The sequence below is a fragment of the Macaca mulatta genome, chromosome 2 (genome assembly GCF_049350105.2).
Source record: "Macaca mulatta isolate MMU2019108-1 chromosome 2, T2T-MMU8v2.0, whole genome shotgun sequence".
NCBI lineage: Eukaryota > Metazoa > Chordata > Mammalia > Primates > Cercopithecidae > Macaca > Macaca mulatta.
This window is the reverse complement of record NC_133407.1, coordinates 160,608,763-160,748,143: the sequence shown is the minus strand read 5'-3', so window position 1 is coordinate 160,748,143 and position 139,381 is coordinate 160,608,763. Positions and strand designations below refer to the sequence as shown.

The window sequence follows — 139,381 nt, the reverse complement described above, 5'->3', positions numbered from 1 at the left end:
CTGGCCGATTAGGGTTAACCTTGCAAACTGTACGATATTGAGCGAACCTCTCCAAGCCTCAGTTTCCTCAGCTGTAAACTGGGGTTAGTAATACGCACCCTACAGAATTGTGAAGAACGAGTAGGGGATACGGGGAGTAAAATAACATCAGGAACAGTGGGAGGGCAGCCAAGAGATGAGCGATCCGCGGAGGTGCTGGAGCGTTCTCGGCTGAGGACGGAAGGTTTAGCGCAATCAAAACAAGCGAGGCCGAATTGTTTACAAGTTTAAGTGATCTAGTGTTTCTGATGGCTAGAAGGCGGGAGAGAAAGACGCAGGGGGCAAGCTTCAAATCCTAGCTGCCCGGGCTGCAAGAGGGATGGGAAGGGAGCCCTCTGCTGAACAAAAAATATATTTGAAAATTTAAAAAAAGGTGACCTAAGAACGAGTGAGAAAGACAAAGGATCTGAAAAGCTAAAACCAGGAAAGTGTGAATCTAAGAGATAACCAAAGAGAACTATGGAATAAAAATAGATAAGTTGGAGGAAGGAAAATATCAAAAGACTTTCTAGAGTATGCCAAAAATCGGATAATTAGAACAAAGTCTGAGTGAAGCATTTTACATAATAAAATTCTGGGTAAAGGAAACCCCGATAAAGCAGAAGAATTAAGACACTAAGAGCCCCAGAGAAGCACCTCCTCCCTGCCATCCTCCTACCCCTGGACCATGGCAAGAAGCAGTTTGACAGGATAATGGGAAAGAAGGGGTGGTTCTGAATCCAAGAAGGGAGTTTATGAGACACTGTAGAAAGAGAAACAGTGCAAGACCTCAAAGATAGACTTTCTAAGGCAACGGAAATGCTGAAACTCATAATGTGCAGAATGGAGAGAAACTTACAAAGGGAAAACACCTTCTGGACACAAAGGCAGAGACGCAGAGAAGAAAAGGAAGGAAATGGGCATGTGCGGGCATACCAGTCTGGTAGCCCATTCATTTAATATTGGGGTGAAAATCAAGTTGGAAGAGGCAGCACAGGATATTGAGTGAAAATCTATCATGAGCCCTGGACCATTCTTCCAGGTCCCAGGTTGAGATGGGGATAGGTCTCCTGATCCCCACTGTGGAACCTTCCCACTGTTATAAGCGTGCCCCCCTCATTCCCTACAGAGCTGTGGGGAATGTTTTTGTCATCACAAAAAATAGAAGTATGTGCAATATAGACATACCTTTTAATTAACACAAAAAACCTTGAAGCTATTTCATACTGTAGGACCAGGGAACGAACAGGAGAGCTTCCAATTTGTCTGGTTGGGAGAACAGACAAAATGCCTTCTAAGTGGCTCTGTCAGCCACAGCTCTCTCTTGAAAGATAACCAAAATATTCTCCACCCTTCACACATTCTCTCACCTGCTCTCTTGTTTGCTACCATGTTTTGATTGTGTTCTTTCTTTTCTTCCCACTGTCAAGTCAAGGCCCTTCCTGGCTCTCCCTCTCCACGTTGTAAAGTGGAGAGGGGGTTGGGGACTGGCACAGGAAGAGAAGAGAGGAGACCCCAGGCTGGGGACACAGGGAAGGAAATTTTCCTTTTCAGGGGAAGCAGGAGCCAAGATAAGGAGGCACCCAAAGAGACAGACCAAGTAGCAGGGCAGCTAGCAACACTGGGCTAATTAATCCTAATTGCATCCTAAAGTATTGTATTGATTAACAGTGATTACTCAAGAGCTCTCAATACAAGAGAGCTTCAGAAGCCCAACCCTCCGGAAGGGACAGTTTCTTTACTGGCCTGGCTTACCACCTGCTCTTTGGCAAACCCAGCCTGGTTAGAATCTGAATCACTTACTTGGAGCAAAACCTGGAGTGTTGATCCCATCACCACAGTGTCACAACCAGCTTCTGCCACCTTCCTTAGACCTTTGCAATAACCTATAAGATAATTGTTTCTGTTAGGAGCAATTCTCCTCCTACTGAGAAACATTGTTAATTAAGCAGAATGGAAATATAGTAATTAACAGTGTTATCTCAAGCAAACAAGCTAAAGAGCAGTGAATAAAGGAGGTGAGAAGGAGTTTTTAGGATTCACTCTTGACCTAGAAATTCCAAACCTATATGAACTAAGGTTCCAAGAGGTTAAGAAATAGGTCCAGGGGCCGGGCGCGGTGGCTCAAGCCTGTAATCCCAGCACTTTGGGAGGCCGAGACAGGCGGATCACGAGGTCAGGAGTTCGAGACCATCCTGGCTAATACGGTGAAACCCCGTCTCTACTAAAAAATACAAAAAACTAGCCGGGCGAGGTGGAGGGCGCCTGTAGTCCCAGCTACTCGGGAGGCTGAGGCAGGAGAATGGTGTAAAAACCCGGGAGGCAGAGCTTGCAGTGAGCTGAGATCCGGCCACTGCACTCCAGCCTGGGCGACACAGCGAGACTCCGTCTCAAAAAAAAAAAAAAAAAAAAAAAAAGAAATAGGTCCAAATTATCATGCTCAAGGGTGGAACAGCAGAAGAATGGAGACACTAAGAGCCCCAGAGAAGCACCTCCTCCCTGCCGTCCTCCTACCCCTGGACCATGGTAAGAAGCAGTTTGACAGGATAAGCTGGGAGTACAACACTTCTTCCTCCTACCTGAGGGCATTTTCGGGGAGATAAACCTAAAAAATGAATGCGGGCTCTCCCAAGAGGCCATCTGTATGTGTGTGTCTGTGTGTGTGTGTGTGTGTGTGTGTACACATGCTTGTGCATAGCCCAGGCACAAACACAAACCTTGTCTTGCAGCAAAAGGCAAACAGCCAGTCATATACTAATAGGAGACAGAGAATTAAAAATAAAAAGTAAGCAAGTATAATGTCCAAATCATTTTCTGGTCCCAGAATTGTCTGCTCATTGTGCCTGGGGATGGCAAAGAAAAAAGAAAATACCCACCCCAGAAGTCATTGTCAATTTGTGAACCAAAAGCATGCTCAGGTCAGAGGAACTGAAGTGTCACAGAATGACTGCTTTGCCATACATTGTCCTGAACTAATGTGAAAGAAGAGATCTTCCTTCCTTCCTTCCCAAACATTTAAGTGTCACTCAGTATGCGAGGCAGAGAGGTCACAGGAAGAGCTTCACAGGCAGGCAGGGGAGGCAGACGTAGCCATAGCAAATGCAAGGACTGCCACAGGATGGGAGCTCTGCAGGCACATGGAGAGTCAGCTACCAGCTCTACCAAACAGGACAAAGAAGTCTTCATTGGAAAGGGCCATTCTAGCTGGGAGTGGAAGATAAGGCAGGAATTTGCCAGACAGAGAAGCAAGAGGAGGCAGAGTATTCCAGGCAGAGGAAGTAGCATGTATAAAAGCACAAGGCGATATAATTAGATTTCTGTTTGAAGAATTACTTGGCCCTGGTTAACAGATTCAGAGAGAGCTGAAGCAGTAAATGTGAGCAGGTGTTTCACGTGGTGGAGAGAGCACCGCACCAGCAGTTAGGGCTCCCCAGTCCTAGGATGAGCTGGGCCACTGATGAGCTGAGTGTCCTTGGACAAGCCTCTTAATCTCTCCAACCTCAGCTCCTCCTGGATAAAATGAAAGGGGTTGATCCACTGGTTTGTAAGCTTCTCCTTGCACATGTATTCTATGATTCTGACTCTACCTGAAGATACTTCTTTAAATCCTGCTCTACATTATGCTCTTTACCATATTTGCACACTTGGTCCTTTCCTTGTGTGTAGCACTTTACAGTTTACAAAAGTATTTGCCATGTTCTATCCCCTTTGACCTTCAGAGCCATGTAAGGGAGATAGCCACACTGAAGACCTAGATGAGCTTGTCCAGTCACTGGCTGGAAACCTCTCTGTGCTGATGACGTCCAAGTTTGTATCTGCAGCTCTGACCCCTCGCTCTCTCTTAAAATCTGGATGTACAGAACCAACTACCTGCCCCTCCTCTGCGTGACCTTCTAAGAGACATCTCCGACTGAACACACCCAACACTGAACTTCTGATTTGCTTTTCCAAACCAGCTCCTCCCTTAGTCTTCCCCATCCTGGTAAATAAAAACTCCATTCTTCCAATTCCTCAAGGTCAAAATCTTGAAGTCATTTCATACCCCACATCCAGACCATCCATAAATCCTATCGTCTCTATCTTTGAAATATTTTCAGAATCTTACCATTTCACCCCACCTCATCCACTTGCGCCCTAGTTCAAACCACTCTCTTCTCTCCCCTGGATGTTTGCTGTGCTATTTCTAACCGTTGTACCTAGTCTATTCTCCACACGGAAGCTGTCCTAAGTCAGATCCTATCACTCCTCTGCTCAAACACCTTCTATGACTCTCCAACTCTCTAGAGAAAAAGCTTTAGCAGCCCCACAAGGCCTGTCTGACATTATCTGCTAGCGCTCTCCCTATTCTCACTTCTCTCAGGCTACCCCAGCCTCTCTGCTGTTCTTCACACACCCAAGGCTCTCACCTGAAGGCCTTTGTACTTGACGCTCTCTCTGCCTGGAAACCTCTTTTGCCAAATGTCCACATAGGTCATTTCCTCACTTCCTTTAATCTCTGCTCAAATATCAGTTCATCAGAGATATTACCATCTTTTCAAAAATGACAAATACTTGTCATTATCACCACCTGACATTGTACATATTTATTGTCTGTCTCCCCTGACCAGAATCTAAATTCCATGAGAGTAGAGGCCTTGCCTGCTTTGTTCAGCACTATAGCCCCAGCTTACAGAACAGGGCTTGGTTTTTGTTTGTTTGTTTGTTTTTAAAGGCACAAAATAATGATTCAATAAATGAATGATTATTATCCTCATTTTACAGATAGGAATCAGGGATGCAATTGGTAATTTTCAGAGCTACACTTTAACTGAGATTTTTCCATATAAATTTTTTTCTCCAGTTGCTTAATTATTAGTTAATATTTATATTTGCAATTAAAAACTCTTTAATAGAAAATGTATATTATAGTTAAACAGATGATAATTGTTTTTCAACCCACTTAACCACCTGCAGCGTTCCAAGTCACAACAGAGGGGAGAGTTAGCTCTGAAACCCACAAAAAGTGTTCATCAGTCCCATAGGCACACATTTTTCTGGAACCATTTTTGTTCCCTGTGTTACATTTCTAGTTTTTCTTCATACAGTCCTAAGTCAAGGGTGTGGTGAGAGAGAGGAAAGGCAGGCTTTGTAGCTGGGCCTCGGGCTGACACCCAGGGGTAGTCGCACCTCTCTTCCTGGGCATTCACAAGTACCTCTCTGCCTCCCTCTTTCCTGCTGAGCCAGCACAGACTGTCAGATTTGGGCTGAGGAAGTGAGGTGTGGGGTGCGATGATCAGAGGCATGGCTAGTTTAGGGATGACACCAGGATTCCTGGCAGATGAGCAGGTTAAAGGGTCAAGTCAAGGGCTGAACTCCAGGCAAGGAGGACAGCGGCAACTCTTAGGATGTTTAGACCCAAGGAAGAACACAAGGTGTGGTCACCCTTCTTGAAGGCATTTGAACACTAGAGATCTGTGTCTGTGATTATCTCCCAGGACCAGTGTGAAGCCACAGAGGTCCTGGACAAGATCAAAACAGGATGGGCATTGGCCAAGGTCACCTAAAGCAGTGTTCCCAGAAGGAGATCGCATCCCATTAGAAAAAGGATCCCGGCCAGGTGTGGTGGCTCACTCCTGTAATCCCAGCACTTTGGGAGGCCAAGGCAGGCGGATCACCTGAGATTGGGAGTTCGAGATCAGCCTGACCAACATGGAGAAACCCCATCTCTACTAAAAGTATAAAAAATTAGCCGGACGTGGTGGCACATACCAGCTACTCAGGAGGCGAGGCAGGAGAATCACTTGAACCGGGGAGGTGGAGGTTGCAGTGATCCAAGATTGTGCCATTGCACTCCAGCCTGGGCAACAAGAGTGAAACTCTGTCAAGAAAAGAAAGAAAGAAGGAAAGGAAGGAAGGAAAGAAGGAAGGAAGGAAGGAAGGAAAGAAGGAAGGAAGGAAGGAAGGAAGGAAGGAAAGAAGGAAGGAAGGAAGGAAGGAAGGAAGGAAGGAAGGAAGGAAGGAAGGAAGGAAGGAAGGAAAGAAGGAAGGAAGGAAGAAAGAAAGGAAGGAAAGGATCCCAGGTTGTAACCAAGAAGGGGCATGGACCTGGCCTGGTGCTTAGAAGACCCAAGCAGGACCAGATCCCTGGGTACGGCATAAAGAGGGAGAACCTCCTGCCTGGTTGGGGGTAGAAAACCACTGGAGTGGTTGAGAGGTCCAGAAAGGCTTCTTGCCCCCACCAAAATGTCTCTCCTCTGGTGTTCCATGGACTAAAATCCTCATAGCAGTGAAACAGTAGGTTGGCCTAATGCCTTATCTAAACAAGGCAACCCACGCATTAAGAGCACCTTAGCAGGAGTGGGAGATAAACAGTTGTTTCCTCTGAATGATCTTTTGAGCACACCACTGTACCAGGACCATACAAAGCACCTAGAACCCTAGCCCCTGGAGAGAAGGCATTCAAGATATTATTATTGATAGAAGGCATGGAGGTATGCAGTAGGAGATGATGTGTGATTATGGGAGGGCCAGAGAGGCCTTGAATGCCATGGAAGGTGGCAGGAATTTTTCCTATAGTCCAGGCAAGGGAAATAATCCAGTTTGGGGCAGAAGGCTGATACAGTGAGAACGGTAGCAGTGGCTGAACTTGAATGAGGGAGACCAGTTTGAGACTGTTATGACAGCCCCAGCACCTGAGTAGGATCTTGATTGGGGCAGATATGCCAAAAACAATGAAAACCCATTATCCACCCTTATTGCATGAGGTAGTACCCTAAGGGGTCAGAAAGCAGAAGAAGAAACTGAGATGGGGAAGAATAAAAAAGAATAAGAGAAACTATATGAGTGCGCAGTAGAGAAAGGGGGAGTGTGAGCCAAGTGAGGTAAGTGAAGGCCTGATGAAGGCAACTTTGCCTGAACCCCATCCATTTGGCTTAGTGCTGGCTCTGCTCCCATCTGGGAAATGAGGGGGATAGAACGTGTCCTTAACACATCCTGGCGATGCTGCAGGTAGCTTGGATCTGAGATGTTAGCCAAGAAGCCCTGATTTGAGTGGGAGGCAGCAGGCTTCCTCACTTCAATTAAATAAGAATTTTCACACCCCTGTTATTTGCTCAGTTCTGTTCTGAGGCTAGAGAGGACACACACAGAGGATAAGCACTGCTTAAGGGATGATCATCTTAGTGGGAACGTGAGGTGCAAGCAAGAAGTAAATAGCAGGTAAATGCCAGATTGACTGCTGCAGGCAATAAACACTGGAGAAGTTCAGGGGAAAGGGAGTCGCTGAGGCTTACTGTCCAGGAAGGCTTCTCCAAGGAGGTGGGAATTGCCTTAGGTCACAAAGAAAATGTAGGCGTGGACAGGTGCAGGCGAGGAAACATGCATTTAGTGGAGTTCTTTAAGAAAGTAAAGGAGGATTAGGTATAATAAGGAAACACCTATAACCCACTTAGACTTTTAAAGAGCTTTTGACAAAGTTCTCTAAGAAAGGCTCTTTTAAAAGGTTAAGTCACCATGAAGCTTGAGGGGGAGGAAAGAACGATATCTCTTTTATCAAGAGAATGGCTTAGAAACAGAAAATAGATGGTAGGAACAAATTTAGGCTTCAGCCAGGCACAGTGTCTCCTGCCTGTAATCCCAGTACTTTGGGAGGCTGAGACAGGAGGATTGCTTGAGCTCAGGAGGTCAAGACCAGCCTGAGCAACATAGCGAGACCCTGTCACTCTAAAAGAATTTTTAAAAATTAGCCAGGCATAGTGGCACACACCTGTAGTCCTAGCTACTCGGGAGGCTGAGCAGGAGGATCCCTTGGGCCCAGGAGGTCAAGAGAGCAGTGAGCTAAGATCCAGCCACTTTGCTCCAGCCTGGATGACAGAGCAAGACCCTGTCTCAAAAAAAAAAAAAAGAAAAAAAAATTTAGGCTTCTTTAGATGGCCCATTGTTAAAATATTCTCTTCAAGAATCTATGCAATAAGTGGATAAACATACAGTGAAATATTCAGCCTTTAAAATGATTTAACACATGTTACAACATGGATGAACCTTGAAGACATGCTAAGTAAAAAAGTCACACACAAAAGGATAAATACTGTATGATTTTACCTTTATGATGTATTTAGAGTAGTCAACTCACAGAAACAGAAAGTAGAATGGATGTTGCCAGTGACTTGAGAAAGGGGTAAAATGGGGAGTTAGGTTTTAATGGGTGCAGTTTCACTTTGGAATGATGAAAAAGTTGTGGAGATAGATGGTGGTGACGGTGGCTGAATGTGAATGTGCTTAATGCCACTGAACTGTGCACTTCAAGAGCACTGAGACAGCACATTTTATGTTAGTGTATTTCACCACAATTTAAAAAGAAAACATACATATGTAGAACGACCCAGTTTATGTATTAAAAAGTAAATATTTTTTAAATAACAGTTAACATGATACATTTTATGTTATTTATATTTTACCACAACAACAGCAAAAAAAAAACAAAAGAGTCTGTGCCAAGACTGGTATAATTTAACATCTTTATACATGTTCTGGAGGGGAAGGTCACATGACAAATCTTTCCCTTGCAGATGGCTCCAACTATAATCCTCCAGGTACAGTAGCAAGAAACTGACAGGCTTTGACAGGAGGAGGCACCAGAGCATTGGTCTTTGACCCTGGATGGACATTGGAATCATCTCCGGGAGCTTTTGAAGATCTCTCCAGAGAATCTGATTTAACTGCCCTGGGTGGGGCCCCAGGAATTAGTGGTTTTTTCCAAAGCTCCCAGGTGATTCCAATCCACAGCCAGGGTCGAATGGTTAGAGCATCAAGGCTGAAAACCCCAGACTCCCTGAGTTTGAGTCTAGGCTGTGTCATTTGCCAGCTGTGTGATAATCAAGTTACTTAATCTGTCTGTTTCTCAATATCCTTGTCTTCAACATTGTGTAATAATAGTCCTTACCTCATAGGGTTGCAGAGAGAATTAAAAGAGATACTGCAAGAAGAACATTTAATACAGTGCCTGGGGCATTGTAAAAGCTCACTAAATGTTAGTTATTGTTACCCACCGAGTTTGTATAATTTGACAAGAAAAGGGGCAGATAAATTTAATGTGGTATGTGCAGATACGTTTAAAAATAAAATCCGAACTCTGTGACTAACATCTCTGTCAAAAGTCAGGAGAGGGCCTTTGGAAGAATTTTCCCTTCCAATACATGAGTTGAAAGTCCTGCTTTGCTCCAAAAGCCAAGAAAACACGTCAGGCATCAGCAAGGGGAGGAGGTGGCTGAAAATAACAGAGCCCCCACCCCCGCATTTCTTTAAACATGATACATCCACCTCTCACTGATTTGTGCTGGGTTCTAGTACCTGAACCTCTGATGTTCAGATACTGGAGAAGGAACGGAAAAGAATAACCGAAGGCTGCCGAGGGAAGACAGGCCAGAAAGGGTTAGAACCCTCCAGACTGGAAAAGGACACGAAGGCAATCAGTAAACTCATCAACAACCAGAAGGTGAACAAGGACTTATTCAACCCAAATACTCGCTGGAGGGGAAGATGAGAGAGGAATAGTTAGAGCAAATAAAAGGAATGGGTAATAAACTTGTGGAACACTTTACTCCAAGATGTAGTACATGAGGGAAATATAAATGAATTCACAAAGGATCTGGACAAAGCAATGTCAGAGATGTAAATAGATGCCCAGGGAAGCTGACATACCCCCATCTGGAAAGTCCGCATCAGGGAAGGTAGTGGGCATGTCCCTCCTGACAATGGAGGGACCGTGGTCTGACCAGCATGTGCATTCTGATGTGTTTAGTGTCCCTAGGGAGGAATTTGCCAAAGAGTCAGGAATGGAAATGAGTGTGCTGTATTCAACGGACAGTGAGAAAACTGGCTTGGCTAGAGCGAAAGGGCCAAGGACATGAGGGGGATTAGTCAGGATACGTAAGACTGGATCAGATTATCAGCGGTACCCAGAACCAGTGAAATCAGCCCAAGAATCACAGAATATTGCAGCTCCTCTAGTCCAACAACTCCCTTCAAAAGATGAAAAAGTAGAGCTCAAATCAAGGGAATACATTCACTTGTCCAACATCTTACAATGTGTTAACAGCAGAGCAGAGATGGGAACCCTGAAGCTCTTCTAAAATACCATATGGTGGACTGGGTCTGGGAAGGACTTTGGAGAAAGACTATTACCAAATCAATGACCTTGAGAGAGCATTATCTCCTCTGAGCCCCAGTGTGAAATAACTTAACCCACTCCAGGCCACATTAGCCTGGGGATACAAGTAGAGACTTGGCACAAGTCCCAAAGCTGTTTCTCCAACTCCACCCTCTTAACTTGGGAATTGCAGCTCTCCCCGAATTTTTCCCAATAAGTCCTTGCAAGCCCCAGCACATGCCTCAGTCAAGTCCAGGGCCCGAGTCCTGTCAGCTGCCCTTGCTCTGTCCCTCCTTGCCTTGGTTGTTTGGGTCAATGCCCCTAGACTCTATTGATGTCTCATTTTACGTCCCCTTCTGGTGTCCAAGAACGTCTCCAAGTTAAGTTTCCTGATGTTTGTGAAGAGGGATTGTTTTGCAGGATGTAGAACACATTGGCCTCAACTTTTCTCTCACTCTTCTTTGAAAATGGAACTAAAGCAACTTTTGGTGTTTCTTGTCTCTGCACTGCAGCTGTGGTGCCTTAGGACTGTCTGGGTCAGAGGGCAAGCCGAGCGATATACTCACCCCTGCTGCACTCAGAACTCTTCCTCTCCTCCAAAACTGGCTCACTGCCATTGAATTGCTCACCATTGTATCCCTAGCACAGTGCTGGGTACATTGTAGATGCTCAATAAATATTTGTTGAATGAATTAACAAATTCTTCTCTTCCAGGTGGATTCTCTCTTCAAGCTCAGAAAATTAATTTTTTTCACAGGAGACTCAAACCAATCTCTGCCTATTTGTCCACCCATTTCCCCCTGCAGTCTTACAGATAGGCTTGTTTGAACCATAGGGTAAATATGGTTTGACTCCAGCTAGGAATTTGGGATGCATGCAGTAAGATAATGCAGACAAATATGTCCAGCATAAAACCTGGGATATCACAGATAACCCAACACCATTATTCTTTTTCTTTCTTTTACCTAACTAGGATTACTGACTCAGAAGGAGGAAAAACATCAAAGGCTTCACACAAAGAAATCTATTCAAAATGAAAGCAATTTGGAGACAGGAAAATTATGGTGTATCCACATCTGGCATAATGTGGGTAGTTCTAGGCATTTAACCTTAAAAAGGCTACACTGGTGTTATTTATTACAATTTTAATTTAGACCTCATCTATTTCCAAAAAAGATTCAAGACAAGTAAAAAGGTTAAAAAATAAACAAACACTTACATAGAAGAAAAGAAGGACATGAAAAATAAACATATCAACCAGTTGGTTGGGTTCATGCAATTCAAGAGTGGAAAGAGTGAAACGTGGAGCTGGATGGAAGCTGAGATTGTCCATAAGTGCAGAGCAACAGGTCCCAGGTGCAGGGGACCGATGGCTGAGAGGGCAGAGATGGCTGGCAGTGGATGAACATTCACAGGGCAGCACGTTTGGGATGGAGACCAAAAGAGTACATCTGTGGAAGTTCCTCAGGGAGAGGAAAGTTCCCAGTGTTTCTTTGATCAATCTGAGAAGGAAGTAGAAACCTGGTTAAAAGGCAACAAAAGAAGCATGTTGGTAGATTTCAACTTGGAAATGAAAAAATAGCACTGCTTTGGAGGAGGCAATGTGTACTGATGCAACAGAATGATATTTGAGATGATAACCACTGAGTTCTTTTCTTCTCTTTTTCCTCTTCTCCATCTCATTCTGGCCATAAGGCAAGAGGACAGAAAGCCCTTATCCCCTGGGCTTTCTAGGCCTTGAGAGTGACATGAGAGGGTGAGTCAGGTTCTTATGGGTGGGTCAAGGAAGTTAACTGAGAGAGAGCCTTAGGAGGGGATCTCAGTTGGGATGAGGGGTCACGCATCAGAGGGATGTGGTGTGGACTGTCCCCATAGCAAATCTGACTGGGATGTGATTACAACTCAGGGATCCCCAGCACCAGGACAGTGCAGTCTCTGTTTGAGCAGGACTATTTATTACCCCAGCCAAGCCCAACAATGAGGCCCCCAGAAGCTGCAAACAGACACCACCATCCACCTCAGAAGCACATTGCCAATGGGGGACCACTTAGGGAATCCCACCTTTCTCCAGGAGCACAGAAAAGTGGAAATCATACTGAGTAGACTAAGTTTTGAATTTAAAAAAGACTGAGAAATACTGAAGTTTATTGATTGTACTTGAAAGTGACTAGAATAAATTTCTTGCCTCAAGCAGAATACAGGCTTGGGGTCAGAAATTAACTGAGTTGTAAGAAAATGAAGTTACACGATTCCACACCTGAGTCTTTTGATGTGAAATTTGCAGCTACTTCGGCCGGGCGCGGTGGCTCACGCCTGTAATCCCAGCACTTTGGAAAGAGGCCGAGGCGGGCGGATCACAAGGCCAGGAGATCGAGACCACGGTGAAACCCCGTCTCTACTAAAAATACAAAAAATTAGCCGGGCGCGGTTGTGGGCGCCTGTAGTCCCAGCTACTCGGGAGGCTGAGGCAGGAGAATGGCGTGAACCCGGGAGGCGGAGCTTGCAGTGAGCCGAGATCGCGCCACTGCACTCCAGCCTGGGCGACAGAGCGAGACTCCGTCTCAAAAAAAAAAAAAAAAAGAAATTTGCAGCTACTATTCTGATTTGTTTTGTTGCTGTTGCTAGAGTAACACCTCAATTAACCAGAGAGTATCCTTCCATGAGCTTTAAGCTCCAGGAACAGCCTCAGAATGGATATGAAGGCTATTTCTAGTGCCCCGGACACGGAATGACAATGAAAACAGTAAAAGTATAAAAGGTCTGCAGAGCTCACCTGAGACTGATTTGTATGCCAGAAATCCTCATACTGTCTTCTCTCTTCCACCATGGCTGAGTTGCGTGACCTCCAGGTCATTTAATGTCTCTGAGAACAGTCACTGTGGAGGGGGAATTGTGAGCATGCCTAGGACACCATGATGTGCTTTTTGTGTGCAGCCCATAAGTTCCCTATTAGATGGTTGTCTCCTGAGGGTCACTCCAAGTTGTATTTGTCTCTCAGCCCCTCACATAGTGTTTGGCATATGCTAAATGTTCACTATATGTGTGTTGAACCCAAACGAACAGGTTGGCAACAGCTAGTGAGGTCAAAGTGCTCCCTGGGAAAATGAAGAAGATAAGAAGAAGGGTAAGGAGGAACTGGAAAAGAAAAGAAAAGAAAAAGAAGAGGAGGACACAGTAAAGTAGAATGAACAGAGCAGGGAATGTTGAAAAAGTCAGTCAGGAGCACGCTAGAGCCAGATCCACTAGCTGTGTGACCTTGGGCAAGTGAATTTATCAACCTGAACCTCATCTGCCAAATGGGAATAATAATAGTACCTACTGCATAGTGTCTATGTGAGGATTAGATGAGTTGGTTTAAGTAAAGTACCTAGTGCATAGTAAGAGTTGTGTATTAACTATTTCTACTATTAGACACACACAGGGCATATGAAAATGTGTACTCTCATTAGTAGTTAAAGATATGCAAATGAAAACAAAATAATATTGTCGTCTATTGGCAAAGGTTTTTAAAACTTATTTACAGGCCAGGTGTGGTGGCTCATGCCTGTAACCTCAGTACTTTGGGAGGCTGACGGGGGATGAATGGTTGAGCCCAGGAGTTTGAGACCAGCCTGGGCAACATGGCAAGACTCCGTCTCTACAAAAATACTAAAATTCACTGGGCATGGTGATGGGCACCTGTAGTCCCAGCTACTGGGGTGTTGTGGGGGTGCTCAGGCATGAGGATTGCTTGAGCCTAGGACATTGAGGCTGCCGTGAGCCATGATCGTGCCACTGCTCTGCAGCCTGGCTGACAGAGCAAGACCTTGTCTCAAAAAAAAAAAAAAAATTATAATTCTTGAACCCCTCGTGTTCTTGAACCCAAAGAATTGAGGGTATGGCAGTTGGGGAGAGGGGGATTATCTTAAGACAATTTCCTTGGAGAGCGTTGTGCCGAGAATCACACACACCCCATCAGAGCTATGCCAATCCCTCAGCTCAAGCCGAGTGAAGGGGGATACAACGGGATCACTCAGAAAAGTAAGTATGTGACCCTCACTGTCAGAGGCCGGGAGCACAGGAGACTAGTGTCTGTCATCTGCTTCATGAAACCTAGAAAGCTAGAGAGGTGGGCTACTTGGGAAGCTGAGAGCAAAAGGGTTGTGGTCAAAAAGACAGTAAATGAGTCTCAAAAAAATCCATGAAGGTGCCCAGAGACAAAGAATCATCTTTAAAACTCTGCTCTGCCATGAGAACACAAGGACATTTGATGACAGTACCAGTTAAATACAAACTTTCTTGTCCTCGTTCCCATGCCTTCCACCCTCGCTGTGACCAGGGAGGGATGAGAGGGAAAGAAAAGTTGACCACTCTCATGACCAGAGGCAGACAGGTTGCCTGCAACTGATCCCTGATCCCGGGTAGGGAACTGGGGAGGAGTCTTATCTCTGAATGAAGATGAAAGTGGTAATAAAATTAACATTCTGTTATTGAAATAACATTCTGTTATTGAATTCCAGTGTTTGCATCTTAAAGTGACCGCGGGTTGTTTTACTATCTAGAAGTAAGTAGAGTTTACAGTCAGGGTAGAGTTACAGTCACAGGGTAGATTTCCTCCACCAAGCAGCTTTAAATAGACATGGGAAGCAAAGCAAGAAAAGTTATTTTATTGTTACATTCTATGAATCCTGTTTGCTCCATGTGCTGCTTCTGTGTTTCTTTCAGGCAGTGCTCATTGTTGCTTTGGGTGTCTGTATTTGCTTGCCCAGCATCCAGCCCCCAAACACTGATTTCCTGATGAGGAAAGACTCCTCCCCCAGTTTTGCAGTTTTGATAGGCATTTTAATAAAAGTGCCCCAGCTGCCTCTGGCTAACACAAGGGCCTGTAGCTAAGCGCAGCCAATTGGACGTTCTCTCCAGACTCTTGAATCTGAAGGCAGGATTGGCATGCAGGAGTGAATTCATCCCAGCAACTAACCGTAATTAGTTCCTGTACGCAGATCCCTGGATCTTCTCTTGATTCTATGGACTCCAAATAAATTATTTTTCCTTATAAATTAACCATGATCGATTTCTGCTACATGCAATGAAAAGATTTTCAGTGTCAAACTGGAGGGGAAAAAAAAAGAGCTTGCAATATGATGAGTGCCATCCTATGAGAGGGATTCCCAAGTTCCTCTAATGAAAATGTCAAAGAGCACATCTTAGCTTTTGTGGAATGTAGACAGTTATGAGAGGTGGCAGGTGGATCGATGGGTGCACAGAGATAGATAGGTAGACAGTCACACATATAGGTATATATGGATACAATTGTTATTTCAAATATCATACAGTCATCCTCTCTCTGGCCCAGTGCTAATTGGAAAAGCAAAAACAGATTTGAGCAAGTGTGGTTGATGGAGTCATTTGTTTTCTGAAGGGCTGCCTTGGCATTTCAAAATGAGACACAGAATTTGATTATATCAAGTTAGTGAAAAGGAATCACTTCGTCGTGAAGTTGTAGAACAATTTTGGGACTTTTTCAAGGAACTCTTTTCTGAATACTGTCTCTTTCGAGCACTTTTATAGTTTTCTGAAACCAGTTTGTTATTATGTGAGGCTTAATGATGTCTATCTCAGTAAGTATCAGTGAATCAAATGTCCTGGGGTTTAAGCAGAAATAAATAGATTAAAATCAAGAAATGTGTAGTGAACCCTGTAGCAGATATTGTTGATGCCCTGCCCAATAGCTACCTTTTTGTTAAGAGAATATATGTACTCTTCAGATATCGGGTAGTCATGTATTTCAAGGATGGATCACTCCAGTCCCAGTCCAACAGTCTTAGTCATTCAAAACTATTCTGCTAATTCTGCTGGTGATTGGCTTTGAAAAGGACACGTGACTGAATTCTGTCCAGTGACCCGTTAGTAGCTACTGACTGGGTAGATTATTCCAAGAGAGGTTTCTTAGTCTTAAATAAAGGCACAGGGCCAGGCACGGTGGCTCATGCCTGTAATCCCAGCACTTTGGGAGGCCGAGGTGGGCAGATCATGAGGTCAGGAGTTCGAGACCAGCCTGGCCAACATGGTGAAACTCCGTCTCTACTAAAAACACAAAAATTATCCAGGGGTGGTGGTGCATGCCTGTAATCCCAGCTACTTGGGAAGCTGAGGCAGGAGAATCACTTGAACCTGGGAGGCAGAGGTTGCAGTGAGCCAAGATGGCACCAGTGCACTACAGCCTGGGTGACAGAGCAAGACTCCATCTCAAAAAAATAAAATAAAATAAAAAATAAAGGCACACAAAAAAAGACTGTCCAGTTTCTGCTTCTGGATGGTGATGTGTGAGGATGTGATGTCTAGAGATAGTGCAGCTATCTAGTGACTGTGAGGAAAGCTAGCAAGTGTACTGAGAATGGCAGAAAGTAGAGATGGACAGAGCTGGGGTTTTTGAGGTTGTTGTTAAACCAATAAATTGACCAACCCAAAAAACTGTCCTTGTTACATTAAATAATAGTAAATCTCTTCATCGTTTCATGCATTTTAAGTTGTTTTCTGTTATTTGAAAGCTCTTTCCCACCAGGAGTTTACAATCTTTTTTAGAGATTTAACTGAATGAATCTTTTAAATACATGACACCAGTTGCTCTCAGACAAATATATTTTTCCTAACTGGTACTAACATCCATTTGAACTTTTCATGAATGATTATTTGAGAACAGCAGAACTCCCTAGGTAAGCCAAGCTATCTTATTATTAGGTAATTATAAAATGCTCCCCAAGGTTATGAGCTGACAATATTTTCACCGTCTCCCTGCCCTGCCTCCTCCCCTTCATCTTCTCCATGTTACTTTCCTGATCTGACCTGTGGAGAAGGGAGATACTCAGAATATGAAGTATTATTACAAAACAAATGTCATGAGCAAGCTGCTCTGCCATGTAGACACTATAGAAGATTTTTTTTCCAGCCTTGTGACAATATTAAAGATATGGTTTTCATATTGCTTGTGCTTAAGAGGTTGTTGAGAGTCAAACATTAAAAGAACTTGGGGAAATCATGATCAGTGGCATATCTGGAGAAAAGTGTCACCTGGTGATGAGAAAGATGATAATGTCAGTGATGGGATAAGCTGGGGTCAAAAGACACCTGTGCAGCTTCTTGGCAGTGGCAAAGGATAATCTTCCCTCACACTCAAAACAAAAACCTCCTAAATATAGAAGGCACAGTGCGTGAGTCTAGTTCCTGGGGGGTAGAGATGCAGATATAACTGAGCCAGCTTCCATGGCTGCGCAAGAGTTAAAGGATACCAACGGCCACAGTGAGGAAGAAAAAGCTATTCTGGAGGTCCAAGCAATCACTGAGGAGGCAGCTCCGACCTTTGATTTGCTAATTAATTTTGCAAAAAGGCAACCTGCAGTACATGGCTCCCAAGAGCAGACAGGACACAACCTTCATCCAGCTTTCAGAGAGACAAACAAACAGCCAAAAGCAAGCTGACTTTGGGGCTTTTCCAAAAGAGCAATTTGCAGCATGTTTCCTGGGGTCATTGATCACTCAGCCCTCTGGGCCATCCTGTCTGCTGCAATTACCGCAGTACAAAGAAGTGGCCGATGTTTGGGAGGCTGACCAAGGAGCCTGCACGGCGCAGAGGGACACCCCAGGCTTTGATGCCACCTCTCTCTTGCCACACCTGCCTCTAGTCTCCACCTATTGTTAGGAGTGTGACCTCAGCCAAATTTCTTATCCTTTTTTTAGCCTTAGTTTTTCTGCTTGTGAAGACAACAGGCCCACCTGCCTTACAAGATTATTGTGATAAAAACTAAAGGAGATGGTGTGAATGTAGTGAGGGCCTACTGTTTTGTGGAGCCATACCCCTTTGTCTGGGGACTCCCACTCCCATTCCACCTACACGGTTTCCAGGGCAGTCATCCTATGGTGTCAAGACCCCCTGCTCCTTGGCCACAGTTAATCGGTTCTGAGATGCACACCAACCAAACCAGGCCAACTGCAGCCCTATCCTGGGAAGTTGAGGAACTGAAAAAATGAAGAAGGGCCAATCTCGGTCCTGGAAACTGAGGACCAATAAAAGATGAAGATATCCTTGTTCTGCAGAGCAGAAAAAGATGGGCCTCAATGGGAGAGAAACCGAAAGAGTCCAAAGACAAGCAGGAGTGAGGAGAAGGAGTTCTTCCTGGGACTCCACAGGGCTCCAGCTGGGTCCTAGTCAATTCTCAGTACAACAGTGCCTTTATAGGCCCCATAAAGCCCTTGGATACATTTCCAGTTTTGCCTAGCTTAGCAAAAGCCATTTTCCAATATGTACGGTGCAGAGAGTTCTTCATAATACAGCTTATTGGAAGTCGGGGGTTCTCACTCACTCATTCAACAAATAGGTCTTGAGTGTCTCATTCAACAAATATGTCTGTGCCAGGCACATCCTGAGGGCTGGAATGCACAGTCCCCATCCTCACAGAACTTATGGTCCCGTGAGGAATATGGACATTCCCCAAATAATCACCCAAATAAATATATGATGATATAACTCTTGGTTCCTTTCCCTTGCATTATTAGAAAAACGCTAACTTATGTCTTACACCGACATTTAAGAAGACCGAGAAGCATCTTAATGGGGTTAAAGGTCAACTCTGGCACTTCAACAGTTAAACTTCAGTCATGTGGAAAAGGCAGCAATCCCAGCAGCTCCTTCCCTTCTGCCAGATGAGGGAGGCGGCACTGTGTATCCATGGGCTTCACGGTTCCCATCGTCACCTTTATTGCTCTCTTTAAATCCTGGGGTTTCAATTTTCCTTCCCATCAGAATGATTCTGCTTTTAACAACCCCAGACCTTTCTCCTTGTTATTCTCTAGCCCCAGGCTGGTGCATCCACATCATCTAAGAGAGGCATCATTCCCAAGCAGAGGGCAGCACGGACCCCAAGGAGCTGTGTTGTCACTGATTTATGACTCCCCATCCTCTGCCTGTTGAGGAAAATCACTTTATCAAGATGAGAAATCAGGGCTGGGGGTGGAGCAGGGTTTCCTGATTGGCTCCAAACAGTCTCCTGCATATTTCAGAGGCACTTATATTTACAAGTTATCAGGACTGCATGCAAGTGTTGTGGAGAGAAATGACCAAATATTGAACAGAAGGGCGTGATTTGCCTTGTATTTATTCAGTTATGCTTTTCAGGATTTAAAGGGTGGAGTGTAGCAATTCTGAGTGTAGAAACAAGGAGCTGGAGCAGCTGGCCTGCACACATTTTAGGACAGATACTTTTCTACCTCTTAGTCTCCCATTCGATGGATCTGAATGCACTTGGGGTTCAATAGTATCATCTTTTTCACCACCCACGTCATGATCATCACACTTCAGAGCCGCCAGGCTCTTGAGCATCCTCCTGGTCGAATCTTTTGTTTCACAGATTAGGAAGCTGAGGTTCAGAAAGGAGGAAAAACTTGCTCAAGGTCACACTGTGAAGTTGAGAGTGGGGCTAAAAGCCAGGTCCTCTGACTTCTGATCCATTGTTGTCAGGCCTTTTGTAGGCAGCCTGAGGTGCTGCATGCTGTACAATGGCCTTAGCATTGTTTGTGTTTTTTTTTTTTTGACTGAGTTTCGCTCTTGTTGCCCAGGCTAGAGTGCAACGGCGCAGTCTCAGCTCACTGCAAACTCCGCCTCCCAGGTTCAAACGATTCTCCTGCCTCAGCCTCCCAAGCAGCTGGGATTACAGGCATGAGCCACCACACCTAGCTAATTTTGTATTTTTAGTAGGGACGGGGTTTCTCCATGTTGGTCAGGCTGGTCTTGAACTCCTGACCTCAGGTGATCCACCTGCCTCGACTTCCCAAAGTGCTCTAATTACAGGTGTGAGCCACCACACGCCTGGCCACGGATCTTAACATTAGGGCGTCTCCAGTCTCCGACAGACATATTAAAAAATGCACAAGAGAAATTTTTTGTTTTTACCATTTGTTTCCAGCTCAACAGTAATGTAATCATATTATAAAAACCTGGAAAGCAGGAAAAAGAAAGAATTAGTCTTAACATTCTAACACAATCTATGTTAGCATTTTGTTCTTTTACTTTCTGCTTCCTTTATATTTCGTTCCCTTTGCCTGTAGTTGTGATTATAGTGTATCTGCACAATTTTGTGTCCTACGTTTTCATTTAACTTTATGGCACAAGCATTTTCCATGTTATTACTTTGGCTTCATAACCATAATTTTAACGATTACTTAATATTCTACCAGGGAGATGTGCCACAGTTTACTTATCCATTCCTGTATCATTGGACATTTAGGTTTTGCCAGTTTTTCATTAACATAAATAATGCTTCGATGAACATCTTACGCATATAGCGTCCCCCTACATTTATGTTATTTCTGTAGGACAGCTTCCAAAAGTGGAATAACTAGGCCAATGATTCTGAACAGTTTTATTCTCTTGATACATATTGCCAAATTGTCTGCTAAGAGCTTCTTACTAATTTACATAAACAATTTCGAACAAGAGTCAAAAGAGCAACTAAATAAAAACTTGGCAAAGAATAAAATAGGAATAAAATAAGAAAATGTACACAACACGGATGTTAAATGCATTCTGGTGCATATGCTGTGAGATAAGCATCTCGCTCTCATAGTTGAAAAGAGGAAGAAAGCAAAGACTCTCAGGCCTGTCATGCTGTTATTATTTCCAGGCTTAGGCACTCTAGCTCTTGCAGTTGCACAATAGGATCACCTAAAATATTTCAAATTGCTGCTATCCAGGGTTGGCGCCTAAAGATTCTAGTTTACTTAGCCTGGGACGTGGTCTCACTCTGAGATGGCAGAAGTTTTCCCCGTGATTCCACTGCGAGGCCAGGTCAAGCACCCCAGCGTGGGTTGGGAGGTAGTCAGGAAGATTGAAGAGGTCAACAGAGACAGAGACACTGAGCGATGTCCCTAGCCCCAGTGTTTCCTCCTCTGTTTCCTGTGCCCTGGGGAGACCTCAGCCCATGGGTGCCGACAAGTCTCTCACTGCTCCTCCCATCCTGAGGCCGGATATGCCGGCTACATCCAGCTCCCACGGGCCCCAAGGACTCCTAAGAGGATGAAATGAGGAAGAGCACAAAGTCAGGGACAACTGTGGAGCTTCCAAACTGCCAGCCTAAGGGACCTTAAAAGGATGGGAGGCCAGGCGCAGTGGCTTAAGCCTGTCATCTCAGCACTTTGGAAGGCCGAGGTGGAAGGATCGCTTGAGCCCAGGAATTCAACAGTCTGGGCAACATAGTGAGACCTTCATCTCTACAAAATTGTTTTTAAAAAATTAGCTAGACATGGTAATGTGTGTCTACAGTCCTACCTACTTGGGAGGCTGAGGTGGGAGGATCACCTGAGCCAGGAGTTCAAGGTTACAGTGAGCTATCATCACACCACTGCGCTGCAGCTTGGGTGACAGAGCGAGGCCCTGTCTCAAAAAAAAAAAAAAACGAAAAAGCAAAAATGGGAATTCCAAATGTTCAACTTTAGCACTTGGTAAACACATCATAGTATATTCACATCCTGGAGTGTCATGTACCACTCGAAAGAATTTATTTGTGCTAAAATGAAAAGTTCTTCAAAATTCTAAATGAAAAAATAGGCGCAGAAGAGATGTACAGTATAATCTGATTTAGGTAAAAAGAACCCTATTACATACATACTCACTTGTGTACACACAGAAGGTGTCGGAAAAGATACATAAGAAATGAACAGGGCTGGTCGCAGTGGCTCACGCCTGTAATCTCAGCACTTTGGGAGGCCAAGGCGAGTGGATCACCTGAGGTTGGGAGTTTGAGACCAGTCTGACCAACATGGAGAAACCCCGGCTCCACTAAAAATACAAAAATTAGCTGGGCATGATGGCTCATGCCTGTAATCCCAGCTACTCGGGAGACTGAGGCAGGAGAATCACTTGAACCCGGTAGGCAAAGGTTGCAGTGAGCTGAGATTGCACCATTGCACTCCAGCCTGGGCAACAAGAGCAAAACTCTATCTCAAAAAAAAAAAAAAAAAAAAAAAGAAAGAAAGAAAGAAAAGAAATGAACAGGAGTATCGATCTTAGAAGGGTGGGTTTGGAGGCGTGGGAGTGAGGAGAGTGAAGGGGAGTTGAACTGTTCACCTTGGGCCCTTCTCTACTGCTTATAGTATATGTCTTAAATATGTATTAATTTTGCAATTTTATTTTTAAAAGACTCTTATATGGTTTTCCAATAATGGGAGGGCAGGGAAGAAAGACAATAGTAAGAATAATAATCTCATACATTCCTCCTAGCACATTACAGTTCAAAAGTATAATCACTCTTTTGTGATGAGTTGGGTCAGTATTATTCTCATTTTATAAGCAAAGAAACTGAAGCTCCAAGAAGCAAACAAACAGCAAGATAATCAGGACTGATCACATGTAGACTTGAGTTCCAGGCTTCCAACTTCTAACCCTCTGACCTTAGCATCCTTTCTGTGATTCCATGCTTCAGAAATAAATCCCAGAGAAGCAGGATTCGGATGTCCCAGAAAACACTGATTTCCACCTGCCATGGCTTTTCCTGTCCTCAGCCACCCACACTGGAGGCATGGAAAAGTACCCCGGGGAGCCTGCTCCCACAGGAGAAGGGGAGAAGCAGAGCTGGGCAACTGACCTTCAAGGAGGCCAGTGGTGATAATGGGTCCACTTAGCAAGCAGGCCCCTCCCCTGGGAGCTCTGTGGTCTGAGGCTCCCTGTCTGCCAGTATGTGAGTTGAATGAAGGGGAGAGGCAGTCTGAGAGTGACCTGGCTAGAAGTGTGTGAGGGAAGAGGAGAAAACACAATCACTGATCATTGAAAATGCAACATGAAGCACGAAGCTTAGCAGCTAAAGTTAGCTCCCAGTCCAACCCTAATCACCAACTCTGGGCCGGAAAGGGTTAACCAACCATCACCACTGAGTTTGGGCCTCAATTCCCCCTTGCCTCCAGGCAGAATTCTTCAGAGCACAGCAGAGAGATAGTAAACAGCTCAAGCTCCATCAGAGCCCCATAAAACACCACACTGGCTGAATCCGAGAGAATCTTTTAAAGGTCATTTGTGTACCTGGCTTCCACACTGTACACCTCTCTACCACTCTCCACTATATCTCCAGTGCTTGTTGGGCAGGTGTGGGAGGGGTGCATCTTCCTGGCCTCTGTGTCCCCCACAGCGCCTTGCCTTCAACTGGCATAAAAACACCTCCATAAATGTATATCAAAGTAAAAGGAATGGACACCATCAAAGATGGTGATGGCCAATAATTATTCCATTTAATTAATTAATGTCATCAATTATATACATTATATATTATATGTTATAAGCATAACATATTATTACATTTCATCAATTTTATGTTTCTATATATTTTTAATTTATAACGCATTTGTTTATTTACAGCTCTTTCTTTCTTTCTTTGTTTTGTTTTGTTTTGTTTTGTTTTTGAGACAGGGTCTGACTCTGTCACCCAGGCAGGAGTGCTGTGGCACAATCACGGCTTACTGCAGCCTTGACCTCCCAGGCTCAAACGATCCTCCCACCTCAGCCTCTTGAGCAGCTGGGACTACAGGTGCTTGCTACCATGGCTGGCTAATTTTGTATTTTTCATAGAGACAGGGTTTTTCTGTATTGCCCAGGCTAGTCTCGAACTCCTGGGCTCAAACAGTCCTGAACCACCCACCTCGGCCTCCCAAAGTGCTGGGATTACAGGCATGAGCCAGCATGCCCAGCCTACAGCTAATTTTTTATGAAGTTTGTGAAATAGAAACTAACCCTTACTACTCCATTTTACGGATGCAGACACTAAGCCCTACAGAGGTAAAGGAATTGTGGCCTCAGGCTGCACCGTGAGTAAGGGGAAGCCTGGAGTCTAGAAATGTGACTCAGAGTTAGCACTGCTGCCCATACGACTTTGGAAGGACAGTGTGTTTCTCCAGCAGAAAGTGTAGAGCCATAATTAATCGGTAAGAGGTTTCCCAGGGAAGGATGGGGTAGTCAGAGTGGTGGGTTCAGAGCTACATTTGATAGGGAATTATTTGGAGTTGTTAAGGTAAAGAATGAACCCGTGAGGTGTTTTTATCTGATGAAAAATCTATCAAACCACACTTATGATTTGTGCACTTTTTTGTATGTAGGTTATGCTTCAATAAAAATTAAATTAAAAAGAACGAGTGAGCAAATGGTCCCCGAGGCCCCGGTGCTGTCTTATATAGAAGGATGACTGGTTAATGCTTTTGCCTCCCAGTGGGATAGGAGAAGACAGGTGTTCGCTCCCTTGGAATCTCTCCCTGCTCCACAGCATCCTCCACACTGGCACCAAGCTGTCATCCTGAAATAAGGGCCCAATCAGGTCCTCCTCTGCCAACAACTCCTCAGTGGGTTCTTGTTACCTGCAGAATAAATTCCACACTCCTTGGCAAAGCCAGTCACATTCTGTGCCTACGCAGCTTTCCAAGCTAACCTTTCATAGGAGAGGGGGCAGAGGTAGTAATTGAGCATGGAGACCCTGGGCTCAACCATCTCCTGGCCATGTGACCTTGGGCAGGTCCCTGAACCACATCTGTAGAATAGGAGTGATGGTAAGGTACCAAAGTAGAGGTCACGGTGAAGGGAGCAGAGATTATGTACATCAAACATATAAAACAATGTCACATATCCGGTTAACTCTCATTGAATGTTTGCAATCACTTTCCATTTTTCATCTGACTAACCTGACACCTTAGATTATTTCCTCACCATTCTGTGACCATAGGATCATACTCTTCCCGTCCTATTCCTGCATCTTCTCTACCCACCAAATTCTCCCCTTGTCTCTAAGATGAACTCAACTGCCATTCCTCTGGAAAGGCTCTTTCCAGCCCCTCCCTACCAATGTGAAACTTCTCCACCCTATCTTGTGGTCCCATAGTGCTTTGTGCCTCCACGGGAGCACTTATTCTGTGGCACTTACTCTGTGCCACATTCGTTCTTCAATAGGGGACTTTGCCAAGCATCACTGCTGCATAAACATCTTGCTCATTTCCAGGGACCTCCCACTGAGTGATGGGCACTTTACACATTGGAGAGGACAGCACCTGAGATGATTGTCCAGCATGTGAACATCCCAGCCCCTTTCTCTGAGACATGTCACTGTCCCCAGCAATTATTTTGTGCAGTGCAACTTCAATCCCACTTCCCAAGCCACTGTTGATAGGGCTAGGGCTGAGCAACCGATCCAAGCTAGCCTGATCAGTATATGCAGTCCTGGGAATCATAAGTGGACGGAACAGCTGCTGCCGGTCTGGCCAGCACTGCCCCATCCCTGCCTATTGTGGGTGGAATTGTGTTCTCTTTCCACCAGATAATGTTGAAGTCCTAATCCCTAGCACGTGAATGTGACCTTATTTGGAAATGAAGTCTCTGGAAATAGATGATCCAGTTAAGATGAGATCATTAGGGTGGGCCCTAATCCAACACGACCAGTGTCCTTTATAAAAAGGGGAAATCCAGACACAGAGCCAGACATGTACAAAGAGAAGATGATAAGAAGACACAGGGGAAACACCGTCTATAAACCAAGGAACCCCGAGGCTACCAGACACTAGGAGAAAGGCAGGGAAAAGATTTTTCCTCACAGCCTTCAGAAGGAGCCAACCCTGCTGATACCTTGATTTCAGACTTCTAGCCTCCAGAACTGAGACACTAAATATCTGTTCTAAGCCACCTAGTTTGTGATACTTTGTTACAGCAGTCCTAGGATACCCTCCTTTTGGTGAGCTTCTCCTCTCTTCTCAAGCATGTGGTTCCAGAAGAAGTTACTCCTTTCCTCCTCCCCTGTGGTCATTGTCATTGTCGTCGTCATCATCATCATCATGGTCAACATCATCATCATCATAACTAACCCATAGGGAGCCTAACTTTGTGCTGGGCACTATTCTAAGCAGTCTAAATTTAATCTTTATAAAATCTATAGGATGGGTCCTGTTGATATCCCTACTTAACAGACAAGAACACTGAGATATAGAGAGATTTAAGTGCCAAGAGTCCCAGAGCTAATCAGTAAAAGAACCAGGATTTAAACCCAGGCAGTCTGACTTCAGAGCCTATGAGGAGTAGAAACATGTCCCAAGCAGGATCAAGTAGAGTTCTAAGGGTTCTTTTAAAAAAATTGAAATTTGGGGAAGAAGAGTCAAGCCTCTTAGATACATCAGTCGTCATCAGGGGTTCATAGCCTTCAACATGTGTAAAGGGCAGGTCTGTATTAAAGAAAGGATGCTCACAGTCAGAGAAGAGAAATGGGGATATGAATGATATCCAGTCCCTGTCACCCTCTGTCAAGGAGGCTTAGTCCCAGCCCTGCCCTTTCCAAGGCTTGTTTATAAGATCCCATAAATTATGGTTTTGTCCAAGCTAGTTATGTTGGGTTTTCATCATTTGCAAGCAGAAGATCCTGGACCAGCACACCTGCAAATTACAAACTGGGACTGAAAGACTCCATTTCTATTGGGAGTGGTCTTTTGAGTGGCAGGGATAAAAATAAACCTTGGCTCCTTTGAGACAGGGATCTCCTGTAAGAGACTGGGTATCAGACAAAGCTGGGCTCTGCAGCCGGGGAGGAGGCAGTAAATGCCAAGAAAAGCAGAGAGGGGATGGAGAGAGAGCACGCTGTGGAGTCCTGAGAGTTTTCTAGTTCTGAGGCTTGGCTGCGTTCTCCCTGAATCCTTGTAATCAACACCCCCTTTTTGGTTTAAACTGGCACAAGTTGGATTCAGTAGGTTGCATGCAAAGAATCATAAATAATACACATGCAATAGGAACTCAATAACTGTTAAATAGAATGGAAGGTTTTTAAGTGAGGCAGTAAGTAAGATGGAGATTATTTCTCAGGAATATTGCTCTGGAGCCTGTATGACTGAGAGATGAGGTGGCAGAGTGCAGACAGGGGCAGAGATTATAAAGATACCCACGGAGGTGAGCATGAGAGGGGAGAGGCCAGAGTGGCTAAGAAGGGAAGTGGGGGTGCCAAAGGGAAGGTCTTGGTAGAATTCCACAACCAAGGAGATATGGGAGTAACAAGAAAGGGGATGTCAAAGATGACTGGGAATTTGTGACTGATTTCCAGAAGGAAGGATGATACCATTAATAGGAGGGAAGTCAGGAGAGAAGATGAGCGGGCTCTGGCTCTCACACACTGTTGCTGAGCTGAGGCACCAGTGACAGAGCTAATTAGCGTTAACTGAACAGAAAGAAATGGGGCCTGGTGTTCGGGAGAGAAGTCAGCTGCTGAATTAGAAATTCAGGGGTTCCCCTTAGCTGAGAGCTGAGGCTTGAGAGAGGCTGAGGCAGCCCAGGGAGAGCGCAGAGGAAGAAACCAGGGGAGACACATTATTTAGGAAGTTAGAGACTAAATAACCTAAAAAATAAAGAAAGAGCAGTGGGAGAGGTGGGGCAGAAATGTAGCATGTGCAACATAGAGGAAATCGAGGAAGGAGAGGGTTTTCAGAAGAGGATCCTGGTGAATGGTACCCAAAACTGCACACAGGCCAAACAAGGACATTCTCAGAGGACTGAGACCAGGCGATTTAACTCACTGAGGAGGAGACGGTGGGAAACCTCCACGGGAGCAGCAAGTCAGTGATGAGGGTGGAAGACAGATGGGAAGGCCTTGCGGCAAGGAGGCTGCAAGTCATTTAATGCCACAGTGGTCTCCAGCTGTTTTTGCCTTCTCAGGGAGTGGTGACAATGATTTTACAACTAGGAAAATACCTGGATGGCCTGTTTGATGAGAAAGGTTGAAGATTCCAGGACATAACCTGGATATGCCGGTGAGGTCATGAGAAACCTGAGCTACGCTGCCTAATAACAGGGCAGGGGTTGAGGGGTTGGGGCCATGGATTGGGAGTGGAGGTTAGCAGCCGCCACATTAGTAGAGGGAGAAGATGTGGAGTGGTATCAGCCAGGACGCTTGTTTGTAAACAACAGAAACCAACCCTGACCCTAGCTAACTTAAGCAGAAAAGAAACTCGCAGGGAGGGCTCACAGAATCCAGGAGAAGGCTGGGTGCGGTGGCTCACACCTGTAATCCTAGCACTTTAAGAGGCTGAGGTAGGAGGATTGCTTGAGCCCAGAAGTTCGAGACCAGCCTGAGCAACATAGTAAGACCCCATCTCTACTAAAAATACAAAAAATTAGCCAGGTGAGGTGGCACGGGCCTGTAGTCCCAGCTACTCGGGTGGCTGAGGTGGGACGACGGCTTGAGCCCGGGAGGTCAAGGCTGCAGTGAGCCATAATGGTGCCACTACACTGCAACCTGGGCAATGCGAGTGAGACCTCTCTCAAAAAAAAAAAAAAAAAAAAAATCCAGGAGAGGTATATTAGCTATTATGGTACACAACAAATTACCCCAAGGCTTACAGCCAAAAATTAACACACATTCATTATCTCATAATTTCTGCTGTTAAGGATTAGGGAGCAATTTAGCTGGGTAGTTCTGGTTTGGGGTCTCTCATTAGGCTGTAGTCAGGATGTCCGGTGGGCTTCAGTCTTCTGAAGTTTGACTAGGGCGGGAGGAGCTGCTTCCAAGATGTCTTACTCACCGGGATGCCAATAGGAAACCTTATCACTTCACTGGCTATTGGCATGGGGCTTCATTCTCACAGGCAGGGCTCTCCATAATTCCACCTGAGAGTCCTTAGGACATGAAAGGCGACTTCTCCCATGTGGGCAGTCCGAGAGACAGAAAGGAGGAAGCCGCAGTGCCTCTTCTGGCCTGGTCTCACAGGTCACACATGGTCACTTCTGCCATATTCCTTTTTTTTTTTTTTTTTTTGAGACAGAGTCTCACTCTGTCGGCCAGGCTGGAGTGCAGTGGCACAATCTCGGCTCACTGCAACCTCCACCTCCTGGGCTCAAGCAATTCTCTTGCCTCAGCCTACCGAGTAGCTGGGATTACAGGCGTGTGCCATCATGCCTGGCTAATTTTTGTATTTTTAGTGGAGACAGGGTTTCACCATGTTGGCCAGGCTGGTCTTGAACTCGCAACCTCAGGTGATCCGCCCACCTAGGCCTCCCAAAGTGCTGGGATTACAGGCGTGAGCCACCACGCCTGGCCCACATCTGCCACATTCTTTTCATAAGTGAGTCACTAAGTCTAGCCCATCCTCACAGAAAGGGGAATTAAGCCCCAGTTCTTGCAGGTGAGAAGTATCAAAGAATTTGTGGACATATACTAAAATTAGAACTGTCCAGGAAAGTTGGAGAATGAGACTTGAAAAACAGAAAGCTGGACAGCCGGTGCCCCAGCCAAGGCCACACCAAGGAGTAGCCTGCTCAGGGCTGGACACCCTAGGCCATGTTGCCCAGACATGGGTGCCCCTCTTATAAACTATAAACATTCCTTCCGTTATTCATAGCACTCCCTCCAAAGATACAGTCACTGGCCTAGGCAGCTGGTTGGCTGAGTTTAGATCACTGTGCCCAACCCTCAGTTGCAATATGGCCTTTGGGGATGCTGCAAATATGAGGCAGGATTCTGACTGTCACCAAGACCTGCATGGTTGCAGGTCTGCCAAACACACATACATCCACAGGTACCACTAGAGCAATCCCCATCACAGAAGGGTTTCTGTGTGATTCTCCAACCCCAGATGGGTGTCCAGCAATTCAATTCAATTCTAACACTGACTCCCAGAGTTAGTGTAGACCCCAAAGGTTAAGGGGCCGCCTCATGTTTGTGTCAGCACAGGAAGAAAACAAACCAAAGTGCCAGTATCTCTAGCTCCAATATCTTGTTTCCACTGAGATGTGTATGCCTTGGTGGAAACGAGATATGGGAGCTAGAGATGACAAAGGAAAACATCTCATCCCCGGGAGCCCCCAGAATCCCACTGTGAGAGTCCTCGATTGAGACTGTCCAAAGGTATTTAGTGGGGAGAAGGTGTTGAGTTGCTTCCCATCATAAGTGGGAAAAGGTTTTGAGTCATTTAAATTTAACTATTAACAGAAGGGTGACCCCACAAGATAGAGGATCTGAGGATATCCTGGATGCTGACATTTGGCTTTAAATATAAACTTGGAGTCTTCAGTAATGTGAATGTTATTGTTAAGGAAGAAAATGATGTCTTCTAAGGTCAGCCCTAGATTTGGTTATAGCAAGTCAATGTGTTTTTGTTGTTGTTGTTTTAAATGAGCTAGAGCCTGGGACCTTGTAGGTAAAATCAGTTGGAGAGCTAAGTTATGAGAAAAAATGGGGAAAGTGAAAAAAATACAGACACATTGGAGATATAGTTCTCAAGGGAGACCTTCTGAGTAGGATGAAGTTCAAATGCACTACCACAGGGTCATATGGTTTCACTTAGGGTCCATGAAAGAGGCCCAAAAGCACAGGTCCTAGAACTGGGTAGAGTTTGTCTGGGGGACTCCAGCCACATGAGGGGGTGGTCATAATTCTAACTGAAGGCCAAGGGGTGGGCCTGCAGGACTACAGGGTTAAACAGCTCACCAGCTGGAGTCAGGATGGGTAGGTGGAAAGGAGGGCAAGATGGTCAGAAGAGATAAGGACCCAGGCTGGAGAGGACAGGCAGAAAGCACACATACCAACTTAAGAACTGGGCTTTGTAATGTGATGTTTTCTTAATGAAATGTCAGAGGCAGGCCCTACAAATGAGTCTATGATGAATGTCCAATCAATGTCCAATAATGAGTTACTAATTATTGTTCAATAACCAACCACACGCTTCCTAGGCCTGCCCTGAAACAAAGGTTGACTGTTGTCACGGTCAGTCCCTCCTGGGGAGATGGGCTGCTCACCCAGTTTCATTCTCCTGAAGCTGTCCTTCCATATGCCCATTTTTGGAAGGATGTAGCCTAACCCAGGTCTGTGACAGTTCTTTTTTGTCTTAAAATTACTTGATCAGTTTGTTCCGCTGTTTGTCTATATTCATGTTGACAGGGTTTCCTTATCTGTGTTGTCAAACCCTCTTGCTACAGTTCATTTCAGACATTTAATGAGCTCCTACTATGTGCCAGGCACTGGGGATACCAAGATAAATGAAGTAAACCAGATGCCGTGCCATCTTTGTCCTTAAGAGTTAACACCGTGTGTGTGTGTGTGTGTTTGTGTGTATGTTGGGATATGGGTGTTGGAGGGGTTGAGAAACTGGATGTTGTAGGAAAATATAATATTTTGTAAAGAGGACTATCAAAGAAGAGCTAAATATCCATCCAGTACAAATGCTAGCTAGATATTTTACACAGGTAATCTCACTTACTCATCAATATAACTCTGTAAAGAAAGTACTGTTACTATTCCCATTTTCCAGAAGGGGGATGTGAGGTCATGTCACTTCTCTAAGGCCACACAGCTAGTAAGTGGTGGAGCCAGGGCTCGTATCCATGCCTTTATAGGGCCACATTTTCTTTTAATTGTAGTAAATACACATAGCATAAAATTTACCATAACTATTTTTAAGTGTACATTCAGTAATATCAAGTACATTCACATCGTGGTACAACTAAACTCCAGAATGCTTTTTATCTTGCAAAATAGAAACCTTATACTTATTAAACATCTACTTTCTATTTTCCCATTTGTTTCTCCCCTGACTCCTGGCAACCACCTTTCTAGTTCCTGTCTCTATGAATTTGACAATCCTTGGTAATTCATAAGTGGAATCATACAGTATATGCCTTTTTGTGACTGGCTTATTTCACTTAGAATAATGTCCTCAAGATTCATCCATGTTGTAATTTGTATCAGAATTTCTCTCCTTGAAGGATGACTAATATTTCATTGCATACCATATTTTGTTTATCCAGTCATTTGTCAGTGGACAGTTGCATTGCTTCCACGTTTTGGCTCTTGTGAATAATGCTGAATGAATATGGGTATACAAATATCTCTTCAAGACACTCCTTTCAATTCTTTTGGATATATGCTCAGAAGTGGAATTGCCAGGTCATATGGTATTTCCACGTTTAATTTTTTGAGGAACTGTCATGCTACTTTCCATAGTGACTGCACCGTTTTACGTTCCCACCAACTGTGTACAAGGGTTCCAATTTTTCCACCCATTGCCAGCACATATTATTTCTTCATTTCTTTATTTATTTTCTTCCTCCCTCCCTCCCTTCTTTCTTCTTTCTCTTTCTTTCTTTCTTTCTCTTTCTTTCTTTCGTCTTTCTTTCTCTTCTTTCTTCTCTCTCCTTCTCTCCTCTTTCTCTCCTCTCTTTCTTCCCCCGTCTCCTCCCTCCCTCCCTCCCTTCCCTCCCTCCTTCCTTCCTTCCTTCCTTCCTTCCTTCCTTCCCTCCCTCCCTCCCTCCCTCCCTCCTTCCCTCCCTCCCTCCCTCCCTCCCTCCCTCCTTCCTTCCTTCCTTCCTTCCTTCCTTCCTTCCTTCCTTCCTTCCTTCCTTCCTTCCTTCTTTCCTTCCACTATAGCAGCCATCCTAATAGGTATGAGGGGGTGTCTCCTTGTTGTTTTGGTTTTCATTTCCCTAATGATTAGTGATGTTGAGCACATTTTCATATGCTAGTTGTATATTTTCTTTGGATATGTGTATTCAAGTCCTTTGCTTATTTTTAAATGGTGTGTGTGTGTGAGAGAGAGAGTGAGAGAGTTCTTTCTATATTCTGGATGTTAACCCATTATTAGATATATCATTTGCAAGTATTTGCTCCCATTCTGTAGGTTGCTTTTTTACTCTGTTGATTGTGTCCTCTGATGTATACAAGTTTTAAATTTTGACACAATCCCATTTACCTATTTTTACTTTTGTTGTTTGTGCTTTTTGTTTCATATTTAAGAAATAATTGCCAAATCCAATATCATGAAGGTTTTCTACTGTGTTTTCACCAAGAGTTTTATAGTTTTAGCTCTTATATTTAGGTCTTTGATCCATTTTGAGTTAATGTTTGTATATGGTATGAGATAAGGGTCCAATTTTATTCTTTTGCCTGTAGACGTCTAGTTCTCCTGACACCACTTTTTGGTTCTCCATTGTTAGCCACTTTTAAGTGTACCATTCAGTGGCATTAAGAACATTCATATTGTTGGGCAACCATCACCATTATTCATCTCCAGAACTTTTCATCATGCTACACTGGAACTCTGTACCCATTAAACAATAGCTCCCTCCCCCTGACCCCTGGAAACCAGGTTTCTACTTTCTGTCTCCATGAATTTAACCCAGTCTTTGTTCTTGAGGACCATGTTCTACATGGGAAATTGTAAGAGCACAGAGCAGGGACACTTAGCTCTGGACTGGTAGGGTGTCAGTAGGAGGATGACAAGTGTAAGAAGAGGCTTTTGAAGGAGTGGTGCTCAAGCTTGGTAGGTACCAGCCAAGCAAGGAAGTGAGGGAGGAGCTGCATGTCAGCAGCTGGGATGAGCAGAAGCAAAGGCTTATGAGGCAGCTTGGGGTATTCTGGGCACCACGAGCTGTCCTGGCCAGTCCCTCTCGGGGGTATGGACTGCTTGCCCAGGCATTGAGGTTACTGAATTTTTTCCCAGCTGTTTCTTCTTTGGGATCCCCCGTTCCTTTCACCTTCCCTGTTCAGAGCTGACTTTTCTTTCCTTCCATCTCATTCCTCCTCTTTTTAAAAATCTTGAACTTCTTTGTGAAATGTAACATATGTACCTTGTATTATTAGTCCATTCTAGCACTGCTGTAAAGAAATGCCAGAGACTGGGTGATTTACAAGAAAAGAGGTTTAATTGGCTCAGGGTTCTGCAGGCTGTTCAGGAAGTATGGCAGCATCTGCTTCTGGGGAGGCCTCAGGGAGTTTTTACTCATGGTGAAAGGCAAAGCGGGAACAGGCATCTTCACATGGCCAGAGCAGGAGGAAGAGAGAGGGGGGGAGGTGCCACCCACTTAAACAACCAGATCTCACGAGAACTCACTGACTATACAGTACCAAGGGGGGTTGGTGCTAAACCATTCATGAGACCACCCCCATGATCCAATTGCCTCCCACCAGGCCCCACCTCCAACACTGGGGATTACAATTTGACATTTGGGTGGGGCAACAGATCCAAACCATATCTTACCTTATAATCCATGGATGTGTGTGATTAATTCTCACGGTGTAAACATGCCCGTGTGCCCCAATTCAGACGTGGAATCTTACCAGCACCCCAAGAGACCCCTTCCAGTGACTACTGACATCCTTCCCCCAAGGGTAACCACTATTTTGACTTCTAACAAAATAGACAACCTTCGCCTCATGTTGCTCATATAAACGAATCCTACAGAATATACTTGTCTGTGTCTGGCTTCTTTGGTTCAACATTCCTCCTTTTTTTCTGGGCCGATTCTTATCTTGCCTGAATGTCAGAAAATGGTCATTGTGCTAGTCCTCATCCCAGCTGAGATGATGGAGGGGAACTGGCTACACAAATGTAAGGTGGTGTCACAATTCGCAATAAACTGCAAGACAAGAAGTGTCTCTGGCCTGGCCCCGCGGGGCTGCTGCTGGAAAATGGATGGTGCCCATTGAGGGCTCTAATGGAGGAGGGACAGTGCTTGCCCTGTGCTATTCTCCTAATATTTCAAGGAGAGTGAAGTGAGAATTGGTAAGCATTCCCAGAAGGGCCACAAATTGCATTTTAGCTTGTTTCAATTGCAGAATGAAATGGCTTGTTTTCTTGGAAATTTTTATTCCACCCCCCTCAGTCCCTTGCCCTCTGTTTCCCTGGCTCTCAGGTGCATAGCTTCCTTCCTCCCTTCCTCCCTTCAACTCTTGCCCCTTTTGGCAGTTACATTTCTGCAGAGTTTAGCCCTCCCTGGACCCAGGAACTTTTAGCCAGTCTTGAACTTGGAAGATACAAGAGCTACAAGGAATCCTGATGATTAGCTGATTCATACCACCCTTAAATGTTTAGACTTAAGAAAAAGACTGAGAGATAGTGTATATAAAGTATAAAATATTGGTATAGAGTTTAGATAATAAATCAATTCAGCTGGAATAATACATTAATTTTAACACATGTTAAATGTCATGTAACTACCGTTGAATCAAGATACAGGTTGGGCATGGTGGCTCATATCTGTAATCCCAGCACTTTGGGAGGCCAAGTCAGGCAGATATCACTTGAGCCCAGGAGTTCAAGACAAGCCTGGGCAACAGAGCAAAGCCCTGTCTCTACTAAAAATACAAAATTTGGCCGGGCGCGGTGGCTCAAGCCTGTAATCCCAGCACTTTGGGAGGCCGAGACGGGCGGATCATGAGGTCAGGAGATCGAGACCATCCTGGGTAACACAGTGAAACCCCGTCTCTACTAAAAATACAAAAACTTAGCCGGGCGAGGTGGCAGGCGCCTATAGTCCCAGCTACTCGGGAGGCTGAGGCAGGAGAATGGCGTGAACCCGGGAGGCGGAGCTTGCAGTGAGCTGAGATCCGGCCACTGCACTCCAGCCTGGGTGACAGAGCGAGACTCCGTCTCAAAAAAAAAAAAAAAAAAATACAAAATTAGCCCAGTGTGGTGGTGTGCGCCTGAGGTCCCAGCTACTCGGGAGGCTGAGGTGGGAGGATGGCTTGAGTCCGGGAGGTGGAGGTTGCAGTGAGCTGAGACTGCATCATTGCATTCCAGCCTGGGCGGCAGAGTGAGACTCTGTCTCAAAACAGAGAAACAAAAAAGCAAGATGCAGAGCGTTTCCAGTACCTGGAAGGTTTACTCATGCTTTCCCCACAGTCCGTCTCTATTCCTCATCCACTTGTTTTCTTTTATCACCACAGATTGTACTTGCTTGTTCTTGAACTTTAGATAAATGGAATCATACAGTATATATTATTTTGTGTCTGGCTACTTTTGCTCAACATCGGGGTTTTGAGATTCATCCACGTTGTTGTATATAATCAGTAGTTTGTTCTCTCTCTCTCTCTCTCTGTCTCTCTTTTTTGCAGAATATGCTATCATTAATTTATCTCCTCTCCTGTTCTGACAGTTGGGTTGTTTCTGGTTTGGGCTGCTGTACCAATTTGTTAGGGCTGCCGTAACAGACCACCATAGACTGGGTGGCTTCAATGACAGAGGTTTGGTGTTTTTTTTTAATTATTCTGAAAGCTAGAAATCCATGATCAAGGTTTTGGCAGGGTTGATTTCTTCTGAGGTCCTCTCTCCCTGGCATGTCGCTGGCCATCTGTCTTCTCTCTGTGTCTTCACACGGGCTTTCCTCTATATATGTGTCCTACTGTCCTCTTTTTATAAGGATACCAGCCATGTGGGATTAGGGTCCACTACAATGACCTCGTTTAACCTTAATTACCTCTTTAAAGTCTCTAAGTACAGTCATATTCTGACGTAGTAGGGGTTAGTTAGGACTTCAACATATGAATTTGGGGGGACACAAGTCCATAACAGCTTCTATGAATAAAGCTGCCATGAATATTTTGGCACAGATTTTGTACATGTACAGTTGTCCAAAGTAGGTGAGCCAATTTACACTCCCACAGCAATGTGTGAGTGTTCCAGTAGCTCTGCATCCTCACCAACCATTTCATTTTACAAATGAGCAACAGAGACCCACAGAGAGGTGCAAAGCTCACTTTCCCATGTGCAGATCATAAGTTCGAGGTTGCAGAGCAGAGCGTGCCAAGGAAGCCCTGTCCCAAAACTGCTTTAGGAATTTCTGACACTTCCCAACACATTACATCGCTCAATCATTCAGTCATTCATCAAAAAGAACATTGAGAACCATCTGTGGCTCCGTCCTGTGCTAGGCCCTGGAAGCAAGGTGATGAACAGAGAGACAGGAAACTGACATTCAGGCTGGAGCAAAAGACAATGAACACAAGGACTCAGTAAGTCTTGTGGATTGTAGTAGGTGCTAGGCAAAAAAGCAACAGAACCTAAGCAGAAGTTGGGATAGAGAAAAAGGAGCTCGGCCGTGGGGAAGGTAAACTCACCTGTAGATGGACTGCTCTTGAAGGGCCTCTCTGAGAGGCCATGGATAGCAGAACCCTAAAGGATTCCAAGGCGCCAGCCAGACAAAGGCCTAGGAAATTGCTGAGGCAAAGAATTTAGGAGGAGCACAAGCCCTGAGGTAGGAGCAGCTCTGGAGAGGGGAGGAATGAGGAAATGATGGTCTGTGTATCTGAACCCAGTGGACAGGGGTTGGGGGAGGCAGGAGATGAGGTCTACCAGGCGAGGTCCAAGACCATGCAGGGCTTGCAGGTTGTGGGAAGAGTTTGGATTTTATTCTAAGGGTAATGGGAAACCACTGGAGAGTTTCAAGGGAGGGGCAAGCAAGATCCAACTGACATTAACAAATGGATGGTATGGGGGAGAAGCAGGCACACTCCTTCAGAGACTGTTACCCTTTCCTAGGTAATAGTCACTGACATGTCAGCAACTTAGACTCGGGAGGAGATGGAAGAGATATATTTTGGAGGTAAAACTGACAGGATGTGGTGAGGGGTTGGATGGGCCTGTTGGGAATAGGAAGTGAGTGATGGATAACTTCTAAGTTTTGAGCTTTGACTCTCCTGACAGAAGGCAAGGACTTTTCAGCTATAACTTACCAACCTCTGACTGTGCAGTTCTCTTGTTCATCTCACTACTGGATATCTTGAGCCTCAGGACATAGTAAGTGTTCAATAAACATTCTCGAATGTATAAACTGACTGCATGCATGAATGCTTTAGCACAGCAGGGCCCAACCTTTTTGGCACCAGGGACCAGTTTTGTGGAAGACAAGTTTTCCACAGACAGTGGGGGGACAGGGGATGGTTTTGGGGTGAAACTGTTCTACCTCAGATCATCAGCATTAGATTCTCATAAGGCACCCACAGCCTAGATTCCTTGAATGTGCAGTTCACAACAGGATTCACACTCCTATGACAATCTAATGCCACCACTGGTCTGACAGCAGGCAGAGCTCAGGCAGTAATGCTCGCTGGCCCACCGCTCGCCTCCTGGTTCCTAACAGGCCACAGACTGTCCAGAGGCCCAGGGTTTGGGGACCCCTGCTTTAGAACATGGAATGGGTTAAATAGTTTTTCTCTTTTGAAAATGTTTACCCAGGTAAAATTTGCATAACATCAATTAACCATTTTAAAGTGTACAGTTTACTGGCATTTAGCACACTCACAATGTTGTGGAACCATCATCTATCTAGTTCCAAAATGTTTTATCACCCCTGAAGGAGTCCCTATACTCATTAAGCAGTCATTCCCCATTCCTTCCTCCCCACCCCCAGCCCTGGGCAACCACTACTATGCTTTCTGTCTCTGTGGATTTACCTATTCTAAATATTTCATAAGATGTAATCACATCATATGTGACTTTTTGTGTCTGACTTCTTTCATTAGCATACATTTCTGAGATTCATTCATTGCAGCATGTGTTATGTTAGCATTTTATCCCCCCTGCTCCTTTTTTTTTTTTTTTTTTTTTGAGACAGGGTCTCACTCTGTGGCCTAGGCTGGGGTGCAGTGGCATGAGCTCAGCTCACTGCAGTCTCCATAACCCAGGTTCAAGTAATCCTCCTGCCTTAGCCTCCCAAGTAGTTGGAACTACAGTTCCTTGCCACCACACCGGCTATTTTATTTTTATTTTTAGCAGAGATGAGGTCTCGCTATGTTGCCCAGTCTGGTTTCAAACTCCTGGTATTACATGATCCTCCTGCCTCAGCTTTCCAAAGTGTTGGGATTACAGTCATGAGCTGCCCTGCTGGGCCATTTTATTCCTTTTAATAGCTAAATAACATTCCATTAGATGGATGTATCACACTTTGTTTATCCATTCATCCTTTGACAGACGTTAGAGTTGTTTCCACCTTTTGGTTATTGTAAATAGTGCTGCTGTGAACACTGGTGTACATGCATTTGTCTGAATATCTGTTTTCAACTCTTTTGGGTATTTACCTAAGAGTGGAATTGCTGGTCAAATGGTAATCTATGTTTAAGTTTTTGAGGAGCCACCAAATTGTTTTCCAACAGCTCAATAATGTTTTACTGAAGTTAAATAGAATAAGCAGCGGGGAGTCTGGGAGGCAGGAATGAGGGCTTCTCCTGTCCTTCACAGGCAGCACTGGACTCTGCCATTTACCGGCTGTGTGATCTGGGTCAACGTACTTAAATTCCCTGGACTGCCTCCTAATCCTCAAAGTGGAGAAAATAAAACCTAATTTCTGTGAGCTGCGTGAGATACTGTTTCTGAAGCTCCAGGCACAGAGTAAGCCCCCGTGCATTAATTGCCTTTCCTTACTCCCTGACCTTGCCTTTTCACACTTCACTCGCTGCCACGTGGCGTCGGAGGCCAGTCCGCACCCGCAGCCCCCAGCTGAGCCAGGCTGCAGACTACAACTCCCAGCGAGCACTTCTTCCCGGCCGCCTCTCCCCGGCTGCTGCGCATGCTTTGGCAGACGTGGCACCGGGAACTCGGAGGCGGGGAGCGGCTGGGAAGTAGCCGTGGTGGTTGGCCGAGGTGGAGCTAGCAGGCGGGCGGGCGGGCGCGGGCGCCGGAGTGGAGAAAGGAGCCAGCGGTGGGCAGCGGCTGCGGGGATGGCGCGGGCTGGGCCGGCATGGCTGCTGCTGGCAATCTGGGTGAGACTGTGGGGTAGGGGTCCGGGCTGGGCCGGCACGTGTGCCCCGCGTGCCCTTCTGCGCTCTCTGCTCCAGCTCTCTCCAGGACGTGAGGGAAGCTGCCCCGGGGCACCGGGATGAGGGCGTGCATGCCAGGCAGGCGGGCACCGGGTGCTACGCGGGAGACAGCGGGAGTCCCGGTGCCCTCCCCGCCAAGCGCTCCCGGGCGCAGGGGCAGGAGGCAGCTGTGGGGCGCCGGGCGATCCCTGGCAGGGTGCTTACGCCACGGCCACAACTTTGCGGGGATGCAGGTCGGGGCACAGCCACCAGCTCAGGCGGGACGCCGGCGGGCTGCGGGTGTGCTCAGCCCCAGACTCCGAGCCCTGCACCTGTGTGAGTGCGGGGTGGGATGGGGGTGCTTACTACCTGCACTGCCGGAAACCTTGGTTTAGGGCCACCTTGTTCTTGGTTTCGGCCCCAGGCGTCTGGGAAACTGCGGGCCACCACCTGGGCCTCCGCCCACAGGCCAGGCTCGGTGGGCTGGGTGGGGTCGACGCAGCCCGCCCCTGCTGAGGAGCTGCTCCTACACCCAACTGAGGGGCTGGCTCGAGCCTCAGCCACTTTCTAGCCGTGTGACGCGCCGGTTCATTTAATGTATCTGAGCTAGTCTCCTCATCCATGATATAGAAAGGCAAAGGTACCCCCACAGGGTGGTTCTGAGGGTCGGATGAGGTCTCAGAGAAAGAAGCTGTGTAAACTGCAAAATCTTACGAAAGTGGAAAAGGAGTGGGCTCCAAGAGGAGTTTGCTACACTTGGTGGAGGGACTCCAGGCATCCCTGAGAGAGGTCGGAATGGGTGTGCCTGCTGGCCCAGGACTGGGGTTTGGCCTTCGTGTCGCTGTGGATGTGTGATGGGATATTGTGGCCATCTTTTCCATAACTTATGCCCTCCCTTATTTTAGGACCATCCTGGCTCCTTTTCTCCTGAAGTTCCAGGGAACTTCCTGCTCCTGGCACCCTCCCCAACCCAGATTTTCCCGTTATTTTCCATTTGGGTGTGGCAAGGACACTGGGCAAAGAGGAGGAGAAAAGGAGTGTGGGTTGAGTTGCTTGAAACACTTCCATCTCCCAATACCCTGGATCACCAGTGAGGAGTGGCCTGGGACTCTCTGGTTGGAAGCGGCTGGGGAAGGAAGCCCCCTGTTCTCTTAGGTCTGTGTTCTCACTCTCGGGGAGAACCAGGCTGGAGTGGGGCAGTGTCACTTCATTGCGTCTGGGTTTGTTGAACGCTATTTTGCCATCAGTCCCCTGGAGCCAGTTGGTCTGGACGGGTCTCTGGGCCAGGAGAAGGGAGCTATCTTCTGCAAGGCCCCCATGGGTCTTTGCACTTGGACTGAGTAGGAGGTCCTGCTTTCCTCCCTTTCCCCTCCCTCTTGTGAAAACAATGGGCTTGAGAATCTGAAATTTCATTCGGCAGACATTTATTTATCAATCACATTGTTTGGATTGATATTTTGCCCTCCACTGGGTTGGATTTTGGGTGGAGAGCAAAACACACATTGTGCCTGCCATCTGGTGTTGCCCTGGATTGGGCAAAGGAGTCAGTCCTGTGAGCAAACAATGACAGAACAGTAAGTGCTGTGACCTTAGGTACTGGTACCTTCACTGAACGGGAGCCATACATTGATTTAAAGGGAGGTCAGCCATGGCTTTCCTGAGGTGGTGGAGTTGAACAGAGTCTGAGAGGAGTGTGGTAGTTAGCTAGGCACTGGAGGGCTGCGGCTCCCCTTCACTGGGAGGTGCGGAAGAGCAGGTAGGTTTGCTGAAAGCACTAGAACCTGGGAGTCCTGAGCAAGCAATTTCTATCTTCTCCTTTCCCTAAGCCCTAGAGTTGGCTTAGCAGGTAGGAGGTGGAGGGAGCATGCCAACAGGAGCAGTGGTGAGTGATTGCTGGACAGTGGGTTGGGCCTTTGTAAATTTAAATGCTGTGCCTATCTGATAAGGGCTCTCCAGGTTCCTGGAAGCAGGTTGGGTTTCTTTGTTCATTCAATATTTACTGAGGGCTGATATGTGCACAGGACTGGGCTGTGACCTGAAGGGTATAAAGGCATCTGCAGGGATTCATGTACAGGGATATACACCCACCGTATTTTTTACAATAGCAAAAATGCGGAAATGGGTTAAATGCTCAATAATAGTGGCTTGGTTAAATAATATCTGGCCTTGTTCATATCATGAAAAGTGATGTTTATTTTTGTCAGTTTGGCCTGCTATAACAAATATCCCATAGACTGGTGATGCAGAACAATCGAAATGTATTTTTCACAGTTCTGTAGACTGGAAGTCTGAAATCAGGGTGCCAGCATGGTTGAATTCTGGCAAGGACCCTCCTCCAGAAGACTGTTGGCTTCTCATTGTATCCTCATATGATAGAAAGAGGACTAGACAGTTCTCCTGGGTTCCTTTTTCAAGGGCACTAATCCTATTCATGATCGATCCACTCTCATGACCTAATTACCTGCCAAGGGCCCCACCTCTTAATACCATCACTTTGGGGGTTAGGATTTCAACATATGAATTTTTGGGGGAATGACAGAAATATTCAGTCCTGGCCGGGCACAGTTGCTCACACCTGTAACCCCATCTCTTTGGGAGGCTGAGGCGGATCACTTGAGGTCAGGAGTTTGAGACCAACCTGGCCAACATGGTGAAACCCCATCTCTACTAAGAATACAAAAATTAGCCGAGCGTGGTGGCAGGCACCTGTAGTCCCAGCTACTCAGGAGGCTGAGGCAGGAGAATTGCTTGAACCCAGGAGGCAGATGTTGCAGTGAGCCGAGATTGTACCACTGCACTCCAGCCTGGGGGATGGAGCAAGACGCCATCTCAAAAAGAAAGAAAAAACAAAGAAGAAGAAATATTTCAGTCCATTCCAATGTTTGTAAAGAATATATATATTTACTAGAATGTTATGTTTATTATGAAAACATTTTATGATGTTTATGAAGAATATCTAAGGATGTGGAAAAATGCCCAAGTGTGATAACTAAGGGAAAAGCAGGATATAAAACCAAACCCCAGGGTGGCTGAAGTTACGTGCATGAAGAATTAGCAGTGCATCAAAATGTTAACAGTCATTGTTCTGGAAGGTGGAGTTGTGATGACTTGTGCTTCTTTGCTTATGTTTTTCTGTGGTTTCCAAGTTTTTCACATGAATATGTATTAGTTTATAATCAGGAAAGTTAATGAAGATTTTAAAAAAATGTTCCTTTGGGAACCCTCAGCCTTCCAGAAGAATACTGGGGTGGAAGGTGTCACAGTCAAACACATGGGACAGGTTAGTTCCAAGAGCTTCCAGGCTGGGTGTCTGTGCCCTCAGAGGCTATGGGTGGTGGTATCTTCCTTCCCAAGCACTTCTGGGCACAGGGGCAGGAGGTAGCCCTAGGGTGCAGGGCGATCCCTGGCGGGCCGTGCTGTCCTGCTCCCATCCCTGCGCTGACTGCCTGCTTTCCTGCTGTCCAGCTCAGCTCCTCCCTGCAGCTGACCCTTCTCTAGGGCTATCCATGCTGATTGTCCTGTGGTCTCCACCAAGCCTGTAGGATGGAGAAACATCAAGCTGGAGCGAACTCTAGGTCTCCAAGCTCAGTGGTTCTCAAGCATCGGGCCAAGGACTGAAGTTGGGCTGGGCTGGACTTTTCTGGTCTACAGTCAAACTGGAAAAAAAAATGGCGTATTTGTTTGTTTTTCATGAATCCAAATGTTTTCAGTTTAAGAACTTGTCAATTTTTCTGACATGATGACCATATTTTGAGGGGGAGGGGGTTACAGCATCCTTTTGAAAAATGAGGCTGGTTGTGGTACATTGTGATTTCTTTTTAAAAGTCCTTTCTTGATAAAATTTATTTTTAATAATATAAAATCCATGTTGCATATTTATATTTAAAAATACATATATTCTGCTGATCCGTGAGATTCAGAACTGATCTAACTCAGCCTTCTTCTTTTATAAGAGAATAGCGAGGCCTAGGGAGGGAAGGGACTCACTCAAGGCCACCCAGTTAGTGAAGGCAGAGCTGGGAGAAGAGCCAGATCTGCTGAATGTAAATCAGGTTCTTCCCACTCCTCCATCTCCCGCCTGCTTCTCTGCCTCTGCCCCTGATGGTCGCTTGAAGCTTAGACCCTGGAGGACAGTGGGTGGAGGTGCAGGAGGCAGATGTTTGCTCCTGGCTTCTCCTGTAGAGCTTTTAAGGTACACTTATTTAGGTTCTGTACTTCTCTGGGACCATTATATATTTAATAGGCTTTTGTGGGCTGGCCTGAGAACTGAATTGCCATTTAAAATGCTATTTGGAACCTGGAATGCACATTTCCCACAGAAATAAACACATTACAGTGGAAGTCTTAAAACAGACCCGGCATATAAGGTGGAAGTGTGGCTGAGTGCCATAAGAGCGGCAACCCCCGTGTGCTGGGGATTCAGGACGAGGCCAAGCAGTGGGACACTGAATGACCAGAGAAGGCCCCAGGAAAGAGCAGGGTGTGAGCTGGCCTCACAAGGAGGGCAGACTTGGAGCTCTGTGACAGCAGGGAGTACCCTGTCCTGGCTGTGGTGTCCCCAGCACCTAACTCAGGGCCTGGCATGTCATCAGCCCTGGTCTGTGTTTGGCTGATGGAATTAATGTCACAGGCAGAGAAGGAAACCTTCTAAGCCAGAGACATGGAAAATGAGGAATGATAGGCCAGGCTGGATGGAGGGAGGGTTTGAGTCTGGGGATGAGGGGAATAAGACTGAAAAAGTGGATCGTAAAGAACCTTAAATGCCTGGCAAAGCCATGGGGACTCGATTCTGAAGGTAATGGAGAGACATGATGAAAGCTGCCCTTTTAATAACAAGATCAATCAGGTCACATGCAGGGTTGGGTGGGAGGGGGAGAGACTGGATTAATTTTCCCAGAACAACACTTTCATCCTTACTTTCCTCTCTGTTATCTACAAGATAAATTCAAGTGTTATGTAGTGGAAAGAACATGGGCTTTCAGCCAGCTAGACACTCAGGAGCTGCCTGACCTTGGGCCCTGCCTCAGTTTTCTTGTTTGTAAGTGGTGATAATGATATCCATCTTGAAGTGTTGAAAGGATTAGAAGAGATACAGGAAGCACCCAGCACAGTGCTTGGCACAGGAAAGTGTCCAGTCACTGGGAGTCTCAGCAGTCATTGCCAGTTGTTGAATAAGAGATGATGGGGAAGTCAGTTAAGAGGAGGAGGTGGGCAGGGAAGGGCCAGAGAGAGGCTGCACGATTTGAATGCCAGGTAGGGGGCCCTCTGTGCTGCTAGGATTCTCCCCACGGGAGTTACTTGGAGCTGAGCTCTTGACTCCCTCCTTGCCCCCTCTCTGCCAGGCCGCTGCAGAGATCCCATGTCGGGGCGGTGTGCAGAAGGGCTCAGGATATAAGTGTGCTTGGTTTCTCTCTCCTTTCTTCTGAAAGTAGATCCCCTCTTGGGAATGAAGACAGCAAACACACTATATCCCTGGAGGTTTTGCCCCAGCTTTGCGGTTTTGTTCTGTCGGGCTCTTGTGTCTTGCTTGGTGGTTGTGGTAGGTTTTGAGGCTGTCTGAGTGACAGTGGGCCAGAAATGAATGCATGGGGTATAAGGAGAGACTGAGGTTCTTCCACATTACCTGGACTTGGGATGGTTTATTTGCCCCCCACCTCTCCTTCCTTGTGCGTGTGCATGTGTGTGTGGGGGAGGGGTTGGGGGGGTGGTGGTATTGTCTTTAACACCTGACATCTTAGGTCCCAACGGGAGAGGGAAGGAGCAGGAGTTCTCAGCCCTGGTGGGCTGGCCCATCCCTTCTGCCTGGCCATCTTTCAGCACTGCCTGGAGCCTCTGGCTCCCCATGTGATCTGTTGGCAGAATTGTTAAATCGGATGCATTTGTAGAAGGCTTTAGAGTTTGCAAAGCCTTTCCATGTATTTCACGTCAGTGTGGTTTTGAGCCCCATGTAACTTGGTGAGGTGAGTAGGCTAGCCCAGTACCATTACCCCTGGAGAGGAATGGGTGGCTGGACAGGGAGGTGGGGGGCGACATGCCCTTAGACGAGGTGGAGGAGTCTGTGGCCTGGAAGGTGAAGGAATAAAGAGATAGGTGGGGACCACAGTCAGAGTTCTCAGTGCCTGGCTTGAATGTGTAAGCAGCTGTGTTGGCAGCCATTTTCCAAGAGTGTCCCTGAAACTTGTTTTTCAGCTACTCCCTGGTGGCTGTGACATTGTACGGGAGTGGCCAGCCAGGCACGTGCTGACTGTGTCCTTCCCCCGAGGAGCTCCAGTTCGCTGTCCCCTGTTGCCACCCTACATCAACAGGGCCTCTTTCCATATACCAGTTTGCAACCACTTATAATTAATTAGCTTTGTGATCTTGCACTGGGGGGTTGAAGACACTCATGTAGTGTGGGATTAAAAGAGCCTTTATTCCTCAAAATCATACTGAGGCACCAGTTTGATGCACATTCCATTCCTAGATGGTGTGATGGTGGGCCTGTGTCTGGCTTCAGAGTTTCCAACTCATTAAAGCTGCGGAGGCACAGGGGTTGAATGTCCATTTGCTGCAAAGAATCCTACAGTTCCTCCAACCCCTGGTGCAGGCAGATTTCTTGAATTTGTGAGCAGGTCCTTTAATCCTTGTTAGAAGATGTTGATGAAAATCAAGGTTAAGCATTGTAAGCTGGGGCTTAAACATAAAGGTGATCCAGTATCTGAGCCCAAATGTGGGCCTGGTAGGAAAGCTCTGTTGTTGGGCCAAGCAGGGAAGGGTCTTGAGGACCAAGTGGATTTGTTCTCATCACGGGGTCTAGTCTTTATGGGTCCTGAGCAGAGTATTAGTCCTTCCCCCCTATTTCAAAGGAAAGTGGACCAGCATCCGCATCCTACATGTGCCACAGATGTTCATTCATTCAACAGATACTTCTTTTTTTTTCCCAAATGGATATTTCCTTGAGAATCTTTTATGAGCCAGGCCTCATGCTAAGGCATTGGGGATAACCATAAATAAGTCAGACAACATCTCTTTCTCTCATGGCCTAGTGGGACAGCCACTGATTAATTATTTAGTTCAGGTAATAAGTGCTGAAAACAGAAAGTGTTAATATAATGTGGTAAGAGAATGTATAACAGGGCTCCCTAACCTAATTCAAGGAGTCAGGAAAGGCTTCTCTGAGAACCTCTGGGTTTTTCTTGGAATAATGTGTTTAAATGTATAAAGTAAAATGCATAGAATTACAAAGAAAGCAGTTATATTGAAATACAGTTATCAAAATATAACAAGGTTGTGATAAAATAATATTTATGTTTATTAATGCATCGTATAAAAAGATTGAAGGTACAAGTTTGATAACTTCTATAATTTTAAGTAGTGATGAGCATAAATAGTGTTTCAGGATATCTTGTAATGTGGTAAGGAAATCTGATTTCTGTTGGTGGCAAAGTCACAGACACTGGTACCCTAATTACTACTGTAATTTATTATCTACATTCATAAATGTAGAAAGCATTTATACATTTATAAATACATTCATAAGACAGGAAAGGCTAAATTTCAGTTAGAGGTTAGTGAAGATAAAGATGTCATTTTTCTCCATCCAAATTCGTAGACTACAGTGGAAAAAAATTATCTAAAACTTAGAAATAAAAGATGATTTTGTGACCTTTTAGTATCGTACTAGAGTATTGTATAAAAACCACCTAAGGACCAGCTGTGCTCTAGGGGATGTAACTCTGTTTATTATTTGTTATGGGCCATACTTTGTAAAGTTAGGTAGGATGCAAATTATTTCTGTTTGGTAAAGAAGAGAAACACAAAGATTATTGCCCTGAAGGACATTAACCTGTTGGTATCTAATGTAGCAGTCTTATATCAGGATTATATCCTCTTTTTTAGGGTCTCTTATTAGCAAGTTAAGTAAAACTTTGAAATATGCTCAATACCTATTTGTATGAGAATTAGGCTTTTAACATTTTAGAATTATACTTGACTCCAGTTTAAGAACTGCTGAGTAAGCAGAACGTAAAGATGTGTTGCTTAGAAGAGAGGTCTGGTCTGGAGATGTTGATTTAGGGGTGCTGTTCAGGAGAGTGGGTGAAGTTGGCTGGGCATATAGGGTAGGAAGAGAGGGTAGACTGAGTGAGCTGCAGAACTTCAACATTTAAAGAATGGGAAGAGGAGGGTTTACAAAGAAGAAAGGAATGATTGTTAGAGAGGTAGGAGGGAAACCAAGTGTCGCATGGAGTTCAAGAGGCCAAACAAGATGAGAACTGGAAGTGCCTGTAGGGTTTATCTACAGGGAGGTCATTGTTGAGCCTTCACCAAGAGCCTTTTTGGTGGTGGTGGTGGTAGGGAGGGCAGATTTCAGAGGGATGAGCAATAGAAGGAGGCAGGAGGATGGGAGGAGCTGGGGAGATGGAAAATTCTGGCTAACAGTGGACAGGGGAGTGATGTGGGGCCCAGAGAGAGGGTTTTTAAAAGATGGGTCAGTGATGGAGTTTCTTCACCTTAAGGAGATATGTGTTAAATGGATTCCTGCGCTCCCAGCCCCTGGAGATGTTTTTCTTCAAGAATAAAGCCCAGGAATCTGTATTCCCAGAATACTGAGTGCTGTGGTACAGCTACAAAACTAGACACATTTCGAAGTTAATCTTATATGGCTGGTGGTACTTTGCCAGCCGAGCTGGGTGCTCTCGATTGAGTGTGTAGCACAAGTTCTGCTCACATTGGAGCTGTGTCACCGTTGTCTGCTTGCTGTCACGTGACCTGAGCAAGTGCTTTTCTCTGAAGGGATCTGGGGGCTTGTGAACGTGCTGGTAGCAGAGGGAAGATGGATCAGGTTGTCACTGTGGCTCTTTTCAGCAGGTCATGCTCAACAGCTAGATTGGAAGGGAAAGCAGACTTGCCAGCCTCTCAGGTATTATTCTGGGTGGAGCAATGGGGAGTGGATGATGCTCCAGGGATGTCTGTCGGAACTATTCACATTGACAGGCCAAGAGAAAAGCATCAGATCTGTCCTGGCAGGGTCCTGGCTCTACTGTTTTAGGCTTAATCCGAGGCAAATCCCTTCTCTGAGCCTCAGTTTTCACATCTCTAAAGTGGGGATAGTACCACCTCTGCCTATAAACACTGATTGTTTATGATATAGTTTTTCAACTCCTGCAAGAATAGTCATACATTTTACAGTGTAACCCAGTAATATTCGGTTCACTGAATGCACAGTGTTGCTACCTATACTACTCACTGATGTTTTCTAGTCAATGTAATTTTTTTAAAATGCTACTGTAACTCACTGATTCTATGACTAGACTCTTGGGTTGAGACCTGAAGGGTGGAAACAGTGGCTTAGACTCTCAACTTTAGAGGATGAAATGAGATCATGTGTGTAAAAGCATAGATGTACACCATGGGTCATGAGCACTGAGTTGTTATTTTCTTATCAGTTAACGGAGCTTGGAGGCAGAGTTGATTTCCGGAGTGGGAATTCACCTGCTCTTCCTCCCTCCCTGCTGCCTAATTCAATGTTCCCTCTCCCAGTTCTTCCTTGTTAACAGGCCTGGCACACCAAGCTGGCAGTGATCCAGAGCCCTCTTGGCTCAAGAAGAGGTTTTCCAAAACATTAAAAGCTTTAGGGACTTAAGTCCTGGCTAAATGCACTGCAGTTGCAATTTCAGGATAAGAAAACCTGTTTTCATAACCTCTCAGATAAGTTGCCCTGCCCCTGAATTGTCTATTGTTGACAACCACATTTGTGCCGTGGGGAATACGGGAGGGGAGAAACTGTGCTGCGTAGCCCCAAATATAAGGTGTGGCTTTTTAAAGGAAGCGAAATAGAAGAAATGCAGCTGGCCTTGTATTTACAGCAGCAAGCAGTAAGATGTATGTGGCTCTGGGAATCTGTCTTCCTTACGCCCCACCTCTGGTGCTGGAGTCTGTCAGACTTGGGTCTGAATCATAGCTCTCTTACTTGCTGTGTGACCTTCAGCAAGTTTCTTAACTCCCCTTAGTCTCAGTTTCTTTATCTATAAAATGGGAACAATAAAAGTGCTTACTTCGTACACTTGTCAAGATAATTCAGTTAGATAACACGTGAACTGCTTAGCTCGCTGCTGGTCATACAATAAGCACTCTGCTTTTGGCTGTTGTTGTTATCATGGGCTAATCCCTAAGCCCTGGATTTGGAATTAAAGGATCCTCTCTTGCATTCTGTTCCTTGCCAGGTGCTTTTGCATTTCTGTTTGTTAATAAGCACAGTTAGCTCTCTTGGCTCCCAGTAGCCAAGGGTCTCACATCCCAGGGCCAGCCTCTCCTGCCATCTCTCTCTCTCTCTCTCTCTCTCACACACACACACACACACACGCACACACACACACACAACAGTATCACCACCATTCAGGGACGCATGGTGCTTGGTTTTATTTCAGAGGCTGCTGGGTAGACATTTGAACATTGGGAAGCATCGGTGGTGAGATCCCCAGGCTTGATTTAAGGTTAGGCCTTCACTCCTTGTGCAGAGTAGTGTTTAGCTATGGTGGCTCATGGCAGATGTTTAGAATTTACCCTTTTAAGGGGCATACAGTATGCATATTTTAAAATTAATTTTCTTTCTTTCTTTCTTTCTTTCTTTCTTTCTTTCTTTCTTTCTTTCTTTCTTGAATTTACCCTTTTAAGGGGCATACAGTATGCATATTTTAAAATTAATTTTTTCCTTCCTTCCTTCCTTCCTTCCTTCCTTCCTTCCTTCCTTCCTTCCTTCCTTCCTTCCTTCTTTCTTTTTTTGAGACAGAGTCTCACTCTGTTGCCCAGGCTGGAGTGTAGTGGTACGATCTCAGCTCACTATGACCTCTGCCTCCCTGGTTCAAGTGATTCTTCTGTCTCAGCCTCCTGAGTAGCTGGGATTACAGGCGCGTGCCACCATGCCTGGCTAATTTTTGTATTTTTAGTAGAAACGGGGTTTCACCATATTGCCCAGGCTGGTCTCAAACTCCCGACCTTGTGATCTGCCCACCTCAGCCTCCCAAAGTGCTGGAATTACAGGCGTGAGCCACCGCGCCTGGCCTAAAATTAATGTTCTTTCTTATATCTCTCATCAAAACCATTCTACAAGTATTTGCTAGGTATATGTTGCATGCCAAGTACTTTGCAGATTCCATATAATAGTTATAAAAAAAGCCAAACCACCCAGTGTCTCATGACCAGAGACGAGACTGTTCAGCTAGCAGTGCAGAAGGACACATGAGCACTGCACATACGTGGGAAAGGACACAGAGCAAGTGCTGGGCGGGGAGGAATCAGAAGGCCTATGCAAGAACTAAGGGCAGTATCTGGTTGTGTTCTGGAAGCCTCTTTCTTTCCTTTCTTTTTTTTAGGCAAGTTTTTTTCTTTTTAACTTTTATTTAGAAATAATATCGGATTTATAGAAGAGTTGCAAGAGGAATCCAAAGGATTGTTATGTGCCCTTTATTTCGATTCCACAAATATTAGTATTTTATCACATTTGGTTTTATCATACTTCTCTTCTATATATATGAAGTTTATATATGATATTCCTTTGCCCCCTAAATACTTCAGTATTTCCTAAAACACAAAAACATTCTCTTATGTAACCACAGTACAACGATCAAAACTAGGAAGGTAGTATTTGATTCAGGACCCAAACCAGAATCACACAGTGCATTTAATTGTCCTTCGTTAGTCTCCTTTAATCTGGAACAGTTCTTCAGTCTCTGTCTTTTGTGACCTTGACATTTTTAAAGAATTATCCTCAATTTGGTTTTTGACGATGTTTTCATTTAGTGCATTATATCAGGGGGCACCTGACGTCAATTTGACCCATTACTGGTGGTGTTTCTGTTGGCCCCTTAGTTAAGGGGGTTTCTGCCATGTACAGTGGGGAACCACTGTAAAGTTACATTTTCTGATGGGGAGACACTTTGAGGCAGTTAATTATTTTCATAATGGTAGCCAAGTGGTGGTAATTTTTTTCTTTAAACATTTAGATTGGACATGCTTATTATGACAAGTTGAAAAAATAGAGAAAGGGGAAGAATAAATACTACTGAGGGCAAATCCTCAGTGTTTTTCTGAGCATACTTTTGTTTACTTATAGTTGTGGTTATACCATGCATATTTTAAATTCTATTTTTAAAGACAACATTAAAGCCAACATTTTTGCATTGCGAAGTCTTTAAAAACACCATTTAAATAAAATACCATCTAAATGGCTTATTCTTCTATTGAGTGGCTTACTCTGTGTAACCATTCTGTCGTTGCTGGACATTTAGGTTGTTTATAGGTTTTAACTCTTATGAGTAGAATGGTTGTGAGTCATATGTGTGTCAGACCTCTGCTAATTTCCTCAGGACACATTCCCAGAAGTGGAATTACCAAGTCAAAGAGCATAAATACTTTAGAGATACATGATAAATTATGCCAGCTACCTTTCCAAAAGAATGGTACTAGTTGAGGTTTCTGCCAGCAGTATATGACAGTTGAGCTCCATATTTTAAGAGGTTCACTAATGGTGTTTCTCAACCTTTTATTTTTTTTAAACTGTGACCCACCAATGAAGATTTGGGTTGAGATTAATTTCCTATATTTTGATTTATGAGAGCCTAGGTATTTATTTCTAAAAACAAATTATGGTATAAAATAGCACATTACTCTTTTCAAGCTGTAACAGTCTGAAACAGAGCATTGGGAAGAGCTCTGGGAATCACTGAGGTGGCGGTGTCTGGACAGTGGGGGATTTGAGGTCACGCATGAGGAATTAGGATATTTCACCTAGAGAATCCTAGAAGAGACATGTTTGCTGTCTTTGGAGTGTGATAGGCTGACAGATGTGCGCGCGTGGCGGGGGGGATTTAACATTTCTAATGAGGAGCGCTCCAAGATGATATGGGTATGGTGTAGGACATGGGACTTCCACATATTAGCATATTGAGTTCCCACAGCCTCCTGGTCCAGCTGAGTTGAGTGGTCTCAGGAGATTTTCAGTCCCTGGCTCTGGAGGGCTACCTGGAGGCTGGAGATGGTATGTGAGGAATTTTGAGGGGATTTCTATATTTGTGGAAAACCAGTCAGCCCAACTCAAATCCGAATTGAAAGAGATGTCCTGGCTTTTTTGTCTCCAGAATGGTCCTCTTACCAGAAAAGGGCTGGGGTAAGGAAACAGGAGAGTTCCTGGGCTAATTCTTCTTTCATTTGTGGATAGCTGGCATCAGGTGACCAAGGTACCTGATAAGAACAGGCACACTGAAAATCTGGGCTACTAGGAAGAACGCTGGGTAAATCAATCCCTTGACAGTCTCTCTGTCTCCTTCCTTATAGATAACATATCTAAAGTTTAATGCATGATTTGGTGCTTAAGGCACTTTGAAATATCCCAATTAGAACAGATGTTTGTATTTCTTTCTAGTTAAAGCTTTTGTTCAAGATCTATTTGTATGTGTGCCAGAAGACCCAGAATGAGAACTCCTTAAAAAGATCATTTATTGGCCGGGTGCGGTGGCTCAAGCCTGTAATCGCAGCACTTTGGGAGGCCGAGATGGGCGGATCACGGGGTCAGGAGATCGAGACCATCCTGGCTAACCCAGTGAAACCCCGTCTCTACTAAAAAATACAAAAAACTAGCCAGGCGAGGTGGCGGGCATCTGTAGTCCCAGCTACTTGGGAGGCTGAGGCAGGAGAATGGCGTGAACCCGGGAGGCGGAGCTTGCAGTGAGCTGAGATCCGGCCACTGCACTCCAGCCTGGGTAACAGAGCGAGACTCCGTCTCAAAAAAAAAAAAAAAAAAAAAAAGATCATTTATTTCACTCATGCAGAAGCCTGCACAGGGATATTCCAGGGCCAGAATATCCCTGTGTAGTGTCAGGGACCCAGGTAACATCTATCTTGTTAGCTCCTCTTTAGCAGGCCCTTCCTCCCCATTGTCTCAAGGTGGCTGCTTGAGTTCCAGCCATCTTGTCCAAATTCCAGCTGGCAGGAATGAGGCAGGGACTGAGAAGAGTCATATCAGATGTCTGTTAAAGTTGCCACATCACACTTAAGCTCGCGTTCCAGGGGCTGGCACATGGCCACACTTGCTGCAAGGGAGACTGAGAGGTGAAGAGGTTTTTACTGCAGGTGGCCACTTACCCAGGGAAACTCAACGGTTTCTTCACAAAGCGTGATTACCTCACAGTCCTCTGGTGGTGATCATGAGAATAGGTTTACCAAATGATACAACTGTAAAGAACTTTGGAAATCACTCTCAGTTCCTCAGTTTTCCAGAGTAGGAAGCAGACTTGGAGAAGGAGAGATGCCAACCAGTAATAATCAAAGTCATCACAAAACTTGAGCTTCTGACTCCAGGTACAGTGCTCTTTCCGCCAAAACACAAGCTCTAAATTCTCAGCCCGCTCAAGTTCTCTGACCTTGGATTCAGGGCCACATCTGTTTTCTCAGGTCCTCCTCTTTTCCCTGAGTCCCTTTAGTACCAGCTTCTTAAGAGTCTAGACTTAGATTCTGACATTTCAAAACTATTTTGAGCAAAATGTGGGTTAAACTAAATTAAACCTGTTTCTTCACAGTTCTCAACATAAGGGTATCTTTTTTCCAGGTGACAGAGCAAAAGAGGTTGAGTCCCACCTTCACCCTTTTTCCTCAATGTTAAACTTCTGTTCCCAAGTCTTCCTCCGTTAGCAAGCTGCTTTTACATAATTGAATATCGCTGGCTTCATGGTCTGCATTGAATAGTAAATCCATAATGACAGACGGCTTTGCTAGTTATAGAGAATGTGAGGGTGCTGGCACACGCCCCAGAGATGAGGAGCTTTTTAAAGCTGAGGTGTAATGTGGCAAGGACTGTTCTCCCTGATTATCTTCCAGCGTACCGGGACTCTTATCTCTTTAGTTTGATGGTGATGCTGGGTGGCGATCAGCCTCATTAAGTGAGGTAAGTGAAGAGGGGAGTTTGTGTGTGCTATGTTAGCAGATGGAGAGGACCACACACTTCCTGCACACAGTCTCTGGCTGGGAACAGACCTGGGCTAATTGCCACATTTAGGATCTTCATGCTCTTGGCCCCAGGAACCTTGGGAGACTCCAGGATCTGCTGGGCTTGCAGAAAGCAGAGGGTTAGTCTAAACCCCTGCTGGGACCCTCCTTGCCCTGGGATTCTGGGAGATGGGGGCATTTCCTGGTTGCTTTGGCAGGCTCTGCCTTGGAAGGAGATGTTCCTTTTCTGCTTGGGTTGTGCCATCTGTTGCAGCAGTCCAGGGAGCCTGTGGGGTTGAGAGAAGCAGGCCTCCTCTGGCCAGGAGTCGGGAGTTGGGAGGCCCAACTTGTAGTCCTGGCTCTGTTACTTACCTACTGTGTGACCTTCGTAATTAATGTAACCTGTCTGAGCCTCAGTTTCCTCATCTGTAGGATGAGGCAGGTACCTACTCACTGGGGTATTGTGAGGGGTAAACGAGTTAGTGGGTATGAAACCTGGGAAGTGTGCTCTAAATGTGCCGTGTGACCTCTTGGTCTGGGTCGCTGTGCAGCTGGTGATGATTCGAGGCTTTCTGGTGGCTGAATGTGTGTACGTGTTCGCTCCTTCCTGCCTGGACCTGCTGCCCTGCCTGATTGCAGACAGGGCCCCTGGAGAGGAAGAGGTGGTCCCCGTGTTACTGCTGTCCTTGCTCCCCTTCTAAGTTGTCTTGTTAATACAGAGAAGTGCAATTATTCTGTGCTTCTGCATGCCAAACGTTAGATTCTTTGTCATTTCCCCCCTCATGTAGTCCTAAGCCACCCTGCAAACTGGGCATTGGTATTCTCCTCTCCACCTTGTAGGTGGGGAGTTGACACTCAGAGGTCTAGTAACAGGCCTGAGGTCATCTTGCTGTAAGTGGTGGCACCTGGATTTTCCCCAGGTCTGTCTGACTCCTGAGCCAGTGCTCTTTCTGTGGTGTCTGGAAGACTGCAGAGCGGGGAGAAGAGAGTGGGTTTCTAAGTGGATGGTGGTTTGTCTGGCAGGCTCTGAATGAGCAGACACCTGTTACAAGAGCACGGCAGGGGGTCTGGAAGATGAGGAAGGACTCAGTCTCCACCCCATTGCCTCCAGACATGGCAGAGGTGGGCAGTGAGGACCTCCGTGCCCGGCACTCTGTTGCTGCTGGACTCTGAAGAGAGCCTGTACTCAGGGGAGGGATTGGGTGGTGGAAGGGGACTGGTGCTCTGGAGGGAGGGGGTGCAGTGAAGCTCTGTGAGGGGGTTTGGAGGTTGGGGGCATTGGTGCTCTGACAGCGATGTGCTGGTTGGCTGATAATAGGCAGGACCTGGCATTGGGGGCCTCTGTTTCCCAGAAGCAGAAAAGGGGAAAACCATTTTTGCTGGCAGTGTTCTGCCCTGCACCAGGGAGATGCTTTATGGGTCTCAGCTCAGCCAGCGGGGGCAGCTCAGCCCTGATGTAAATACTGTTAAAGCTGAGGGTTGTGAGCAGAAAGAAAGCAATTATTGGAGAAGGTCAGAAGGGGTTTGCATGGTGAACAAAGGGGATCTTTTTTCTCTCCTTTACCTCTAGAGCGATTGACTTCGAATGTAAAGAGCCTGCCAAGCCCAGGAACAATGCCATGACTGGCATGGAACCCTGGCTGCCTTTGGAAGCACTTCTCAAATCCTGCCCTTTCCCCCCAAGGGCTTGACAAAGGAGCAGATAGTTTTTGCATCATTAACGTTGTTATTGTTGCTGTAGTTATTGTTGTTATCAAGGTTTGTGGGTTGTGACTTATGAAGTCTGCAGTAAGGCTCTTGGCAAGGTGCTCCGAGGTTTGCTGGGACTGCATCTTAAGGAAAGGAAGGAGCGTGTACATTGGAAAGGTTAAAATAGACTGAAGTGGAGGAGAAAGGAGAATGTTAAGTGGCAGGAGGAAAGTCCCCTTGGGCTTATGGGGAGGGAGGAAACGCCTCCTACTTGTCTGCCCCTGTGGTTGTTTGCTAGGGTGAGGGTCTGTCTGAGGCCAGACACAGAGGGGCCTTTCATCCTTCCCCTTCTCAAAAGCCCGGTTAGTGTCTCAACTCTTTGGACCCCATGTCTCAGGATTCTCCCTGGATCGGCCTATCTTGATGATTTTTCCTCTCTTGTTCTCAGATCCTGCCACTCTGGGCAAATCCTGCTTCGCCTCTGCCCACTAATGCCTGCATGCCCCCATCTTCATGGGATACAACTTATCCTTCTTCTGACCCTGTGGAACCTCCTTGCACCTTCCCATTATCACCCCAGCTCCTGTGCTGGGTAGACTTTCTCTCCTCTGCAACCTGGCTTCCAGCTCCCGCCACGTGTGCCACTGACATTCTCTCCAGTGTTCCCAGGGACTTCACTGCCTTTGGCCCTGTCCCAGCCCCTCCCCACTCTGCCTGCCTGTGGATCACTCCCTTTTCTTTAAAAGCGTCCCCTCCCTAGTCTCTGTGGACGCAGCCCTCCCCACCTCCCTCTTGGTCCTGACTCCTCCCTCACTGAGGGTATTTCCTGTCTCCTCCCTCTGAGCCTGGCCCACGGGGACTTCATTTACTTGGTGGCTCACCTTGCAACCTGGAGAATGCCTATATTTGATGCCTCACTGTCTACCTGTCCAAAACCTGAGCCTATTATCATCTTCCTTAATGTGAGAGAAAAGCCTCCTTCGCTGCTGCTTCTCCGTTCTTCCATCTTTGGCTGTTGTTCCAGCCTCCCAACCCAGAATTCTGGGAGTCGTTTTAGACTTTTTTTCCCTTTCTTCCTCACTTACCTATGAATAGTCATTGGGTTTTGCTGTTTTTCCCTCTGAGGCTTTTGCATTGATCCATGTCTCTCCACTCGGGCAGCCACCCAGCAGGGCCCTCCACCTCCGGCCTCCCTGGCTGCTGCCCAGTCTGAGGTCACGGCCAGATGAGTCTCTACAATGCCATGTTCATCCTTTCACTCCCCTGCTAACTGGGCAATGATGCTTCCCACTCTCTTCTTGCACCAGGCCAGGCCCTTGGGCAGACTTTGAAGAGCCCAGCCTGCCCCGCTGACTTCTGCCGTGCTCCAGCCCAGACACCCCCTGAGCTGTGATCTGTCTCGTTTCCATAGTCCCTTTGGGCCTCCCAAGGGCTGCTGTGGACTCACCCCATCACATGCTGATAGTGGGTGACCTCTGCTAAGGTCAGGAGTGTGGTAACAGTATAATTTGTCATGTTTATAATTCTGGGCAAACATTTCCTGAGGGCTTTCAATGGACCAGGCCCTGTGCAGGGCCCTGCCCTCCTCCAGAGCTCTTAATCTTGGGGGTGGGGGTGAGGGTAGGGAGATGGACCCTTCACACAGCTTCCAAACCGGCTTGGCTGTGGGTTATGCCCAGTCTGAGCCTCAGCGTCATGCCCAGTGATGGTTTTCAAGCAAAGTAAATTTGCTCAGCACGTTTCTGGTTGGGCTTAACTTCTCTACTGCGTGACACCAAACGCTGGGTGAGGGGCTTGGCTGGCTGGCTGGAAAGTGGTGTGTTAAATCTCAGTGGCCCTTGGTTAGATGACCTGCGGGATGGACTGGGTTTTATGGGAAGGAAGCTGAGGGTGTGCTGTGAGCCTCAGCCTCTTGTGGTTTCTCTTGTACACGCTTTGTTGTCGCTGCAACTCAGCTGCACACAGCGCTGCCTGGCAGATGAGCTCTGGGCTCACCCTCCCTCCTGCCTTCCCTTTTCCTTCTCCCCAGTTCCAGAAGCTTAGGTGCCTACCAGCCTCAGGAGAGGCTGGGCTACAGGTCAGAGTCCTGAGGCCCTGGGCAAGAGCAGTTGTTGCTCTCCACTGGTCAGATTATCTGAGGATTAAAAACAGCAGTGAGGCAATGTGTTTTTCCAACAGATTATTTTTTTCCCTTTAATCATGTGCATTGAGCTGTGGAGTTTTCAGTCTGAACTCCATTAGCTCCCTGGGAGCAGTAGGATAACATATAATAATAATAAAGTTTAGCAAGCTTTTTGGTGAGCTCTTAAGGTGGCCTGCATAAGGGCAGTGGGTCCTCAGGCATTTTACCCTGCTCTGCAGGGTGTGATGAGGGAGAAATCATACCTTGGCTTCCTCTTGGATGGCTTTACTCTGGGGAGAGGGAAACTTTGAATTCCAATGGCAGATTATATTTAGAAACACTAGAATATGGTCATGTTTCAGTCTTCTTCTCTGCTGAGATGGAAGTTTGTGTTGCATATTATGGTAACTGATACTCTCAGAGTGCTTTCTGATTTATAAAACATGTTCAATAAATTATCCCATTTCATCCTCACAGCAATCCCACGAAGGAAGTATCATTATCTCTATGTCAGACGGGAGTCACTAAGCCTCTAAAAGGTTGAGTGACATTGGCTAGGCATCTTAGCTCTTGAGTGGTAGGGCTCAGACTCAATCCAAGGCTTCTGGCTGCAAAGAGGCAGGGGGCTGAGAAGGTGTGAGCTCATATTAGAAAGACTGGGATTCAGGTCCTGGCTGTACTTAATGAGCTGTGTAATTTTGGTCATATTATTTTTAAAACAATTTTTTGTAGCATAAATTAAAACTCCTCTCAGTATGACCAAGCATATCAAATAAGCTATGGTTGCCTCTTCTTATTGACCGTGTTCCTCCATGAGCTCTGTCCTCACTCTGTTCTGGTCTGGTTGCTCTGCAGGCTGTTGAACAGTTGTCATCCTGGGATTTCTCTTCACCATCAACGTGGTCAACCTTTTGTATCTCTCTCTCATTAAATTCTTTGTTTCCATGTCTAATTTTTCATTTACTTTTTGTTTTAGTGGAAAATGGGTCCCAGTATCTTTCTGAGAAAGGGTACACTGGTGGTAAATTTTATACATCTGATATCTTTAATCTGTTCAAGTAAGTTTATTTTCATGATTGGTGGATAGTTTAGCTGGTTACAGAATTCCAGTTAGAAATCATTTTCCTTGAGAATTGTGAAGCCAATGTTTCATTGTCTTTTGTGTGCTGATGAACAGTCTTATGCCAGTTCTGACTCCTGATCTTTTGTATGTTGTATTTTTTTTTTATTTGAAATGGTTAGGATCTCCCCTTTGTCAGCAGTGTTCTGAAAGTTTTCAGTGATGTATTTTGGTAAGAGTCTTTTTATTCATGATGCTGGGCCCTGCCATCTGAAGACTCACATCCTTCAGGTTTGGAACATTTTCTTGAATGATTATTTTTAATTTATTTGCTTTTTTAGAGATTGAGTCACTGTTGCCCAGGCTGGCCATGAACTCCTGAGCTCAAGTGATTCTCCTGCCTCAGCCTCATGAGTAATTGGAACTGCAGTCATGAGACGCTGTGCCAGGTCTCGAATTAACTTTTTGATAATTGATTTTTCTCTTTTTTTTCTCTCTTTTTCTTTTTCTTGAGTCTCTTTAATTTGGCTCTTGCACTTAATGGGTCCATTCTCTTATTTTTCTTAAGTCCTTTTTTATTTCTTGATCTTTTTGTTGTGTTTTCTAGGAGTTTGTTTTTGTTTTCTCAATTCTACTTCCAACCCTAATTATTTCTGTGATAATTTTACTTTCCAAGAGATTTTCATGATTCTCTTTGAGTATTTATTTTTCTTCATATCATTCTATTCTTATTTTATGGATGCACCATTTTATTTCTCTGAGAATAATAATTTTCTTGTTTACTTCTGTGCTTTTAATTTTCTTTTTCCTCTACATTTTATCTTTCCATTGGTTTGTTCTGGTCTCTGTCATTTGTAACTGGTGAACTTTGATCATCTGTCTGTTTTGAAGAGCAAGGTACTAGCCCATGGACTGGCAGCTCTGTGAGTGTGTAGAGGGAGTGGAGAGTGCTTGTTTACTGGGAGAGCCTCACAGTGGAGATTTGAGCAGGAACTCAGCTGTTTCGATTGAGGATCTCCAAATCACTGTCTTTAGGTTGTTTTTCTTATGCTTCTCAGTTTCCCCAGAGGGAAATTCTCTAATCTCTTGCCTGGGGAAAAAGACTGGCAGGTCGCATTCCAGAGAAGGGAAGGGAGATGCTGGGGGCCAGGAGCTTGGAGAAATGAGTGATCTCAAGATTCAGTTTGTAGACTTCCTCTGAATCCCCTTGTCTTTTCTGACGGCCATCCTCCTACCCTCTGCCGGGTTATCTCCCAGTGGAATTTTTCTTACTCAATCTCTCCATATAGTAACCTTCTTGCTTTCTGTCAGGTGGGCAAGGGGCTGTTGCCCAGCTGTGCAGTCTGGGCAAGGGGATCTGCTTTGTGTCTACTCCTTATTCACACTTTTAATAAACCCCCACCCACTGCTTTTAGCCCACCCTTCATTGTGCCTGCAGAGGTGCCTGACACCTCCAGTTCCCAAAGTTTCCCAGGGTTCTCTGGGGGAGAATTGGCTCATTTCTTGTTGACTAACCTCCTGAGATCACTTGCCTGAGTAAGAAAAGCTAAAAGCCTCTTACCCATCCATTCCCACCCTAAGCATTAAGGGATGATCTTATTTCTCTGTATATTTTATGCTTTGATGCTGCTAGATGGGATGGAGTTTTTACATTGCCCGAGAATATGGCATTGGGGTAACATGAGGAATATGGACAGACATTGACCTCCCAGGGGGCTCTCGACTGATGTGTAACAATGCAGAATGTTTATACAAACCTCCCTTGGTATCCTTGAGGGATTGGTTCCAGCATCCCGCCTCCACAGGGTACCAAAGCCCATAGATGCGCAAGTCCTTTATATAAAATAGCATGGTATTTGCATCTAACCTATGCATGGCTTCCTGTATACTTTAAATCATCTCTAGATTGTTTATGATACTGAATACAATATAAATGCCATGTAAGTAGTTGTTATATTGTATTATTTTTATTGATATTATATTTTACTGTTATCCTGTTATTTTTTATGTTTTCAAACATTTTCCATCCATAGTTGGTCAAATCTGTGGATGCAGAACCTGCGAGATAGAGGGCTGACTATGTATATCTGTAGTCCATACAGCCTTATAAAAATGCATGGGGAAGGGAGACTGGGAGTGGGCTGCGGAGTGTCCCTAGAGGTGAAGAAGTAGGTGTGGTGCATGAGATGTGTTGGTTTGCCCTCATCCTCTGGAAGGAAAGCAGCTCTAGGCAGCACATCTGTGGGCACCGATTCTTCTGGGGCCCAGCCAGAAGCTGGAACTCACGGTCGTTGGCTCCTTGATCCCCAGGTGGTCCTGCCATTGTGGCTGTCCTCTGCAAAGGTCTCCTCACTCATTGAGAGAATCTCTGACCCCAAGGACTTGAAAAAACTGCTCAGAACCCGGAATAATGTACTGGTGCTTTACTCCAAATCTGGTGAGTGTCCCTTCCCAGCCTTGAGGTCAACCATCGGGGTAGGATGGGATTCAGGGGAAGGAAGGGGGTGGACATGGAAAGCAGGAGACCTTAGGATGAAAACCACTCAGGGAGGGTCCAAGGGGCTTGGAGTTTGTCAGCTTTCCTCAGAAGACAGAGGCAGAGGCATACAGGAGCATTAGCTCTGCCGCTTTCTGATCCCAGGGGTGGTTCCGTTTCTTTTTATGAGTGTTGGGAAAGTCCTCTGGAGCCCCTCGCTCCTCAAGAGGGAGAGGGCGTGTGTGAAGTAGGATGGAGGATCACAATGGCGGGCACTGGGGATGGATGTCCTGGCTTCCTGCACAGGCATGGGGCCGATCCCTGCCAGGGCACACTTTGCCAGAGCTGTTGATTTACTGGCCAGGCCGGCCTGTTGCCAGCTGAATGGGCCCCAGGCTCGGGAGCACTCACCCCAGCTGGCAGCCCTGGCCCTGCCAAGCCCATCTGTCCTGCTCTGGGGTCAGATGCAAGACTGAATTTGGAGTGGGCTCTAAGCTTGGGACACAGCATTTCTTGGGGGCAGGAGCAGCAGCCTGCCTCTCTTCCGACCTTGAGACTGGCAAGGACATAGCAGATGGAGAGAGGTTTGCTTGGCTCTTGGCAGTGACTTTGGGGAAGGGTGAACACTGACTCCGTTGAAGTTGTTCCAGCGGAGTTAAGTGTTTTTTGCTGCTTCTAAGGATGCCAAGTTTTCTGTGGCCCTGGAGAAGCAGCAGCCAATGGCTGGGCCGGTTCCGGGCACAGGTTTCCCTGGCAGCTCGGCCTCAACACTCACTGGCACCTGGGGGATGATAGAGGCTCCAGATGTGCCTGCATTCTCCAGGCATCCCTGGCATGTGGGATGTCTTCATTGCCACTTGTGGCTGCTGCTTCCGCTTCTGAGGGTCTGACGCACATACCCCGAGTGCATTGTTGGGAGCCCAGCATGTGACTAGCATTTCTCTGCTGTCACCTCTCAGGAATAGAGGTGAAATCAAGGGAAAGGGAAGCAGTGTACTCTTGAGGCCTGGGGCATAGGGCCCTGAAAACATGTGGCTTGCTGCTTTGGATACTCCTGGAGTTGGAGCTAGGATGATTGTCAGTGATAGACATGTTCCATTCCTTCTCTAGGGTAGATCCCACCATATAAGCTCATCATAATACAGTCTCATTTGCTCCTTTGCCAGGAGGGAGGCAGTGCGGGTTGTCAGAGGACATCCAGTGTACATATGAGGAAATGGAAGCTGGGAGTAGCAGACTCGTTTGAGATCTCCTAGCAGCAGGTGGGAGCTGGTCCCCTATGCCCCGCTGCCTCTTATTTTCTCTGATGGAGGATGGGAAGAGAGTATTGATTCTGCAATGAGAGAAGGGCTTTGAGATCAGGATGGGGCTGAGGCCGGAAAATCATTAGGGAGTTAGAGAGTGGAAAGGTGGGGCCTGTTGTCAGGAGCTTGCAGGGCAGGAGGTAGCGCCTAAGCTCTCTTTCCCTCACCCCACCCTGTCTCGAGCTATTGCGAGTAGAGGCCCTGGTGCTTCCCACTTGTCAGCCTACCTCCTGCTTTCATTGCCTGATGGGGCCTGGGCAATTATTTTAACTTCCTGCCTCCTTGCCCAGGCCTGCTGCACAAGAGACATGTGACCTTCAGTGGGATTTTGAGCAGTGCAAAAACTGGATTTTCTTTGCTCCCTCCCATCCTTCCAAGCAGTGCCTCCCTTTCCATGGCTGAAATGCAGGTTAGGGCAGGGGGTACTTTATCTTGCTCTAGTTTATTTCTCCCCCTCCCCTGCTTCCCAGAACCCAGTCAGAGCAGTGAAACAATGGCTTCCCTGCTTCAGTGGCTTGCCCTCCTCCTGTCACCCTGGCCGTGGTTTCCTGGGAGTGCCTCCTCCTAGTGACTCCGTGCATGTCTCTTGAGCGATACTTTTGTTTGCTTCTGTGAAAGGCTCAGCATGCTCTGTATTCACAAACAGCTACCATTATCCACACTAGAAAAGGCGATCTGTGGAGGCACATGATTCAGACATCATTTCTGCTTGGCGTGGGGATGTATCATACGGTTTCTGGCGGGAGAAAGCGGCAGATCGCTCTCCCCACCAGTCTTTGTCTGGCAGGACTTTCAAGTGAGCTCACAGGTGTCACCTAGGAGAATGTGACTCAAGAGCCTGCTGGCCATAGGAATCAAACACTGGCCACAGCCACTTTGCAGTGGATCATTGCAGGCTGGCAGTGCTAAAATCCTGGCCACAGAGGCTCTGTCCCTAAGACCCTGCCCTCCCACAGTAGTATCCGGGTGCCTTGCCCTGACCCATCAGGATTGACACCTGCACCAATGAGAAAGTCTTCCTTTCTTGCAATCACTCCATCCTGTCCCAAGGCGTGGTCCACATTCCTGCAACTGACTCCTGGAGGTGCTGTCAGGACCAGCTCTTGCCCCGTGGCTTCTGGGGAAGTGGGCTGTTAAATGGGGCTTAGGTGTCTTTGGCATTGGCCCATCAGAGCCTAGTGTCACGTATAGACCTCATTTTAGCACCAGGTTGTACTGAGCTCCTAGATAAGCATGTGCTCCACAAGTAAAGGAAGGATCTGACCCCAGCTCTCGTCAGCTCCTAGGTGGGGTGCCAGGACATTTGAACATGGAGTCAGCAGCATCATTCCCTGCTTTAGTTATAGGATTGTCATTGTTTATGGAATTTTCAAAATGTATCCCAGAAAAACATGAGTCAGAGACTTTACTGGCCTTGAGGATCTGGCTGAGAGATTCTTGGAAGAGTAAGGTGTGAAGTGTGGATTAAGGCAGGGTGACTTGGGGGTTCTGTGTCCAAGAGGAAGGCCCCTGAGGATGGTGGGATCAGGGGTTTCTGAGAAGAGCCAGGACTATTCTTGCAGCACAGGCCCTGGCACTGTTGAGTGCAGGGATAGGTGTTTTACCTGGTGCTCAGGACTTTTCCACCCGCTCTGGGATTGGTCTCCATCCTTCCTCACCTCTGAGGGAAGATGGCAGAGGTGACCCAGTGCCTTTGGGCACAGATGTTTAATTTTCTGTTTTTTTACAGAGGCGGCAGCTGAAAATCATCTCAGGTTACTGTCCACAGTGGCCCAAGCGGTGAAAGGACAAGGCACCATCTGCTGGGTGGACTGTGGGTATGTGCTGGGGCCATGTGCCATGTGGCTGCTGGGCAGGGGGCACTTGGGGCTTTGAAGGGTGGGGACGGGAACTGTCCTTTGATTAATAATCTGGGAGGGAGTATGCGATGGAAAGGTTCCCTCTAGTGATACTTCAAGGTCACTCTGGACTGGAAGAGTGGTGTCTGGCTTTCCACCCCTTTCTTCACAGCCCAGCCCCCTTTCTTCCCTTTTTCCATAGAGATTTCACTTTCTTCTATTTCTATGTGTTGCTTTCTTCTGTCTTCCCAGAGGGAGGTGAGTGGCAGAGGGGGCCTTCCTGTCTTACAGAGGGTAGCCTTGATACCCCGAGAGGCAAGGTGATTTTCCGGGTTACCCAGCAGGTTTGCCTGTGGTGGGTCTGCAGCAAGAACCATGAGCTTTACCCCCAACCCAGGACATTACCACTAGATGCCTCTGCTGCTCAACATGCAAAGGTAGAATCAGTGGGTCGAGCTGCCTGTGCCTTGGCTTCTGAGGGGCCCCAGGCCTGTAAAGGTCTTCTAAATCTTTAATGTAGCTATTATTGCCTGAGTAATATGCCCTGTTACTACCCTGCAGGTTAAGTGAACATTTATGGTACCCACCCCAGTGTAATCCTCTTCCTCTTCAGTCTGAGTTCTAAATGGTTACTTTTCAAGTGAATTTTTGGGACACAACTGATTTATAAGTTGATGACCTCAAGTTTGTTCTGCCTGTGATTAGAGAGCATTGAAGGAGATTCATATTTTGACAAAACACTGAGTGAAACTAGGATAATAAGTCTTAGCCAAGTGGTGTGTGCTGTAGAGGGTGTGCGTGTGTGTGTGTGGCCTCATACTTCCAGATTCATTCAGATGCTAACTGAACAGAAAAGGCTGCTCACCAGGCAGTAGGTGAGATCTTAGCCATTGGTTAATTCTAGTTCATAGTTGATCCGAAAGGGTGCTTGCCTTCCAGGCATCTCTCTGTCTCCCATATTTGACCAGCCATGCTCTGTGTGACTGGCAGAGTAACAAAGCCTATTAGATGGAGACAAGGCACTTTGGAATTTCCATATCTGGAGGTGACAGCAGTTCTTCCAAGCTGATGGAGGCTTATTGTAGGGAGTTCTTACAAGGCTTGTAGGTGGCAGAAATGGGCAGAGGAGCTTTGACTTAGTTGCTATCTCCACCTGGGTCCATGTAACAGACATTACTGGGCATTTACTACATGCTTTGAGAACATACAGATGGATAACTGCATCCTCAAGGAGCTCAGTATGTGAGGAGAGGGCAGACACTTAGCCCAGTGATTCCAATGTCAGGTGAACAGTGCCGCAAACACAGACTATATGTATGGAGGGAGAGCCCCTCCATTCTGCCTGGAAAGGTTGAGAAAAGCTTCACAGAGGAGGTCGTGTTCACATTTGGTGCAAAGACCTCAGAGCACAATACCACGTGCTCACAGTGCCCTGGCTTTCCCTGCAGGCGGCCACCTATGGAATGGACCCCTAGAACTGCCTGTGGAGGTAAAAGGCCTGCTGCTGTCCCTGAGTAGCCTGGAAAACATGCAGCGCAAGGTGCCTGAGTGAAATGGGGTCAGGGTAGTGGGTGAAGACAGACTATGGAGATTCAACTTCAGGACTCAAGTTTGGAAACATGATGTCTGGAGTCAATAAAAGTGCCAATGAGAACATCCTGTGAATTTCCACGTGCTCAAATTAAAATTGGGGCAGGGAAGCACCTTGGAGCTTGAAAGAGTTAACCCGAAGACGGAAGGATGGACTGTTCCATGTAGTTGCCTCACTCTGTTGAATTTATTCCTGTAAGAGGAAATAGAAACTGAAATGTTAGATAGCTTTTAAAATAGTGTGGATAAGTAGGTGAATTATGGAGCCAAAGTGGATTAAGTTGGACTCAGGAATATCTGGGTGTGAGTTTGAAATTAGAGGCAGGGTGCAATCTTTCCTGAGTAGCCCAAGGTTCAGAACTCTGGGCTGTGGCCCAGGTAGGCCACTCTGGGTGGCAGCTGTCACAAACCACTATTGGAAAAGGAGATCTCCAAGAACTCAGCTCCTACCCTCCAGCTCATTTACTCCTGCTTCTAGACTTCTAAACTTGCCTGGAATCGTCAGGACATGGGGAGCCCCCGTGTTAGCTCCACAGAGCCCTGCAATGAGAGCTCTCGCGGTTGTCCTAAGTGTGTCCAGTCCATTCTGTGGGTCTGTGAATGAGACACACCCAGGGATGGGCAGAAGTGCCGTTGGGAACTTTGCTTTCTGGTGCTGTCTGCTGAGGAGCGAGTAGGTGGCATGGGGCCAGGCTACCTTCTTTATCCTTGTCACTGTAAAATAGCAGGTAGCCAGCCAGAGCTCACCTCCCTCAAATGGGCCCTGCTGAGGCACCCATCTCTCATCGTTTCCAGCTCCACTTCCTGCCCTGCCCACGAAGGGTTGGTGGCTAGGATGGGGACAGGGCTTGGGGTTGGGGTGACCAGGAAGGTCAGGAGGTGACACAGGCCACCCTGCTTTTCCCTTTAAAAGGCAGGCGAGGGGAACAGGGAGCATCTGGGGTGAGAGAAGATGCTACTCCAGTGTCAAGGTGTCTTTGCAGGCGTGTGGAATAAAAGAGAAAGCCTTGGGCTTAGGAGGGGGCCCGGGCTGACTGCTGACTAGTTAGTTAGCTGCGCTGCTCACTAGCCCTGTGACACCAGGCAAGTCGGTCACCCTGAGTCTGTTTCCTCAGCTGTGAAATGGGACAGCGATACACATTCTGCCTTCTTTCCAGGTCTGTGATAAGGATCGGATAAGTGAAAGTTCTTTGTAAAATAGGAAATACAATTTAAATGTGAGACACGGTTCTCCTAGTGTTGTTTTTCATCTAGACAAGTTTGTTCAGGAGGAAGCTGGAGGGGGAGAAATGGTATGCTTGTTCACTCAGCAACTGTTTACTGGGTGAGGACCCCTTGGTTCTTGTAAGGATGAACCTGAAGAAGGTTTTGGGCATGGGAGTGAGCCCCAGGCCATGGGTGTTTTGCTCTGACCCTTAAGAAGTACAGGGTGCAGGCTGGGCACAGTGGCTCACACCTATAATTCCAGCTCTTTGGGAGGCCGAGGCAGGTGGATCACCTGAGGTTGGGAGTTCGAGACCAGCCTGACTAACATGGAGAAACCCCATCTCTACTAAAAATACAAAATTAACTGGGCATGGTGGTACATGCCTGTAATGCCAGCTACTCGGGAGGCTGAGGCAGGAGAATCACTTGAACCCAGGAGGTGGAGGTTGCGGTGAGCCGAGATCGCACCATTGCACTCCAGCTTGGGCTACAAGAGCAAAACTCCATCTCAAAAAAAAAAAGTACAGGGTGCAGTGGAATTTGTAGGACTAAAGGTCAGGAGACCCAGCTTTGAGTCTAGGCTCTGACATCAAATAGCTGTGGGGCCTTTGGCAAGTCACTGCCCCTCTCTGGGCTTCAGCTGAATCTTCTGGGAAATGTGGGGTTGAGTCTTCCAAGTTGCTCTCATCCCTAAATAGCCTGGTTCAGAAAATGCTGGAAGCTTCCAGGCTTGGTGTGTGTGTGTTATAAGCATGGTGGTGGGCGCGTGCCTTCTAGTCTTTGAGGGGGGTCTTTTTCTCTTTGTGCCCCTCCCTCCCCATTCCCCATTTTGGAAGGGTTCCTATCCTTCTCTCTGAGGTTCTCTCCTGTCTCCCTCTTTTCTCTCCCCTTATTAGGTTTCTGTTCCCTTTTCCCAATCCTGAGTCCAGGACTCCCTGCAACCTGGCACGGCCCTTTTTGTTTTTGAGACAGTCTCTGTTGCCCAGGCTGCAGTGCAGTGTCACAATCTCAGTACATTGCAGACTTGACCTCCCAGGCTGAAGCCTTCCTCCCAGCTCAGCCTCCCCAGTAGGCGCATACCACAATGCTCAGCTAAGTTTTGTATTTTTTTGTAGAGACCAGGTTTTGCCATGTTGCCCAGGCTGGTCTTGAACTCCCAGGCTTAAGCAATTCACCTGCCTCTGCCTCCTAAAATGCTGGGATTACAGGCATGTGCCACCGTGCCTGGCCTGGCCTGGCCTTCTTTTGGCCTCTTTTCTCCTCTCTCCTTTCTGTATGGATATTTCTTTTCCTTTTCTTTTTTTAATTTTTTTGCTTTTCTGGCTCTTTCCTCCCTATTCCTCTATGCGCACCTGCAGGAACACACGAACACTTCTCCGCTGGTTTTCTCCCTGCTCCAGGTCCTGTAACTTGTTGCTCTGGGGTGTCTGTAGGGCGTCTGACTTCTGTCCAGGGTTTTGTCAGCTTTCCTTCTCCCTCACTCCACTCCTGGCTCAGACCTCAACAGCCACGCTCAGTCTGGCTGGTGGTGGTTGTCCGGCTGTTAAGCGGGTTGTGTGTGCGGGAGTTGGTATTCCCCTCGTGCCCTGCCAGCTGGGCGCTGGGGCTCGGGCTTGGCGTGGAGTGCTGCTGTCTGGGAAGTTGAGCTGGAGCCAGCATGGAGCTGTGCCTGGTTTGCTAATTCCTGAGGCTGCATCTCACAGGGGGCAAGGCTGTCCTATCAGGTGCTTGCTACTTTCTTTTCCTTAAGGCTTAGGGTCACTGCTTAACCACATCTGCTTTCTTCCCTGCCCTTCTCCCCATCTGCTTGATTTCCCTGGAGCGGTGACAGCTTCCCAGATGTAAGATTGGGGACCTGCCAGAGCAGGCATAACATATTTTGAAGACTTATGTTTTTTCCTAAAAACTATTTGAATTTAGCATTTGCTCCTCAGCATGTTCAACATTACTTACAGGGGGTAAAACAGACTCCCAGAAGAAGTGCCATGTTTATCTTGTGGCTTCAGATACCTTCCAGCACAACACCATGCACTTGTTGGAGTGACACATCCCCTTGAGGAGCAGAGCCTTAGAATTGCTGGGCTGGGAGGGCAGTGGAGGGGAGGCACCTTACATGTCTTCAGAAAAGCCATGTTCCTCTCTCTTTTTCCCACCACTCTTACTAACTGTACTGTGTAATCCGGACCCTGTGATGCACCTTCTTGAGGCATGTGCCAAGGGAAACAGCCAACTCGGGGAGGAGCCCTATTGTAGGGAATCCTTCCTTCAGAGGGTGCTACGTGACCACCATGGCCTGTCCAAGGTCAAGGTTCAGCTCTTTCAGGACTTCTGTCTCATTGCCTCCTGCCTTGTATCCTCCAGCCACATTCTTTCACATCGTCCTTGGTACTTGGCATCAGGCAGTCACTCAGTATTTCTTGCTCAGCACTCGCCCCCCTTTTCTTCACGTCCTTGAAGTGAGGACACTTTCTACCTTTCTTCTCCTACCTGGCCCCAGGAGATCATGGGTCCACCTGGCCAGAATCCTGCCATGTTAGACCGGGGCCGGTGGGAGGAAGAGAGTTAGCCCTTCTTTGATGGGGAAATGGAGCTAGAGAGGCTGGGGTAGCCATGGGCACAAAGTTAATGTTAAGACAGGCAGAAGCCTTCCTTCTTGTCTTCAGTGTGGTCTTGTTTCTACCCCACCAGGAGGGGCTGAACATGGTCTGCCGTGGACGTGAGAACCCCAACTGTGGCTGGCTGAGGATCCGGTTGGGAGGCGAGGAGAGAGATGACAGGGGTTCAGAGGTTATTTTGTCTCCATTTTTCGCCCCAGGTTCTGGCTCGTGGTTCATGTGTCAGGATATAAGGCAACCTGTCTCAATGCTTTATTTAGTCTGACTTGACCCCGTAGAGAAATCAAGCTCCATTCAGTTTATGTGGATAACTCTGGCATTTTGCAGCTCAGGAAACTAAGGGTCCTGCCAGAGGTCGCTAATGGCAGAGCCAGATGTTGAAACTGTCATTCTAGTGGGCTGTGGTACTCAGACTGGACTGGTGAAAGACCTCAGACCCCCACCCCCTGACCCCGCCGTCTCCCAGACCTTGTTTTTCCTCTTTCTTCCTGCTCTCACCCCCACTTTGATCCCTGGGCCTGACTCCCCAGAGTGTGTGTCTCCAGTCTCTTGGATAGTAATTACTGCACAGGAAAATCCAATAAACACAGCACTGTGTACCTGCAGCAGCCACTCCCGACTGGCAGCCAGCTGTCCCATGGCAGATTCAGATGAAAACACCCATGCTCATGTGTCTGTCTGGGTGTGGGGGTGTGGGGTGGGGAGGGAAGTGTGTATAGGCCTCTGCAGTCTTTCCTTCCACATTATCCGTGGAAGAGAGCCAAGTGAGGTGGGGAAGGATAGGATGGAGCAGATCAGTGGCCTTGGCGCCTCATTCCTTGGAACAGTGGTGAGTAAATGGGCAGAGGGATGGCTGGTTCTTGCAGGACCAGGGGCCAGGGGAGTGGCGGGTGACGGTCTTTGCACTGCCAGCCCCTTCTCCATGACCCACGGTGGCGTTCTCCATCCCCTCAATTCTAGCAAAGCATCTCGTTTTCCTGCTCACTGCTTTGTCTCCTTTCTCCCCTAGAGCCTCAGTCACTGGCTGGGGGAGGGAGGTAGGCAGTAGATCAATTAATTGTACTTAATCTCTCAACTCAGATCCTTTTAAGTCTCTGAGCTTAGGTAATTTTCTCCCCTACTTGAACTCTTCTGGTATTTATTGTCTGCACTGCACAATTAGTGTGTGCACACATGCTTGCGCACACACACACTACTCACACTTATACACTCTGAGAGACAGAACTGTGGGAAGGAGGGGAGCAGTGCTGAGAGAACATTGTCAGGAATTGTCATCTGGCAGGATTCCTGGAGCTCAGTAGACGGAGCCCAGAGATCCCAGAAAGCCAGAAATGCAGAGCCTTATCCCAGCGGTGGTAAGATAATATCATTCATTTCAGCCATTCAGTCAGGTGATTTATAGAGTGCCTACTATGTGTCAGCTGCTGTTGTGCCACTGGGAAGATAGCTGTGCACAAAACCAAGCCCTTGGCTTCACGGAGCACATGTTTCTGATGGGGCAGGCAGTGGACAAGTTGGTCAGATGTTGACAAGCGCCGTGGAGAGGAAGACAACAGGGGAGGGGAGATTAGGAGTGCTGGATCCAGTGGTCCTCGGGTCTGTGCCGGAAGTGTGCTCAGACGGGACAGGAAGCCTCCTCCCCACTCACCTCTCAGGGAGAGAAAGAATGCAGGGAATGGGGAGAGGAGAGAATCCTTAGGAGTGTTACAAAACCTAACAAAGAAGGTGGCACAGAGTCTGGAGTGAGGGCTCGTGGGGCACTTGCTTAGGTGGAGTGAGGGCAGGAGGCTGCGCACTGGGCTGAACCTTGGAGGCCAAGCTGAAGAACAAGCAGGGGTGCCTCTGTGGCCCCAGCTCTACCAGCCAACTTAGTTGATTTGGATTCTTAGTCCTAAGACTTGCCTGGGCCCTCAGGGAACCTAAGGCTGCCGTCGTGGGACTTTTTCGTGGAAGGGTTTCCCACAGAGTGGACCGGGATTGGCGTGGGAATGAACCAAGCCCCTGTTTCCTCCCTCTGCTTTGTGATAGTCACAGGCAGAGGCTGCTAGCCAGGCTTGATGGAAGAGAGAGGGACATGGGGTGGGGATTCTCCCCTCCAGTTGCTGCCTTGCAGCGTCTGAGCCGCCCAGGCAGGCACTGCAGCATGAACTGAGAGGCGATGAGCCGGCCCTTCACATGCCGTGGGTGCCAGGATGGGGCTGATGGGGCTGATGGGGCTGAGGGAGGCTGCGCACATCCCATCCCAGCCTTGGCTCCTGCCCCAGCTGCTGTTTGTTGTTGCATTTGGGTGGACGGTAGGTGGTCACAGAAACAGTGGAGCACAGAAGAACAAAGGCCAACGAGGAAGGTGCCAAGTGAGTGGTTGTAAACATCCCAAGTCGAGCCCTCTGTCCCGGGGAATTAACTCAAGCGGGGAAGGGGCACCTCATTCACAGTTGTTATCAAACAGACCCACCACCCCTCAGTGCAGCTTCACCACAGAGTCCCTGCGGGACAGGGCACACCTGAACTGTAATAGCGGTGGTCAGAAGAGGCATATGTGGACCTCAGAGGGCTTTAGGATAAGAAAGTTTTCAGCGGATGCCCTGGGCTGCCCTCTGTATTTGGAGAGCCCACCCCCAGCTTGCCGCTTCTCTCTGGACTCTATCCTAAAATGTCCTTGCCACCTTGGGGGAGGAACTATTGCAGTTCCTCTCTGGATTCTTCATGCATTTCATGAGTCCCCACTGTTTGCCAGGCCCAGGGTTGGAAGCTACAGTGGCTGCAGCGATGGCTAGACAGCTGGGACTAGTAGGGAGGAAACCCCTGGGCCTGAGGGAGGAAGGGAGCAGGGAGGCACTCCTCCTCTCTGACCATCACACACCTCTCCAGTAAGACATGCTTCTTGAGTTGCAAATTGTATCTTTACACTTAAAATGAGGTCCTGCGTTTTTTACATGTCCACTGATGAGTGTTGCTTTTAGAATTGAGCTGAGTGGTTTAATTAGTCCATCTGTTCTGGGCTGGTGCACAGCTGTGTGAAGCTAATGGCTGTTGGTGGAGGTGAGGTGTGTAAGCAACAGGGGGATACAGTGCCTTGCCTCAGGTGGCTGTCGTACCTGTCCCAACAAAGTTCCCCAAAAGATGACTCCAGTTGTGTAGTCAATGGTGACCAGTGGGCACTGGGTAGCCGAGATGCCCTCACTGAGTCTTTTCAGGGCTGGGGAGATGACCCCCAAGTAACAAGCAGAACTCTCGGACTGGCTGAGTGCAGGCAGGACGGGGAAGCTGTGGGAGCAGGTCAGGTCTCTAAGGGGCTGGTGTAGGGCACAGGGGAGCCAAACCTCGTGGAGGTAGGGGAGAAGAACATGAGCCAGTGAAGGAGCTAGTCTAATGCAATGAGTGGTTGCCAAACTTGAGCACACATCAGAATCACCTAGAAGGTTCTTCAAATGCAATTGCTCAGGTATCCCCAGGGTTTCTGATTTAGTAGGTCTGGGATGGGGCTGATAATTTGCATTTCTAACAGGTTCCTGGATGATGCTGGTGCTACTGGTTCAGGGACCACATATTGAAATCCATTGTTCTAACAGGCAGGGCACTAAGATGAAATGAGGTTGTGCACGAGTGCTTTGTAAACGGGGAATGGTACCTGACAGGCATTTCTTATTGGAAGAGAGTGTAATATCCCAGATGCCAAGGGAGGGGCTCCTTTAACCACAGCCTATTCCTTTCTCCTTTTGTCTTTTGTCAATACCTGGCCAGATTTCATAACTTCTTCAACATGGTAGCGTGTTTTCCTCTTACCTTGGTCACATAGTGTATAGCAGGTAGCCTATGTCAGAGCTCTAAAAACAAAAATCTTGCTTGTCCCACCCCCGACAGTGATTCCAAGTTAATAATCAGGGGAAGGCCAGGGCATCGATCTTTTTAAAAACTTGCCTGGTAAATCTAAAGAGTGGCCAGGATTGGAGTTTATTTTCTTGTTACCATGGATTGTCCACCCCCTAAGCTGCTGGGGCACCTCCTTTGTCTGGACCTGTCTTTGTCTGGGCCTGAGGGAGGAAGGGGGCAGGGAGACCAGTCCAGCTAACATAGCAAAACCCGATCTCTACTAAATGTCCTTCTCCCTCTGTCTGTCTGTGTTGCCACCTACAAGTCATGACACACCTGCTCCTGTCTGCTTGTCTCTTTATTTTCTTTTCTTTATTTCTTTTTCTTTTTTCTTTTTTTTTGAGGTGGATTCTCTCTTTGTCATCCAGACTGGAGTGCAGTGGCACAATTTTGGCTCACTGCAACCTCTACCTCCTGGGTTTAAGCGATTCTCCTGCCTCAGCCTTCCGAGTAGCTGGGGTTGCAGGCATGCACCACCACGCCTGGCTAATTTTTGTATTTTTAGTAGAGACGGGGTTTCACCATGATGGCCAGTCTGGTCTCGAACTCCTGACCTCAGGTGATCCACCTACCTCAGCCTCACAAAGTGCTGGGATTATAGGCATGAGCCCCCGCAGCCAGCCTCTGTCTTTCTTGATCAGCCCTTAGCCTCCTAGTTAGTCTCCTCCCTCCAGTTCTCACAGCCCATCTGTAGTAAGGCCCTCATCTGCTATTGGGAATTCCAAGTTACCTGGCTTATTTCTTAGGACACCAGCAGATTTTGCTGTCAACACCTTTATGAGGACTTCAAGTGATAAATGGTTCCCAACATTTGTGTCTTTCAGTGATGCAGAGAGTAGGAAATTGTGCAAGAAGATGAAAGTTGACCTGAGCCCGAAGGACAAAAAGGTCGAATTATTCCATTACCAGTAAGTACACATGGGCATTTCCAATTTCCAAGTAAGTGCCGAACGTTTTCATTGGTATTTTCAGTGAACAGCAATTTTTAGTTAGATTAATTTTATTTCAGAATGGTTTTCTTCCTGTGTTTACAATTGTTTCTTTAAAAAAATAAAATCCTGAACTGCATTCAAAAGCTGAACCTTATTAAGATGCTGCAGGAAACCAAAGGTATGTATCTTCACAACCATTCTTAAAGTTAACACATTTTTCTCCTCATTTGACAGGGATGGTGCATTTCATACTGAATATAACCGAGCTGTGACATTTAAGGTAAATTTACCTCCCTCATTCTCAGCAGAGGTGGAGTCTGAATGGACGCCCAAAGTCTGGCAGGTTTTCTCTCTGAGAAAAGAAAGGGCAGATTGCACAAATAGCTCTTCTGAATGACCTGAGAGATTCTTATCTCTAGAGCATATGTCAGCAGAATATCTGGAAAAGTTTGTAGCTCTTAACACAACAGATTAACCCAGCTTTGGAGATGGGTTTGTGAATGTATCAGCAGTTGTCCAGTGAGGCAGATGATGTCACCTCTCTCTCTGCCAAAGGCCTGGGCCTCCTTTTGCTGTAGCTTCAAAGTCCTCCCCTCATCTCTGCGGTAGTGGCCACCCTCAGGCTGGGTGGGACGTACGGTGCCCAGGTTAGCACAGGGTGTCACACATGGGCAGGTTGGCACCTTTGGCCTGATGCAGCTTGTTCCAGATGAGATATGGGTATCATTGAAGAGTTCTCTGCTATCAATCCAGTTTAGAAGTAGATGAAAAAGCATAAATGGAAATAAATATAAAATCCTGTAATCTATACATGCTTTGTAACCACAAAGCAGCTGCCCCAGCCCTTAGTCCTCCTGAACTGCAACTCTCCTCCTTCAGGGTTAGGATTCCCTTCCTCCAACCTGTCTTCTGCTTTCTGGTCCTGTGTTGGCTGAAGCCATATATTTCTTCTGGTCCTGACATGTTTGAACTCACTTCCTAACCCTCCTGTTTCCCACACTGGGTTGGACCCTGCGCTCCTGTCTCTTCATCTGCCCCTCTTTCTCCATCTGTGTCTCTTCCATTTTTTTCCTATCTGTCCATCTGTCTGTGCAGCTGTCAGAGACCCTCTCCCTCTGCCCTTCCTTCTCCCTCTGTCTCTCCCCACCATCTCTCCAGGTCATTTCTTGCTTATCCACTAACACTCATTCTTTTTTTAAGTTGCTACAGCGTTCACCTTATATAGGGACTCAGCCTGATTACTCATCACCTTAACACCTACTTAGACACTTAGAAAGTTCTTCCAACTACAGTTGCTCAGCCCTTCTTATTCTATGTTAAGACGTCAACTGAAATTATTGGAGAGAACACACGTTCTCCAGGAACAAGATTTAACTGGGTGGGATGGGGGAAGCGCTTATGCAATGATGGAGAGAGGGCTAGGGTTTTGTTTTATTATTGGAGGCTGTGTATATTTTATGTTTAACTGAGACCTCTGAGGAATCCGTCTTGGGCTTATGGAGCAGGGAGTTCTGAGCAGCTACTCAGAACTGTGGTAGCAGAGAAGCAGCAAGGAGCCCAGGCGGCCCCAGCGTGCCACTGGGTGTCTGGGTGGGAGAGGCAGAATCCTGGCTTCGCCCCACCTCTTACAAAGATCAGGTGTGTGAGGTCGGCATTCTCTTGACCTTCCCGTGATTTTGGCATCAACAAGGTGAAGAAGTGGCTGAGCATTGTACGGGGCCAGAGTCTTCAGTTTCAGATGGCACTCTTAGTCCCAGCACCCCCAGCAGGACAGGGGCAGAGTCCCTGGAGTTCTCCAGGGCAGAGGGAAGGGGACAGGATGGTTCCCTGACTGCTGATGGCTTCTGCTTTTTCAGCTTGAGACAGCTGAGATCAGAGCTCACCTTAGTCACTGATTAACTTTCCTGGGACCCTGACTCCAGAGAGACGGAGGAGCCCCCAATAGGAGGGGCCCATGGCCTGCAGGCCCATATTCTGGCTGTGGTTTTTGTCAACCCACATGGTTGGGCAGAAGCCTGGTCACAGATGCTGTGCCACGGCATCTAGAGAGGTCACAGGCCAGATAAGTGAGAACTTATCTCCCCATTGGCAAAGAATAGGAAACTCAAAGCGGGGAACATCCCCTTTAAGCTGCCCTTTCCTTGTTCACACATACTCCCCAAATCTTTACTGTAGAAGTGGTGAGGGCCAGAGGTGCCTGGCAGTCTGCATTCAGATGACTCACTGATGACCTCAGGGCCCAGTAGCTGTGAGCCAGGATCACAGCCGGGAAGGTGTCCTGAAGGCCAGATGCAGTGTCAGGCGGTGCCTGGGACTCAGAGCACCCAGAATAGGACCATTGAGGGTGGGCTTCCAGTACTGCTCCCCACAGACTTTCCCCATGAGGTCTTGTCCAGTTAGATCAACTCGGAGAGAACCTATGGGTGGGGTTATTCAGCTTCAGTTAAATGAGAATAATCCTCACCTGAAAAGCAAGGTTGTGTGTACAGACATGTCAGTTGTCACATTAAAAGGTCATTTCTCTCCTTTTTCCATCCACTGCTGTCTTTTCTTCTTGGCCACCCTCAGACTGGATGGGACCTCAGGCTGAGGTGGAGATGGGGGTGGGGGGCTGGGCGTGGGGCCAGGAGTCCCCCAGAGCAGCAGTTCTTAACTTGTTCTGGGGTCCTGATCCCACTGAGCACCTGCTGAACACAGACCTCCCTGAAACAGTGTGTGTGCATACAGTCAAAGTCAATGTTTTCACATGAGCCTGGGGTTTCACTGACTCCTGAAGTCCCTCGTGCACCCTAGATTAAGAACCCTGCACCGGGTATTTCTGGAACCCCAGGCAGGTGGGTGCCTACCAGCATCTTTCTCACATGGCCTCGTGGACAGGTGCCTCTGCAGCTGTGGGTGAGTGCGGGTGTCGGGAAGATCCTGCCAATTCCATAGTTCCTTAGGTTGTCATGGCAAAGCTTTGACAAGGGACCGAGAAAGGGTGGATCCGCCTTTTGCTGTGGCAGAAATGGCTGTTCTCTTGCCAGGAGGCGTTTCACAGCTCCACTTGGACAGGCAGGAAGCACTACCTGAATGAAATCCTATGAAGTCTTGGCTGTCTCCCATTCTCCCGTAGTAGTTCTTTCCAAATAGAGTTTCCAGAAATAATAAGCCTTTCTAAGGTCCTCTCCGTGTGTGACCGGTGGATGGGCTGAATGCATACCCTTATTATTATAGAAGGGCACCTCCCTTTCTCATCTCAGGCCGCACACACACACACAAACACACACACTCTCAGTTCAGCATCTGCTCGCTGGAGCGTGGTCAAAGGTGACAGAAGTAACAGAATCTGACTGGGGTCTGGTACCTGATCCTGGCTTTCACAGACTTTGAGCACCGTCTCTGAGTGACTGAGGGGGAAGGGAATGCTGCTTCTGCCCTGAACTGATGAGAGTGGCAGGGGGGTACGGAGGAGGGTGGAAGGACAGTGCCCCTCTTCCCTGCCCCTGTACGTCTTCCCCAAAGGGAGTGGAGATTTGAGTCATTGTACACATAACAAAGGCCAGCAAAGTCCTTTATCTGTAAGAACTTTGTCAGATCTTCAATCCAGGCAGTCTGGAAGAGGGGCCCAGGAAGAGAAGTATAGCCACAAGGGTGAGGCCACATTGGTGCTCACCCTGCCCTGGGGGCTTCCCAGCCTGGACCCCACTTTATTCACATATAGTGGAGGATAATCAGGATTTAATCCACTCCAAAACCAGTTTAGATCATGAAATACCAAGCAGGTCGTAAGTAGGCATGATGATCTGCTTATGGGATGACAGTTTTAGCGGCTGCAGGAATGTGGAAATGTCTCCTTTGGATGAGACTGAGACCATTATTCCATTAGTCAGAAAGACTTCTTGGAGGAGATGAGATTTAGTAGAAGCACTAGTATGTCTCTGGTTTGAATAAGCCAACTCATTGTCTCAAATTTTCTTTTTTTTGTCTATGAAGATGCATAGTAGGCATGGACCACCTGACTGGAGTGGGCAAGGTGTCTTGTGATTGAAAAAGCCTGGTGGGAGTGGTGGAGGTGCATTTTTGGGGCACTTATCCATGATGTCAGTGGACAGTGGAAATAACACACCCTCAAAGCTCATGCCACATGCAGTCCTGAACCCAGCACCTGGTGTGCCCAGGTCTCCAGGCAGGGAAACAGGACAGGTTCCTGATTCCCCCACCTCCCTCTTTTCAGGGCTAAAATGCATTTTCTCTTCTCTCTTTTTTTCCTCAGTCCATAGTGGCTTTTTTGAAGGATCCAAAAGGGCCCCCACTGTGGGAGGAAGATCCTGGAGCCAAAGATGTTGTCCACCTTGACAGTGAAAAGGTAATGTATTCCTGCCAGTTCTGATGGGTGCTGGAATCTTCCCTAGTACTAGGGCCTCCCAAGGAAAGGAGCCCAATGAACTGAGAAATGAGACTATTCCAGGATCACTTGTACTTTCCTCTAGGGAAGCTAGGCCAGGACCCTAATATTTGACTCCCCTTCCCAGCTCCATCTTGTAACCAGTGGCGATCACACGTTGCCTGAGAATTTTCTCCATTCTTCACCTTCCTTATTTAATGTATTTGAACACGTTTAGATTTTCCATACATTAATATAGGTTTAAATGTTCTCTCTCTATTGTGTAATCCAGATGTTGCTAGGATTGGCTTTACATCTTGTTTTTTGTTTTGTTTTGTTTTGTTTTTTTTAAAGAATAACCTTAGAGATTTAGGTTAGATTTCCAGAGACTTGAGGCAGATCTCTATGATTCTGGATCATTCTATAGCTTTCAACCAATTATTTACCCTCTTATGCTTTGATTTCCAAATTTGGCCAGGGGTGGAGGTAGAAGGGTAGATCTAGATTATAGTCTTTGTTAGTTCTTAAGTATTTAACAAAAGCTATGACAGGCCGGTTGTGGTGACAGGTGCTTGTGGTCCTAGCTACTCAGGAGGCTGAGGCAGGAGGATCGCTTGAGCCTAGGCGTTCAAGGGTAGCCTGGTCAACGTAGTGAGACCCCATCTCTAAAAAAATAAAGAATGCAAAAGCTGTGACACACATTGCCCCTCCGTCCACAGCCTGCCCACCTGACCTGAATGTGCATCTTTAGCCATGTGCATCCGTGTTTGTATGATGCCTTCACTTAGGATGGGCAAGAATTTCTCTGTGATTGTCCAGATGGTCTGTGAGTCAAGCAGTGCTTTCTGTAGATGGAGGGAGAAGGTTCATTCCTATCTCGATAACATAAAACATAGCTTTCATCTTTCTCTTCCTCCTCTCCCTTTTCCTTTAAAATTGTTGACTCTTTTTTGTTGTTGTTTTTAGAGACAGGGTCTGGCTCTGTCACCCAGGTTGGAGGAGTACAGTGTTGAGATCATAGCTCACTGTAATCTTGAATTCCTGGGCTCAAGCAATCCTCCTGCTTCAGCCTCCTAAGTAAGTGGGACTACAGGCGCATGCCACCATGCCTGGCTAGTTTTTAATTTTTTACTCACGCCTGTAATCTCAGTACTTTGGGAGGTGGAGACGGGTGGATCACTTGAGGTCAGGAGTTCAAGACCAGCCCAACCAACATAGTGAAACCCCACATCTACTAAATTACAAAAATTAACCGGGCGTGGTGGTGCATGCCTGTAATCCCAGCTACTTGGGAGGCCAAGGTACGAGAATTGCCTGAACTCCAGAGGCAGAGGCTGTAGTGAACCAAGATCATGCTACTGCACCCCAGCCTGGGTGGCAGAGTGAGACTCTGTCTCAACAACAACAAAAAGACATCTTCAAGATGACAATACTGGCTCTTTGTATCCCAGAAAATGTTGTGCCCAGCCCTTAATTTGAATCACCACTGATCCACTTGGTTGGCCTACAATGATGATACATTTTATCTTCCTCCAGAAGGTTAAAAAAAAGGCATCACTTTCTTTTGCGCCAACAAGCATTAAGAGTACAGTCAATAGGTAAGTTACAGAGGCCCATGCCTGTAATACCAGCACTTTGGGAGGCTAAGGTAGGAGGATTGCTTGAGGCCAGGAGTTCAAGACCAGCTTGGGCAACATAGTGATAGCCACCACGCCGGGCCCACATGTTTTTTAAAAAGACATCTTTAAGGCCGGGCACAGTGGCTCACGCCTGTAATCCCAGCACTTTGGGAGGCCAAGGAGGGTGGATCACAAGGTCAGGAATTCGAGACCAGCCTGGCCAACATGGTGAAACCCCATCTCTACTAAAGATACAAAAAATTAGCCAGGCGTGATGGCACGTGCCTGTAATCCCAGCTACTTGGGAGACTGAGGCAGGAGAATTGCTTGAATCTGAGAGGCGGAGGTTGCAGTGAGCCAAGATCATGCCATTGCCTCCAGTCTGGGTGACAGGACGAGACTCCTTCTCAAAAAAAAAAAAAAAAAATAAGAGGGGCAAGTGCCAGGAGAGAATGGCACATGTGCCTAGAACCATGGAAATACCAACAGCCTAAACGGAGAGCTGCTCCTGTGAGGATGAATGTTGAGAGTTCCTCTGGAAAGTGATTGCCTGGTGCCTTCCTCCCCCAGATACAACGTCCTAACCTTCCTCAGGTTGTTCTTCTGTAACTGTAGGAATATCAAGCGGAAATATTTCTTTCACACCTGTAGCGAATCCTCTCATTCCGCTTTGTGCTCTTTTCTCTCCTATGGAAATAAGAAGTATAGCTGGTTGTCTGCTAATAGAACGTCCACATAAGTAATGAAAAATTCCAAATTCAAGTTTGAATTGCTGATTCAATTTGTAGGCTTGGAATTTCCTACTTTGTGAAGGTAATTAAGCATCTTTGAATGTAATATCTGTTACTACTCAGGATATGAAACCAAATTGCTATAGGCTCAATAAAAATCTCTTCTCGGATCTTGTACTAGCTTTTATCTCCAGAAATTCCAGAAGACAATTTTAGAAGCGTTTGCATCCTGTACCTCTAGTTAGGGTTAAATATCTTGGTTACTAATTTTGTTTGGAAATTAGTGCAAACAAAATTTGTTTGAAAATGAGTGCCTTAACCCTCTCTCTAGTTATGGAAACGAGGGTAAACTTTTCCAGAAATTATTCTAGTGTTTTGGATATCCACAAAAATTTAAACTTTTTTTAATCTAACTGAAAAATTTTAAGTTAATGCACATTGTTGAAAATTTAGAAAATACACCTTCAGCATAAAGAAAAAAAATAAATCACCCCATACCTTTACATTGAGAGAGATGCCTGCTGATATTTTTGTAGTCTTCCAGGCTTTCAAGGTAATGTGTACATAATGTTTTTACTCACAAAGATGTCATTACATTTTATATGCTGTTTTGTAACTTGCTTCCCCCCGCTTTAGTGCACCGTGCACATCTGATTGTGACATTAAACACTCCTCTTTATCAGCTTTAATGAAGCAGTAGTATCCCATTGTGCTGGATGTGCCATCATTTATTTACCTAATGCCTTCTTGCTGCCAGAAAGCTGCATTTTGAAATTTTCTTATTTTCCTTATTATTCAAAAGAGAAAACCCTCTCATTTTCTTCCGTAAAATGTGGTTGAGCAGCTTACTTTAATCAAAATATGCTCTTATCGTCGTGCATCACTGCAGTCCTTGGTAGAGCTGCTTTTTCCCATCCATCATTGGCTCTCGTTGGAAGAAAAGTCTCTCTACCCTGTTCACACACTCAAGTCTTTACATGAGCACTGTGTGGCCGTTTGTCTTTTTGCCTTTATTGTATGTATCTAACAAATCATTATGTATTGCTTAATAACATGCCCGGCACTGTTCTAAGGGTTTTACAAATCCATTTTGCCTGTAACCTCCTGGAGGGTGGAGCAGGCCCCCTCCTTCTGCCCTGTGTGCTCCGTGGACTCCTGGGGACAAGGATGGTGGTGGCAGAGCTGGAGCCTGGGAAGAGATTAGCAAGAGATTAGTGGGTATGGGTTAACCCCTCTTCCCACAGTGAGCGGATCCCCATCTGGCCAAGTCGGGCACACATGAAAACAGCCATCCGCACCACAACAAAACCGCTGTGTAAGTCACAGGAAGGGGCAGCCTATTCAACAACCCCATGGGACAAAAGCCGCTGTTTGCCATCTTTGAACTGTTCAGGTGGAACTGAAAGGAAAGCCAGCAGCCTGGACCTCACGACTCCCTCTCACCAGGTGGCCAAAGCCATTTGTTAGCTTGAGGCCTCAGTTTTCCCATCTGTAATACACGAGGGCGATGGTGGTCTCAAATAGATCATCTCTGTGGTTCTTCCAGCTCCTGACCTGCCGCGGCTCTGCCCCCACCTGCAAATCAGCTGCCAGCGTGTACTTTCTGAAGTGCTCATTCCCGCTCCCCTCCCCATCCCTACCCTTCACCCCACTGTGTGCAGAAGGGTCAGGGAGAGTGTCTCATCCTGTTACTGTGTTGTGTGTGAGCTGCTGGTATTCTCTTTTTGTGCCTCAGGACTTCAGACGGCTCCTGAAGAAGGAAGAGAAACCGCTCCTCATCATGTTTTATGCCCCCTGTGAGTAAACTTTCTCCCTTGGGCCAGAGCTAGTTGTTTAGTCTCTTTGTGGGAAGGAGGCGGGTGGGGGCTGCGGGTGGGGTTGGGGGGACTAGCCCGGGTGCCTTGCTTAGAATGCTGAAACTCATCTCTCCATCTGCTCCTCTTTTCCTTCATCTTTGCCTTTTCATCTGGCTCCTCCCCTCCTGCTGTCCGCCCTGCACTCTGTCTCCACTAGAATCTGTGTCCTTCTACCCTCTTTATCCAGAGCTCCACCCTGTCTGGTCAGCTCCACCTTCCCCAGCCATGTCCCGTTTCCTGCTGGTGGTGCCATGCCTCAGTGCCGGTCACCCTGTGGCTGTTCTCCACCACAGGCTGTTCTCAGGCATGGTGTCACGGTCCAGAGCCTGGCCCACCTCTGGGGGCAGCAGCTCGTCTAGCTCTGACTCCTGCATCCTCTGCTGGCATCCTCTGCAGGTGCTACCTGGGAGGATCGGGGAACCAGGAGCAGAGAGAAATGGGTTCCAGGATTTGGGCTTAGTCCCTGTATGAGGCAGGAGGATGTGGAAATGGCAGGAGGATATTTCAGATGACAGCCCGAACATGTGGCTTTGAATCCCAGCTGTGCCACCAGCAAGCCGGGTGAACTTGGCCAAGTCCTTCACCTCGCTAGGTCTCCGTTTCCACATCTGTAAGAGAAGGGACTGGATCACAGTAGTGGCTTTCAAATTTTTTGATTGAATTTCACAGAATTAAAAACGTTTTATATTGCAACTCAGTATTAGAAGTATGTATAAATTATATGCAAATAAGCTGAAACAAAAGTTTCGCAAACCACTCTTGCCCTTACTATTGCCATCTGTTGTTTACCAGATGTAATGCCTACTATTTTCTGTTCTGTTTTATTTAAAAATTATTGGTTATTCCTACTGCTTCATAACTCTCTGACAAGGGGTCACCAAATTATGGCCCACGGGCCAGCTGCCTCTTTTTGTAAAGGTTTATTAGAACCCAACCATGGCCATACATTGATGTGATGTCTGTGGGTGCTCACGATCTATACCAGCAGAGTTGAGTACTTGTAACAGAGACAGTGTGACCTGCAGAGCCTCAAATATTCACTGTCTGGCACCTCCACATTCTAATGGGTCCCAACTCACAGACTGAAAATAACCCTGGGTTTGAGCCTGGCAAGGCCCTTTGTGCTGCCCCTCTGTGAGCTGCATCGGCCCTTCATGAAGCCAGCAGGGTCAGTGTCTCCCTGAAGGCTGTGGTGACAGAGGGGCTGTATATGATGCAAGGCAGGTGTGCCCAGGTGTGTGTGTGGCTCAGGAGGGTGTCATAGGCTCTGGTTTGTCATAGCAAACCAGAGTTCTGTTTGCTCATGAAAGCCCATCTCGAATCCCGCTTCCTGAGTTATTTAAGCAAAAGTTCCTCCCATCTGTGCCCTGGGGATGACGCCCCCTGCCGGATGCCCCTCTGTGGCACTCTGGTGTTTCTGCCTGACTTGAGCCAGTAGTTTATTCGCCATAACAGCAGCCTTTCCCCAGCCTGTTTTTTGTTTGTTTGTTTTTTGAGACAGAGCCTTGCTCTGTTGCCCAGGCTGGAATGCAGTGGTGCCATCTCAGCTCACTGCAACCTCCGCCCCCCGGGTTCAAATGATTCTCCTACCTCAGCCTCCCAAGTAGCTGGGACTACAGGTGCCCATGACGCCCAGCTAATTTTTTTATTTTTTGTAGAGATGGGGTTTTGCCATGTTGGCCAGGCTGGTCTCGAACTCCTGACCTCAGGTGATCCACCCACCTCGGCTTCCCAGAGTGCTGGAATTACAGGCGTGAGCCACCGTGTCCAGCCCTCCCAGCCCTGTTTTGATTGCTGGGTGTCCTCCAGTCTCAGCCTCCTCCCCAGGCCTCCTCGCTGGCCCCAGGGCTGTGCTCGCCTTTGGGAGAAGGCCCTGGTGTCTTACCTGCTGTAGATCCAGCTCTGCCCTGAATGGTAGCTACTTTAACCCTCTTTATTGATGTTCATTAGTTGGTTTCACCCCTTTTTGTTTCTTCTTGGAGGAATATTATTAGCTACCCAGCTGTGAATTGCTTTAGGAATTATCCTTGTCCACACAGCTCCTAGAGGATGGGCCTCCTTTGGTGTATCTTAAAGTCCTTCGGAACTCAACACATTGGTTAAATGAAGCTGTAAAACGGAGTGTATGTCAACATGCAGCACGTGCCACAAGACAGCATCCAGGTGTAACCAGGCAGGTCTCAGTGTGATGCCATTAGTCATTTAGAAGTGGTGCACTGGCAGTTTGCACCTGCATGCTGTGCCCTCTCCTGCCACGCACCCAGGCTGTGTGGCAGTGTGCTCATCTCACCCTTCACAACAGAGATGCGAGCACAGTTATCATCTTTACAGAAGAGAAAGCTGGGGCAGGGGAAGTTAGGTACCTCACAGAGTCACAAAGCTTATTGGTGGTCAGGGAGGGAGGAGAAAACTCGGAGGTTAGGTTAAACTTTTGGTAGAGGGTCAGATTGGTTGGACTCCTAGGTCTCAAGGAACCTCAGGACTCTTTTTTTGATTATGCACACGTGTATGTTTTTTCACAAAATGAAACAAGCTTGTGCTTTTAGCACACTAGTCTAATCTAGTCTTCATGGCATCAACATTCAGCTGATTCCTGGGATACACAGCAGTTCCCTAACTGGGACGTCTGTTAGGACTCTGTGACCCTTTGGTCACATGTGGGGTGAATGGGCCCAAAGGCAGTGGGAACCTTCGGTGGTGACAAGGAACCTGGCTCCCCAGGTTTGCTTTCTGAATTAATGATATAGAAAGGCTGACTACTCTGACTTTTGGGGTTTGAGAGTGATAGTTAGTCTTACCTCTCCCCCTGCCTCCCAGTGGAATCAGCTAGAAGATAAACTCAGGAATCACAGGGCCAGCTCTATTTTTGGTAAAGTTAAATTGGAAACTGGCTTGGCCTGTGGTTTCCTACTCCTCCTCCATCACCTTTCCCCCACCAATAACCTCCACCCAGCACCGCTGGCCCTGCCCACTGGGACAGCTGGCCGACTTATCCCCGTTTCAGGGTGTTGTTGCTGCAGGCTGCAAACAGGCAGCACAGGAAGAGAGAGGCCCCACTGTGGAGACAGATAAATAAAGTTCTTGATAGATGAGTGTGGCCCAGTGGGCGTCAGACTCGAGTCACTGAGCGAAGAATGAGTGAAAGGCTGCAGGTGTCCCCTCCTTATTTTCCTCCCTGGGGAGTGGAGCGACATCCTCTTCCCTCACTGGAAGTGTTTCCCCCCCACGGAGCGGGAAGCACGTTCTCAGGCCTGGCTTGAACTAAGATGTCTCTGCAGGCACGGAATGTTCCCCAGCTCTGTCTAACACCTGCGGGCACCTGTCCCCACTGCGCAGATAGGGAAGCCAAGCCAAGCCACTGGCCCAGGATCACCCAGCCAGCAGGAGTCATGGGGAGATGCAGACCTCGGTCTCGGCCTCGTTCTTCCCAGAGCTGAGCTCCTTCCTCTGCACCACCTGCAGCCTCCTGTTTTCTACCCGGTGCATTTCTCCCAGAGCATTGTTCCTGCTTCTGTTCCCCTCTCTCTGAATCCCCACAGTGGGAACAATGCCCCTGACAGGTGTCATATCCCTTCCTTCATGCTGCTGGTGGTGTGCGCATTGAGGTGGCAGGTCCCGAGGAGAGGTGCCTCTCATCTTCTGAGGGCAGATTCGGCAGGCTCCCACTGCAGGCTGGCCTCGAAACAGCCCCTTCTCTCCTGCCAGGACTGATGGCAGAACTTAAGCCCAGGGTTCACGTACTGGGGGGGGTGTGAGTCCACCTGTCAGGAATGTCAGGAGGGGGCTGTGGGGCCATTTTTGGAGCCTCATGGCCAAATGTCCTGTGTCTGCATCTTGTCCGATAGGCTTGGTGCTGGGGAGGTTCTGGTGACCCAGAAGGAATGTTGGCCTTCTGGCTTCACAGCCTGTCTAGGCGTCAGCTAAGCATGGATTGGAGCTAGGCTGCCTGTCGCCACATGGACCCGGTGCCCGCTGTGCCAAGCTGCGATCAGCCTGACACATGGTTCCAGGCAGCTTTGGTTCTGTGGTGTTCAGATGCATCTGAAGCCTTGTTTTGTAGCAGAGAGGTGGTCAGAAAGGGTAATAGCCTGGCACTTCAGAATCCCTGCTGTCTGAAGAAACTGCTCATGTCCTGTGGGATCAGTGCTGAAACATGGTCTGCTCTGGTTTAAGGGAAGGAGTTTAAGGTCACTCTGATGTTTTAGTGGATGTTTGGGACCTGGCCTTCCTGGTCGCTTGAGCCCAGGAGTTCAAGGCCCCCTATCAAGGCTGTGGGTCTTCACCACTAGGAGAGGAGTGTGACCATGGTAGATCACAGAGCCCCAGAGGGCTGAGCCAAGGCCATCGCAGACAGAATCCTTTGCTATCAGAGCTGGAAGGGGCCTGAGGTTGTGTGGTCCAGCCCCCCTCATCTGCCAGAAGAAACAGCTCAGGAAGAGGGAGTGACTTCTCCAAGGCCTTCAGCAAGTTGAGCAAAGATCAGAGTCCGCGTGGCATCCCAATTCCTGGCCCGTCGCTCTTCCCATGGGCCAGAGCCAGCACTGTTCACGGTCAGCCTGCCTCCGGTCATTGCTTAATTATCCTTGTTTTTTTTTTTTTTTTTTTTTTGAGACGGAGTCTTGCTCTGTCGCCCAGGCTGGAGTGCAGTGGCCGGATCTCGGCTCACTGCAAGCTCCACCTCCCGGGTTCATGCCATTCTCCTGCCTCAGCCTCCCGAGTAACTGGGACTACAGGCGCCCACCACCTCGCCCGGCTAGTTTTTTTGTATTTTTTAGTAGAGACGGGGTTTCACCGTGTTAGCCAGGATGGTCTCGATCTCCTGACCTCGTGATCCGCCCGTCTCGGCCTCCCAAAGTGCTGGGATTACAGGCTTGAGCAATTATCCTTGTTAATGAAAGAGAAAGGAGGCATGGACATTCCAAAAGTGATTGTATTCGTGGTCACACGTTTTTCTTCATGATGGCATTTGACTCTGGCTCATTTGCAGCCCTGCCTGGGCAGTGGGGGTGGCTTTTCGCTGCGCACGCAGCAGTTGCTCTCTTGACAACTGTTCTGGTTTTCTGAATTTCTGTTGAATTTATTATCAGCACTGAAGCATTCTAGGCTCTGCTCTTCTCCCATCGTGTCATGTTTGTTTCTTCAGTCCAACATTTATGAGTGATTGCCGGGCAGTGCCTTGTTTTGCACTACTGATACTGTAAGCTCTTTGGGGACCGGGACTCCCACCTCCTGTTCCTTTTGTGTTCCCAGGGTATGGAATAGTCCTGAGCTTCTCAAGGCTGGATAAGCTCTTGTTGGGTAGAGGATGGCCATGGGGAGGCAGGGCAGAGTGGAAGGGCTCAGCCATCCCTGTAACCGGATGTGGTCTCTCTCCTGCCTGTGACCAGGGTGCAGCATGTGCAAGAGGATGATGCCGCATTTCCAGAAGGCTGCAACTCAGCTGCGAGGCCACGCCGTAAGTGAGGCACCATTGCCTGGCAGGGCTGGGTCACTCTTGGACTTGGCAGAGGAAGCGTGCCGGGGGTGGGGTGGGGACAGGTTTTGAAATGGTGAGGGTGGCTGACCCAGCTGCCTGGGCCGTTGCTGAATCGAAGCTTTGCTTGGAGCTCAGAGACGAGACCTGTTTTCTGTGAAGGTTGAGAACTCCACCAAGTTGCTAGGACCAGGAGAGTTTGACACCTGCCAAAGGCCAGTGATGAAATAGGACACCAGCAAGATGCACATGTGGCATTGTCAGGGGACCAGGGACCAAGGTCAGAACATCATGAGTCCGGAATTTTGAGGGCTGGGCTCTGAAGTGAGCTGAGGCAGCTGTTGGGGAGCCCAATGGCAAAGAAGAGGGTGCGATGACCTTAGGGGTGGACCAGAAGCATAAAGGGGGCTCACAGAGTTGATGGCCTGTCCAGGCTTCCCAGGCTCTGTGGTTCCTGTGGGGTGAGAAGAATGGTGGAAACCAGAGGAGGAGGTGGGTCTGGATGGGGAGTGAGACACCTGGGAATGCAGGCATTCTCCCAGGAAGGAGTAGGCAGAATGGAGACACGTGTCCTAAGGATGCCTACCTCCACAGGAGGAGGAAGAGAAGCCACTAAGGAAATGGGACTTCAGAGAAGTAGGAGCAGCTGGGATGGGGCAGAGAGGTAAAAGGGGAACAGGGAGTGTTGCAGGGGAGAAAAGAGCTGGGAGGGGGGACAGACCTTATCCAGAAGGGCCAAGGGTCAGTCACCAAATGCTCCCTGGTACCTCTGTGTTCCCCCACCCTGCCAGGCTTTTTTGTTCTCTGCCTTATGTCTTATTTTTTCATTGTGGTAAAAAACATGTAACATTACATTGACTATCTTAGCCATTTCTAAATGTACAGTTCAGTAGTGTTGAGTATATTTACACTGTTGTGCAACCTTTCTCTAGAACTTTTTTGTTTTGCAAACCTGAAATTCTATACCCACTAAATATGAATTCTGCCTTCTCATCCCACCCCTGCCCTTGATAAACTGCCTTTCTACTTTCTGTTTCTATGATTATATATGTCTATATAGTCTGTCTGTTTTAGAGACAGGGTCTCACTATGTTGCCCAGGTTGGACTTGAACTCCTGGGCTCAAGCGATCCTCCCATCTTAGCCTCCTGAGTAGCTGGGACTTCAGGGGTGTGCCATCTGGCCAGGCCTATTTCTATGATTTTGACTATTTTAAGTTACTCCTATGAGTGGAATCTGTAGTATTTGTCCTTCTGTGACTGGCTTATTTTGCATTATATCCTCAAGGTTCATCCATGTAGCATGTCATAGGATTTCCTTCTTTTTTTAGGGCTGAATTATATTCCACTGTATGTACGTACCATATTTTCTTCACATACTCATCAGTTGATGAGTTGCTTCCAGCTTTCTTGGATGCTGTGAATAATGCTGCAATGAACATGGGTGTGCAAATACCTCTCTGGGATCCTGCTTCTAATTCTTCTCGATTTCTGTTTGTCCATTTTTGCACTTACCCCAAGTAGCAGAAGTATCTTGTTTTGATGGCAACATAAAAACAGCTGCTGGCTCCTCTAGGGAGTGTGGAAAAATCCATACATCTTTCATGAAAGATGATCGAGAGGAGCCATCTCAGTGGTGTGGCCAAAGCCCCATTAAGGGAGACCTGAGGTCCTGAAACTGCATCATGATCTTTGTGGATCAAATTAAGTGGTGATTAGCTCCAAGTCAACTTAAAAAGTTTAAGTGGCAGCACCTGGGCATGGCGATGGCCCTGCTCGCCAGCTGCAAGATGGGGCTGCAGAAAGCCAATGCTTTCTCTTTTGACCTCATTCTGGGGTGACACTGAGGTCCTGCTTGCTTCTCACTAATGAATTTTTAGTAACTTGCCTGGAGACATTTGGTCTTGGGGCACACATACATCACTCCAGGGAAGTTTCGCTTCACATTATTGGGACCTCAATAGATACCATATTTTGAGATTATTTAGCCTGGAGAAAAGAATTAATTACCCACAGTATTTTCTCTGCCTGCACCCGCATACGCTTAGAAATCTGCTCAGCTCAACTTCCCAAATTCTGTGCTGTGGAAGGTAAATAGCTCAGCCCCAAATCAGATCACAAGTTATCCTGGCCAGACCCACTGAAGCAGAAGAGGACTTGGTGCCAGTCTTGGTGCATCTCGTGGGCCATTCTCAGCCAATGCTGCATCCACTGCCAAACTCAGTATTCTTCCAGGCCCCCTCCCACACTGCCACAGAGCTTGTCCCTGTCACGCACAGCCAGATACGTTCATCTTTGCTTTTGTTCCAGATCACTTTGTTCAGCACTTGAAACTAATTATGATATGTGAGTTTCTTGGGCACGGGAGTCGTGTTCATGTCTGTTTTCTTTAGCACATAGCACAGGGCCAAGCTCACATTAGATACCCGGTATTTGCCAATGAATGAATAGGCTTGTGGCTCATCACTCCTGATGGGTATGTTTTATTTTAAGCTCTATATTAAGAGTGATGGTTCTCTCTTTTAAAGGAATTCAGAGCATTTGTTATTAAGGCCAGAAGCATAGTGAGAAGGACATTTGTGGGACAGGTTATAAGGTTAACTGCAAAGATCACTCGTGTTCAGAATACCAGCTTCCGGCAGGGCATGGTGGCTCACGCCTGTAATCCCAGTGCTTTGGGAGGCCAAGGCAGGAGGATCACTTGAGGCAATGCCAGCCTGGGCAGCACAGTGAGACCCCATGTCTACAAAAAATTTTAAAAATTAGCTGGGTGCAATGGCATACACCTGTAGTCAATGCTAGCTACTTGGGAGGCTGAGGTAGGAGGATCTCTTGAGCCCAGGAGTTTAAGGCTGCAGTGAGCTATGATTGTGCCATGCTCTGCACAACAGAGTGAGATCCTGTCTCTAAAAAAAAGAAAAAATGAATTTCAGCTTCTCCTGCCTGGCCCAGGTCTAGAAATATAAAAGTTACCCATTCCAATTCCCTCAACATTACAGAAAAGTCGGGGGCGTTGTCTACAAAGCTGGGCAAGTCAAGTTGTGACCAGGTGTTGGCTGCCTTGGCCTAAGACATCTGCGTTGTGTAAACTCATTTCTTTGTTTGTATATTTTCTTGCTTGGGTTTGTTTTGTTTTATTTTCCCTTTCATTTCCTAGAAAAGCATCTTCTGGAAAGTTCTAGCCCTTTCCCAGCTACATAAAGGGGGAAGGGCCCTGGCCACTGCAGGCATCACCCATGTAGGAGGCCCATAGAGGCTAGGGCTTACTCTGCAGGGGCAGCTCACCAGAAACTGGGGACCGGGCTAGAGGGGTTGAGTGACCACAGGTGTCAATTGCTTTTTGTCTTCACACACAGAGAAGAGGTGGGACTGATAAATGGGCTGCTGTTCCCCAGAAATCAAAGCTCACCTCCTCCTCGCTGCTGAAACACAGCTGGATTAGGTCCTTCTGTCTCCTCTTCATCTCTGTCATCTTTGAGCCTTTTTGGCTGGCTCTGTCTCTGGCAAGGGTCAAAAATCTTCCTCCTCTACAGATTTCTTGGGAGGTGTTCAACCTGATGATATCATTAGGAAGGAAGGCATGCCGGGTCACGGATGCACAGCCTTTGCCATTTCCAAACTTAGGGCTGCCTCTTTTTTTGCTGTCATTGACGTCTGGTGACTCATCGTGTCTGTCCCATCTACTCCTGCTAATTGACATCCTCATTAGCAGCCACGCTGCCCCCTATCTCAGAGCAACCGTTAGAATGAGCCCTGTCTCCATCTGCCTCTTCCCAGCCTTGCCAGTTATTGACATCTGCACTGAGCCTTTGAGCTTTGCCAGTCTTTGGTGGACCTCGACCATGTCTGGGTATAAACACCATGAAATAGAACCGTCATGACGACAGATTTGTACAGACCAGGCTCTAGTGCTGGTTCTTGCTAACCAGCTGGGAGATCTTGGTCCAAGTTCCTTAGCCTTAGAGCCTCCATTTTTCCATCTGTAAAATGGAGATGATAATGCCAACCCTGCCCACCTCACTGGGTTGTGGTGAGGAACAAATGGGCTGTGTGGAAGAAGCCCTGTACCCCACAGAGCACTCACAGACAAAGATGACTGATCCCCTCTCTTCCCGACAGCTGCCCTGCACCATGTTCCTCCCACCGGCTAGATGGGGGTGCTCCCAAGGTTCCGCTTTCCTGTTAACACATTGGAGCAAGGGTTTGTGTTATTACGGTTTGCCTTCCAATGACCGCATCTCTGTCCATAGCTTCAACAAAACATAACTCTGTGGAGCCCGAGTCCTTCCCCTAAGTGCCAGTGTCACATGTCAGATGGCTTGCTTCACATCTCCGTCTGGATTTTTTCACTTGTGTCTCAAATGCATGTCTGAAAATTCAGTATCTTTCCATCTGGCAGACTGTGAACTTTGCATTAAGACCTTTCCCCAGGGGCCAGGCTCTTTCCCCACCCCCCACCCCAACATCTCTTTACTGAGGCATCATCAGGCATCTTCCTCATGCGCCCTTCATCCTCTCCCTGCCCACCAGTCCTGTCCATGCTCTAGTGGGCCATGCTAACTGGTTGCCAAAGGCTGCTGACTTGTCTCCCGACCACAGCATTCCCTCATAGCTCATCCTTTCTGCTTCGAGAGATGCAACTGGGTTGCGGATTGCTTTCTTACTTAGAAACCCTCGGGAGGTCTCCATCACTTCCTGAATACAGTCCTGATTTCTCAGGCATTTCAAGCCTTTCCCAAAGTGATCCTGGCCAACTCATTCAGCCTTTTCTCTCATGTCTTCTCCTTTCTGTGTATCCTGCCTTCCAGTTAGAAGGAAATGTGCTCCATTTCTTGGGCCACATCTTTCTTTGCCTTGCCTCCGGTTCCCCATCCCAGGATGTCTGTTGAAATCTTACTCTCCTCTGAGTGCAAGCTCACATACAGCCTACGCTGAGAAGCTGCCGTGATGATTCCTGGCAGCAGAGCTGAACACACAGAAGAGCATGTCACGCCAGCTGAGTGGCCCCAAGCATGCAGATGGCGGTGGGGAGGGGGGAGGCTGTGTTCTTATCTTCTCCATAGGCCGAGACCAGGTGTTTCGCCTCGTTTGACTTCACAGATTCTAACTCCAGAGAGTGTTTGTATGTAGTTGTTCAAAAACCTTTGTCTCGTTAACTAATAGATGCCCCCAAAGTGGCACAAAAGTGCTACAGAAACTTGGAGAATTAAGAGCTCACCCCCAGCAAAGGTGGTTTGAAAAGGCTGCCTAGAGAGGTGAGGTTTGATTTGCCTTAAGGGATGGGTGAGTCTGGGGGTCTCCAGGAGGTGAGGGATGGGCAGCCTCAGCAAGGGGACTGGAAGGCACCAAGTGGGGACCAGGAGAGAACAGCGAGTGTTCCAGAAATGTGGGCAGAATAGAGCACCTCCTAGTCCTAGTAACAAAAATAGCTAATACATTTTGAGTGTTATTGATACTTCCCTTGTATTATCTCATTGAATCTTCTCAACAACCACATGAGGCGGCTGCAGATGAGGAAAGTGAGACACAGAGACAACTGTGACTCGGTGAAGGAAATGCACGACCACATGGGGAATCAGGACTCAAACCCAGGCATCCCGAGCCCATGCTTCCAGCCACTGCACCATGTTGCTGCTGCACTCAGCAAGATGTCTGAGAAGGCAGACGGCCCAACTTCCTTCCTGTGCAGAAATCTCTGACTGTCTTGTTCTGGGAGAATAAAAAATCTAGACCCTAACAGGTGTACAATGAAGAGTTTTGTAAGAAAGAAAGATTCAAAAATGAAATAGGTAACATATGGGCATTGAATATGGAGCTGGATTTTCGCCTATATTCAATGAAATTGGAAGGTTTTGTGCAGGGAAGTGATGTAATGAGCGAGGAGGACATGTAAGATTAATCTGTGGTGAATGTACACTGACACTGGGGAGATCAATTAGGCAGAAAAAAAAGGACTTTTAAAGTAGACAAATATTACTGGAACAGGCCACTGGAGCAGTCTGGGAAATGAGCAGAATGACTTTTATAGAACGTTCCAGGGCTTCAAGTAAATTTGAATTCAAATTTATTCTCCCTGTATTATTTGCTGCATCCTAAAATGGGTTAGCAAAAAAAAGAAAATCAGTGATTTAGTGAGCATTTATTGTGTCCTTGCTGTATGTGAGGCCTTGTGCTAGGGACTTAAAACAATTGGAAAGATATCCAGGTGCCCCTAGGAATGGAGAGGCCAGAGGCACAGCGGCTCCCATCACCAGGAAGACTTGGTAGGAAGATGACAGTTACTCAGCTCCAGTTTTGTGCTAAAACCTCTCATCTCATTTAGTTCTCTAAAGAGCCCTGTGACGTTCACATCTTCCAGCAAGGGGCCTCAGTGAGGGTGAGTGACTTGCCCAAGGTCACATGACTCATAGGTGGAAACTGTCTTTGCAATCAAGTTTATTGTCCACTGAAACTACTATTTATTTTTCTCTCTGTGTGTGTCCCTGTATATTATTCAGTGAAGTCCAGCTTCCTGGGTTTCTTCTCTCTGCTTCTGTAACTGCTGCTGGCTTTTTTTTAACTTACTTTTCCCTTGCTTCTATGCCACTCTGCTTTGTGGAACATCCTTTGTGTGTCTGGCCATTCTAGCTACGTTCTCTGGAGAGAACAGATTCAAAGTCCTGCCTGGGCATGCTGGCTCATGCCTGTAATTCCGGTGCTTTGGGAGGTTGAAGAGGGAGGATCGCTTGAGCCCAGGAGTTGGAAGCCAGCCTGGGCAACACAGCAAGACCTCATCTCTACCAAAAAGAAAAAAATTATTAGCCGGATATAGTGGCACACGCCTGTGGTCCCAGCTACTCAGGAGGCTGACGGGGGAGGATTGCTTGAGCCCAGGAGTTAGAGGGTGCAGTGAACTATGATCATGCTACTGCAGAGGGAGTTTTAGGGGATTCTTTATTTGAGTCAGTCTTAGTATTTAGCTACATCATCAGTTACCCAGCTACTAAAATACTCTTTCTGATTCAGGGATAGTGGACATGTGGACCCCTGGAGCCAGAATATGTTCAGAATTCTGAGATGATGATCCAGCCAGGCTGTGGGTAATGGTCACCAACAGGAGGAAACATTGGGGAGACACAGCTCGGCCTAGAGGGAGGAGAGTTAGGCAGGTGCCTCGTTTCTCATGTTGTGTTATGAGAACCACACAGCTTCCCTGGCCACAGATAAGCTGTGAGTTTTGAAAACATCACACTCAAGCCTAGGTGGGCAAACCGTGAGGTATCGAGGAAGGTGTCTAAGGATGTTGTGCAGAGCTGAACTGGTGTATGAAAGCCACTTATTTCCATTGCTTAGGAAAGAGTACAACCCTAGTTGACATGAGCAGAGAAATAGGCGTTAACACATCCTTGACTGTGGCCCCTCTCTGAGAGCAGTGTGAAGTTGATGGCAAGGCCAGGCTTCTTCTGCAACCCTCAGAACATTTGTTTTGCTCTGGGGTGGTTCTTCCTGCAGGGAGGCAGAGGGAGCAGGCATGCAGAGTGTAGCACTCGGCCCAGCTGCCTGGCTTCTCCAGTGCCAGGTCATGATTCCTGGCTGGCTTCGCTGGCCTTGTTTCTCCGCAGCCCTGATGCACATCAGTCTGTGGGGCTTTGTCCCACATGTCTTTCTGGTGGGACAGCAGCTGGACAGATGGCGTGTGGACTAGAGGGTGTCTGTAGGGCACAGGTTCCACACGGCTGTTCTCCGCTTCCTCCCAGGTGCTGGCCGGGATGAATGTCTACTCCTCTGAATTTGAAAACATCAAGGAGGAGTACAGCGTGCGCGGCTTCCCCACCATCTGCTATTTTGAGTACGTCCCCCACTTTCCTTCTAAAGCTCACCTCCCTTCCTGGTGATTGACCATAATCTCAGGGTGGCATTTGCATCCCTGACTGAGCCCACGTTGTTTCTCCACGTTTCACAGGAAAGGACGGTTCTTGTTCCAGTATGACAACTATGGGTCCACGGCCGAGGACATCCTGGAGTGGCTGAAGAAGTAAGTGGGGGGTGTGTGTGTGTCAGGGGGCGTGGACCCAGAGGGTGGGGCACCTGCTGGGCCTGAGGGTCGCAGGGCTCTGGCTGGGGATTGGGGGAGAGAATAAGGAAGGGAATTGTGGTACTGCTTGCATAGCTGTCTCTGGCTTGAGTCTAGGTCACTATGGGGATTGTGGGAATTTAGGTTGCAGGAGCCATGAGGATTTGGTGTGATTTTGGCCTGTGATGATCAGACCTGCCTCGGTGTTGGGTGTGGAGTCTGTCTCCCCTACCTCCCTTCTCCACGGGTTGGAATTGGGGAGGGGCTGTCTAAGCCTATCAGCTCTTCTGGAATAGTCAGGGCCTTTCTGAAATCTTCCCACATTTCACATCAAGTTTCTCCTCAACACGTCTATCTGGTGGATAGAGGTATTTCTCACCTAGGCTACCAGGTTTGAGAGAGGTTCCACTGCAGGTCTCTCTGAAAATAGAATTGTCAGTTGAACACTTATTTCAAACACAGCACTGTCTTAGGTGCTGTGAAGGTACTAAGAAATATTCTAATGCCTTAGGCTTGCTGAGTGCTTTACTGTTCAACCCCCACAGGCATTGCTTCATAGCAACCTGTGATCCCTGTTTTATAATGTGGTTAGATCCTTGTAATGCCAAACCCCACCACACTGTTGGCCCCTGCCTCCTTACCTGGAGCCCCCACTGTGCTAGGCCTGCTGCTTTGTCCTGCCAAATCACCCCATTCCCACTTCTCACCAGCACTTCCACAACAGGCTCACGATGTCCCCTTCTGGAAGCCTCCCCAGGCCACCCTCGCTGAGCACGCACCCGGCTCAGGCTGCGCTCTGTGTGTCACGAGTTTGGCACTTACCAGCCACTGCTGCTTCATGGGTATTTGTGCATATGTGTTGGAATAATAACAGCCAATGTCTTTTGGGCTCTCCTTTGTGGCTGACACTGTTCTAAGCTCTTTACATGGATTATCATTTTAATCCTCACAACAGCACTGTAAGGAAGATGTTACCGTTCTCTTCATTTTATGAATGAGGTTCCTGAGGCACAGTGAGGGGGTGGTGCTGCCGGTAAGCAGTGGCAGGGCCCTGATGGATCCCTGCAGCCCCTACAGTCCAACTCAGCCTCCTCAAGTTCTGCTCAGACCCCCTCTCCTCAGCTGCCAGCACAGTGGATATTTATTGACATCGTTACCTTAGGGACATAGTGTGCAAACCCAAGGGTTAAAGAATTAGTTATCCAAAGATATGGAGGTTGAAAATGTGTATTTTCAAAATGGGAAAGAAGGGTGGGTTTTGTACCAGGAAAAAAAAATGCACATGAAACTGTTAGATTTCTAAAGGTGGAGAATCTCCATCTTCTGTTCTGCCTACTCCCGGGAGATAAGACACAAGTGCTAGCACATGTTTGCATCATGTCTTTTATTTCTTGGAAGCGTTCTCACATCTCTGTCCCCATCGGCCACCTCATTTCCAGCCCCTGCCTGGGAAGGCTGCTGCCCATTATCATGTGTTCATTGTCTTAACCTGGGCCTTTGCTTTCCTGTTTTACTTTTTCATTTGATAATAAACGTGTCCTCTCCTCCAGCCAGACACATCTCATTCTGCTTTGGGAGAAGGTCTCAACAAATAGCAATCTCATTTGTCACCAGAGCATAAAATCTGTCTGCTTCCCTTCCCTTCTCTAACGTTTTCTGATTTCAAAACACCCTCCTATCTTTTTTGGAAGGATAAGGTTTGTGTGTTTTTTTTAAGTGTTCAGAATTGCCTGCTAACCCTAGACAAAGGGAGCACATCAATGGCATTTCTGAACTAGGTTGTTATCTCCCCGTTGGAGCCTCCCACCCCATCCTCTCACTCCTCTCCTCTCGGTGTACCCCATCCCAGCTCCCCCACCCACATTGCTCTGGCTGGCCTGCACCCCACAGCTGCCTCCAGATTCTGGTCCTGGGCACCCCATCCCCACTTCCTACTTCCCCCCATCCCCCGCCGTGGGAGAGAAGGAGCTCTTGTTAACGGCCTTATCCTCTGCAAGAGCTAGCAATGTCATTCTGCTACCAGCTGGCTTAATTTTTAAAAATCTTTTCTGATTTTAGAGATACTCAACTAAGATAGGCTTATTATAGAAAAACCTAAAAGTGTGGTTAAACAAAAAGTCCTCCCCCACCCTATTACCCAAAGATAGCATATTGTTATTTCCCCTGCACAGATCCAGCTCCGCATGTGGGTTTTCCCGGTCCCATGTGGATTAAGCCTTTTCCAGTTTCCCCTCGGATCCTGGTGGGCAATAGTGACCTCATCTTTCCTGCTTTCTCCGTTGGCCCTTAGCTGCTCAGGGCTTCTGTGCAGCCAAGTATACAAAGATGAGGGTGAAGCCAGCCTAGCTAATTCTCCAGATGGCTCTCCAATGCCTAGGAGAGAAGACCCAGGTCCCGCCCTTCAATGTGTGACGCTGGTGGTTGGACCAGGGAAGGGTGGCACCAGGTGAGGCAGGGCAGGGAGTCAACCCTGGCGTCTGAGTGTATGAGGGCTCTGGAGTAGATACGTTGATCGTGGCGCTGGTGTCTTTTGTGTTCCTAATGGCCACATATCTCATTGGCCCCTTGAAGCTGTCACATGCTGAGTTGGGCTAGCAGACAGGGGGAGGGGTGCATAAGCAGTGATCCATTTTAGGCAGGGCCATTTTGGCCTGTGTAGCTTTATACCAACCAGAAGTGAACTGAATTAACAAACACCAAGTTTTCTGGACTCATAATGTGTAGAGTTGCGTCTTCTCATCTATGGCACATGCATCTTGCTTAGATGAGGGTCTGACTGTGTGACCCTCCCAGTCCTAGAGAGCCTGGGACAATTGCTGTCTCCAAACTGCGGAGCTCATAAAATCAGTCACAAGAAGGGAGATCGTAAGGGAACATACAAGTCATCAAATCTGCCCCAGCAATTCTCCTTTCAACGTTTGCATTTCCTCACTCCCACTGGACTCATTCTGAGGTTCCCCATTCATGCTTGAATGACTCTTATTATTTAGGTGATAAATTATATCTAGGAGCATTGGGGTAGTACTTTATAAAGTTACAAAGCATCTCACATCCATTCTCAGCTTAGCTGAGCCTGAGAGCTAGGTAAAGAAAGGACCACAATGCACTGTCTTGTCACTGTTTTAAGCTGTTTGATTGTGGCTAGTGGAGGAAACAGGACTCAAGCCAGGTCTTCTGACTCCCAGTTTGGCCTTCTTTCCCTCTCCCCTGCTGTAGACAGAACACTCTTATTTACACCAAACCGAAGTTTCTTTCTCTGGAGCTTCCACTCATTAGTGTTGATTCTCCTCTTCAGGGCCCTAGAAAACAAATCTGAATTTCTTTTCTTAATGCAATTTGGAATATTTGACGATAGCCACTGTGTTCTTTTATGTCCTCTCTCGAAATTAAACACTTCCGGTTCCTTAAGCCGTTTTTCCCCGAATGAGAGAAATGAGCATTCCCTCATTCAAGGAATCTCCTATTCAACAAGCATGTATTGAGTGTCTGCTGTGTATTGGGTGCAGGAGTTAGTAAAGAGGTGAGGGAGAGCCCAGTCTTCAAGGAGCTCACGGCCTGGGGTAGGCAGGGAGTGAAAAGCATCATTTAGCGTTTTGGGTTCAGACTCCCACTCAGTTCGTCTCTTCCCAGTACATCCTCTTACCACGGTGCCCAGTTCTCCAGTCCTCTCCCGCAAAGAAACTTCCAGTCGTCTCCTGGGTGGGAGAGGGGGGCGCCCTAGGATCTGAGGATCTGACCACTCCTGTGACCGCTAAACCTCCTGTTCTCAGCTGTAGGCTGTAGCTCTGCTTCAAGGAGTGGGCCTCCGGGCCCTTCAGAGCCTTGTCTTCTGTGTGGGTGTTGTTCTTGGGCCCCTACTCTGCTTTTTCTGCCCAGAAAGTTTTTTGTTTTTTGTTTTAAACTCCTGAACTGTTATTTTAGCAGTTTTAGAGTGTATTCGCCTCTGTGGTTAACTAGAAGTTCCTCCGGTTGTTTCCTTACGGTGCCTGTACTCCTGCAAAGCCATGGCTTCTCCATCCTATATTTGTGCACTTGCTGGACTTTTTAAAAATTTAGTTTTTGAGTCGATTACATTCACATAATTCAATTTTTTTTTTTTGAGATAAGGTATTGCTCTGTCACCCAGGCTGGAGTGCAGAGGGTGCCATCATAGCTCACTGCAGCTTTGAACTCCTGGACTCAAGCGATCCTCCCGCCTCAGCCTCCTGAGTAGCTGGGACTACAGGCATAGGCCACCATGCCCGGCTAATTTTTTTATTTCATATTTTTGTGGAGATGGAGTCTCACTCTGTTGCGCAGGCTGGCAAAATTTTAAGATGCTTAAAAAGAATACATTCAAAAGTCTCCCTTTCACTTCTTTCCTCCTTCTTATCCTCCCCCCCCATACCTTAGAGTTTACAACTTAGACCAGTTTCTTTCATGTTCTTAGAGTGTTGCTTTATGTAGATATTAGCAAATGTGAATAAGTATATTTTATCTCCCCCCTTTTAATGCAAAAGTTAGCAAATTCTAGACTGTTCCTTCCATCTCCAGCAGTTTGTCCACATCAGTGCGTACAGAACATCATTCTTTGTAGTGCTCAGCCCTCCCTCGTGTAGATGGACAGCAGTTTACCTAAGCCATCCTTCCAGTCTCCGCTATGACAAATAACCTGCAGTGAATGCCTTCAGATGCACATAATTGTGCACGTGTGCAGGTGTATTGTAAAGATAAGAAGTGGAATTGGTAGTGTTTTGAGGGGTCAGTAGTTTGAGCCCAAGTATAGGAACCTAGATTGCATGATGTTTGTCTAGGACCATTGTCTGGCTGGTGACTCATTCTGAAGCTTGATTTTGCCACCAGTCCTATCTGACATTGGATATGCATGGGCTGAGATTGATTTGCCCTCTCCCTGCCTCCTTCCATTTCTTGGGACCCGGGAGGCCGTGGCAGCCAGTGGGGCCCAGTCAGAAGGGCCAGAGAGGGCTTCTGAAGGCGACATCATACCCGGGCTTCTGCGGAGGGAAGCGAGTGGCAGATTTCCATTGTGTCAGCCACTTCGCTCCCTCTGGATTATCCAGCCCTGGCTGCTGGAACTTTAAAATGTTTCCTCCTGTAGGCTCTCAAAGGCGGGACACAATGGTTGTCTTTTCACATTTGTCATCCTCGAGGGTTTTTTCAAAGCTGCAATTTGAAAAAACTGGCAAGGGTAGTCGTGGCAATAAAGCAGCAGAGAGACTGTGTCACCACCAGCCGCCTTGTCCTGAACTTTGGAGCAACGGAGGGTCCCTGCAAGCCTCCCTCCTCCTAGCAGATGATGACATAGGACTGGCACACAGTCACGCTGCGGAAACGGGCTCCAGAAAGGTCAGGCGGCTGCCTAAGGTTTTGCAGCTGATGAGTAGTAGAGTTGATTTGGCTTTTGGGAGAACTAAGTAAGTTGGTTGTTGGCCTCTGGGAAGGATTAGTGATGTAGCGTCCACACTCTCATAGTTAGGATACCCCCAGCCTTGCTTCCCTCACTGCGACCTTCCCTGCACCCCTATGTGGCAGCTTCCGCTTGCATGGCCTAAATCTGAACTTTCTCAGATACCTGGCCTCTCTCTCTCCTCCTCACCCCCTCCTCTCTGTATCCTCTTCCTCCCCTCCACTGCCCAGGGGGCAGTTTTAAACACAACAGTGAGCTTTTCCAAAGGTCACCATTCACTGTTGCTATTTATTCTTTCCAGTTTGCTCAAAGTTTGAAATAGGTTGAGAAAGCTAACAAGCCCCCAGATTCCCAGGAGGAAGTGAGATTTCTTAGGCTATCTAGAGAGCTGTAGCCAGAAGCCACTGTTTATAACAGGATATCAGCTAAGTACCTGTCTGGGGCTTTGTGGGGAAGGTGGAGGTGGGCAGGGCAGCACCACTCATCCCACGACACCTCCATGAGGGCAGTTTCTGGTTTGTTAAAGGCTGAGCCCCTGGAGTGGGCCATCCCGAGCCTGTGGGGAGCTTTGTGTCCAGGGGGCTGGAATGAGAAGGGCTGCCCAGGCCCCAGGGCCTGCTCTGAGCTCTGCCTGTTTTTGGTCTTCCAGTCCGCAGCCGCCACAGCCCCAGGTCCCTGAGACTCCCTGGGCAGATGAGGGCGGCTCCGTTTATCACCTGACCGATGAAGACTTTGACCAGTTTGTGAAGGAACACTCCTCTGTCCTCGTCATGTTCCACGCCCCATGTGAGTGGAACTTTGCTCCTCCCCCTCCACACCCTCCCCTCTCTCAGAGTAGGATGAGCGTGGCGCTTTGCAACGTGAACCCAAGAAGCACTTATTTGTTGGATGCCAGGACTCGTGCTAAGCTGGGGGATGCAGTGGTGACGGGCAAGGTCCCCACCCTCATAGTGCACATGGCCTACCCCCCATTGCCATAGAAACAGCACAGAAGTCCTGACTGGGCTGCATTTGTCACTTAGCTAGAGTTCAGTGAGGCTCCACCACCCCTAGCTCTGAGCATCTTCCTCCCAGTCAGCATGAATTGGAGAAATTAGGCTGGAAGCACCCTGAGATGTTACCTAGAACAGACTGGGCCTGGAAATAAAATTAGGGCTGGTGCCTCATCTGGGGGCTCATGCCTATAATCCCAGCACTTTGGGAGATCGAGGCAGGAGGATTGTTTAAGGCCAGGAGTTCAAGACCAGCCTGGGCAACATAGCAAGACCCCATCTCTACAAGCAATAAAAAATTAGCCAGGCATGGTGGTGCACACAGGAGGGCCTGTGCTTGCCCGGGAGCTGAGAAGGCATGGGGAGGCCAGACTAGAGCTGCAGATCACGTAGCATCTAGAATGCCTTCTGTCTGCTTCACCTGGTTGCAGTTTCAGCCTGAAATGACCACAGTGAATCAAGGAAGTAAAATGCTGTAAATGCTATCAAACGTGCTTGCGATAAGGGCTGGAAGGCCTGTGGCTCAGGAGTTTTCTGGGCCAGTGTCCTCCCTACTCCCATGGAGTGTGGAAAATTGACCATCAGTGGTTTCCAAGAGGGACAGGGCTGCCCCTGGGAAGGCAAACAAGGCCACGTGAGAGCCAGGGGATGGCAGGCACAGGCACAGAGTGTTGTGAGTAAGAGATTGTGGAGGAAAAGCAAGAGGTCAGTGCCTCACGGAGCAGGGCTGAAATCGCGAGGTCACGGTGCCTGAGGACGGTTAGTCCATACAGGCATATTCTGTGAGGAGGAAATGTTATTACTCCTCTTAAACATAGGATCCTCATGCCAACAATTGTGTGTCACCTGACGGCGGTAACAAATTGTCTTCCTGAAGGGTCATCTTTCATTTTACCCAGAGTGCCAAAAGTGAGTACGATTAGCCCCATTTTACAGATGAGACCATCACACAGAGAAATGACATAGACCGCCCACGGCTCCATGAGTCCTGAGCTGCTTCAGGCCTCAAGAGCCTTAGGATCCAGGAAGAACAGGGTCAGAGCCTGAGCCCTGGTCTCCTGGCTGCCTCCCCTTCCCCCACAGTAGCTGTGGGTTTGGCTAGCCTGGGAATTGTTCACAAACGTACTCTTACCATGGATTTTCCGAACTCTTTCTTTCTTGCAAGTGCTAAATTCTTAAGGGAATCCAAAGGAAAGGTTTCCTATAGCTCTTCTTCTGAGTTCCTAGAAAAGAGACCAAAACAAGCCCCCAAAACTAAGTTTCAAAAACCCTCCAGTCTTGTGGGCCTCTCCTGATGAAGCGCAGTGATGGGGCCTTAGGGGTGTCTGCCTCAGGTCTGCTAGGGCCTTGGTGAGGGCATCCCCGAGGGTAAAGGTACCCGAAGAAGTGCCCACCATGAGGCCAGCCAGGCAGCACTGCAGTTCTCTTCCTAGCTATAAAATACACTCCCTGGCCAGCCTCAGAGCTGCTGCTGGAAGCAGGTCTTTCAGGAAGTTATGTTGAACCTAGAGCCGAAATCACCCTGCTTGCACCCCGTCCCAGCCATGACGGCAGATACCGGCTGGCTGTTTTCAGTTCTTCCTTGGGAACCTCCAGCGTCTTCACCGCCATGTGTCTGTCCTTCCAGTTACAGTCAGGAGAGGCCACCAGTCCCCTGGCCATTCATGGTTCTGCGCGTGTGAGTTTATTTCTGCTGGGCTGGCAGAGTGAGAGGGATCAGGGCAAAAGCACGTGGTTAGCTTCCTGATGTGCCGCCCGTTAATGTTCCCATTAGATGGTAATAGCTCTGGAATAATTCTCTTTCTACACACTCTTTCATTAGGAGCATGGTCTTTAGCCTATGAAGGGATGGAATATACATGCTTTTTAGGGAGTTCAGAGCTCAGGACAGGTGAACTGAGAGCAGAGAGCTCGTAGCTGCCTGGCTTTGTACCTCGTGCCAGAGTGCTTCTGAGAACCCCCAGTGATCAAGAAACCACTTTTGCAGTGTTTGAGGGACCTGGAGTAAAGGACAAATGCCAAGAGGCCAGAGACCAGCAGTGTCATCCCGGGTTTCCTAAGTGCAGAAAGGGTGAATTCCAGAAACCACAGTGTTCCAGGTGTCAGTCCCAGGCCAAATACGTAGTGATTTGGAGACAGACCATTTTAGAGACTCACAGAAACAAATTGGGATCCATCTAACATAGCAGACCACAGCTTCTACTCCAGATGGCTGAATGCACTGCTTGGTTTGTTTGTTGGTACAGGATTGCTGAGCTTGATGAATTAGCATGTCTTTCTTTTATCAAGACATTTGACAAAATGAGTGGCTCTTTTCCTGAGTGTGATGGGGAGAATCAGACAGGATGGAGCTACCCTGAGGGGAAGCATCCCCTGAATATATTGGGACTGTGAATCTGGCCTGAGTCTGTCCAGAGGGTATGTACTTGTTTTTAATTAGCAACTTTGTTAACAATATAAAAAGGCATACTTTCACATTTGGCAGGGTTAGCCTTGGGAAAAAGCTAACCAGCTGAAATATCAGGCCATGCATTGACATTTTGAAGCACCCCAACAAACCAAAATAGTGGGGTTCAAACTAAAAAGCTGAATTTATTTTTTATGACTCTATACTAATTAGAAAAGTAATGCATGTACATTTTGTCAAGGGATAATATAGGAAAGTATGGAGAAGAAAATTAAAATGCTTCCTGATACTGATTCCCAGAGAAGACCATGGTCTTTCTTTGCAGTGTTGTTTGTTTGTTTGTTTTCTTTTCTTTCTTTCCTTTTTTGACATAGGGTCTCACCCTGTCACTCAGGCTGGAGTGCAATGGCACAAACACAGCACACTGCAGCCTCAACCTCCTGGGCCCAGGTGATCCTCCCGCCTCAGCCTCCTGTGTAGTTGGGACTACAGGTGTGCACCACCACACCTGGCGAATTTTTAAATTTTTTGTAGAGATGGGATCTCACTTTGTTGCCCAGGCTGGTCTGCATTGTTGCTTCTATGTCCATAGTAAGTACCCAGTCAATGTTAGTTTCTTTCCCGTATCCTGCTTAGAAAGGCCAGGAAGGGAAAGGGCCTTCAGCTTCCTCCTGATCTGTGCTGCCCCAAGGCGGTGCTCTCTGTCACCTGTGGGTTCCAGAGGCAAGTCACTTGCTTCTCTGCCTGGAACTGATGGGATACTTGTGAGGCCGCCCTGCTGGGCTCTTGGTAGGAAAGGCACACGGCACCCCTCCCTGTTCTGTGTTACCCATCACCATGAGTGATGACCGACCTGGAGATGCCATGGGCCCTGCTCCTTTACCCTCTTGCCAGCACTCCCGCCACTCACTTCCCACCTCAGCCTCCCCCGTCTCCCCATTGTCTTCCTTCCCTTTGTCTCCCAGCAACAGCCCATTAGAAACCCTCCACAGACACTTCAGTGGCCTCTCCAACTGATGCCTAAGTTGTCACTATATACATGAGCCTGAGGCAGCCACAGTGCTAGGCCCTTCATATGGGTGATCTCCATCCTGCCGCAGGCCACACTGTCCCCCAGGAGCTGGGCTGGGCCTCCTGGGCAGGACAGGCTGAGTGTGAGCAGAGGGCTCTGAGAGCGGCGTTTGTAGCACTGCCAGTGACAGAGCCTGGGCCCAAAGCCAGGAGCAGCCTCTCTTGCTAGCACTTGGCTTCCCCTTTGTAGCGAGGCTTCATGCCTGACCTCCCTCTGGTCCTCACGGTGGGGCCTCACATGTACCCCCAGGCCCGGTTTTCTCACCCTGCAGGCAACAGAGATGCTCTCTGCAAAGGGTGTGTCAGCAGGACACTGGCTGCTGCCACCCGTGGCACCTTTTGTTTTTCTGCAGCGTTCTGTATGAGAGAAGTCAGAGTGTGTGTGGCCATACTCATCGCCGCTTGTCACTGTTTTTTTCCCTCTCTAGTAACTCCAGGCCTGCATTAGCAGGGGAAGGACAGGCTGCTGTGGGACCACCTGAGTAGACATCATTTATGTGGGGATGTTCAGGGGAGCAAAGCGGGCATCCCAGAGAGGGGTGTTCCTGAGGAGCAGCTCGTCTCTGCTAGGCCCGTGGACACCCATGCAGGTGCTGGGGATCCTGAGCACCCCCGCCCTTCCTCTCCCCTTTGCTGCAGGGCCTGTGGGGGGCCACGTGGCTCTACCCTTGCCCACCCCCTGACTCATCAACCCATTTTCCTTGGCAGCAGGTCTAAGATGGGATGTTTTCTTTGCCATAACTCGCCTCCAGCAAGTGTCTGCACTGCCTTCCAGGAGCCGGGCTGTTTCTGGCAGCAGGTCCCTATCAGACTCAAGATTTTCTGCTGCCATCTTTTTTTTTTTTTTCCTCAAGCTTTTAACTTTATTTTTGTCTTATTCTCAAAGCAATATATAACCTCTGTAGAAAACCTAGAAGGTACAGTGAAATATAAATGATCAAGGAAAGAAACTACCTATAATCCCATTATCCAGAGGAAACCACTTTTTTTTTTTACACTTTTTGGCATCATTCTTGCTATTGTCGTTCATTTATTTTTTCCCCTTGTTTTTAACTTTTATTTTTAAAATGAATATACCATAAAATTGACCTTGTTTTTTAATCACATGTATAGATTTGTGTAACTATCATGCCACTAAGTGCCTTCATGCTGTCATTTTACTTTATTCATTCATTCATTTATTTCTCTTTTTTTTTCTTTTATTTTTTTAGAGATGGAGTCTCACTATGTTGCTCAGGCTGGCCTCAAACTCTTGGGCTTAAGTGATCCTTCCACTTCAGCCTCCTGAGTAGCTGGGACTACAGGCACAGGCTACCACATCTGGCTAATTATTCGATTTCTTTTTGTAGAGATGGAGTCTCCTTGTGTTGCTCAGGCTGGTCTTGAACTCCTGGGCTCAAGTGATTCTCCTGCCTCGGCCTCCAAAGCAGTTGGGATTACAGGTGTGAGCCACTGCACTTGGCCACTTGTATTTTCTAATTACACAAATAATTTAAGAATAATATTAACAGTATTCTTGTTATCAGCAGTGCAAGGTTCAAGGGATACATAAGAGTACAGTGTAGACAGTGAAAATCCCTCACTTCCCATGCCGTGCCCCTTCTCAGGGCTGGTCACCACTCACAGTGGAGGATGGATCCTTCCTTCTCCTTCTGCAGTGCTTCTACCTAAACAACAGGGGTTGGGTTTTTTTGTCTTTGTTTTTAACATAAATAGCACTACTTTCTATCCATTTTTCTGTGACTTGCTTTTTTTAAATTGTCAGTAGGTCTCGAAGATATTTTCACGTAAATGTAGATATTGGCACCTAAATCTACCTCAATCTTTTTAACCATTGAATAGTATTTTATAATTTGGATATGCCAGAAATTTTAAACCATTCCACTATTGATAGGTATTGTATTTATCTCCAGTTTTTCACTATTCAAACAACATAGTGAGCATTGGTAAGCATATATAATTGGGAACATGTATAAATATTTGTGATTAATTCCTAAAAGTGAATTTCCCTGGCCCTGGGGTAAGTAAGCTTGAGCTTTGATAGATGCTACCAAATTGCCCTACAGAAAGGTTTTCCCAACCCCAGCATGTGACAGAGCCTTTGTCCTCGCAGCCATGGATACTATCTGCCTTTTATATTTCTGCTAAGCTGGGCAAAAGAGCAACTTGTCTGCAGCTATCTGACCTCTCGGGAAGCTGGATATCTTTTCATGTGATAATCAGCTTTTCATGTTTCTTCCATGGACCACCTATTCATACGCTTTGCCCATTTTTCTGCTAGGTCTTTTTATTTATTTGTCTTTTTATTCTTGACCTAGAACTCTACAATTATAGATATTAATCTTTATCTGTTTTCTGTTTTCCATGTTCCGATAGTCTATTTCTTGCTCTAACTTTGTTTATGGTGCCTTTCATTGTACAAAGCTTTACATCCTTTTTAGCTAAATAATGGCTATTATATTTATTGGTCACTGATCACACTTACTATGGATCAGGCGTTGTTCTAGTACTTTCCATATTTTAACTCATTTAGTCTTCATTAAAAAATTCTGTGAATTTGATGTCATGATTAATTATTCTCATTTTATAAGTAAGGAAGGAGAGACACCAAGAGGTCAAGAAACATTCCGAAGGTCGCATAGCCAAAAAGTGCAGCCAGGATGAAATCCCAGGCTGTCCCAGACGCCACAGCCTAACCATTGAGCCATTCTGCAAGTCTGCCTTCTCCCATCCTGACCTCTGGGGTTTGTGGGTTGTTTAGGAAATTCTCCCTTAGGATATAAAAATAGTGCCCTATATTTTGTTACAATGTTTGTATTTTTCCATTTCTTTCTTTAATTCATCTCTATTTTTCATTTGTTTGTTGTGCCAGGTGGGAGGAAGGGATCTGATTTTCTTTCTTTCTTTTTCTTTCTTTTTTTTTTTCAGACAGGGTCTCACTCTGGTCACCCAGGCTGGAATGCAGTGGCATGATCGATCATAGCTCACTGCAATTTCAGACTCCTGGGTTCAAGTGATCCTCCTGCCTCAGCCTCCTAAGTAGCTAGGACTACAGGCACACACTACCATGCCTGGCTAATGTTTTAAATTTTTATAGCAGTGGAATTTCACTATGTTGCCCAAGCTGGTCTCAAACTTCTGGCCTCAAGCAATCTTCCTGCCTTGACCTCCCAAAGTTCTAGGATTATAAGCATGAGCCACTGCATCTGGCCCTAATTTTATTTATTTAAGTCTTTCATATGCATCTTTTTCCTTTACATTTTCCCCTTAACATTATCTTGTAGGCATTTTCATACGTTACTAAAAATGTTTTTTTAACATGCTTTTTGTGGCCACATAATATTCCACTGTATAATATAATGACACTGTAAATTAGTTAACTAGCATCATAATATTGAAAGTTTGAGTTGTTGACCATATTTCCCATTATAAATCATGCTGCAAAGAACATTTTAATGCATAAATATTTGTCTACATGTCAGATTATTTCCTTAGGATAGAAACCTGGAAGTAAAATTTTAAAAGCTTGTTTATCCACATTTTGCACTAACATAAAGGAAAAAACAAACTCTTTGTATAAAAGGAAGGGCCATGTGATGAATAGAGGCGTCTGTGAGTGTGTGAGTCTTCCCCAAGATGCCTGTAACCGTCAAGGAGTCCACTTTGGTGCTTATGCATTTGGAAGCCTTAAAAGAGCTCTGAGGTCTCTGTAGGCCCCTCCGTGTCCGTATTTCTGCTGCATTTGTAGGAAACCCTCCCTCCCTGGCATGCCCCAAGCCAGATTCCAAGCAAGGCAGGAAGCAGGCTCTTCTAGAGGCCCAAGTACTACCCCAGTACCCTGGCTACCAGGGAGCTTTACAGATTAATCTAGTCCCCTGGGAAATTCTGGTTCCAGCATCCAGGAAAGCCCTATAGCTGGTCTGTAATAAAATCATAAGAATAATTGAATTTAATGAAATCCAGAGGAATCCGAGGGCTTGGGGTCGACAGGAGGCCAACATTCCCACAGCCAGAAAAGAGCATGATCAAGGAGTTGATGTGCAGACCTCTATGCCAGATCATGGAAATCAGAGTAAGTGCACTTACACAGATGATAAAAGCTCAACAAGGAAGTTTAGCAATAAAACTTAATGGCCCCTCAAATCACAGTCAGGACACAGAATGCAGTGGGCCAGAGTCCCACTCCCCACGTGTAACCCTCCTCCTCCAGCTGTCCCACAGCCAGAGACATCATGAAGGCCAGGCCCAGGGGGCTGGTGCTCAGGTCACGGCCAGCTCTATCCATCACCCACGGCTCCCCAAGACAGGAGGGTGTCAGGGAGGGAGGTGTTTGCTCAGCCAGACCTTTCTCCTCCTGTGGGCCTGGCCAGGTTCCTCATCTTAAACTCTGTTTGCAGAAGTTTATTGCTTAGCCTTAGTGTCTTATTCAGGGTCAGAGGGAATTGATGCTAGAATTGAAAACCATAACGATATCAAGAGAATTCTAGGGTATGTATGGGAAACTTTAGAACAGCATCCTTAGATATTAGAGATTTTGGGAGACATTTTTCTCCTAGTGAGGTGCAGAGGAGGCACAAAGATGGTAGTGGTAAGGGGAGGGGAGGGGGCGTGCACAGTAAATGGCTTGGTTGCCAGTTCTGCTCATTCGAGGTGTTTAGTCATATTAACGACTATTTGAGTGCAAGCCATGACCCTTGCCCATAAAGAATTTAGTCCTGCCAAACCTTGTGTGCACAGGTGTAAACCTAGCAACCTAACAAGTCATGAGGCTAATTCATTCAGGAAGTGTGTGGAGCAGCGTGGGCAGTATCAGGAATACAGTGGCCAACTAGACAAGACAGCTGAGCCCCTGCCTGCACATACGGAGCCTCCATTCCAGTTGAGGGGATGGGCAGGGAACAAGTGAGCAGATTACTCCAGCTGCTTTGAGTACAATTAAGAAAACAAAACAGGTTATTGGGAGAAAGCATGATAGCGTGAGGCGCCTTTGGGATGGGTGGTCAGGGAGGGTCTCCTAGAAGGTGAAATTTGAGTGGAAGCCTGAGTGGCTGATGTAAAGGGTGAGCCGCACATGGGAAAGAACATGTTGCAGGGCCCTGGGGTAGAAATGAGCTTGGTGTGATTGCAGAAGAGAAGGAGAGCCAGAGGCTGCAGTAGGAGTGACCTGAGTTGAGGTTGAAGGTAGGCAGGACTTAGACTGTGTGGGGTCTGTAGCCATAGTAAGTTTGGATTTGAATCTACCTGTGATAGGAAGCCACTGGGAAGTTTTAAGCAAAGGGATTTGATATGATTGATGTTTTGAAAATATACCCCAGCTGCCCTTAAATAACAGAAGACAGCAGTATCACAGTCACAAAGCAACACAAAATTAAATGCCATAGAAATACCTGAATAAGAAGTATTTTGTAATTAGAAGAGAAACAGATCATTTGATGGGGCTACAGTGAACTGGGAAGACTCAAAGCAGGGGCCAGAACCAAGGCAGTATTGTGAGGGGTTGTCCAGGGTGGATGCTGCCTGTGGAGAGGTCCTATCCATCAGGACAGGGGCTGGGAGGAAGAGGGGGCAGGTGGTGATGGCCCTGGGGGATTTGTTACTTCATCTTCCAGAGCCACAATTTCTGGCACTGTAAAACGGACCTACTGAGCTGGGTCACATGTCTGGTGGGGCTGCTGCAATACAGTGTGGAAGCCCAGCACAAATTGCGAGTGCTTTCCTTATAGAGGTAGGGAATTCTGGGAGCTGAGGCCGAAGTCCAGGAGACAGCCACATGTGTGAGCTGCAGAAACTGGTTTCCTGGTATCGACCTCAACTGGCTTCGCATGTCTGTGGCAGACGTTGCAAGGTGGTCACGGCTCCTCTTCCCAGTGAGCCAGTTCTCAGACTCAGCCTCTGTCTCAGGCCCACTGCTGATGGAAGCTGGCAGGTGGAATGAAACCCACTTGCCACCCTAGCAGGGCAGTGGCGTCAAAGGCCTGGAGCCTGATAAAGGGATGAAGTAAACCTCCCTACCAGCACAGAGTGAATTCTCATCTTCAGGAGTCCTGCCACATCAGCTGGGTCACTTTCGAAAGAAACAGTGATTCGCAGTGAATGGCAACGGCTGGCTTTTCTTTGTCTTCCTCCCCCGACTCCTGCTGCAGTCCCACTGTCCACCTTGACCGTGGGCCCTGCCAGCAGCTGGCCTGACAGCACCATCCATATCATGGAGGGTATGGGGAGAGTGGTCAAGGGAGCCTCTCTTCCCTACCTCTCCCAACTCCCACGGAGGCCACCCAGGGCCTCACGCCTGTATTTCCTGAGGCCTCCCTGTGTGTCCTCCACTATGTGCTGCTGGGCCGAGTCAGTCTGTCTCAGGGCAGTGGACCTTTGAGGACTTTGCAGGGACCACTCACGTCTCTCCAGAGCAGGTTGAACTCACAGCCGCAGGCGAGTCTCTGAGCTTCCTTCTCCTGCAGTTCGTTCATGCAGGGTGAGCCCCTCGTTCTGCCCCAGTCGGAGAAGGTCAGCCTGAGAGCAGGAGAGTGGGGGGCTCACCTTGGACAGGTGCAGGGAGCAGCAGCCTGGGGGTGCCCCAGGGGCAGGGAGATCTCTTTAAGAACTGTAGAATTTTTTCATCCTGACCATGGCCCCAAAGGATGGTTTACTCCACTCTATTTTAGTGAGAAGCAAAAAAAAATTTTTAATCTTAATATACCTCATATTAAGTCAGTAGTCCGTGTTCTTCCGCTTCCCCTCCCATTGGAAAGTGATTGGCTTGGAGTCTGGTGGCCTCCTTTGTCCTGGCTCCTAACCCCAGTTCTGAGGATCCTGCTGGAATTATACATACATGTGGAGTATCTGTATCAGTGTGGGGAAGGAGAAGAGAGGCTTTTGTGACAGTCTCAAGAATGTGACTGCCGGGGAGGCTCAGACTCCTGCCCCAGCTCTCCCTGGTCCCTCTTGAAGTTCTTCTTCCTCTCACTGCTGAGGTGGGGGCCACTGCCTAGAGGGAGGGGCCTGCCTACTGTCCCCCACTGGATCACGGGCTGCATGTGTCCCACTGGGAGCAGGCTCAGGGAAATACAAATAGCACTGCATGCTTTTGTTTCAGGTGCATCCTATTAAATGGGCTTTTGTGGTTGCCTCTGGGAATCTGCATGTAATCGGTGTGTAAACTTGTTTCTGTGGGGAAAACAGCCAACTTAACAAAACAACCCTTTTGTAACTGGATTATTTAGGCGACACATGGCTTGTGATGATGCTAATGTTCATTTCTGGAAAGTGATATTCTTGTCATTCAAAATAATGATGATCTTGATGCCTGTACAGCTCATGATAGGGGGGATCCCAAGTGGGGTCTAGTCAGACCATAAACTCCCAACGTTGTCTAACCCTGTGTGCAGTTTTCTGGAAGAAGGGTTTACCACTTTGATCATGATCTCCATAATGTCTGACTGCAGGGGACATTAAGAACATCTGCTGTGGAGAACCAGGCCAGGAACAGCCAAGCTGCCCTGCCCAGCCCAGGGGCAGCCTCTAGGTGGCTGAGCTCAGCAGTCCCAGAGGAGCCCTTAGGAGCACTTTTGGGGCTGTGTGCCTTGCTCAGCCCTGGCAGCGGAGTTCTGCACTGCTGAATTGGGCATGGGGACATCCTTGTTTTTCTGAGGCTGGCCCTGCCCTCCTGACTGGGACCTCTGTCCTCTGTCTCTAACTTGCCCCCATGTGTCCTTTCATCTGCCACCTCCAGGAGGTCTTCTCAAGCCCCTGGTCACCCCAGGAGTTGTCTACTAATTATTTAATTAGGTCTCTGCATTGCTGACCAGTAAATATTTATCATATATCTATTAAATGATGATCCTTTTGCTTCATGGGGAGGTAGAAGGTAAAAAAAACCTCAAGTCCCACCTTTAGAGTCACCATCTGGGGCCAGGCACGGTGGCTCACACCTGTAATCCCAGCACTTTGGGAGGCCGAGGCAGGTGGATCATGAGGTCAGGAGATCGAGACCATCCTGGCTAACACAGTGAAACCCCGTCTCTACTAAAAATACAAAAAACTAGCCGGGCGTTATGGCGGGCGCCTGTAGTCCCAGCTACTCGGGAGGCTGAGGCGGGAAAATTGCTTGAACCCAGGAGGCAGAGGTTGCAGTGAGCTGAGATCGCGCCACTGTACTCCAGCCTGGGCGACAGAGCGAGTCTCCATCTCAAAAAAAAAAAAAAAAAAAAACAGAGAGTCACTGTCTGGTACCTAGAGCCCAGCGTGATGAGTGTGTAGTGTGGGTACAATATGTAACAGGGCTAAAAGCAGCTGCCAGCTCCCCCAGGGCTGCCAGGGCAGCTGAGGAGTGCTCTTCCTCTGGTTCATCCCTTGAAGACATCATGTGTGCCACTATATTCCCCTCTGGACCAAAGACCATGGTCCTGTCTGTCATTATGCTGGAAGATTCTAAGGGCTAATGCCTTTTCTACCCTTTCTTCTGCATCATAGCCCAACAGGAGTAGGGAGCTTCCTAGATAATGGCAGCAGAGATGCCTGTATACCCAGCAGTTCCTCCTCTTCTTGCTGTGGAGCCTCCCAGTTGAGGGTTAGCAGTGTCTCTCTTCTTGGATCCACCTGGGAAGAACAGACATGTTGGTGTGGCTCAGAACTGTAGTCACTCCCTTGGCTGCATTCCATGAGGGTCAGTGCCCTTGACCAAGTCATGTCTCCAGTGCTCTGTCCAGAGGAGGAGCTTGACAACACTGCCTGGGAGCTCGAGGATCGGTTTGGTTTTCTGTTATCAGTTAAGTGGGGAGTAGCACTCCAGGGTCCCTTGTCCCTGAGAGGGACAGGGTGAGGATGAGCTGAGGAAGCCAGGTACAGGCAGGAGTGGAGTGGAGAGATTAAGCATGAGACAGGTTCATGTCTCACCTGGAGCTGAGTTCTGCAGAAATGGCCTTGGAGGAGGAGACAGGAGCTTTCATCCCTGCCGTGTGCTCAGCTGGAGGCAGGAAAGCCGATTCCATAGCTCAGTGGGAGGTCTCCTCTGATTATACTGTTTGACTTTCTGTCTTCCTTTCTTCTTGTCTTTCCTTTTCCTAACAATCAGTGGTAGAATTAGTGTTCTCAGCTCCCACACAGTGGCACACCCCTGAGAAGGTTGAGTCACGACCTGTCATCCACTGATCCTGGTTAATGCATGATCCCCGCACAGCCGGGCTCACCTTCTGAGCAGCCTCCAGCCTAAGCCAGTCTGCAGACCCCTCACCTCCCAGTCCCTCCAGCATCGGAGGCCAGAAAGTACTCTTTCTATTAAAATGAAAACGATGTACAAATGTCAAGGTCTGTCATCTACACGAAGTGCTTAATTACTTTTTAATGCATGAAATTTTATGATTTGTGACATCTTACTGTGTTCATGTGGCTGTAAGAAAAGGACGGAGCAGTTTCTATCCCAAGAAAATCCTATCATGTCATGTGGGGACAATTGGGATGTAATTATGTCCCATACTCATGCTTCTGTGAATTTTTATGCCCAGCTCAGGGCCTCAGGCCTCAGAGGCCTCTTTATGTAGTTGTTTTATTTTTGTGTCTGGAGTACCTTCCCAATACCCCAACCCATTTCTGGTGGATTAAGCAAAATATTTCTTTTCTTTGAGCTGGTGCTGCTGCTGCTTTTCTCCCAGGTCCCCCCAGTGTCTGGGAATGGGGCTGAGCTGCCTTCCAGAGGCGGCGCAGGGGAGCATCCCGAGGGCCTTCTGTCCAGAGAAGATGATGATGATGATCACGGCATAGTGCCACAGCCTCCACGCTGCCTGCAGCTGGGGCCTCTCACCAGATCGGTTGGGTTTTCAACCCAGCTCTGTGACCCACGGCTGTGTATGTAGCCCTGGGCAGTCACCTGCCCTCTTGGTGCCTCAATTGTCTAATCCATAGAATGGAGATAATGTCAGTTTCTACTCTGTGGGGCGGTTTGAGGCTGTAAAGCACTGGTCAGTACCTGGCACACCAGGGCTACATACACGTTGCCCGTATTCTTTATGTAGTTGTTTTATTTTTGTGTCTGGAGTACCTTCCCAATACCCCAACCCATTTCTGGTGGATTAAGCAAAATATTTCTTTTCTTTGAGCTGGTGCTGCTGCTGCTTTTCTCCCAGGTCCCCCCAGTGTCTGGGAATGGGGCTGAGCTGCCTTCCAGAGGCGGCACAGGGGAGCATCCCGAGGGCCCCTGTGCCATAAGAATGGTTTCTCTTGATCTCTCCCCACAGGGTGTGGCCACTGTAAGAAAATGAAGCCAGAGTTTGAGAAGGCAGCAGAAGCCCTCCATGGTGAAGCAGATGTAAGCTTCCTTTCCTTCCCCTCACCGTTCTCTTTGAAAGAATCATTGACAGGTGGAATCATTATGACTTTGCCCTACAAGCCCTGCTGCAGCTCCCCTGGTCCCTGGAGGCCAGCAGTACCTCTGTGTGCCCAAGTAGAATGCCTTAGACAGATGGGATCCTAGAGGAGGGCAGAAGGACTATTGGGCCATGTGCCCATGCCTGTCCGGGTGACCTCTACCTGCTCCCTCTCTTCTCTGGGACCCTGGCTAATGGGAACAGGTGCCAATCTACTCAACGTGGCTGGTGGGGCAGATTCAAAAGCCTCATCTCAGCTCCTAAATGACAAATGGCCATGCCAGTGTTCAATTGTTCCCTGGGATATAGGAGCCCATCGGGCTAGCCACCCCAGTTAAATTCCGGCAGGTCCAGGATGGGCTGTGGGGGCAGCATCTGGGCTCCTGTGTTCCACCAGCACCGCATCTGAGGCTGTAATGCATGGTTGGCCTTTCCCCCATCCCAGAGCTCTGGTGTCCTTGCAGCTGTCGATGCCACTGTCAACAAGGCCCTGGCAGAAAGATTCCACATCTCAGAGTTTCCTACATTGAAGTATTTTAAGAATGGAGAGAAATATGCAGTGCCCGTGCTCAGGACAAAGAAGAAGTTTCTCGAGTGGATGCAAAAGTAAGTGTTATAATCTCAATAGCACATCCTAACTGCCGGCTGGCGGCCCCTGGAGACCACCTTAAGGAGGTGAAGTAAACTTTATGGTCAATATCCTGGGCTCAGGCCCACAGGAGTCAAGACAGATCTGACTTCCTCAACCCTAAAGCCACCCTTTGTGTGCTGATCACATGTCCTGATCAGCAGGTCACTGCTGGCAGTCCTTCTGGACGCAGCTTCATCGACACACTAAACCGTGTGTTGCTTTTTCTCTATCTCAGCCTCCTTAGGCCCAAGTCTCATTGTCTGCATTTTATTCCAGTCCCTTTGAATAAATGAAGGAGACACAGCTCTTCATAGCCAGAGCTAGACTCATTTCGTCCAGGTTTGCTAGTGGTTGGCCGGGCCTCCGGTAGTGTCCACGGGGCAGGCTGCGGTGGTTTGCAGCTGAGGATAAAGATTTTGAAGAGCCCCCTCAGCCTGTGTATTAGTTTGCTAGTGTTGCCATAACAAAGTAACAGACCAGATGGCTCAACAATATAATATAACAATATAACAGAAGTTTATTTTCTTACAATTTTGTTTTGTTTTGTTTTGAGACAGTCTCACTCAGTCACACAAGCTGGAGGCACAATCTCAGCTCACTGCAGCCTCCACCTCCCAGGTTCAAGCGATTCTCCTGCCTTAGCCTCCCAGGTAGCTGGGATTACAGGCACATGCCATCACACTGGCTAATTTTTTGTATTTTTAGTAGAGACGGGTTTCACCATGTTGCCCAGGCTGGTCTCCTAAGCTCAAGTGATCCACCCACCTCAGCCTCCCAAAGTGCCAGGATTACAGGCATGAGCCACTGTGTGCAGCCTATTTTCTTACAATTTTGGAGGCTAGAAATCAGAGATCAAGATGTTGGCGGGGTTAGTTTCTTCTGAGGCCCCTCCCCTTGGCCATCTGCCTGTGACTTCCCATGGCCGCCCCTTTATATGTATCTGTGACCTAAGCTGCTCTTCTTATAAGGACACCAGTCATGTTGGATGACAGCACACCCTAATGACCTCATCTTAACTGAATTATCCCTTTAAAGGGATAATTTATCTCTAGAGATAGTCACATTCTGAGATAATGGGGGTTAGGACCTCAACATAGGAATTAGAGGGGGGACACAGTTGAACCGATACGGTCTGAGCTACTTTGTTAGGACATTGGTCAGATATGAGGTGTTTATTTAAAGCACAGACTCTGAGACTCTGATTCAGGAGGTGTGAATGGGAACCTCAGCCATGGTGTTCTGAGAAACACCAGCTTGTGGAATGGGAACAAAGTTGCCACTAGATTCAGGGGAGGCCTCTGGCAAGAGGTGAATGGACTGGTGAGATCCTGGCCTCAGCTTCTCCCACTTTGTCCTGCTCGTCCACTGGGAGGATTCGGAAAGTAGCCAGGCCTTTGTCTTAGGGACCAGAGGAAAATGATGGTTTGCCTCTGAAACAGACAAGGTGCTCACCCGTCAAGGCCTTCTAGTGTCTGAAGCAAGTGGCTTGTTCACACCCACTTTTCCAGCCTTGCTCTGGTGCCAGAGCTGGTTCACTGGAAAGGACTGGGTGGGGCGGGGGATCTGGCCAGGTCCCTGTGATGCTTGGACTTATGGTTAGAGAGCCAAGGGAATCCAGAGTGTCGATCATCACTAATCAGTGCTCCAGAGTCCTGGACACAAACAGCGAGCATGAGGGGCCTCCGCCCTTTCTGTGTGCCGCTGCTGCTACTGAGAGCCTGAAAAGCACTCAGGCTAAGTGCTTTCAGGTTTAAGTACTTTCTTAAGCATTTTAGGTCAAGAGCATGGGCTTTGGAGTCTGAGAGACCTGGGCTCAGATCGTGACCTTGAGCCATTTCTTTGACGCCTCTAAGCCCCAGCTTCCCATCTCCATCTATGTAAGATGGAGACAGTAATTTCCCCATAGACTTGTGTAGGGAATTAAATGAGGAATTAAAAAGGGGAGTTGGGTTATAGAGAGGGGAGCAGGGGAGCAAAGGCTATTGCAAGGCCCTCCAGATCCATCCTTGCATGGGGCAGAGTGGAAGGACCCAGTGGACAGCAAGAGACTGAGAAGCAATAATATTTATCCAACACCTGGCATTTATTAGAGCATCTAGGCTCTCAGTAAATATCAGTTCCTTGACTGAGTAGATGCTTTACATATATTCTGTGCTCTTCATAAAGATCCTATTGTCCTCATTTAACAGAAAAGAAAATGGAGACTCAGAGGGGTTTAGTAACTTACCTAAGGTTGCACAGCTGGTAAGGTTGCACAGCTGGACTTGAACCCAGGCCCGCCTCACTCCTTGGCCCATGCTCTCCACCAGAACAAAGGCTGAGAAGCAGAAAATAATGAACGATAATGTAGGGTCCTAGAGGGGGCAGGAAGGAGGGGCCTGGGAGCCCAAGTGGAGGTGGCGCTATGCCCTTGTCAAGGAGTTCATGGCCCACAACTGGGGGGCTGCCCTGCCCTAAAATGGGGTCAAGTCTTCCGTATTTTACAAAATGGCTCCTTAATGGGCTCCTCAGAGGGAATCAGGGAAGATCTTTGCTGGTGGCACAGATTTGTTTGCGTTTGAACTACGGTTTTAAAATGAAATTTTAGAAGGATTGTAGTGGTTTCTTCATGCACGTTCCCCCGAGTGGTTGGGACATTGAGGGTGGACTTCCTTGCCCATCTAAAAATCTCTCCTCATGGCTGCCTCCCCTCTCCCCTGGCTTCTTGCAGCCCTGAGGCCCCCCCGCCGCCAGAGCCCACGTGGGAAGAGCAGCAGACAAGCGTGTTGCACCTGGTGGGGGACAACTTCCGGGAGACCCTGAAGAAGAAGAAACACACCTTGGTCATGTTCTACGCCCCTTGTAAGTAGCTTGGGTGCTCACTGAGTGGCACGGTAAGAGGTGTTTGGCCCCACCAAACCAAGAAGACCTGCACACCCACCCCAGGGACCAAGGCAGCTATGAACCAGGCTCTCCAATTTTATTCCAGGCTGACAGGCCCTTCAAATCCAGGGCCTCCTTTTGTCAGCCTTGTTGGACTCCCCTTCCTTTGGGGCAGCCTTTCTCCTCTCCTAAATCCCTCTGCCTCTGTGCTGGTTCCCTCTTGTCCCTGGGCTTCTCCATGCCCCTGTCCCCTACTCACACACTTCCCACCCCTCAGCTGCCTCCGCCCCCTCTTCCTCCTCCAGACACTTGGAACCCCCTCTCCCTGCCCTTCCAAATGGCTCTGGAGCCGTGGCATAGGCACAGCCACATTCACTCCTGAGCTCCTGTGCTGTTCTCGTTTTAATCAGAGCTTAAGCTGAAGAAGTGACACGTCTGCCGACATTGACGTCTGTGACCTCGGGTTTCTGTGTATTCCCATTTTGAAGTTGTTAATTGATACTTACAATGAAAGGTTCTTAGAATTTCCCACTCTCTGCTGCCCTTCTCTCTCTCCCCCAGGTTACAACTCAGCTTAATGGAGTGAGGATAATAAAAGCTGCGGTCTACAGAGAAGCCAGGCAGCTCAATCTAGCCATAAACCCGCTCAGTTGTAGCCGGCCCTCCTGTTGGCTCCCCCTGCCCCCACCTTTCAAGTGTCAGTAATCCATGGAGTCTCTGTGATCTCAGGGTCTGAGAGGGGCCGCCACAGCCTCAGCCCCCTCCCTGAGGCAGCCTGCTTGCCCATCTCTTTCTGCCTTTCCTTCTCAGAGTGGGACTTGTCCCCTCCCAGTCCATTAGGGAGCTTCCGGCTGTCCTCTTCAGTCTGTACAGTGTGCCCAGAAGCCTGAAAATTTTCGGGAGCTGACGTCTTCCTTCTGGCGGACTGAGCCTTGCCCAAGGCCATGGGGCAAGTTAGTGGCAGGCCCCTCCCGCAGCCTGCGTGGCTCGCTGTCTGTCACGGGCGCAGGCCAGAGAGAGAGAGTGTTTTCAGCCGCAAGTGAGAACCTGGCTGCAGGAGTGGGAGCCCTTGCCCAGCCCTGAGGTGAACTTTGCAAAGTCCAGATGAAATACTTTCCCCCAGACCTCTGGACCAGAGCCACAGTGCTTCCTCTGCCTCTCTTCAGCTCCTCCCTGACTGAGGGACCTTCAGAGCAGACATAAGCCCTCCGCCACCCTTGACCCTGGCTGCTGAGGCAGACAGGTGCTTCAGTCCCCAGGGAATCTGGGAGAGACTCTTACCCCTTTGGGCTGCCAAAGATCTACAACTCCTTCCTTCCTTCCTCCTTCCTTCCTTCCTTCCTTCCTTCCCTCTTCCTTCCTTCCTTCATCCTTCCTTCCTTCCTTCCTCCTTCCTTCCTTCCTTCCTTCCTTCCTGCCTGCCTGCCTTCCTTCCTTCCTCCTTCCTTCCTTCCTTCCTTCCCTCTTCCTTCCTTCCTTCATCCTTCCTTCCTTCCTTCCTCCTTCCTTCCTTCCTTCCTTCCCTCTTCCTTCCTTCCTTCATCCTTCCTTCCTTCCTTCCTTCCTTCCTTCCTGTCTTCCTTCCTTCCTGCCTGCCTTCCTTCCTTCCTCCTTCCTTCCTTCCTCCTTCCTTCCTTTCTTCCTCCTTCCTTCCTTCCTGCCTCCTTCCTTCCTACCTTCCTTCCTTCCTGCCTGCCTTCCTTCCTTCCTCCTTCCTTCCTGCCTTCCTTCCTTCCTTCCTTCCTCCTTCTTTCCTTCCTTCCTGCCTTCCTTCCTTCCTTCCTCCTTCCTTCCTTCCTTCCTCCTTCCTTCCTTCCTCCTTCTTTCCTTCCTTCCTGCCTTCCTTCCTCCTTCCTTCCTTCCTGCCTTCCTGCCTTCCTTCCTTCCTCCTTCCTTCCTTCCTGCCTTCCTTCCTTCCTTCCTGCCTTCCTTCCTTCCTTTCTTCCTGCCTGCCTGCCTGCCTGCCTGCCTGCCTGCCTTCCATCTATCCATCAGATATCAGCTCTGTGCTGTGCAGTGTCCAGAGCCCAGGGTACAAGGGAAGGAGACATGTCCCTGCCAGGCCTCAAGAGGCTCACTGTCTACCCTGACGAAACTCTAAACGCTGAGTGACTCAACCTCTGGCAGAGGGCTTGCTCCTTAGAGTTTCTTCATCTCTCTTACTGTGTTTTTCTGTCCCTAAACCTTGCCCCAGGGACATACATCTTTATCAGTGGGTTACAGGGGGAAGACTGTCCAAGGACAAAAAAGATATCTCTTTTGACTTTTTAATAATAAAAAAATACTTATTTTTATATATAAATATAGCATATACTATATGCTTTTTGTATATGAAGGATCTAAACACTACAGAAATGTCAAATAGTAAAGTCAAATGCCTGATAGAGGTCTAAAGGAAAAGCAGCCTGCCCACACATTTCCTGCTCCCCTTCTACCTTCTCCACCCCAACACCTTACCTCCCCTCACATCTCTCCACCTCCCACATCCCTTCTCCCACCATGTCTGCCCCGACATCCTGTCTCCCCAGCTTCTGCACGGCTCTTCCTCCTGCTGTTTCTTTGCTCCTTTTATGCTGAATGGTCTGGTCATGGTGACTGCCCTTCTTAGGCCAGCTTGGCGGAGTCTCTAGAACTGCAATTGTCCAGCCTGTCCTCAGTCTTTGTTCCTCTTTCCCCTCTCTGAGAGGCTTCTTTGGTTTTCTGCTACACAGAGGCAGTGCCTTTTTTTTTTTTTTTTTAAGCCCACATTAAAAAAAAAAAAAAATCATCCACATCTGGCCCTCCTGACACCTCTTGGAAGCATCTTCATGCACTTTCTGAAACAGCCCTTCCTCCCATTATTCACTGGCCCCACTCTTTCTTTTGGATAATGAGAAAATTAGATGCAACAGAAGTCCATTAATCTGAGGCCTAGATATTTTAAATTGATGGTAACAGGAATTTACACTAGGCTGACAGTTACCTTTAGACTTTCAATGAACAAAGGTTAAAAAGGAAAAATTAATAGTCAAACCAGGTTTCCAGGAAGGGGTGGTTATTTTCAGCCAGACTAATGCTATTATGGGCATACAGCACACACAAGGGGCCTGCAGCTGCCTGCAGGAGCTGTCTGTGACGTACCTTGTTAACCAGTAGATTGCGCTCTTTAAGTGTTTTGAAAATTTTATAACATCATCCCTTTATAGTGTGACATTTTCGTGAATTTGAGCTATTTTTCTTTCTGTTATGTCAAATTAGTGAAGTGTTACTTGTAATTGCCATTTTAGGCTATTAAAAAATCAGCCAGTCTCTGCTGAGCTAGGCTATGCTAGACACATTGCTAAGCTGTGCTTGTCTCATTTCTGATATAACCCATTGCTGGCCCAGGTCTCTTCTGCTCCTTCTGCATGAGACTTGGCAAATCCCTCTACACCCCCACCCCCCGTCACCCCCCACAATGCTCTGGGCCAGCTGGCCACTCTGCCAGCCAGGCCATGTGGGTGGTCCTGCTCATCTCAGGACTGGATCAAGGAAAAAATTCAGATTAAACTTGTAGCTTAGCCTTAATTTGGTTTCACAAAACCCTTTGAAATGCCAATCATTATTATCTTATTTTAAAAAGGAGAAAGTAGATGAGCAGAGCCGTTTCTGTTCCCACCGTGGCATCTCTGCCTTCCCGAGGCTGAGGTAGGCCGGCTGACATAGGAGGTGTGGGCTGGAGCCTCCCCTTGCTCAGGGAAACCCTCCCCTCAGAGCCCTACTGCACCCTGGGCAGTTCTGTTCACCAGTGACTGGGAAAGGGCAGAGAGAGGAGGGGGGTTTGGGTTCTGATCTGTTAGTGCTGAGGGAAGGGCTGGGTCAGCCTGCAGCTTCCTGGGCTCACCAGGACAGGAGGAGAAAGTGGCCCCCACAGAGGTCCCTACCCTGCTTCTGAGACACTGAGGTCAGAGTTGGGGCTCAGGGTGATGCCCAGAACAAGAGACAGATGTTGGAGTTAGGGGCCCCTGTATAGCTCAAAGGCCTTAGGCTGCTCTGACAAGCTTTCTACCTGGGACAGGGACCATCAAGGGATCTGAGGACTGCCTGGTGACATCCTGTAGCTTCTCTCCCTCTTACCCTGACCATGGCCTTCTGGTTCCTGGGTTCGAGGTTCTGGTTATTGTAGAGCAGAGGGTCAACGGAGACCCGGGGACCAGGGCCTGGTTTGGCTGCTCATAGTCTAGGCTGGGTGGGAGTTGCTAGGAACGCAGAAGTTAGCAGCAAAGCATGAGCAGTGGGTGCCCTGAAATCCCCCCAGCCTGCATTTTCCAGTGCCACTTCCTCTCAGTCAGGAAATGGAGAGATTTGCTATTGTCCCTGGAGCAAGAGAAGATTGTAGCAGGCTCTGAGAATTCCGTGTCTTCCTCTTTAAGCCCAAAGCTCCCTCTGCCCCCAAGATCAGACTCTTCCTCGTCCTCTGTGGAAGGAGCAGAACTATACTACAGTGACCATCACCCCCCAGCCTGGGCAGGAGCATATGATGCTTGTGACAGGGACTCCTACCAATCCCCCCACCAATAGATCAGACATGGGCGGGAGGTGGTTAGACTGGCAAGGTTGATGAAAGGACCCTGACAGTGTGGCGGGCTGGGTTGGGGCTCCTGGAGAGCCCTCTCTGGAGCTTTCAGGAAGGGCCCCTGGCCCTGCAGCCTCCCTGCCCATGCATCACTGTCCTGTGTGCTCTCTTCCCCCCTCACACAGGGTGCCCACACTGTAAGAAGGTCATTCCGCACTTTACTGCTGCTGCTGATGCCTTCAAAGATGACCGAAAGGTAAGGATAACCCTCTTCATCTCCTGATCTGCCTCCAGCTAATTCCTACACCTTCCTCCTTGTCATTCAAGTCCCTTCCCCAAACAGGGGCAGGTCAGCTAAGACCTGTAAGCAGGGAATTCCTTGGGAACCAGGACATTCTCTTTATAAGGAAGATAGGGCAGGCTGGATTTATGCTGCAAAATCAACTAAAAGGGATACGCTAAACCATTCCAGCACTTACTTGGAGGAGAGGGATGGTTAAAAGGGTCATCTGTTTACTTTTTTAGTGCTTGAACATTTTTACTGTAGGATTATCATCATGCATTACTTATATAATTAAAAATACAAATTTAAAAATCCAACAAAAGTCAACTGGAGGATGCCACGGTGGAGGAGAGCAAGGCTATGTCAGTGGAGCCTCGCCCTGCCTAAGTGAAAGGCTCCTGCAGCTGCCAACTGATGAAGCATAAAATTAACAAGCTAGAGCTGCAGATTGGATTAGAGTGCAGGGCTGCCAGGTGCGTCCCCCAGGCACATCCCCCCAAGGCAGCTGGTGCAGTGGGGGCTGCTGCTGGGAGAGGGCTTGTGGGACAGGGAAATACCCCTGAATTTGGGGAAGTGTGATTGACTGCCAGGCTTTGAGTTCCCTTTTCATCCATGCCAGGCAGTGCTGATGCAGAAGACTGCAAAGATTCCTCCCAACCCTGAGACTCAGTCATGGGAACCTCTGGCCTAACAGGCCCTAGAAGCTGGCAGTCATGTGGGATCTGCATTCACACACACCCAAACCCAGAGTCACACGTGGGTTTACCTACTTTCCTGGGTGGAATCCCAGGTGGGGCGAGGGCAGGCTGGAAGGAACCAAGGCCAGACATAAGCTGAGCAGAGAGTCCTGGATGGTAAACAGGCCAAGCAGGCCTAGACGGAGGTTCAGCCAAGGCAGGGAAGGGGAGCTGGTATCAGTGGAACAGCACTCACAAGCAGAGACGGATGGCCATCCCAGGGCTGGGTGGGCAGGGCTTGCAGTTTTGATCGAGGCCAATAGGAGGTCAGGCATGAAGGTACCATCCAGACCTTGTAGGAGCAGAGATACAGGTGCTGGGATCACCTTAATGGGCCCAGAGAGAGTGGCAGAGATGGGGTGATGAGAACTTTACAGGGACATAAAGCCAAAAGAAGTCAGGCTGGGGACAGGCCCATGTAGGGAGAGTAGGGACGAACTGGGGACCTGATTCCCACTTAGACCTAGAGCCCGGGACTCTCTCTGGAGTCAGGAGGTCCCGTTGTTACCCACAAGCCTTGGCTGCAGCTTTGAGACACCCCTCACCCCCACCAGAAGGGAGTACAATGACCAGAAGCATTTTCTCCTCTGCCTGCCCCTTTCCCTGCACTGAGGGGTATGTGGCAGCGGAGGCTTCCTTCCCATGTCCATGTCCCTCATTGTCCCCACCCACTTGTGCACAGCACAGGGTGGTTGCTCCTGCTTGGGGGTCCCAGGATATCCAGCACGGCCTGGGCTGCCAGTCCACAGGACTGGAATAGGTGCCACTCTGCATTGACGTCCATCACACCCCACCCAGAACGCTGGGTGCTCTGGGCAGCAGGAGAAAGGCTGAGGTGTGCCATCTCCCTGTCCCACCGGCCACTCAGGTCTCCACAGGCCCCAGGAGATCTGTGAGGATCCTGAGGCATGACTGGCACACACAGCCTGGGCTTGCCCTCCCAGCCATGCTGGGGAGCATGGTGTCAGGGAGTGTGGTCCAACTGAGGCACCTGGGGGACTGGGGAAACCCTGAAGGGGCAGCCCCATTGATGTGGCCCCTTTCTGCCCACTAGACCACTGCTGAGGCTGCCCTATGGCCTGACCCGCGTCAGTGCAGGTGAGGCCAGACTTGCCAGGCCTCCAGCAGGCAACTGAGATCCCATGTCTCCTCCTCCCATTCCCCCTCCACTGCTACACGGGGGCCCATTTCCTTGATGCTCCCTTCCCCTTAGACACTGACGCACCTTTGCTTGATTGTCTTAGACCAGTGGTGTTGTGGCGTTTTCCTGGGTTCAATCCCTCTGTCTCTTATTCCTTCTGTCTCTCCTTTCAGCTTCCTTTATTCCAAGCCAGGGATCACCCTCACTTGCGTTCAGGAATGCACTTCATAACCTCTCTGTCCGAGGCAGGTGGCCTGCCTGGGTTTCCTGGAGATTACATTCATGACATCAGGGAAGCCAGCCATCTGGCCTGGGGGGCTGAACTTACTGGTGCCCACCCTGTGCTCCAGGCATGGCACCATGACTACTGGGTCCCATCCTACAACTATCAGATCGGAGTCTCTGGGGGATGGTGCTGGAAATTTGTGGTTTTTAAGAGCTGGCTCTTGTGCTGGCCACAGGCTGGTGTGTGGGGACTGCTGGCCTGTCCCCTCTTCCTTTATATGTGAGGGATCCAGGCCCAGAGAGGAGCTGTGTCCCACGCCCAGGAATGCCCAGTGGGTCACTGACAGCCAGAACTGGGTCTCCTGACACCCCATGCTGCCACTTCTTAGCTGGAATTGTGGGGTTTTTCCACCCAGAAGCCAGCCCCTGTTCCTTTCCCAATCAATATGCAGTTGGTTGTTCACTTCCATTTTCATAGCCAAAGTCAATATTAGGTCCTGCAGAGATTTATTTTACTGAATCAATAAAGCTGTGTGTGGCAGCTCATATTTTAGCCGGGGAGCCTCCACCCCCTCCCGGGAGCTTACTTGGGAACTTAATCGGTTGGCACACTGATGGGGAAAGGACTGCAACGTGTTAGTGTTGGGACAGATGGAGTTATTGAAGGGGCAAGGCAGACAGGACCTGTGGTGGGCTGGCAAGCAGGTGGGGGGCTTACCTTTCACTGCACGTCAAGGTGTCCCCAGCCTGGGGGTGGGGTGGGGCTAGGTGTGAAGGTCACTCCTAGAGGGAGGCCCTGAGACAGTGGGGGCCCCTCCTCTGCGATGAGCCCACTTCGCTGCCGGAATCTGGCCATGACGTGTAGGTCCTCCCGTTTATGAGGCTGGCTACTGCCTTTTCCGAGTGAAAACTCCCTGAGGACAGAGACCTCATTTGTCCTTGAACTCCCCACAGTCATGACCCCTCAGACCTGTGTAAATGTTGACTGGATGAAGGAACAATATAACATATTTGATATTTACTGACAGCTCTTCTTCCACTGAAAGCATTACTTACATCATGTTGTCCTCACGATAGCTTGCTCAACTAGGTATTGTTACAGTGCTCATTTTGCTGAAGAGGTAGGTGATTGAACCTTGGAGAGATCATATGCTAGTTTCTCAGCCGGAGAGGGGCAGAGTGAGAATCGCAAACAAGCATTGTCAGAGTTTGAGTTCTCCCAGAAGCAGACTCTGCTCCTGGGCTCATGTGCAGGGAATTTATTTGGGAAGTGACCTCAGGAAGTTCACAGAGGATCCTGGAAGTGAGACATGAAAGGGGAGGAACCAAAGCAGGTGTTTTCTGGGCAGATGACTGTATGAGTCACCAAGGCTCAGTCCCACGGGAAACCTCACCAGGAAACATGACACAGAGCTGTTCCACTCAAAGGCCAAGGAAGCCAGGGTCCTTGTTCTAGAACCCCATCTGTCATTGGCCTTACGTCCAGCTCCTTGAGGCTGGGAGGATGCTCTGAGGCTGAGAGTAGCAGGTGCTGTGGCAAGGGCTGGTCCGAAGGGATGTGGCAGGACACCAGCAGTGTGTGCCCCAGGAATTTGTACCAACCACCATAGAGCAAACTGAGAAATCATAGGTGTTCGTGTTGCAGGTGATCAGTGCAAATCTTGAGTTGGATGTAGGGGTGCAGGCATTTAGGTGAAATTTCAATGGCTGAGAAGAGCTTTATTCGCTGCCTTCTTTCCAAAGAGTCTAAGCTGCTGCCTTTGGGGAGGACGCATTTGTCTCCTCTTCTGTGGAAACTGCACATGGATTCGCCTTTGCAGCTAGAAGTTGCACTCCGTGTGTGCAGCTGGCAGCTAGTTTAGGTGATTCAGAACAAGTATACATTTCTAATTTAGTAGATTTATAAAACCATACACTGTGTTTCCAACAGCTCCAGAGCATGTATACAAATTAAATTCATAATTTAAAGCAGATGCAGGGAGAGCAGCAGCCTGGAGCCATGTTCGTCCAGCACTTTCACAGCGGAGCAGCAGCTCCTGGCCCAGGCTGGACATGGGGCCTTAGCTGCTGGCTGCAGGGAAGGAGAGTGTGTGGATGCCCGTGCCCCTGGGCAGGGCCCCATAGCACCTGCCCTGAGAAATGGAACCCCACCATTTGGCCAGGGGAGCATCTGCCTCATGTTTTTAAATACTAAAGTGCTTTAGAGGTGGGCTGGAGTTATCAGAAGTGTGTAGGGGCCAGTCTGGTGGCCTGGGTGAATTGGGCTCCAGGGGATGCTGGGGAAGGTACATTTAGCCTACCTGAAGGACAGCTGCCTCTCCGCCCCGCCAGTTGTCACCTGTGAGACTGCAGGGTAAGTGCCATCAACTCTTCTGACTTTGAAAGAGAAGCTGGAAAGCCAAATTGTTGTATTAGATCTTCTGGCTCCATTTCTATGGTGGAGCTAATTCAGATTTATTTATTTATTTTGTTGTTGTTGTTGTTAAATTCAGTGTGGGCCAAATAGAACAGGACTAAGAGCCAGACATAGATTGCAGGCAGCAAGTTTGTAAACTCTGTTTTATAAGTCTCACTATATAGAATGTTACGTAACTGAAGAGTAGAAGGGAAGCATGAGGGTGAGAGAGGTGAGGATGGCGCCTGGTGGCCAGGGGAGGCCGCACCTTACTCTTCTCTCCAGCTATCCATTCCGCAGCTCACCTGGGCATGAGGGATATGATGAGTAAATGTCGCCATGGGGGCTGGCAGGACTGTCCTACTTGCAAAGGGGCCTTTGTCCAAATGCAAATAACCGTCAACCAAAGAACTGTGTGAATCTCGGCTATTCAACAATTTTAAATTATCTTATTGAATCACCCTCTTTTAATTTCTTCCAAGCATTCGTTGAGCTCTATCTAAAATGATCTCATTTGTTATACAGCAGACGCTTGATAACTGGACTTTGTCAAGGTCAGCATTGTTCCCCCAGCATCTAGAACAGGCTTGGCACACGGCAGGGTTTCAGTGCGTGTTGCCTGGTGGGAGGACTCCCTCTCATGGAAGTCTGCCCCATCTTCCGTAACACCTCTGTATTGGGTGTGGCCATTGAGGACCTCCTCTCCGGCTTCCCTGGTGTATGACCCTCAATAGGAAACAAGTTCCCCATTTCTGCTTTATGCTCTCTTCCTTTGAAAAAACAACTAATGATAAAGAAAAGCTGCCCAGCATGTGGAATTTACTAGATGGTCAAGAAGAGGCCAGTGGCCAATGTGGGAACCACTTTCTGACCAAACATTCTGATGGCTTTAGTCATGCGGGGCTCCTCTAGTTTCCAGATGTGCTTCCCTGGTCTCCTCCTCTTCCAGTCTTGGCTCAGATGGCGAATCATACAGAGCGCCTTTGCCCCACTCACCTGGCACCTGGGCCACCTCCCTCATCCCTCACATCACACCGTGTTGGAATTGTCACTTTATCCAACCCCTGCCCAGACACTGAGCCCCTAAGTGGGGACAGAGCTTGTATATGGGGTCGGAAGAAGTGACTGTAATAGCAGCTGACATTTCCTGACCACGAATCCAGTGCCAGGTTCTATGCTCATTGGCCTCACTCGAATTCTCTTATTCAGTCTTCACAATATCCTGATAGCCAAGATACTGTTATTATCCCCATTTTACAGCTGAAAAAATGAGGCACCAAGAGGCTGGGTCATTTTCTTTAAGTCTTAATGTCCAGGCAAACCAAGGGTGCACTTGGGGAACTTGACTTGAAAGTTCTTGCTCTTAACCTTGGCACTATACTGTCCCCCAAGCAACTGTTCCAGAAATATTAGTTGAGAAATGATTGAATCCTCCAGTCCCTTACAGAGAGCACCACAGAACCTGTGGTGTTTACAAATGCTTTCAAGTCATCATTTCCTTTATGATCGTCATACTCTTGATTTTAAAGGACAGTCTAAAGGCACTCCAGGCCAAGTCCCCTAACCTTACCCACCTGGAAATTGAAAACAAGCACCATCAGTCTCCAAGGAGCCCTGAGTTGGGGGTGCTTTGGTTCAGTTCCTACCTGCCACTGAGGAGAAAAATCAGAGTGAGCCTGTGACGTGGACTAGATGTGCAATCTGTGTTGTGGGGTCCAGGCCTCAGCCTGGGAACACCCTGTGCCAACTCTTCTTACCTTGCCCCCTAGATCGCCTGTGCTGCTGTTGACTGTGTCAAAGACAAGAACCAAGACCTGTGCCAGCAGGAGGCTGTCAAGGGCTACCCCACTTTCCACTACTACCACTATGGGAAGTTCACAGAAAAGTATGACAGCGACCGCACAGTAAGTCGGGGAGAGGCGTCTGCCCAGAGCTCGCTCTGCTGATGGGCAGGGAAACTGCCACTGAGGAGGGACAGCACTGGGCAGCGTCCCAGAAACCGCGGAAGTCAGCTGGAACACTGCACCGAGAGGCCACAGGCCCTCGGCCTGGCTGAGGCTTGACATTGCTGGAGGAGAGTCCCAAGGGGTTGTCACAGATGTCCTGTCCCCAGAGCCAGGCTGGACTCCAAATGCCGAGGGTTTTTCTCACTTGCTGGTCAGGGCTGGTGGAAGCCATGCAGACCCTCTCCGCCTTGCAGACGTCTGCCCACCTCTCCCTGTCACAGGAGTAAGCCCCTGGAGGGGCCGGGGGGGTGGGGAGGGAGCGTGCATGGCCAGCTCAGGGATTAAAGCTCATTTCTCTCTCTCTCTCTCTCTCTCTCTCTCTCCCCCTTCCCTGCAGGAATTGGGATTTACCAATTATATTCGAGCCCTCCGGGAGGGAGACCATGAAAGACTAGGGAAAAAGAAGGAAGAGTTATAATTCCTGCCTCAGAAAAAGCTTTTCCATTACACTGTGAATGATACCTGTTTTGTTGTTTCTGAATTTCCACATGTTCTGAAGACAAAGTTTTTTATAGCCGCTTATGGCCATTTTGTACAATTTTGAAATAAAATTAAACCATTTATTTGGTGGTATGGTTTATTTTCATGGAGCCTGTACTAACAAAGGTGGATACTCACATCCTTCTCCTTCCACCTCTGCTGGGAGGTACAGAGCTGTGCTCCAGTGCCCTGTCTGCATGGAGGTCACCCCTGAGAGTGCTGGCCCCCTGTCAGTCATTTGAGAGCAGAACAGGGAAACTGGATCGCAGAATATCCTGCTGGAAAATGACAAGCTAATGAGAGGAAATACGTCAAGATAATCAATGACTTTGGGAGGCTGAGGTGGGAGGATCACTTGAAGCCAGGTGTTCAAGACCAGCCTGGGAAACATTATGAGACCTCATGTCTACAGAAAATAAAGTTACTGGGCGGAGGGGTACATGCCTATAGTCCCAGCTACTTGTAAGGCTGGGGAGGGAAGATTGCTTGAGCCCAGGAGTTCAAGTCTACAGTGATCTATGTTCACATGACAACTCCAGCCTAGCTAGAAAGCAAGACCCTGTCTCAAAAATAGAAAAGTAAAAGAAAAAAAAAAAAAGATGATCAGGGAAATTGGGATGCTGAAGCAAATGGTAACCAAACACTAGCTTCTGGATTGTTGTGGTTTCAGTATTGGTGTGTTTCCTCTGTGTGTGTTTTCCTGGAACTTACTTAGGTATTTATCTTTCTCCAGCTGTTTGTCTTCTCTTCCTCTCTCCGTTCCCTCCCCATTCTCCCTTTAAAGAAAATTAAGTTGCTGCTTCAGAGGCATGAATGGAGTGGGGGAAGGGGGTCTCTGTGCCAGCTGCTTGCTGTGCACCCCGGATGGAAGGGATGGTGTGTTCTTGAGGTGCAGATGTTAGATCTGCTCACCAGCCCCCACCACTGACCACAATAACCCCAAATCTTTACGCCACATTTTCCACGGATGGGTGCCTCGCGCGGCCTCCTGCCTGTGTACATCTCTTTTTTGACGCACCTTTCCGGTGAGTCCTCATGCTTTCTGCATGCCTGCGTGACTGACACCCAGCCCTGTGCCCAGCGGTGCAGTCAGAGCCTGAGCACAGCGGTAACATGTTTTGTCTGCTCGTTGGTATTTCTCCATGGACAGCGGAGCAGCCTTGCAAAGTGCTGGAATTACAGGCGTGAGCCACCACACCCGGCCCCAAAATCCTCTATCTTAGGCCTGTGTTATCCAATAGCCATTAGCCACCTATGAGTATTGAGAACTTGAAATTTGGCTACTGCAGCTGAGTGAAGGTGTGTATGTCTGTGCCTTTTTATATTGTGGTAAAATACACATAGCACACAATTTACTATTTTAATCATGTTTAAGGGTACAATTCAGTGGCACTAAGTACATTTGCATTGTTGTCCAACCACCATTACTATCCATCTCTAGAACTTTTTCATCAACCCAGACTGAAACTCCGTAACCATTAAAGAATAACTCTCCATTCCCCACTCCTCCTAGCCCTGGTAACCCCTATTCTACTTTACGTCTCTATGAATTCTACTATTCTAGGAACCTCATATAAGCAAAATCGTACATTGTTTTGTATCTGGCATATTTCACTTAGCACACTGTTTTCAAGGTTCATTCCTGAAAGTATGTAGCATGCATTAGAATCTCATACTTTTTTTTTTTTTTTTTTTTTTTTTGAGATGGAGTCTTGCTCAGCCGCCCAGGCTGGAGTACAGCGGCACATTCTCGGCTCACTACAAGCTCCGCCTCCCAGGTTCACACCATTCTCCTGCCTCAGCCTCCGGAGTAGCTGGGACTACAGGCACCCGCCACCACGCCTGGCTAATTTTTTGTATTTTTAGTAGAGATAGGGTTTCACTGTGTTAGCCAGGATGGTCTCGATCTCCTGACCTCGTGATCCACCTGCCTCGGCCTCCCAAAGTGCTGGGATTACAGGCATGAGCCACCGCGCCCAGCCAGAATCTCATACCTTTTTTAAGGCTGAATAATATTCCACTGTATGTACCATATTTTGTTTACCCATTCATCCATCAATGGACATTTGGGTCAATTTCACCTTTTGACTGTTCTGAAGAATGGTGCTATGAACATAGATGTACAAATAAATACCTCTGTGACATCCCATTTTCAATTCTTTTGAAGGTGGAATTACTGGGTCATACGGTAACTCTATTTTTAATTTTTTGAGGAATGGACGGACCATTTTCCACAGTGACTGCACCATTCCGTGTTCCTACCAGCAAGGCATGAGGGTTCCAGTTTCTCCTCATCCTCGCCAACAGTTATTTTCTGGTTTGGTTTGATTTGGTTTCATTTTTAATAGTAGCCATCCTAATGGGTGTGAAGTGGCATCTCACTGTGGTTTTGAAGTGTGTTTCCCTAATGATTAGCGATTTTGAGCATCTTATTTTTATTTTTATTTTTTTGAGACAGAGCCTCACTCTGTCGCCCAGGCTGGAGTACCATGGTGCCATCTCGGCTCACTGCTACCTCCTGGGTTCAAGCAATTCTCATGCCTCAGCCTTCTGAGTATCTGGGATTATAGACGTGCACCACCACACCTGGCTGATTTTTGTGTTTTTAGTAGAGATGGGGTTTCACCATGTTGGTCAGGCTGGTCTTGAACTCCTGACCTCAAATGATCTGCCCACCTCAGCCTCCCAAAGTGCTGAGGTTACAGGTGTGAGCTACCTCACCCGGCCTTGAGCATCTTTTCATATGTTTATTTTCCATTTGCCTATCTTATCTGGAGAAGAAGATATTCTCTTATTCTCTTTAAGTTGTTGCCCATTTCACATTGGTTTTGTGTTGTTCCCTTGTAGGAGTTATTTATATATTCGGGATATTAATCCCTTATCTAACATATAATTTGCAAATATTTTATCATGTTCTGTGAGTTGTCTTTTCACTCTCTTGATAATGTCCTTTCATGCACAAAAGCTTTTAATTTTTATAAAGTCCACTTTATCTTTTCTTTTGTTGCCAATTATATCCAAGAAATCATTGTCAAATTCAATGCCCTGCAGTTTTCCCCTATGTTTTCCTCTAGAAGTTTTATAGTTTTAGTTCTGAAGTTTAAGTTTTTTACTCATTTGGAGTTAATTTTTATGTGGTGTAAGGTAAGGGTCCAACTTCATTGTTTTATAAAATATATATAACTTAAGATTTATCATTTTAACTATTTTTGCATATACTATTCAGTGGCACTGATAGCACTTTTGTTGTTCAAGTCTTAATGATAAAATAATGGGGAACAGTAAGAGCACAAAGCACAGAGTTTGGTTCTGACCAGCGATGCCCAGTCACTGGGAGCTTCCTGTGGGCAGGGCTGGTGCCTGTGTTATTCCGTGTGATGTGGGCAGGTCACGTAACCCCTGAGCATAGGCTTTGTCTTCCTAAGAGGGCCTGATGCTTTCCAGATGAGATTCCACATCTTCTTATGTTGCAGTGGAGCAGACCAGTTTCTGAACCCAGAAGCATCACCTTCCCATGCCTGGCGCAGAACAGTCCCTGGAAGCCAAACACCTCTAGACAACATACATAACATTTTAGGTTATGTGTATTTTACATGACATAATGGATATCCAGGCTGGGTGCAGCGGCTCACACCTGTAATAGCAGCATTTTGGGAGGCCAAGGTGGGCGGATCACCTGAGGTCAGGAGTTAGAGACCAGCCTAGCCAACATGGTGAAACCCTGTCTCTACTAAAAATACAAAAATTAGCCGGGCATGGTGGCGGGCACCTGTATTCCCAGCTACTTGGGAGGCTAAGGCAGGAGAATTGCTTGAACCCAGAAGGTGCAGGTTGTAGTGAGCCTAGATGGCGCCACTGCGCTCCAGCCTGGGTGACAGAGTGAGACTCCATCTCAAAAAGAAAAAACAAACAAACAAACAAACAAAAAACAGATATCTAGTTTTCCCAGCACTACATGTTGAAAACATTGTTCTTTCCTCCCTGAATAGTCTTGTCACTCTAGTTGAAAATCATTTGATTACATATGTGAGGGTTTATTTCTGGACTCTATTTAATTGGTCCATATGTCTGTCTGTATGTCTGTACTACACTCATTACTATAGCCCTGTAGTAAGTTTTGAGATCAGGAAGTGTGAGTCCTCCAGCCTTCTTGTTCTTTTTTGACATTGTTTTGGTTTTGGGGGGCGTCCCTTGAAATTTCGTGCAGTACCATCTATCACCTGTGTAGATTCGCATAACTACCGCTGTAATCAAAATACAGAACTATTCCATCACAAGACATCTCATGCTTCCCCTTTATATTCACACCCCTCCCCACCTCCCCTGAACCTTGGCAGCCACTAACTTGTTTTCCATCTCTATAATTTTGTCATTTGGAGAACGTTATATAAATGGAACCATATAATATGTAACCTTCAAGATTGGCCTCTCTCACTCTACATAGTGCTGTTAGAGTTCATCCAAGTTTTTGCATAAGTCAATAGTTTGCTCCTTTTTATTGCTAAGTAGCATTCCATGGTATGGATGTACCACAGTTTATTTTACCATTTACCTGTTAAGGGATGTTTTGGCTGTTTCTGGTTTTGAGCCTTACAAAGAAAGCTGCTGTGAACATCTATGTATAACCTTTTTGTGTGCACATAAATGTTCATCTATGTGGAATAAATGCCCAGGAGTATGATTGTGTTTAGCTTCTAAAGAAACTGCCACACCGTTTTCCAGAGTGTTTGTATCATTTGCATCTCACCAGTAATGTGTGAGATCCAGTTTCTCTGCATCCTCACCAGCATTTGCTATTGTCTCTCTTTTTTTTTTTTTAATTTTAGCTGTTCTAATTAGTATGTGGTAATATCTCATCATAGTCTTAATTTACATTTTCCTAATGGCTAGCAATGTTGAATATTTTTTCATGTGCTTATTTGCCATCTGTGTATCATCTTCAGGGAAATGTCACTGCATGTCTGTTGCCCATTTCCTAAGTGGATTGTTTTATTACTATTGAGTTTTGAGACTTCTTTACATATTCTAGACACATTCTTAGTCAGAAATGTGGTTTGCAGATGTTTTCTCCTAGTCTGTAGCCATATTTTCATCTGCTTAACAGAGTCTTTCACAGAGCAAAATTTCTTAATTTTGATGAAGTCTAATGTTACTATTTTTTCGTGGATTATGCTTTTGATGTCACATCTAAGAATTCATCACTAAACCCTAGATAGCAAAAATTTTCTTCTTTTTTTTCTAAAGTTTTACATTTAAAGATATGATCAATTTCAAGTTAATTTTTATATAAGGTGTGAAACTTAAGTCAAGGTTTAGTTCCCATGCCATTTGTTGAAAAGACTATCTTTCCTTCACTGTGTTTCTTTTGCACTTCTGTAAAAAATCAGTCAACTGGAAGCCGGGTGCAGTGATACATGCCTGTAGTCCCAGCTACCCAGGAGGCTGAGACAGGAGGGTCACTTGAGCCCAGGAGTTCAAGGCTGTAGTGTGCAATGATCACACCTGTGAATAGCCACTGCCCTGCAGCCTGGGCAACATAACAGACTGCAGCTCTAAAACAAAACAAAACAAAGGATTAAAGTTGTAAGTTAAAAAATATATAGCAGTTGGCTATACTTACACAGGTATATCTCTGCACTCTCTATTTTGTCCCTTTGATCTATGTGTCTATTCCTCCAGTAATACCACACCATCTTAACTACTCTATGTAATGCCTTGAAATCAGATAAACTGAGTTCTCCTACTACTTTTTTTTTTCCAAATTCCTTTAGCCATTCTAGTTCCTTTTGCTTTTCATATACATTTTGGAATAATTTCATCCACATCTAAATTTTTCTGGGATTTTGATAGGAATTAGAGTAAACCTGTATATAAAAATTATCAAATGATTCAGAAAAACAAATATATCTATGTGTATGTACATGTGTATCTGCTATACTATGCAGATATATTTGTTTTTCTGAATTGTTTATCTACTATGTAGATACCCACATACACACACATAAGTACAAACACAAAGAGAAAGAAAAACAAGGCAAAGTGTAAACAACTGGTGAATCTGGGCAAAAGGTGTGTGCAATTTTTTATAAGTTTGAAACTACGTCAAAATAAAAAGTCCTTCCTAATCCCCCGCCCACTAAAAATTATGCATGGAAACAAACAGCACACCGTTAATAAATAACTCAGCAACCCGTTTTAGCAGGAGGGCTGAGTCAAACTCTCTCCAGGCAGGCCTGCTTCCTGTGTGGCCAGGACCCAGGATTTCCTTGGACCTCCACAGAAGGTTGCAGACAATGTCTGGGAGTCTGGCTAAGGAGCTTACCAGATTGTGTGACCTCGGTGAGATCACAGGCCTGCCTCAGGGGTCCACAGCACAAAGGGGAAAGAGGTGGTGCCAGCGAGCATGGAAGACAAAGGG

The 139,381-nt window shown here is 47.5% G+C and overlaps 1 protein-coding gene across 4 annotated transcripts; it reads left to right on the top strand.

Moving 5' to 3' along the window:
- The first annotated feature begins 39,441 nt into the window (after nt 1-39,441).
- Nucleotides 39,442-133,046, top strand: PDIA5 (protein disulfide isomerase family A member 5). Of its 4 annotated transcripts, none has more exons than XM_077993795.1 (18): nt 39,444-39,639; nt 61,815-61,941; nt 63,147-63,242; nt 65,014-65,101; nt 75,231-75,314; nt 75,573-75,618; nt 79,594-79,686; nt 83,790-83,850; nt 89,298-89,365; nt 97,118-97,209; nt 97,324-97,395; nt 103,491-103,627; nt 117,541-117,611; nt 118,115-118,275; nt 121,011-121,141; nt 125,882-125,952; nt 132,247-132,381; nt 132,821-133,046. In XM_077993795.1, exons 5-18 carry the CDS (start codon nt 75,262-75,264, stop codon nt 132,899-132,901), a joined length of 1,272 nt encoding a protein of 423 aa, XP_077849921.1. In that variant the 5' UTR covers nt 39,444-39,639; nt 61,815-61,941; nt 63,147-63,242; nt 65,014-65,101; nt 75,231-75,261; the 3' UTR covers nt 132,902-133,046. The 4 variants fall into 4 exon arrangements, 3 of the variants coding, with proteins under 3 accessions (XP_077849922.1, XP_077849921.1, XP_001112864.2); XR_013414377.1 differs by lacking the exon at nt 63,147-63,242 and adding an exon at nt 124,764-124,828 and having other exon boundaries at nt 39,446-39,639; XM_001112864.5 differs by lacking the exon at nt 63,147-63,242 and having other exon boundaries at nt 39,445-39,639.
- The last annotated feature ends 6,335 nt before the right edge of the window (nt 133,047-139,381 follow it).

What these genes read in the sequence shown, in the direction of transcription:
- PDIA5 (XM_001112864.5), top strand. Translation starts at nt 39,598, where the DNA reads ATGGCGCGGGCTGGGCCGGCATGGCTGCTGCTGGCAATCTGG. An exon ending in CATCATGTTTTATGCCCCCT is followed by an intron (nt 83,851 to 89,297) that starts GTGAGTAAACTT and finishes GCCTGTGACCAG; the next exon opens with GGTGCAGCATGTGCAAGAGG. An exon ending in CCCTCCATGGTGAAGCAGAT is followed by an intron (nt 117,612 to 118,114) that starts GTAAGCTTCCTT and finishes CCCCCATCCCAG; the next exon opens with AGCTCTGGTGTCCTTGCAGC.